Source organism: Carettochelys insculpta, chromosome 24, assembly GCF_033958435.1.
Source record: "Carettochelys insculpta isolate YL-2023 chromosome 24, ASM3395843v1, whole genome shotgun sequence".
NCBI classification, from domain to species: Eukaryota; Metazoa; Chordata; order Testudines; family Carettochelyidae; genus Carettochelys; species Carettochelys insculpta.
In genome coordinates, this window is record NC_134160.1 from 7,595,333 (window position 1) to 7,730,408 (window position 135,076).

Consider the following 135,076-nt stretch of genomic DNA (forward strand, 5'->3'; position numbering starts at 1 on the left):
GCCGCTGTTGGCACCCGCGTCGGGGGTTGCTGTCCCCTGCCCTAGCCCTTCCGTCCAGACATGAGACGTTATGGAGCTGTCAGCTGCCAGCCAAGTGGGACAGGTGCTCCCGTGCCCCGAGCCTACTGGCCGGGGAGTTAAAACAGCAGCAGGAATGGGAGAAGAGCGCACATGGCGTAACAGACCCCGGCGGCGTAATGCTGATGCGAAAGGGAAGGCACTTGGAATCCTCTCCCAGCCAGGCAGTGCTCAGCACAGAAGAGTGAAAAATTCAGGAGGAGGGGCTAGACTGCAACTCTGAGGAAGCCCCTAATGTCAGGGAGTCTGGTCAGGTCAGACGCCACCTGCCAGGTCCTGCCCGGGGCTCCTGTCCCTACCTTCGCATGGCTCACATGCGCAAACACACACAGGATCCAGCTCCGTGCACAAACAGACACAGGATCCAGCCACGTGCACACTCCCTTCCACCTGCATTTGCACACACACTCCTGATCCTTCCAGACAGAGCGATCCAAAGAGCCAAGTTACTTCAAGTCCTTACCCTCTGAGGACAGCAGTGGCCTGTGTGACATGAGTTTATCTGGTCTCAGACAGAAGGGACCTTCAGAGGTCATTGAGTCAGTTCTCTGCACTCTTAGCAGGACCCATCACCATCCCCAACAGATGTATAATACATATATATAAATGTATTTGCCCCAGATCCCTAAACGACCCCCTCCGGGACTGAACTCACAACCCTGGGTTTAGCACTGAGCTGTCCCTCCTCCCTCAACCTTTCCCATACGTGTGCAGATTTTTCCATCCTTGCACAGAATAAATTCGGTTGTGTGCACTGCCAATAGAAACACAAAACCTAACTGGGGATCCTCTGCTAATCTGCGGGGTGACATTTGACTCTCTCCTGGACAGCTGCACGAGCGCACAGCTCACAGGCAACACTGGGCTTAGCCCAATGCCGAGTGGCCAACCCTACTGCCCAGCTAGCATCATTCATGGCTCCCCTTGCTGCGTGGCTCAGCAGAGAGGCCTAGGGCTCAGTGTGCCATGAAGACAGAAATCCCTGAAGGGCCAAGATCCTGGTATTGTAGTATGCTGCATTCTGGCCAGAGTCTTTGCTCAAAAATCTTTACCATCCAGTTACACAAAACACGCCCCAAACCTTCATTCTAAGTGAACAAGGTATGGCAGATTCACAGGCAAAGGCTCTTTTTAGTTACTCAGTATTAAACAAGCGCCAATTCAGCATAAACCTCGGGTGTGAAAGCAGCAGGTGGGGCTTATCTCGAAGTATAGCATCATAATTCATTGGAGAGATGTCCAGGAGTCTGCATTCCAGTGAGAAAGCGAGACAACAAACCTTCCTCAGCCTAGTTCAAGACAAAAATCTAACATGTCCACATGAGCGAGGGTGTAGACCCTTTAGAGATGCCAATCTGAGCCCAGACAGGGGAATAACATTATAAATGTACCAATATATGTATCTTATTTGTTTCTTTTCATCTCATAGACCATGTAGGAATGTACCTATGGTAACACCTACTATAAGTTGCCACCTGACCTTCCTGAAGACTAGGAATTGGACTTTAAACTATCTTCTACAAGAGAAGACTTATAATACCTTTGTATTCACATGTAAACTTGAGCCATGGGAGCAGCACTTAAGTAATCTTTTAGATGATCAGCTTATTTGCACTCATTTTGTCTTGCTGCTAGCATCTCTCCAGTGGTCTTGGGGAATGCCCAGCCCTTTTGCTTCCCTCTGCCCATTGGCACCCTATATAATCCATGGTAATCAGCTGTCCATCAGTTTCACTGATCCTAACAAGCAAAGCGATACCCCACCAGCTGTGCCACCCTGCGCTTGAATCTACACAGAGTCAGACTTCTGTTCCTTCACTCCCCTCTCAGCCCTACAGGGCCGGCCCAGGGCACAGATAATGCATGAGAGGGCTGAGTGAAGAAGTCTGCAATGCCACTGCCTGAGCCATCCAAAATGGACAGCTCAACCAACCCTGCACCATCAGTATTTGTCTGAGGTCATTTCTAGTGCAGTAGCGCCAAGAGGCCCACACCAGAACAGGGACCCATTCTACCGACTCTGCACATGCCCTCTGCTCCCCATGCCCTTGAGAGATTCCAGTCAAAGGCCCTGAACCTGCAATGTGATGGACCCATGGACCAAGGTCTGCTTGCAGGCATCACAGCCCAGACTCAGGTTCTCAAACAGGACTGCTACCGGCCCCTTTCACAAGCACAGGAATTCTATCATCACCCTCCTGTAACATTCAACAAGTGGGCGATTCTCCCCTGGCCTATTCCAGAGGGCCCCCTGGACACACCCAACCCTCACTGGGCACTTGATCTGTCCCTCTCTTGGAAAGGAGATCAGCATGGGAACTGAGCCAAGCTGGGTTTAAACCCTGGTGTGATAAGACAGGGGACGTCATCCCCAGTTGACTTGAAAAATAAATCCTGGAGCCTCATTGACACAAAAGCTCCATGTGTGCTGGGGGGTGCGGGATGGGAGGGCGTTTTCTTACCAGGCTTTCTACCAACTGACTTCTCACACACTCAGAAACTGTATCCGCGCTGCAACGCCGGGCAGAGCTACAGGCAATTTGCTAAAAAGGCTGTACAACTGCCTGGTGTTCCTTGGCCTGACACAATGCCCTCTGTCCTGCCCCTGCAGACTGCTGGGGGCCCAGGCGGGTTCTTGAAAGGAGTGGCCACAACTTCTCCCCCTCTCTGCCTTACATCTGCAGAAAGACAGTGTGATCCTGATGCCCACGGCCAAGGACCACCTATGTCTGGGAGGGCAGGTGTTCCTGTCAGGTGTGCTGATGCTTCATCTCCTAAGAGGACACTTCTTGAAGGACCATAACACGCTGTGGAACAGCTTTAAGCTCCCCCAGATCCATGCTACTCTTGTAACTGCATGTGCCGGGGCGGGCTGTGGAAAAGCAGTGGCTGTTTGTTTTCAGTGGGAGGTGGAAGTGAGGGCAATGCACTCTGGGACGACAACATCAGACAGCCACAGCCACAACCACTTGCGGCACACTGCAGGAACTGTGGGACAGGTACCCACAATGCACTGCCATCACAGTCGAACCTAGCAAAGGGAATGGGGACACACTCTGTCAACCTTCCGAACACGTGGGACACCCACCATCGGCTTTACAAAGTCTAGTGGTAAAAAGTCAACATGAATAAATTCAACTATTTCCTCGTGCACACATAGCACCTTTGGCAGTTCGTTGGCCACCTGTGGGGACGGGGACACAAGTCTGGAAGCTAGGACAAAGTCACCTTAGTGCAGGCTGCATGACGAGTATCACCCTCTTCCATCACTGTGGTGGTGAACTGTGCACCTGCTTCTGTACTGTAAATGAGCAGTTCCTGGTCAGTCACATTACCCCTACCCTTGACCTTCCACCAGCTGTACCACATGGGGGCTTGACTCTAAACACACCAGAGTCTCCAGGGGCAGATCTGAGGACCCCTGCAGCAGCAGGCCAGCTGAGTGCATTCGATAGGTGCTTGCTGTAGGATCTCAGGAAGATCCCAGTGCACCATGGCCAGATCTCCACCAGTGGCAGTTAAAAGGTTTTGTTTGCTCTGGTAACGGGAGGCCCGGCCTGGTGGTTTCCATTCTAGCATATTTACTCTTGGCTTCTCGGCCACTGGAGTGAAGCTGATAGATCTTAGTTGCGTTTGATGACTCTCAGCCGCATGACCTGCTGTGCACTATTGAAAAAGGAGGATGCTGGTAAAACCTGTATTGGTTCCAGAAAGCGTAGTGGGCAAAAGTTTGGCTCTAGCTGCAAAGCTCAACCCTTATCCCTCCTTAATGACCTGTGCCCCTTTCTTCCCCTTCTCTAACAGACCCCTCCATTCCCCTCTTGTGATGTGATCCCCCAATAATACCTTCAGCTTCCTTCCCATCCCTCAGTTACGTCCCAGCTCTTCCCCGCACACAACCTAGAAATGGGAACTTCACCTGCAAGTTGTCTTGGAGGAACAGGGCTGAGAGGTGGTGTTGGTGAGGGAATCTTATGATGGGAAGGGCATGAGAGGGTCCAAGGAAAGCCAGAGGGTTAGCGATCAGGTCCAGGGAAGGGTCAGAGCCATGTGGAAACCTGGGTACATTTCCTGATTTAGGACAGACGGATGGACATGCCACACATACACAGTGCCAACAAATAAAGGAGGCAATACCTCCATGTGGGTTTGATCTCACCAAGGCCCAGGCAGTCACATCCCAACCCACAGGGCAACATTTCCACACTATGGGGATAACCTGAAGCAACACGAACACAACTGCCTGCAGACCTGCCCTGCAAGAGGAATGGAAATGAGGCTAAACTCAGGTATATGGGTCAAATGCCTCCACATCCTGGGCTCTGCCAGACAGTCAGCAAAAAATAATAATTAAAAAAGGCAGATTTGCCTAGTGGATAAAGCACAGGCCTGGGAATCAGGAGAGCTAGCTGTTATTCTTGGCTCTGCTACTGGCCTGCTGGGTGACCTTGAGCAACTCATTTCAGCTCCTTGCCTCAGTTTGCCCATCTATAAAACGGAGCAATACAGCTCTTACCAAGGTGATCACACAAAGTGTTCTGTAAAGAATTAGGAACTATTATTATTAGTACAGGTTTCACTTCCCTGGTCCAGCACCCTCTGGACCTGAGAGATCCCTAACAAGGGAATTTCCCAGACCAGGGAGCTCAGGCCTCCAGGCTCATGTAGGGTGGCCACTTCACTTGGCCCGTGCCCTCTTCCTGCCCCCAGGCTGCCTGGGCGTGCTCCATTCATGGCAGTGGGGCTCCCTACCCCAGTTCCCTACTGTGGGGCTGCTAACGGGGCTCCCTGCCACGACTGGGGCTCTGCTCTGACCTGCCAGCCAGACCAGGTCTGGGCAGCTGGAGCTTTCTGGTCCAGCAACATCCACGAACCTGCCAGACCATAAATGTTGCCAGATGAGAGAGTTTCAACCTGTACCTCTCCTTTCACTTCCCTCTGAAATGAGCTGGCAAGTCCTCGATTGCTCAATGGAAACCAGCATCTTCCTGTGAAGTCTAGAATAGCTGCAGCCTCTGTCGTTCCCGGTCGTCACAGGGTGATACATTCTGAACTAGGAAATGCACGGAGCATTTCAGAGCTGAGAATAAAGAATTTGAATTGATGTACGTTCAGAACCCCTCCCGCTCCTTCCCTGTCTCTCCTTCCCTCACCACTCCCCAAAGAAGAAACCCACTGCTGCATCGCAACTACAGTAAAAGAAGCATTTAGCCCAGAAATGGAGGCTGCACTCCAGTTAACAGGAAACTTACAAATGAAACTAACATAAATGAGGTTAAACTCAACTGTATGTGGCAAATGCCATCACCGACCAGGCTCTGCAGATCATTCGGTATAAAAACAGGATTCAGGCAGCGTTGCCTAGTGGATAAAGCACTGACCTAGGAATCAGGAGAGCTAGCTGTCGTTATTCTTGGCTCTGCCACTGGCCTGCTGGGTGACCTTGAGCAACCCAAGTTCAGCTCTGTGCCTCAGTTTCCTCATCTGTGGCATTAGCGAGATCTTACAGGCTGCCTGAGGAAACTGCCCACGTTCACTGGCGCAACCAGACAGGACTTGCAATTAGCAGAAATTCTATTAATAGACCAAGCGAAGCTGATGAAACCACTATCGCTGGCTGATGTCAAGTGGTAATTCTGGGGTTGCAAAGCTAAAAAAGGACAAGATGAAACCCCCAGGAGGCACTTGCTAAACCCTGACAGGTGCTTGGAGCATAGAATGCGACCAGCAGGTTGCAGAGCAGTAATGCCCGAGGATGTGACTAAATCACATTCTCCCCCTCTCCCAGAAAGGGTTCTCCAAATTCCTGCCTACAATCTGGCTGCAGCCTCTCGGAGAAGAAAAAACACAGAAATCAGCTGTCATGGGTATATTAGGGGAAATATCTCCAAAGGAATTAATGCTAAAATCCTCGGTCTATAGCACTGGGATTCTCCTGATTAAAAAAGAAACCTGTGTCGATAGAGCCAGTACCTCTCTGAAATGTAGCACGCTCTTAGAAAAGGGCCCCACAGGTCCAGACACCAGGGTTGTATTCCTGGCTTCTGGGACTTGGCCTAGGGTCAGGTGGGTTAGGAACTTCTAAATTCTATTCCCAACTCTGCCATGCTGGTTCCATATATAAGCCCCTTCATGCCTCATTTGACTTACCAGCCAAACAGGAACAATCCAAGCCAAGCTCACATGGGAGGAAGCAATGTCCCTCCACCGTGTACATTGGACAAACTGGACAATCTGCACCAAAGGATGAATGGACATAAATCCGACAACAGGAACTGGAATACACATAAACCCATAATGGAACACTTTACCTCCCTGGGCATTCAATAACAAATCTGAAAGTAGCCATTCTTCTACCAAAGGGTTTCACAACTAGATTACATGGGGAGACGTCTACATTGGAATTTATTTTCAAGTCTGATACATTTAACCTGAGGCTTAACAGAGATCTCAATTATCTTATGCTTTACAAAGGCAATTTCCCCACCTTTGATATTCACGTGAATCGCACCCACTCCACTTAATTGATTTCTTCTGCTGGCCCTGTTACTGACAGGTGACTTTCTTTTTCTCTCCTCCTCCTTACCCAACTCCTGCACTATATAAACCCTAGATTCTTGTTATCTACTCCAATCTGATGAACTAGGTCCTAACCATGTCAGCTCATTACCCAATAAATAAATTTGTTTGTCTTTAAGGTGCTACAGGACTGCTTAGTTTTTGTTATGCTACAGACCAATACAGCTCCCACTCTGAGACTATGGGAGGAAGAGTGAGCAGCTGTCAGAGGTGATGTTTGCAGGCTACTTGGATGATCCAAGGATCTCGCCCTTGGCATTCCTCACACACCATCAGTTACCATCAGTGTGGCATCTAGGTACCAATGTCAGGAAGGAGCATTGTTTATCTCACATGCAAAGATCCTCCACTGGCCAGCGTGTTTTGTTTTAGCCTGTCACTTACCATGCTGCTGTTGATCTCTCAGAAACGTCTCCGGACCCTGTATTTCTACCATGGTCATGGAAGGGAGGTTGGTGCAAAAGAGTGGATCACACATTAGACCTTAAGGAGAGTCTGGTTGATCTGATATGTGGAAAAAGCTCTCACGAGCCATATGTGATTGTAGGGCTTGGTTTGCCATAGATGCCGCTTACCTGCTAAGACTTGTAAGCAGAACTGGAGCAGGGTGGATACAACCCCCCGTAGATACTTCCTTGTCACAGGAATTCCATATTTGCAGCTATTCTACTATCTTGCCCAGCCAGAAAGCATTTTGCATGGGGGCTGGGGAAAGCTGGTGGATTTGCAGCAGAGTAAGAAAACCCTTCACTATGTCACTGGTTTGAATCCAGCCAGGGTGAGCCATGTTTGAAAGTCACTATGCAAGACAAGGGAAAGCTACAGGAAAGGAGAACCTGTATTCTCCGCACATTTAGGAGGCTCTTCTCAGTAACCTGGAGGACTTCACAGGAAACTGGACTCTAGAGAAACCTTCAAGTGATATTCCTCAACATCTGTCCTGGCCCAAATTGTCCACCTGAGTCAGACACGACAGCACCAAAAGAAAGCTTTTCCTAAACTTCCCCACTCATCTTCATTCCCACGTGCTCAGCAGTTCTTCCTTGCAAAGGCATGAAACCCCTTCTTAGCCCAGCCCCAACCAACTGCAGGAGAGACAGTTATCATGGATAACAAATTAAACCACTCCAAGGGAGGTCACCAACTTTGGTTCTTCTCCACCTGAGATCACTTAATATTTACCTAAACAATTGCACCTGGGCCCTTCCATGAAGCTTAAAAAAAGGCAGCAGATGCAGAATACCAAGAGCTACACTGGAGATAAAATAAGTAGGGTTAGCATATAAACAGAGGACACCTGGGAGAGGGAGTGTAGACAAACGTACTCAGTCAGGGTGTTGCTGAATCCCCATCAATCAGCATTGACAACTATATGTTAGAGGTTGTCCACGAGTTCGTTTACCTCGGGTCCACCATCACTGACACCCTGTCATTGGACACCGAGCTAAATAGCAGGATCGGAAAAGCGGCCACAACTCTGTCCAGACTCAGCAAGAGAGTGTGGAACAACAACAAGTTGTACACTCACACCAAAATGCAAGTCTACACAGCCTGCATCCTCAGCACCCTCCTTTATGGCAGCGAGACTTGGACCCTGTATGCCCACCAGGAAAAGAGGCTGAACATCTTCCACTTGCGCTGCCTCAGGCGCATCCTTGGAATATCATGGAAGGACAGAGTGACCAACACCGCCGTCCTAGAGCAAGCTGGAATCCCAGCCATGTACACCCTCCTCAGGCAGCGTCGGCTCCGCTGGCTTGGCCACGTCCACAGGATGAATGATGGAAGGATTCCAAAAGACATCCTGTATGGTGAGCTAGCCTCTGGCAAAAGACCTCCTGGACGCCCCCAGTTGCGCTACAAAGATGTCTGCAAGAGAGACCTCAGAGAGGTAGACATCGAGCTGGACAACTGGGAAGAACTAGCAAACGACCACAGCAGATGGAGGCAGGGGTTACACAAGGGCCTTCAGAAGGGCGAGATGAGGATCAGACAGCTAGCAGACGAGCGAGCGCACAGAAAGCACAATAAGGGACTTGCCAGACACCCACCACATCTGCATGTGATGCAGCAAGGACTGTCACTCTCACATGGGTCTTCATAGTCACAGTAGACGCTGTAAATGAAGTCCTAAATTGAAACTATAAAGGGCACGATCCATAGTCTACGTAGACTGAAGGATGCCTACTCCTAACTCACATTGTGTTAATGTGTCACAGTGTATATATACAGATACTCTCCCTCTCTGGGGTGTCCTCTTTTTTGAAAGGTCAAATATGGTAACCCTGAAATAAATACAATTATTCAAAGCCAAAAATTCTTACTAAAATGTGCCACTGCATAGCAGTGCCCTCTATACACACAGTAACTAATGCCTAACACCAGGCACTGGAGACACATAACTATTAATACCTTATTGTACAGATACATGGGAACAGTTAAGTGACCTGGCCAGGGCTACCTCCTGCATCAGTACTAGAGAAACACAGCCTGCCCCACCCTTCCCCACCCCAGCATTCAGTGCCATACACAGTCCTTTCTATAGCTAAGTACTCACATGGGCCATCACTGAAGCATCTGACTTTCTGGAACATGCTGCTATTGTAATGTAGTTTGTTCGATGACCAGACCCCTTCCCCTTTGGTTTTCCTACAAACAGTAATTATCCTTTTAAGATTAAAATCTGAGTTTCTGGATTTATCATCAGATGAAGTGAGCCTCTGCTCACAAAAGCTCATGCTCAAAACTTTTCTGTTAGTCTATAAGGTGCCACAGGACCCTTCGTTGCTGTTACATTAATACCATGTGAGTTGTTAGATACTGACACAGATCCACTTCCACTCAGGGTGCCTTTTTTTTTTTTTTCCTTCTTATGGCAACTTTAGCTGAAAGGTGCTGGTTTTCACATGATCATAGCCAACATTTCCATTGGTTTGAATTACATTAGACAGGTTGGGGGGCGGGGGAGGCTCCTAATTGCAGGGGTGGAAAGTGGTGCCTGATGTAATAAGTTTACTCACCCCTGGAATAAGGAACAGATCACTCACTGATTGTTCGATCTGGGCATTCCTGCTGAAGCATCTATACACAGTATATACATAGAAATTGACCTCTCAGGCATGTCCAACCCACGGCCCTGGACAGCTAGTAACGCGGCCCCACAAGATTGTAAACTTTTAACATTATTATGTGATTTACATACAGTAACTATATTATATATGCAGCCCAAGACAATGCCTCTTCACTCAATGCAGCCAAGGCAAGCCAAAAGGTTGGACACCCATGACCTATCTTATAAAACTGGAAGAGATCTTCAGAGGTCAGCCAGTCCAGTCCCCTGCAGTCCCTATCACCATTCCTGACAGGTTTGGTGTGGGGTGTTTTTTTTCTCCTTTTTTTTTTTTTTTGCATTTGCCCCGGATCCCCGAATGGATTGAACTCACAATCGCGGGTGTAGTGGGCAAGTGCTCTAACCACTGAGATAGCCCACCCCTCCCCTTGGCATTGGCCGCTGTTAGAAGACAGGACACCGGTCTAGATGTACCTTTGGAGCCTCAGCCAGCCTGGCCCTCCTTGCGCCCTTTGGCTGCAGCCCCTGTGGGGCGGATTCTCATCTCCCTTCCTCCTGTGCAAACTGGGAGGAGCTCCAGGGAGGGGGCTGGAGAGGGAGCGGTGCAAACGACCCGGCAGTCAGCCCCTGGGTTACTCCGGCTATTCCCCGGGTGCCACGGCCCTTGGGGTCAGACCCCGCGGTCGACTGCAGCTCTGCAAACAATGGTGGTGGCGAGTTCCCACGCCGAAGAGCTCGCGGCGTTGCACGCGGGTAAATCCCCCCTCCCGCCCCGCCGGACTGCTGGCGCGGCGCTGGGATTGGCTGGGAGCAGGAGGCCGGGCAGGAGGGTGTGTCCATCGCGAGGGGGAGGTGACGCAGGGCGAGAAATTAAATTCCACCCCCCGCGCTTGGAAGCGGCCCATTCATTCACCCGCCGGCGCCAGCCCAGGCTGCACCCCCCTCGCGCGCTGCAACGCTGGTGGGAGCCGCGGCTCGGATCATGGCCAAAGGGGAGGGGGCGGAGAGCGCCTCGTCCGCCGGGCTGCTGCAGCCCAGCCTGCTGAAGGCGGACGAGCGGCGGCGCTCCAAGGTGAGGGCAGTGGGCCCCGGGAGCTGGAGGGAGGGAGGGATGCGCTGGGGGGGTCGTTCTTAACACGGGGGGGATTGGGGGGGTTCAAGTCTGATACGGGGGGACTGATGGGGGGGATAAAACTTCCTCTTCTAGAGGAACCCCCCCCCCGGGCAGTGCGATCTGGGCGCGGGGGGCGGGGGGTGTAACCCCCTGACACCTCCTCCCCCTCCCAGGCCCGGCCGGGATCGGGGCTGAGCAGCGCAACGCCGCTTGGCCGCACCCGCCGGGCTGGAACGTGGGGACCGGGCGCGCCGCTGGCTGGCAGCCCAAGTTCATTCATCAGACTCCAGGGCCAACTTTTCTTAAAGGGGCCGCGTCCTTTATCTCGCCGTTCCACGGCCCGAGGGAGATAGGCGGCTGGTGGCTTTGCGAGCCGGCTGGAGAGACCCCCACAGAGGGGCTTCAAAGTGCTGCTGGGCCGGGAATCTGGCCTAGCTCCCACCCCTGACCCGGCTGGGCAGAACCTCCTTGGGCTGGGGAGAGGATGGGGGCTGCGCTGGGGTTTGAGCCTCTCTTGGCTCTAGCTCTGGGGTTTTGCATTACTAGGTGCTCTCAGGACAAAGCCTCCGGGATGGGGGAGAGGAGTTGAGGCGGAGGGAGAGCTGCTTTATCGCTTGCGGCCCCCCCCACACTTGCACCAGGGACTGGTCTCATGGGCCCCTTAGAAATAGCAGTGGTGTGATCTCTTACCCAGCCTGGTAAGTGTGCCAGAGATGGTGTGATAGGCCTGCTCCTACCAGAGGCAAGCATAGCGCTGAGCCCTTTCTATATAGGGCTTGTAATCCTCCAAGAGCTCTGCAAACACCCTCTAATTCTCCAACACCTCTGTGAAGTAGGTAAATATCATCTCCCTTGAGACCAAAGGGGAAACTGAGGCATGGCACAACATGCCCAAGGCCATGCCATGAATCACCATCCTAGCTAGCTGTGGCTTTTCAATCCTTGTTGATCCCTTGCCTGCTTAGCTCTATGGACAATAAGCTGCCTGTCTAGGGCTGCCAACCCTCTAGCATTGTTTTTGTGTCCTCCAGAATGCATCCAATCAAAGTTTATAACCCTAACGCCGACCAGTAGTGTCTGATAGTTGACTTCTGTATCCTTTTGTTGTCCCTTGTCTTACACTTGGATTATCTCTTAGCTCTGTGTTTGTACAGCTCCTGGCACAGTGGGGCCCTGGTCCAATAATAAGCTGTCTGGTAACACACTTAATAACAACTAGTCTCTCCCAGCTGAACTGCTAGGGTGTTGCCACAGTCTGTAGTGTATAAATCCTTAAAGGAAGAACCCCATCCCCAGGGAAGCTGTCAGTACCTCTTTTCCTCCTTGCAATTTCATGTCCCTGTTGGAGAACTCTCCCGATGTCATCAAAACTCCCTTTTTTAATTGAACCCAAATGTCTCTCCCCTGTGTGTTTAGATGCAGCTGTAACTCTAATTTGGTGGTGGTATCCACTTGCAGAATTAGTTTTTCACAGCCTGTCTGTCCATGACTGCCCTAGAAGTTCTGTTTTGTTTTGCTCCCCTCTTTGGGGGAGCCATCCTCTCTTAGTTAAGGCTCTTTGTTTGAGAAGGGCACCCACACCGTCAACATGGGGAATAGGCACCCAGGTGTGACTTTCCAGGTAATTTTTTTAAGGCTTTTTATTGCAGCACAGATACAAAATTGGTATCTGCAGCAGCAAAAACGGCCCATTGATACCCGCACCCACGGATGTGGATACCCACCAATATATCCATACAGATATCCGTATAAAGGACGGGTTCTAGATACAAAATTCATAGCTGCAAAAAAGCACGTCCGCCCGACATGAGAAGCAAATGCGAATGGCTCTGGTGTATTCTGTACAGTGGCTGACCCAGCCCCCATTTTGCTGTAAATCTGAAGGTGCTGAGTCGGTGTGCTCACTTACGCAAGCTGTTAGATACAGTGCAGCCTTTGGGAGCATGAGTAGTGTTGGCGGGAGGGGGATTATTGGAATGCTGCCTGGTTCTCCCTTAAATTACCAAGGCTTCTGTTTAAAGTTAGGGGTCTGGCTAGTTGGGGGGGCGGGTTTCTGGGTCCTCCTCCTCCAAGATAAGCATGTGCCCATGCAGTGAAGCCGTGGGACAGTAATAGGGTGGCCTGTTGGACTGATTTTTAAGCATACATATCTCATGAACCATCCCTAAATGGCCCCCTCCAGGGCTGAACACACAACCCTGGCTTTAGCAGGCCAACGCGCTAACCATGAGCAGATCTGAACAGTCTGTAATTAGGCTGTTCTAGTGCTACTGGTGCCTTAAAAGCCACTGACTTGGGCTGTTGGAACCTGCTCTCTGTGCTCCTCCTTTCTGGCACGGTCAGTCTGCGATGCGAAAGGCAGCATGGTCAAGTGGGAAGAGTAGAGCAGTTAAATGGGCAGTTTGGAAGAACTGTATGTTGAGTCCTGGTTAAGTCATCCCAAGTTGGCTGTATCCTGCACTGTGGAAACCCAGACCACGAGGGGCTGTTAAATGAACAACCAGGCATGAGACTCCCATGGGTGCCTCATCTGTAGCATCTGCTGGGGGCCCGTCTGTGTTCTCTGTTGCAGTCCTAACTTGCAGTCGGAAATGGGGGAGGGCAGGGCGAAGGGGACGACCGGGGAAGGGGAGAATCTCCCTGAACTTGATGGCTGTTGATCTGACTCAGTGACTAAGCTGCTAGCTTTCGTTCCTTTTGCAGAAGGAAAGTACAGAGAAACTGTCCGTGTGCAGCAAACTGTGCTATGCAGTTGGTGGAGCTCCCTACCAGATCACTGGCTGCGCCCTGGGCTTTTTCCTGCAGATCTACCTGCTGGATGTGGCACAGGTAATTCTTCCAGCTAAGCTTGCTTGCCTGAGTCGCTCGGGTAAGGGGGCTGTAGGAACACCTCTGCATCCAGACACGTGCGTCTCTTGAGCCAGGCTCAGCCATTGGGATCCAGTCCTCGCCTGCACTCACTCGATCTAGGGATGAGGAAAGATGTGAGGCTTAAAGCTCATCTAGTCTGTCAGCAGAAGCTTTGGCTAGAACAGGAACGTTTTATGTTGGGCCCAACTTTTCATCCCTGTAATTAACAAGACAGCCCGCCGCCAACCTGTCTAATGTAATCCAGTAATCCAACCTGACAGACATATCTGTTACGTTCGTATGGGAAAAAAAAAACCCAACCCTTTTTGGCACATGTAAGAAGATAAGTCTGTAGCTGATTCCCTGTTATGATGCTCCCAGAGGGAGCATCGGCCACTTTTGGAAGACTGGACCTTTGGTTTGACCCAGCCTGGCCATTCTTCTGCTCTTATGTATGCATAGAGCAGGTGCCCAATTAGAAGGATGTCTGGCTAGGGAGCTTCCTCTCCCAGGACGTGCACCATTGAGGGCTGCTGGCATCTAGGCCTTGCCCTTGTCCTAATCAGCTGACTGCAGGGAGCAGGCAGCTGATGGAGTGGGGGAGGGGAATGGGGAATTTAAGCTCAGAGTGCTTGGTGCTAGCTGAATTCAGCTCTTCAGTCTTATGGAGGGAACCCCCAAGGGCTTTCCCACATAGTGTCTTCCAGCGTAGCATAAAGAAGTCTTAGAATGTGTCTGACAGGCCCTAGATGAGCCCTGCTTCTGTGGCCAGTTGGTGCTGTGTCCTGTTCCGATGGGCTTTTAGCACAGAGGGCTGCTGGAAACTAACTAAAGGCACTTTTTCAAAGTTGGGTGCCTAAAGTGAGCACATGACCCCTCTCTTTCACACTAAGCTAGAAGCAGGTGGGGCTGGGGGAGGGGAGGTCTGAGTGGTGGATGCTCCCAGGATGCAATCAAGAGGTCAGTGCCTTTGGGAAGTGGGACCTGCAATTCACGTGCCCATGTATGGATTTGGGTGCCAAATTTAAGCATTCAGATTAGAAAATTCTGTTCTGAGCTTCTAAAATGCTAACAAAGTTCCTTTCCTGGGGGGAAAAAAAGCACGGATCAGATTTTCTTCTGAGGGCTTAGAGCTGGGTTTACACTTGCTAGCACTGAGACAATGTCTCCTGGGTTTTTATTCCCAGTTTTGCCACCTCTGTACTGTGTCCTTGTGCACAGCTGTACCTTAGTTTCCCCCATCTGTGAAATGGGGATAATACTGACCCACTTCTCTGGGTTTTGAGATCTCTAATGACCTTGGTAAAGTAGGAGCACTGGGCTGAGATGCTGCTGGAGGAGGTGGGCTGTGTTCTTTCCTAGTAGCATTGTGGTGAAGAGTGGGGATAGGGAGGGAAACATTGCTGGCAGTGCTTGTGGTGTGCTCTGGATGTAGATAGGCAGGAGAAGCGATGGCTTCTCTCCACATGGGATTGCTAGCAGGCCCAGGGAGCAGACTTGGACCTGCAGGTGTTGAGCTGATGTGTGTGGCAATTAAATTGCCCAGAGTTTCATGTGGCTGGAGATGGGTGGGGTGGACAGAAATCCTACATATAGCCAGTGCGCCCTCTAATTTTTTCCATTCATGGGCAGAATAAATTTTATTATATGCACCAAAGTATGGGTGGATGTGCACCTCCAACAAAAACCCAGGCTGTGAGTTCTGTGGCTGCTCTGCTGATCAGCTTTCCTGGGCAGCCACCCAAGTGCTCCGCTTACAGGGAACACAGCTTCCAGCTGCAGGCTGCCTCTCTCCAACACCTAGGGTGGCTGTCCCAAAGAAGAGGAGAGAGATCAGCTAGTTCTGTTGTCTCTGGGCCCCCTGGACATGCAGAGAAGGGACACGTGTGCCTCTTCTCTCTTCCCAAATGCTAACGGCCTATAAGATCATCAGCCTGGGGGAAGGGGCTCTGAAGGCCTCTGGTCATGGTTTTTCTCTCCATCGCCTTTCCAAGCCTATGCAACAAGCCCTGTCTCCTCTTCCTGCAACAGCTGGACCCTTTCAATGCCTCCATCATCCTCTTTGTGGGGAGAGCGTGGGACGCTGTCACCGACCCCATGGTGGGGTTCTTCATCAGTAAAACCCCTTGGAGCCGCTTTGGACGCCTCATGCCCTGGTAAGAGAAGCTTGTCGGAAATGGGGGATTTTTCACCATTGCCGGAGGTTGGGGCTCAGCAAGGACTAGCCTGGATTCCCCCTTCTAGAGAGCTGAGGTTTCTGCTGGCTGTGCTGTGTTTTCTGTTCAAAGGGTTAATGTTTTCCCTGCGTCACATAAGAGGGAACCAGAGGCGCAGAAAAGGGAAGGGACTCGCCCGAAGTCGCCCAGCGCATGGGAGCTGAGAATAGATCTGTGGGGGGAATGGAATGCAGCATGCCTGGTGGTGAGCGGAGGCATCATAATCTGCGGATGGCTCTACGGGTTGTGATGAGAACGAGCCTAGAGACCAGCCAGGGAAGCCTATTACCTGGGCCATTTGCAGCCTCCAGTTAAGTGAGAGGGCAACTTACTTTGTAGGAATTGGTGAACCCAGTGATCAGTGTTCCCTCCACCTTTTTTTATCCTGTCCTGGTGTGGAATAAAATTTATGCACACCAAAGCATGTGTGGACATGCACCACCAGTTGGAACACACGGTGCTGGCTGTGGGCACTCTGCTCGTCAGCCGGGCGGTGTTTCAATCTCTCCTGCGTGGCTGCCCGGGCACTCAGCTGACAGGGAGTGCCGCCAGCGGATGACAGTTACGCGGGCCTCGCTCTCCCTGAAATGCTAGTTCAAGGCCTGTGCTGGAGGTGCCTGGCCGTGGTTATCACCCCCAGGCAGATGAGTGCATGAAACTCCCTGGCTTAGGGCAAGGACTGGCAGCAACACCATGCTGTGTGGCCCTGAGAGATGAGTGTGTCTGGTGGTGGCCAGGCTCCAGGGGGTGTGGGTGTTCTCTGATAGATCTTCAGGGTGGCTTTTCATCTGGGAAGGGCTGGTCTGCTCAGCTGGGTCTTGATAAGTTAGATCTTTGGTTTTGTGGACTGGGGTAGTGCCCAGTGGTAGACCAGGACTGTTGTGCTTGGTGCTGTGTGACCATTGGGGTCCGCGGGTGGAGGCAGGAATGGGACTAGGAGCTGTGGGGCTGGCAGAGCTTTGTAAATAGGGGACTGCAGGGAAAGGAAACAAGTTGGCAGCAATCGTCCCTCTCATTTTTTTCCATCCTTGGGTGGAATAAACTCTTCTGCGTACTGAGGCATGTGGAGATGTTCCCCACCAATAGAAACACATCCTGCTGGTGGTGGGCAGCTGTGGGTGCCTTGCAAATCGGCTGGGCGGCATGTGAATCTCTCCTGGGCGGCCGCCCAAGAGCTCCGTTTACAGAGAACACTGGTCTGTAGATTGGCATATGAATGGTGGGGTGGAAGGCACAGTGTGTTCCTTTGTGACTGTGGGGACATTGTCATTGGGCTGGGAGGAGGGGAAATCCGCTCTGTCTGGCTCCTAGGGTGAGAGGCACACAGACGCTGCAGCTGGTGAGAAGTGTAAGTTGGTACAAAACTGGCCCCACCCACAGCAGCTTCTCTTATCACCACCTGCTTTGTGGGGAGAGGGAGGGCATCTCCATGAAAGCACCTACAAAGCTACTCCCCACTGCTCGCAGCTGTTTGCACTGTTAGAGCCGTGTGTCTCATCCAGAGGCTATTGGAAAGCCCAGCCAGAGATCCCTGGAGGCTGAATCTGTGCAGGCCAGAGTGGGGGGGGTGTCTGGGAAAATGGCCTGGGGGCTGCTGCATGGCTCTTGGGGGTTGGCTGGGTGCTCTGTCACCCCTTTGGGTCCTCCTCTTCAGAGGCGCTCTTAGGTTCTTCGCCAGGGAGCTGGTTCCTCTTGGAAGGCCAGGGGTGTGGAGGAGTCTGGAGGGGAAAGCAGTAAATGGAAGGCGTCTGTTGAAACCAACCTCATCCCCAGCCCAGCATGCACAGGGCCTGTTTCTGGTGTAAATCAGGATGGACTCCATTGGAAGCGATGACCCACTGGTGATGTGAAATCAGTGCCACTGAGGACACAATCAGGTCTCTACTGTCTCCTTGTGCAGAGCTGCAAGGCTCTGCTCAAATTCATGTGCTGCTGGGTGCCAGGGCTGGTGAGAGCCTGGGCTCTTTGCCCAGGCTGGTTGGGAATGAAGCGGCTGGAGCTGGCTGTCTCCAGAGCAGCAGGCAGCCTTGCAGTCTTGTCCAAGCCGGGCATTGGGGAGATGCGTGCAGTTGTGCGTTGCTGATGCACCTACTACTCCTGCAGCCGGAGGCTGGGGGTTGCAGGGAAAGCCACATAATCTACAGCTGAGGGGGAGGGGGGAAGAGGAGAAAGCAAGTGGAGACCAGGCCTGAGTTGGTAGTTGCCATAAGAGTGCCCTTTCCTAGCCACAAGTTCCCACTTGTCCCTTCTCTGCCCCCGTTTGGAGTGTGGAAATCGGGGCACTCGCCTGGGCAGGCACCACCCAAGAGGGGCAGGGTGTGGAGTTCAGCATGGTACATGGTAAGGGAATTCAGCCCCTTCCCCCTCCAGGAGCACAGGTTCCAAACAGCTGCCAGGTGCAGGCAACTGAAAACCACAACTGCAGTGTGGTTCAGGGCTCTTTGCCGGAGAAGCTGGTCCCAGCCGGATTCCAGCTGGCAGGTCTCCTCGGCTCACAACTAACGTCATTGCGACGGCACTACAGGTTGGCAGAGAAATGAAACTGTGTCCGGGAGGATGATCTCAACCTGCTGCCTCTCCGAGGGTGGAAGTGGCAGCGTTCTCCATCGGCCCTGTGGCCAAAGAGCTAATGTCAGTTTCTTGTTACTCAACCTGGTAACGCACAGCAGTGCTGAACTATCAGGTGGAGAAGTGGCTGGGTGGGGAGGAGATGGGACAGTGGAATTAGCAGGGCTGGTCCTTTCCCCCCAGTTGGCAGCTGGATCCCTCTGCTCTCTGGGGTCCCCGGACCATTCTAAGGAAAATGCCGTGTTCTTTTGTTGGCTGATATAAAACAGACTGTGCTCATAGGCTAGAAAGTGTCGTGAGCCCTTTACCCCTCCTCCTGCCTCGTGTTGGGAGGTCCTAGGAAGTGGAGGAATGGTTGAGAGCAATCACCAGATCTGGGTGCACTCCAAGGCAGCGCTAGCAAAGGGCTGCTCTTTAGTTGCTCCCTGTTTCAACACAGGGACCTACTTCTAGTCTGTGCGCGCTCTGGTCTTGTGCCTTTAAGGCTGAGGAGGGGGCTGTAAACTTGGAAGGACACTTCATTTTTCATTGGTCTGTCCTTGAGATCTCTGCTGGGTTAGTTTGAATGACTTGCTTTAATGAGCTCTGATCACTTGTCCGCACCCTCTTGTCACCCACTTCATAAATAAGGTAGATTGACCCAGGAATTGATTGCAGATCAGTCTCTCTGCTGTAGCCCTTCAAAGGCATGAGGGCTGTGCGGGGTCTCTCTCTCTCTCTCTCTCTCTCCCCAAGATAAATTGTAATTTTGGTTTCTTAAGCTTGGCGTCCCCATATCCTCTGCTGTGCCCCCATGTCCGCCCAGGTGGATTTCCTACTCTGTTCTCTGAAGCGTCACCCTAACAGCTGTGCCCAGTAAGCAGCTACGTGCTCTGTTCTTCCCCTGCCTACTGGTGCTTCCCTGGGGTGACTCTTGGTCTCAGCACCCATTTGTTTAAGGGGCCCTCATGCAGATCGTTTGCAGCTGTGTCCCATCTCCAGACCCCAGCAAAGAGAAACGAATTTCTGCTCCAGCAGAGGAAACGGTTAAAGATTAAGGCAGGGGTGTGCTGCTTAGAGGAACATGCCATTCTGAGTGGGCCAATGGGGAGACAGGGCGGGCAATACTGCAAGGTCTAGGCTTTTTCAGATGTTAGTTCCCATACTCCTGCTCAGAGGTTACTTGGAGTCGGCCTCCAGGCTGGGAGCTGCCTGTGGGTGGTGGCTGAGAGTGGGAGGATGGCTGAGCTGATGTACTGATTTCTAAGTTACACAAGCTCTACATGGCTTTGCTCCCAGCTGCCCAAGTCATACGCTAGGGAGGGTGGGCTCTGCCCCTGGGGCATCCAAAATGTATCCTTGTTTGTTACTGTGTAGCACACCCTCTGCAGCGGGCCTAGAATCTGGCTCACTCCTGATGGTTCTGAGCTGCTCAAACGCTTATGCAAACTCTGACTCACTGTGCACCAGGCGTGACGGGACCAGGGGGAGCATGTGATGGAAAAGGAACGGCTGCAGGGTTCTTTACTTTTGGCTGCTTCCAGACCTCATCACTCTGGCTTGTTCCTTCCAGCCTCCTGGAAATGACCAATGCAAGGAAAAATGTGAATGTTGGGTCATGTATTGGTCTATTCCCCTCCACGTCCCCCATGTGGTTGCTGTACAGTGTCTTTGGGTGTAGTGTCCCCTCCCCAGGTGTTTATTAACTCCATGCCTGACCATGTCAATCCAGAGATCTATTCTCGTCTCCTTACCAAATCCTGGTCCTCTCTCAAACTCCTAGTGGATTGTAAATGCCACCAAGCAGGAGCTGCCAACAGCATGTACAAAACCTCGCATGGGTCGGGGCGGATAGCTGGAGTTTAGCTGGAGGGTCTGAGCCAGGGGTGGGTAATAATTTTCACAGAGGAGCCACTCCACGAATTTGATACTGGTTGCAGTCCTGCTCTGGCTCCCGGGAAGTGGGGCTACAGAGAGTGAAAGAGACACTTTGTGTCTCCCCATCTCCCTGATCCCTGCTCTGCAGAGATGGGTACAGGGGCAGGGGAACACCCTGACTTCAGCACCACCCTCTGCCCTCCACCCTTCCCCGCTCTGCACAGCTAGCAGGAGAATCCTAGGAGCAGCTGGGCTGCAGAAGGAATGAGGTGGAGGTAGGGGCAGCTGAACACAGGCTGTAAGTACGCATGCACTGCTCGGCGGCCGGGCAGGCCAGAGAGAAATGATTGGCCAGCCAGATCTGGTGCCGGAGCATGACTTTGCCCACTGGGTCTAGGCCCTTCTGAAGCCCTCAGACTTTGGCATCGGTGCTGGGCCCCAGTGACTCTAATGCTGGTCTTGATGGCCTCATTAAAACAGGCTTGTGAATTTGCAATCTACTTTGGGGGTCGCAACCCACAGTTTGAGAACTGGAGCGTTAATCTCTCATGGGGGGGGCACAACTTGCTGGTGGTGCAGTCACACACTCCCGCCCCCCATCCTTACCCTGTTACTGCCTGATCTCCACCTGGCCCCTGGGGGCTGACCATCTGTCCCAGCTGTGCAGGTGACCTGTGTGTGTGTGGCAGGGGGGGACACATCATTCCCTCCATGTGATTGTGAATTCACATGTGCCCGTCTCACATGGGGAATCTCCTTTGTGCTCTCCATTCTTGAGGGACTTTTGTGCTTCCATTTAATAGCCGCCACTTAAAACTCGCGCCTGTGGCTTCTCCCCAAGCTCTCGGCTCAGGTGACAGGGACAGCAACATGTGCGGCTCAGCCAAGCGGCGAGGACAAACCTTTATGGCTGATGGTCCGTGCCCAGCCGCCAAGCTGCTGCAGCATAGCCAAGCTGTGCCAGTCTGCTAAGACGCCCCTGCAGGCAGGGCTGCCCCAGTGCGGGGAACGGGAAGTAGGACCTGGGGCAAACCACCCCGTTGCCCCAGGGCCTTAGACAACAGCACTGCATCACAGGCCCTGCCCCTCCCCTGCTGCACCCCCAGTCTGCCCCCGCCCCCGAGTGGGTTGGGGATTACCTGGGGTGGGGTGTGGTTGTAGGCAGTGGCAGGGGGTTGCGGAGGGAATGATGTGTCCCGTCCCATCCCCCCCCGCCACACACACACAGGTCACCTGCACAGCTGGGACAGATGGTCAGCCCCCAGGGGCCAGCTGGAGATCAGGCAGTAACGGGGTAAGGATGGGGGGTGGGAGTGTGTGACTGCACCACCAGCAAGTTGTGCCCCCCCCCCCCCCCGCATGAGAGATTAACGCTCCAGTTCTCAAATTGTGGGTTGGGACCCCCAAAGTAGATCGCAAAGTCTGCTTTGCTTCACTGCGCCCTCGTGGCTTGCTGAGCCCCACTTCCACCACTTCCCGCCTGGTGAGTGCTGGGGGGTGGGGGGCAGGGGAAGTGACTCTCTGTGGCTGCGGGCACCACTGCATCCACGTAATTGTCCCTCTCCCATCCACAGGACAGCTGTGGGAGTCCCCCAAAGCACAGGGCCTGGGGTGGCTGCTCCACCTCGCCCTATGGATGGGATGAGACAGCTCTGCCTGCAGGGTGGGAGGGAGGATTCGGCCTCTAAACCAGCTCGTATCTCTTGGTCTGGCTAGCAGTGAGTGAACCCTCTCTGGAGCTCTGCTGCAGGGAGTTCCTTGCAGAGCCAGACGAGGGCTTCCTGCTTTCCCCGCCGCATACTTCTCTGACACAACTCGTCCATCTCACTTCCCCCCACTTGGACAGGATCAAAGGGGAGCCAGCTCCTTTCTTGGGCCTGAGGATTAACTCTTCCTTTGCTAACTGATATGTCTCTGTGTGGGGAAATGGTGGCCTGGTTGGTGGAAAATGCTTTGGAATCTTTGAAGCTCTGTACTGCCAAGGCACTGTCTGCACTCAGCATCTGTGTGGGCCCAGCTCTGCTCCGACCCACGGTGGGAAAATATGGCAGATCTCTCCCAGCGCTGCAGGAAACCCATCTCCACGAAGGGCCTAGCTCCCAGTGCTGGGAGCCTGTCTCCCCTGGCAAGTTACTGGGCTGAAATCATCCCCCTGAGTGCAGCAAGCTTCAGGGCAGTAACTTGCCAAAGTAACTTGTGCTGAGGGGTGATGGCCAATGTAACAAGCCAGGCTGCTGCTCCGCCTCTGGGGACGGGGGATGTGGCAGGAGTTTGCCACCCAGATTGGTTACTCCTGCTCCTGCATGCTGCTGCTTCTGGGAGGAAGAGAAGGTTTCACTCTGATGTGAGCAGGGCCCAGAAAGAGAAGCCAGGAATAGAGATGAGTCAGTTTCCCTTTACTGTACGGACAGGATGGGGCCGGCAGGATCCGGGTCCCAAGGTGTTTCAGGCACATAGATGGTTTCTATGGGGAAACCATCCTGGTTTTGTGATGGTAGCACCTGCTATCTTTGCTGGGGTCAGGGCCCCATTGTGGCCTACAAAGAGAGAACCTTCCCTGAGAGCTTACAGCCAACTTATTTCAACTTGTTCTGGGGGAACGGGTGGTTTCTCGGCTTCATTCTGCACCCCTTGCTTCATTTGACCTCCTCCCTAATACAGGAGCCCTGCATTTCTGGCCCGTTTGCCTGGCAGCCTCACGTGGCTCTGTTCACGGGATCTGGTCTCTGAGATCAAAGCCATTCTCCATAAATCTCTGTCAGCGCTTTATCTCTCTGTTGTCTGCTCTCCCCCATCTCCAATGCCCCTGTGTTACAATAGCCCCTTTGTGGAGGGGTTGGTGGGGACCATGATCAGGAGCACAGCACAGAGGTCGGAGGGCTTGACAAGCTTTTCCAAGGAATCTAAGGCATTTAGGTGCCCATATCTGACTTTCTGTGACAGGTGCCCAAATGTACACAGAGTCACGAGCCACCAGCCCAGAGGAGGGGGAGAAATCAGGAAGGTTGAGTGTTCAGCCACAGTGCAAGATTAGGGTGTCCTGGGATCAGATGCCAGCTCTCTGGGAAGTGGTGGTGTTCAGCAACCTCTGGCTTTGGCTGAACTGGGGGTAGGTCGGTGGAGATGAGGGGAGCATTGGAGGGCATGATTGGTCAGGTTCCTGTTCGCCCACTCTGCCTGAAAAGCTGTCCCTTTTGAATGGATAGGCCCATAAGAATGGCTGTATCTTCTGCATGCCTTAGTATCTAGCACCGTGTAATGGACCAGTGGTCCACCCTCAGTCAGCTCATCTCTGGTGGTGGTCTGTGCAAGGCTGGAATTGCTACTTGGATGGGCTGTGATCCTGCAGCTCAAGGCACAAGGCCCTTGTGTCACGCCTGCTGTCAGTGCTGGGTGCTTGTGGCTGTTCACACTGAATTTTTTTTTTTCCCCTCGCTCTCCTTTCCCCCAAAGGATCATCATCTCCACCCCATTTGCTGTGATCTCCTACTGCCTGGTGTGGTTTGTGCCAGACATCTCGAGTGGCCAGGTGATGTGGTACCTTCTCTTCTACTGCATGTTCCAGACCCTTGTGACGGTGAGTCCACTCTCCAGGCACGCACGAAGGCTCCCTGGGAGGGAAAAGGCCAACCTCTTCTCAGCTGCCTGATGAGTCCAAGGTCCTGAAAGGGGCTGAAAGCATCTGCAAAGGCTGTCCTGGGACCGCCAGTGTTGTCTGGCTTTCCCCCAGTCCTAATCGTACAACTCAGAGCTGTGCCTCTGGCCCCAGGGCCAGCTTCTTTGCTGCTCAGCCACTTGGACTGGAGTGGAGACAAGTCCTAGCTCCTCCCTCCAGCAGTCTGGGGCAGTGGTTCCCAACCTGGGGTCCATGGACCCCTGGGGGCCTGCCAGGATATTGCAGGAAGTTCATGGGAAAAAAGATAGGATAATTAAAAACAGCAAGAGGTCCTGTGGCGCCTTACAGACTAACAGAGATTTTGGAGCATAAGCTTGCGTGGGCAAAGACGCGCCTTGTGCATCAGATGAAACCGATCTTTGCCCACACAAGCTTATGCTCCAAAATCTGTTAGTCTATAAGGTGCCACAGGACTTCTGGCTGTTTCTGAAGCTGCAGACTAACTCGGCTGCCTCTGATATAAATAAAAATGATCAGACAAAATAAGTGTTAAATTGCCAAGTTACAATCAATTATTTTTAAATTAAATATCTTCCAATAACATCATTCATTGCCGCCCGAAAATCTGTTATGGTTTCATTTTTCACTTCATGAAGTGTCCAGAGTGGCTACAATTGGCTTTGGCTGGGGTTCGTGAATGGTTTGGGGGGATGACTGGGGGTCTGAAAATGGCTCGGGGGTGGTTGGGGAGTCTGCCCTCGTGAAAAGGTTGCTCTAGGGAACAACTGCTGCTCTCGGGGAATTCCATACAAGGCCAGCCCTGCCTGGGGTGGAGCATTACGTGGGGGAGCCAGGATTCCTGTTTGTTCTCGTACATAGTCTCTACCTGGATGGAGTTTCCTTCCTGCAAAAGATTACAACCCACTCAGTCTGTGGTCTGCTCTGAGTGTCTCACTCTGGTCTGTGGCACGAATTCCCATCCAGGTCTTGGCACCGAAGGGTTAACCTTTTCTCTGTCATTGCAGTGTTTCCATGTTCCCTACTCGGCGCTCACAATGTTCATCAGCAGGGAGCAGAGCGAACGAGACTCCGCCACTGCCTATCGTAAGAGCCCTTCCCTTCCCCCTTACAATAGCCCTCCCCCCCCAGCTGGGGTGTAGCCTGAGAAGTACTGGTGCACGTGGCGTTTGATTTCTGGTTGCTGGGAGACAGGTTTCACCAGTTGAGTATCCTGCCCGCTGTGTGTACAGGTGTGTGTGCGTGTGGGGGGGGTGTCCCTCGCTGTTCTTGCGGATGTGTGGAAACTCATATGCTTGTGTACGGGCACACATCACTGCCAGGGAACTGGCTTGCACACGTCCACATAAGCAGCAAAGAGCCTGTTCTGAAAGGCCACCAAAGCTCCCTGCGCCTCTATTAGACTACAAGGACGGCTGGTGGTTCTAAAGTAATGTCCACGTCCAACCAGCCCTGTGGCGTGAGCCCATCTGGATGGGAATGGTTTGAGGGACTCGACCTGAGAGCTTACACACCAAACAGCTGGTGGATTGAGACTGGGACTCAGGAGTTTGGGGTTCTCTTCCCAGCCTTGATGCTGAGCTGTTGTGTGACCCAGGGCAAATCCCTTCACCTCTCCATGCCTGTCTTCCCAACTGGGGATATCTTCCTACCATGCCTGGAGATCTGTACCCGCCGCCGTTCCTACACACTGAGCTCTTGGGGCTGGCTGGGGGCATGGTGGGCCAGGTTTGGAGTGAGGAGACAGTCACCAGTTTGCCTCTGGATGAACAGGCCTTAGCAGCCACTCTCCTCACGTTCTTGGCCCTTCGGTCTGTCGGCCATCAGGAATGGGTGACTGGAGGCATCACTTGATTCGCTGTTCTGGTCGATCCCTCTCGGGCACCTGGCGTTGGCTGCTGTCGGAAGACAGGATGCTGGGCTTGATGGGCCTTTGGTCTGACCCAGTCTGGCTGCTCTTCTATGAGGGTGTTGATAATGCAGTGGTGACCTGTGTGTTTCCTCTGCTCAGGGATGACGGTGGAGGTGCTGGGCACCGTCCTGGGAACGGCCATCCAGGGGCAGATTGTGGGCAAGGTGGATACTCCGTGCATTCAGGACGCCCACTTCTTCAGCATAACTAACTCCTCGGTGGCCATGGAGGAGGTGAATGTCACCCGTGACACCGGCTCCCTCACAGACACGGTAGGTCTGCCCCACTTTGCTCGGTGACTCTGCTCTTTCATCACAGTGTCAGCTGGATTCTGGAGGCAGGAAACCATGTGAAAACCAGGTGCCGAGTGCCTTCATCTTCCCCCTCCAGAGCAATCCTGGCAGGGTCAGAACGGGGCCCTCCGGCTGCTGTGGAGCTAAGGCACTGGCGACTCATGGGGGGCCCCCCCCAGTGCCGTGGGAGGGAGGGACAAGGGGCCAGAGCCTCTGGGCAGCCCAGGAAACTAGTGGGGGGGCTTGGCTTTCACAGCAGGGGTCGGACACCATGCACTAACTGGCAACGGGTGGGGAGAGAACTGGAGCAATGCATCTCTTCTCCTTGGCTCCTGGACTACCTCACTTGGGAGAGGGACAGGACCATTCCCCCTGCACTTGCCAGCAGGGAGTGGAGTGCTGGGCTGGGGCTGGGTTGCTCTCCTTCCCCCTGTGGCTGCGAGTGAGTGTGGGGACCTGCCCCCAGCTGGTTCCCCAGGCCATGTCGCTTGGGGAAGGGATGGGGCCTGGGGTGGAGGGGGTGTTGTCCCAGCCCTCCACCAATGGCGCGGGGAGGAGTCATGTGGGTGTAGTCACATGGCTGGCCCCTGCCCCCCATTTCCTTCCTCACCAGTTGCCCCCGAGCTCAGGGACTTCGGGGAACTTATCTCTCTGCAGCAAGTACAGGGTAGAGTCTCATGGGCCATCAGCTGCCACTCGGTAGCACCGTGCAGACCATCCCACTCCAGTCTGTGGCGAGAGCTCTGTCCACTTCCCTGGTGCACGTGGGATGCCGACCCCGGGGAGAGAGGCTGTCAGAAGGGTCCGGTGGGGCAGCCTTGCTAACCGGCTTTGCCTCTGTCTCCCGCAGAGAAATGCATACATGATCGCCGCAGGAGTCATTGGGGGGATCTACGTACTCTGCGCACTCGTCCTGATGCTGGGCGTGCGGGAGAAGCAAGGTGAACAGGGAACGCTGGTCGTCTTGTTTGAGGGGTTAGAACAGGGCTTCCTCGCCACCTGTCTCCCCCAATATGGGCAGCGAACAAACGGAGAAGGGGAAATGGCACAACATGGAAATTGCTATTAAAATTGGTCTTCCCCTGCTCTCGGTGAAGCTGCCTCCGAGGCCTTTGCCCAGCCAGCCGGGGAAGATGTCAGCGTTTTATGCTGGGGACCCATTGTGAGCCAGAAGCCTCTGCACTGTAGCAATCTGGGCCATTCAGACTTGAGCTGTGTTTAGAAAGCCAGATCTTGAAGCAGCCTTTGCCCCAGCAAGTACGCCCCAGACTGGCTCCCACCCCGGCTCTCTAGCAGGTTAGGGAGAACTTTCAGCTCCACACACCCTGGGGACTTTCCAGCCCTGCAGCGTCTGCACTAAATCAGACATTGCAGTGTGGAAAGCAAAGAACAGGGGCTGTTGCACTGATGAAGCCCCAATGGGGTAGGGCTCCACTTGGGGGCCCTGTTCTGTAGGGGTGCTGTGTGAAGACAAAAAATCCTGTCCAGGGTTGGTGGATTTCTGCCTGGAGTCATTTCTTTTCCCCCACCCAGTTCAACACTCCCTAGGAAACGAAGCACGTGCTGCTCTCACTGCTTTCTTCTTAACATCTTCAGTGGCTGGTGCTGGTGACACCCACATACCAAAACTAGGGCAGGTGGGAGTTGAGGTTAATATAAGCCAGGATGGGTACAGGGTTGGGGACACGCAGCTCCCAAGACCCATTTTTTTTCGTCTAAACCTCCCTGGAAGGACTGCAAGTGGCAGGACATCAAGTCTCACTGGACAGTCTGGAGGGGACCAAGTCACTGCAGGAAACTGCCTGAGAGAGTCTGTCTTCCTGCTTATCATTTACCCATGTGCATGGTTTGTAGCCTGGCTTTGGCTAACAGTGGCAAGACTCTCACAGGCTGCCGGGAATCGGGCTATTCCATGGCTGTGATAAATGTTCAGAGGGGAATTTACTTCTGAGCCCAGCTGGGTTTTGTCCCATTCTTAACCGGACACCACTGCTGGGGCAGTGCTCTACTGATGCTGGGAGAAGAGACCCGGCTGACAGGAAGTTTAGTCTCAGCTCTGCCACTGACCTGCTATGTAGTCTTGGGCAAGTCACTTAACTGACCAGTGCCTCAGTTTCCCTATTTCTAAAGTCAGGCTCATGGGGAGTTGGCTTACAGGAGTGTGAGGATGGGTGGACATCTCCCCATACTTTGGAAGATCACTGTGGCAGGGGTTGGGGACTGAGGTTTCAGTGGGGCATTTTTCATACCCAGTAACAGGCCCCATGTCTGTTGTAGCACTGGGGCCTGTTATGCTCAGGTACCTTTAAGAAGGTCTTTCTCTTGGGGTCTAATCACCTGCTGATCCTGCTCTGCTTCCCAGATGCCTCCAAGCTCCAATCAGACGAGCCCATCTCTTTCTTCCGGGGGCTGAAGTTGGTGATGAAGCATGGTGCCTACATTAAGCTGATCATTGGCTTCCTCTTCACCTCGCTCGCCTTTATGGTAAGAGAACCTCCCTGGAGAAGAACAATGTGGCTTGGCACGTACCTGCAAGGGGGAGGCAATACATCACTGACTGAGGACTGCCAGCTGTAGCTGTAGGAGAGGAAGGCTGGGGGGTGTCATTTCAGAAACCTGCGCTGAGGCTTGTGTGCAGCTGAGGTGGGCTGGCCTCCCCAGCCTGAAAGAGGCGTTTCTCCTCTGGCTTTCAGTGAATGTGGCTTGTGCCTGTTTGCTGGTTTCCTCTGCTCTGGGGACCCTCGGAATCCACATTCCCTCCTGTCCTCTCAGAGGCCTGAGGCAAGTGCTGGTGTCCCACCCCCACCTCTGGTGACCTTGGCCTGTTAACCTGTCTCTGGCCCACCTGGGTCTTGGTCACAGCCGCATCAGGACAATCTCTGTCCAGAAAGAATTCCCACGAAGGTGCATTTGAGGGCAAGGGGCCTTGGAATCTTAAACCGGTTTGCTGAGCCCCGTTGGAGGGGGAATTTGCCTCCTGCTAGAATATACTTAAGGCCCAACTGCAGCAGCAAGCTGTGTTCGTACAGCCCCCAGCCCTGAGTAAGTGTTACGTGCTGGATCCAGATAGAACTTGGTGTTTTCCCTGGGTGGGCTTGGGTTGTGCAGGGAATCCAGTTTCTCTACAGGGGGCTGTTGAGTGCATTCTCCCCACCCCCCGCCGGGAAACGGGCATCTCCCCATTCTGCCCTGTGAACGTCCTATGTCTGTTTCCTTCACCAGCTGCTGGAAGGGAACTTTGCCTTGTTTTGCACCTACACCCTGGGATTCCGCAATGAGTTCCAGAACATCCTCCTCGCCATCATGGTATGTATTGAACGCGTGCGTACAGGGCGTCCCTTCCCCCAACCCCATCTGCCTTGGCTATGCAGGTAGGCCAGCTGCATGAAGCACAGACGGTGCCTGTCCAGCACCTAGCTCCATGGGGCCCTGATCGCTGAAGGTCCTTAAACAGTACAGGAATAAAGCACAATAACAATCGCTGTCCCCGTCACCTGGCCAGCTCATCCTTTATATACTTGGGAGCCCATTTGTGCTGGTTAGAGCAGGGGTGAGCAAACATCTTGCATCTGGCCCCAATGAACCTTTTGGCATGTGCAGGCAAGTAAGTCTGTAGAATGTGGAAACTTGATGGAAGGGTATAGGAATTGCGAACACACGTCCATGGAACAGTAGTGTGGCTCAGTGTTCTCAATGAGATGGATGAGCCAAACCTGCTGTGCCCCCTTGTGAAATTTCACACACCCCCCCTCCACCTCCCCCTCTGGATTAGAGGCTGCTGGTTGGTGTAAGGATGGAGGTTTGGCTGTAGTGGCCGAAGAGCAGAGTTGGAGCCCCAGGTGAGAAGCAGGGTGCTGAGGGGAGAGCAGGGTGGGGAGAGCTGGCATGTGCAGGGAGCTGACTGGCAGTTACCTCAGACAGGGCAAGGGGTAACGCCTTTCTTAACCTGGCTCCCAGAGACAACGTGGCCGGCTGGCAAAAACAGCCAGGCTTTTGTCTGCGTTTGAAGGAGACAGTGAAAGGGGAGAGAATAAAGGCTGTGCAGACCCTTTGTCTGAGCCCTGCCATTATCTTTTCTCTTTCCGTGATGGGGAGGCGGAGAAAGGAGGCCCCGGGTGGTGACTGCAGGGAGGCACTGACTGGAGGGAGTAGAGGGGATTGTTTGGAAACCTTCTGCCCATTGATAGATGGCAAGTGAGTGGGAGAGGCGGCTGAGGAAGCATTGAGGCGTGAAACACTTGGCCTTGCCAGAAAGGCAGTGAAAGAGACAGAAAACCTGCCCCGGCACTAGGGAAGCACAAGAGCGCAAAAGCTATGGAGGCAGAAGACCGAGTGTGCCTCCGTGGCCCGCATGCAGGCAGCTGCTTGGTGCCTGATCCGTCCAGGGTGTCTCCTGTGCAGGATGTTTGTCATGTGTCTGGCAGCAGCTCGTTAGGTCTCTTCTGCTCTAGGCTGGCTTCCTGCAAGGCAGGGACTGTCTTGCTTCAGAGCAGCCTAGCAAAGTCAACATCCATGTTCACCACGCCTGGTCCGGAATGGACTCTCCTCCAACTCCCTCTCCTCACCTGCCGGGGACGAGGCCAGGGGCTTTGCAAGGCTGTTTCTGGAAATGTGCTGGAGCAAGACTAGGGCTTCTACGGCAAGGTCCACGGAGCAGGGAGAGTCTTGTGGCAAAAACTGTCTGAAAGAAGTACGGGGGCTCCAAACCACAGGCAGAAGAGCCCAGATCCATCCCTCATGCATCTAGGCCTGACCTCAGGCTGACACCCCAACCCACAGCGCTTCTGCTGTGGTTGAAGTTAACACCTCACTGGTGGACAAGGTTTCTGTGGAGACTGGCTGGCCCACATCTTTTCCTCTTTTTTTTTTTAAGCTCTCTGCCACCTTGACTATCCCCCTTTGGCAATGGTTCCTCATGCGCTTCGGGAAGAAGACGGCTGTGTACGTTGGGATCTCGGTGAGTTAGTCTCCTGGGGTCACAAACGGGGCAGAGAATGGTGTGTCAGTCCATGCCTCGTAGGGATCTTGAGCAAGTGGAGGTGGGGAAAGACTAGAGCAGGGGAGATGAGCCAAACACCTCAAAGCAGCAGCTCCCAATGGGGGCAGGAGTAACCAGAACTTACCACCCTCTGATCCAGGCTTGCCCCGGGGCCCCTTTGAAATGCTGTGGAGCACTGTGTGGCTGTGCCACCTCTCCACATGTTGGGGGATAAGGGGACACGGCAGCACTCACTGCCCTGAGCCCCGCCTCTTCCACCTAAGGGTGGGGAGCACCGCTCCCCTTGTACCTGGGCTCACAGTGGCTGTTGGCACAGCTGATGTGGCATCATTCTGTGCTTTCATGGAGGGCACTTCTAGGTAGCCTTGGCTGAGAGAGCAAGGATGAACAGGACCATAGAAAGCGAACCGTCCTCTGAGCCTCATTAGAAAGGTTCATTACGGTGTGGCTAGATCCTATTTGGTCAGCCAGCATCTCCAAGTGTTGCGAGAGAAGACTGGGGGAGTCAGGGAGAAGCCAGTTGGTTCACAGGATCCCTGTTGATCCTACGCAGCCTGGCTGGTGACGTGAAACCTCTGTTCTCTCCCGCCTCTTCAGTCTGCTATCCCCTTCCTCATCATGGTCGTCGTCCTGGAGAGTAACCTGATCGTCACCTACGTGGCGGCCATTGCAGCTGGGATCAGTGTGGCTGCTGCCTTCCTCTTACCATGGTGAGTGAGAGGCCTCTGGGAACCCCAGACTGTGTCCCCACTGGGCTTGGAGACTCCAGCTGACGCACAGTGCTGCTGTCTCTGGTGGGGGAGAGAGGTCTGACCCAGGATGAGGGTGGGCTTGCTGGGGTTGTGAGCCTCCTCCTGTCAGTATGTAGGGTGCTGTGGGCCTCTTCAGTAAGGAGGGGGCTCCAGAGTCTGGCTATTTCCCATGCTTCTGCACAGTTCTTGGAGGGGAATTAGTCTGTAACTTGGGGGTGGGAATCTCCCAGGCCCCTGCTTTGGAGGGGGAACTGTGGGTCCCATTGAAGACTCAAAGGTCTTGTTCATCTCTGAGGCTCATGCTCTGTCCTCTCTGAACTCAGGTCCATGTTGCCAGATGTCATCGATGACTTTAACCTGCAGCATCCAGAGTCCCGTGGCCATGAAGCTATATTCTTCTCCTTTTACGTCTTCTTCACCAAGTTCGCCTCTGGGGTGTCTCTGGGGATCTCCACACTCAGCTTAGAGTGAGTTTGCTCACTGAGCCCAGGGGCACAGGGGGCTCGTTAGGAGAGCTGGGAGCTGAGCCGGAGGAGAAAGGCCTCTCAGACCCTGCACAGCCGGAAGCATCTCCATTTTTACCCACAAAACCATAGAGGGAATTGAGATTAGCTGTCCAGTGGGCTTGCACTGCAGACCGCTCCAGGTGCATCTCCCCTGCAGCTTTTGTGCTAGGAGGGAGGCTCCCTCCAAGTTTACAGTCCACAAGCACTAGGAGAAATCTTCGGAACAGTCCAGTCTCTTCAGAGCTGCTGTGGTGCACGGCAGAGCTAGCTCGTGAGGTCATTCCCCTCTTTGGTTCTTACACAGCCCCATGGGCAGAGGACAGCCCAGGCTTGGACTTCTCCTCCCAAAGCACCTGTGAAGCAGGGCAGTGCTCTTGTCCACCTCTTCTAGACAGGCTAAGTGATTTGCTCAAGGTAGCACAGGAAGTCTGTGGCAGAGCAGGGAGCTGGGTCTCAGTCTCAGGCTGGGCTGGCATTCCTCCATTGCTCCTTCGGGGGAACAGAACAGACAGCAAAGCTGTGAACTTCTAGAGCTTGACAGCTGTTGGGTTTGGGGTTGGAGGTAGTGATGCTCCATGGAGGAGGGTTGATGTGGTGATGCTAAAGTAACGAATGCTGGCTCAGCAGTAATTCCCTGGGAATCCTGCACTATCTCATGACCCGTCTTCCCACTCAGAGGTATTTCTGCAGAGCCAGGGCTGGAGCAGCATGGAGAGAGGAGGTTGCTGATGTCCTGGCCTATATTTCCCTTACTTGACCATTCCTGTTACCTTAGCTTTGCAGGGTATAAAACCCGGGGCTGCTCCCAGCCCGAGGAGGTGCACTTCACGCTGAAGATGCTGGTCTCGGCGGCCCCCGTGGGGCTGATCCTAGTGGGCTTACTCCTGTTCAAGCTGTACCCCATTGATGAGGACAAGCGGAGGAAAAACAAGAAGGCCCTGCAGGATTTAAGGTAAAGGCTGCCATGGGATTCTCTGATGTGGGGGAAGGGCTTCCCTCGTCAGGATGGGCAGGTGCCAGCAGTCAGGGGAAGGGCCAAGGTTCTCACAAGAGCCCTGACCAGCTGTAGTGCGGGGAGAACCTGCCCAGGCTCTGTGGGTTACTGGGAGGCAGAGGGGGGTTTCTAGGGGGCTGACAATCTCTTCCCTAAGCAGATGTGGGGAAAGTAACCCAAAAAGTTACCTGAGTGTAAGTACAGCTTTGCAGGGGGGTGTAATTAAGTAAAAGTCAGGGTGTCCTTCTGGGAAAATACTTGAGTAAAAGTACAAAACTATCCCATCTTAATGGCACTGAAGTATCGAAGTAAAAAGCAGCCACCCTAAGGACATCCATGGATACTGCTGGATACCTGAGCATACTCCAGATGCAATACGTTATGTACTCAAGTAGCTTTCCAGATGGATGTGCTGCCTTTTGCTTAATTACTTCCCCCCAAAAGTAGCTGTACATTTACTCATAACTTTTTTGGGTACTTCTCCCAGTTCTAGCCAGCCTCCGAACACCTGCAGCCCTAAAGCAGCACCTGGCCTGTGCTGGGGGAGGCTGCAGCACCACTCGGCAGATGGCATCTTTGGGCTGCAGGCTCATGAGATTCCAGACGCGTGGCATTTGGCTAGAAGTGCAGCGTGACTTTCCCAGCCATGGCGCTGCCTTGGGCACATGGCTGTGGGATGGTAAAGCGCTGCAATGAATAGAAACGCTCCCAGAGTGCAGGCATCACCTGCTTGCACACTTGCTGCTTGGCTTTCTGCAGCAGGAGTGGGTGGGCTCTGCTGTTTCCTCCAGAGCCAGCACAGTGCTGTATTTAGTAACTTTGTGGAGCCTGACGGACAGAGAAAAACCTTGGTATTAGACCTGGACACAGGAAAACCAAGCGTTTCCCTAGAACGTGGCTGTTTCAGTCTGCCCTAGAGCAGGTGGGAACTAGAAACTGTTGTGAATTTTACAGCCATCTGGGGGAGCTGTGACATGGGTAGGCAGGTCTACATCCTGGTCCTAGTAGAGTGAAGTGTCCACATTGCAGAAACTTGCCGCCTGCCTGCCTGCCTGCCTGCTGGTAGTCTGGGAAGAGAGACCAGGAGCTGAATGGGGCTGGAGAAGGGACGCACAATCATCTCTGTTCTGCTCGGTCAATCAGAGCCCTGAGCGGTTGGCAATGACTAGCACATGGAGAAACCGACCCCATAGTTCCCACCCTGCAGCTAAAAAGAGGGCTCCCCTTCCTGTCACTGTCCCTCTCTAATTCCCCCACCCACAGGCCACTGGCAGCACATTGGGCTACTGGCTGGAGGGAAAGGGATGATTCCCATCTGATGCCCTCTAATCCTTCTTTCCCCAGGGGGGAGGAAAACAGCAGCAGCTTGGACTTGGACTCCACAGAACTCGCCAGCATCGTGTGACCTCCTCGCCCTGCCCTAGCTCCCTTTCATCCACTGTTCAACACGGGGCTGCTTTGGCAACTGGATGGGATCTCTGCTGAGTAACCACATTACCTGGGACCCCTGGAGGCGCTGGTGATGTGCTACATGGGTCTGAGTGGGGAATGTTACATGGGATCTCCTGGCAGTCATCTCATGCCTTCCATGGGATCCATAGAGTGCTGGTAGTGTACATTACACAGGATCTATTCAGGACTGTACTAACGTGCCACTTAACAAACCAACACTACACCAGCCTGGCCCCCACAGTGCTGTCTGCAGAGCACAGGAGCCTGGGCCAGGAAGCTATTACTCATAACCTGCAAGACACTTCTGCCTACTGTCTGCCTCTCACACGCTGATTTGCCTGGTCCTGCAGGCTCTGAATATAGCCCAGATCTTTGTGGTACTGTCTCTGGATCACTCGTGGACCCATTTGGTGCTGGTAGTGTACATTACACTGGCAATGTGAATGAGCTGAAGACTAACTCACCTGTACGGTCTGTAAAACAAGGACACTAATGTAGAAAGAGCTGTTTTTTATGAGATCTAATTAAATAACTTAATGATGTTGTAAATAGGAAAAAAATTCCCTATTTGTATATGTCCATACAGAACCCGAATGGAAACTATTAATATTAATTTACATAAAAGTGGGGAAATGTCACCTGGATTGGTGTAGTGGATTTTTTCCTTCCCCTTCCCCCATGGCTATTGTTTGCATCAACAAAAGGGGCCAAGATGGCTGAGAGTCAGAGCGTGCTGGATCTGCATGAGCAGGCAGGGCAAGCTAGCGCCAGCGTTCCTTGTAAGATGAGCACTTCAACCTCCACCCAGCAGAGATTCAGGTGCCACCCAGCTGATTAGTAGAGCGCCAGCAGCGTGTTCCTATTGATGGTGCACGTCCACATGCCTCGGTGCACGTAACATTTGTTCCGCCCATGGATGGAAAAGATTGGAGGGAACGCTGTCTGGCCCCCTTCTATGAACAGAAGGCCAATTTCAGGACAGAAATATCAGTGACCTGGATGAAGGCCCTGTCTCCTCCCTGCAGAACTAGAATCCTTTAGCTTCCCAACTCCGCAGACCTGAGCGCCTCAGCTCCTCTAATCCGGGGTGAGTAAACTTTTTTTTACTTCAGGTCCCACTTCTTGTCCCTGCAATTAGCAGCGCCCCCACACACACCTGTCTAATGTAATCCAAACCAATGGAAATTTCAGTTATGTTCATATGCACCTCCCCTCCCGCCCCCAAGAAAAGACCTTTTGGCACACGTAAGAAAATAAGAATACAGAATGTAAAAACTTTATGAATCGGTGTATCAATGTGAATACATGGCCATAAAAACAGTAACGGATTTCAACGCTTTTAATGATATGGATGATCCTAAGACCCAGTAGCTGATTGTGCTGCGTCCCCTTATGAAATTTCACACCCCTGCTCTAGTCAGCTGGGTAGGACTGACTTTTCTCAGACCCAATGCACTGGAATGCCTTAATCCCTGGTACTTTGAATGGGATCTCCAGGCATTTAACCCTTTCTTTTCTCTCTGCTTAACGCCCACGCAGGAGGAACTCAAAAATGCTCCTGTTCTTTTCCTCTGAAAATCATCTGAGTGGGTAGGGAGTGAAGTAAAGCAACTGGTGGCAGAGATTTTTAACACAGGGCTGGAAAGGGGGAGAGGCAGCTGGGGACACGCAAATCCAGCACCACTTTTTCTATAACAGCAACGAAGGGTCCTGTGGCACCTTATAGACTAACAGAAAAGTTTTGAGCATGAGGTTTCGTGAGCACAGACTCGCTTCATCAGATGCTGGTCTTGGAAAAAGACCAGCATCTGATGAAGCCAGTCTGTGCTCACGAAAGCTCATGCTCAAAACTTTTCTGTTAGTCTATAAGGTGCCACAGGACCCTTCGTTGCTGTTACAGATCTAGACTAACATGGCTACCCCTCCGATATTTGACGCTTCTGTAGCTCTCACCCAGCCCTTGCCTGGGGCTACATGTTCATTGTAATCCTGGCTTAGAACCTCCAGCAGGCAGGCGAGGTTTATTTACCCTTGGGAAAGTGACAGCCAGGAAGGCGTTTCTGCATCTCCAAGGTTTTATCTGGAGAGCTGACTAAGCAGCAATAAAGCCTTGGTCCTGATAAAGATGCAGGTTCTCCATAAGGGAAAAGCCAGGTGAAAGGCAATCCAGGCTAATAACACTATTCAGCTCCTTAGAGGAGGAGGGACAACAGCTGGGGCAGTGGGAGCAGGTGGCAGGATTCAGCACGGACTAGTGCAGAGAAGTATCAGAGGTAGCCGTGTTAGTCTGTATCTTCAAAAACAACAAGAAGTCCTGTGGCACCTTATCGACTAACAGATATTTTTGGAGCATATGCTTTTGTGGGCAAAGACCATCATGCACCTGACAAAGAGGGTCTTTGCCCATGAAAGCTTATGCTCCAAAATATCTGTTACTCTAGAAGATGCCACAGGACTTCTGGCTGTTAGTGCAGAGAAGGGATCAGAGAGAGAGAGAGAGAGAGAGAGGCTGACTTTTTTTTGCTGCTCCATAATCCTGGCACAGGGCAAGAGCTCTTTAGGGTTGGGACTGCCTTGGCTTTGTGGTAAGGCTGTGCACATTTCTGGCCCTGTGTGATGAGTGCACAGATGGCCCAAAGGCTGGGGAGGGGCACAGAGACTGACTCCTGAGGGAGCTGTGTGGCAGGGAGGGGCTGAGGACTCCTGCTGTCCAATACAGAACCAAGTAAAGGGCTGTAACGAGGGTTGGGTTTATAAATAGAAAAAGGGATTAAGGCTTCCATGGGAATGCTCGGCAGGCCCCCGATTAGGCCAAGAATGCAGGCGAGGGGGTGGACCAGGGGCTTTTGTCAGCCAACGAGCAGCGCCAAGGCCATACCTCCTGCCGCAGAGGGGCTGATCAGATGACACCCACTGAGGCTCTGGGGTTGAATAAGATGACAGCTGAGGAGACACTGCAACTCCAGACCAAGGCTGCCACTGAGGCTGAATGACTGGGGCAACAGCTATTAGAAATGGCCTAGAGGAGCTGGGGGAGAGCAATCCTCTGTGGTCATCTGTCCTGCTCCCTTTGGAGTCTGTCTTCCCATTGGCCATGGGGGAACCCCGAGCTCATGGCTCTCCCCCAGCCTGGCTGAGGTAGGATTCACTTCCAGGCTGTCCCTGTCACACTGGCTGCTTTCTCACCCCACTCTAACCACAGGGTCAACCACTGACTCCTTTGCACCCCCTGCTCTGGGGCTCTCCTGAGCCAGGGAGTTACTGAGCTAAGACGGTGAACAAAAGCTGTTTCCCTTCCTTAGCAACCTTCACCCCCAACACACATGCACAACCCCCTACTCCAAATTCCTTACAGGCACTCTTCCAACACCTGCCAGCCAGGCCATGGCCTGCTGGTTGCCATAGCTCCAGGGTGAAAGAAGGAGCATTTAACCATGCCTGACTTTACACCCAATTTACTGTTAACAAAGCCTAGCCTGGCCACCTCTGTCTCCCAGGCCGGAGGGGGTGTCTGGGTACCTCAGACACCGGTGAGGGAGTAAGTGTTAACCTGATATCCTCCCGCCTTACAAGCAATAAGCTGGTATGGTTCTTCATAACAGGTGCTTCCTAGCCCAAGCACCTCTGTTTCTTCTCCCCCAGCCCTAAAGTGGATGGGGTGGGCTGGGCAGAAAGAGCACAGGGTGTTCGGAGAGGGGGACAAGGGGCAGCTTGACAGGCCCTAGAGAGCCACTTCCTTTGTCTCAAGACTGAAGCTTGGCAAGATGCTGGTTCTTTATATTAATATGCAATGTGCTGATCATGAGAAATCCAAAGCGCCACTGCCAGGCTCGATGTGTGCTCTCAGCAGAAGGCCTGTTGCTGCTCCATGAATTTTTCAAAGAATCCTTAAGCCCTGCAGGCCCCTCTGCACTAAGGGATCACTGTGCCCAGCACCAACATGCAAGCGTGGTTTTCACAGCTCATGACTCATGGAAGGGCGTCAAGACTCATGTCTGTAACACAGTTGTCATCCCTAAGCAACTCTGTGATTGTGAGACATGGGTGAGCTACTGACAGCACCTCAAGAGACAGGAGAGGTAGAAGCAAAGCAGGTGATACTAAACTGCTCAAGATAATTAAGAACAAAGCAGACTGCGAAGATCTTAAAAAAAAAAAAAAAAAAAAAAAAAACTCCCAAAACTAAGTGATTGGGCTACACAATGGCAAATGAAATTTAAGGTTGATAAATGTAAAGTAATGCACATTGGAAAAAAGTCACAACAATACATACCAGCATGGAAGCAATGATCCTTATACACCCACTCCACGGGGTGGAGATGTCAGATTCTCACCTCTAAAAACAAGCGCTCTACTCTTAGCTCCATCACAGTAACAGATCCTGTGGTGGTCAGAGGAAAAGCTCTAAGAGAGACTGAAAGTGTGTTGCCAAAAAAAAAAAGACATGGACATTTCAAACTGAGAAGAACAAGCCACCAACTAGCCTCAATGGCATTACATCTTTGATGATGTGGTGCCCTGCTTTGAGGAGAAGTACCTTGTTCTGAAAGCTGAAAACAGAGGGAGAAGGGAGGAAAGTATTTCTGCTGGGAAATGTGTACCAACTTTGGATGGATGTGTGGTTCCAGGATCAGACTCCAGAGTCATCTCTGGATGCATATGTAAATCAGTGACAGATTATCCTTGACTGGAGGGATCACTGATGACAATGGAACATGGCCTTGCCGACCCCCGGCTTTCCAAAATCATGAGTCTGGCTTAAACATCATGTTTTTAAATCCTAGTTTGGGATCTCTTCTTTGCTTTCTGAGCATTTAGGATTATAGTCAGGCCATGTTTTCAAGCTGTTATCTGCAACTATGAGGGACAAACTTTTTTAAAAAATGGAAGTTTAGGTGCTCCCAACTGCCTGCCTCCAGGAGTCTTGAATTGGCAGCACTGACTAGAGAAGCAATTCAATTAACTGAGTTAAAAGAACGTAACAAACCCTAGAGAAGCAGCGTCTGAGTTAAAAAATGGCCTGTTCAACTATTACAGACTAGTACCACCTGCTGGAGACAAGGGAAATTACAACTAAATTGGATATGTGTGTTGGACAGCTGGCGCCAGGTACAATTAGCTGCAATGTGGGTCTGAGCTGCCTTCTGCCCTAGACTCTGTCCAACTTGCCCTATGAGTTGCTTGCAGAGATGATGTAGCCAGGCATGTCCTGGGCTATTAAAAAGGCAAGGTGGGAGAAGTCATAGCCTTCACTGAACCAAACTCTGTCGGAGAGACAGGCAAGCAAGCTGGTATGGAGCTCTTCAGGCTCTTTCAGGCTTCCAAGTAGCACAGAAGCCTTTCTCTTTCACCAACAGAAGGTGGTCTGGTCCGGTCCGGTCCAGTGGGCACTATTCCCTTGCCCCTGACAAGGGCATTTCAGAAACACTGCATGCTTACGCTGCTTTTCCTGCCTTATTGACAGTGATGTAGTAAATGCAGAGGACTCATTGAGCCATCTGCCGTGAAACCTACAGGCATCCTCCAGCATGCCCACGTAGTGGGGAGTACAGGGGCTTGGGAAGCCCTGAAGAAGAGAGTGAGCCATTCATGTCTAAGCTGCCAGGTGGTGGGGTCTCATCTAGCTCAGTGGTGACCTTGGGAAGGAGATAAGAGAACAAACCTCCACATGATGCTCAGCCAGCCATGTGGCTTAATACACTCTTGGGTGGAAGCCCAGATCCTCAGTGGTATTTAGGTGCCCAGTGCCTGGCAATGGGAACTGGAGGACGTGAGCCTCAGTTATTACAGTGCTAAGGGCAGTAAAGGACCAGTGCAGAACAGAACTTGCTACCTAATGACTGGTCAGTGGTGGCAGTTGATGGTGAAGACGCAATCCAGTTAGAGGACAGGTGTTGATGTTACAAACATGACCTACCATCCCACCTGTCACTAATGAGCACTCAGTAACAAGGCTGCACTTGCTCCCTGATAGTTGAGGCACATTGGCAAAGCAGTGCCATATAGCAAGACAAGGAAACCTTCACCAACATTGCCCAGGCTCCATGTGCCCCATGAGTTTAGCTGTGGACTCCAGGGCTGTCAATCTAGGATCATCAAAGTGAATTAAAAATCACAGAGCGAAAATCCATCTGGAGAAGATTTACATTCCCTCTGCCTCTGACATCCTAAAATAATACCAAAATCAAGTGTGGTCATGTTGTTAAATCAGGGATGGGCAATATACAGCCCGCAGGCCAGATATGGCCCACCAAGCCTTTTGAACTGGCCTTTAGCCTGATCCTTAAGGCGCAGAAGAGGGAGAGTTTCAGGTGCTGCCCCTGTCCCCAGAAAAATTTCTCAGCTCCCATGAGCCGGTTTCCTGCACTGCCCCTGCTCCTCAGCAAAATCGGTCAGCTCCTACTAGCCTGAGAGTAGCCAATGGGAGCTGAGAGATTTTGCTGGAGGTGGGAGCAGTGCGCAAAACCAGCCAATAGGAGATGAGCAATTTTGCCGGGGGCAATGCCAGTGGGAGCTGAAAAATGTTGCTGGGGACAGCTCCCATTGGCTGGACCAGAACAGATCTCCCGCATTCTCTCCTGAAACTCAGTCACCTACCCTAAGCTCCTTCTGCACCCAACTTCCGTCCCAGGCCCCTCATCCTCTCCATAGAAAAGTGTAGTGCCTGTCCACTTACTAAAATCTTGGAGTGCCTTTCCGCAATCAAAAATTATTGCCCATCCCTGTGTCAGATGTAGCCACATGCCATGGCTTGGCCCTCTCCATTTATCACTAGTGAAAAAAGAATTGCTGGGATGTAAATGGAGGTACCTCTAAGATGCCAGTCTGGGGTGGCTGACCAGAGATAGGAGACAGTCTGTTCTGGATGCAGCTCAGAATAAATTCCTCGTCAGCCATTGGCTGGGTGGAGTGCAAGGTGGCGCTGCTCACATATCAGACCGTCTCAATAAGGTTATGGCTACTCTGCAGTTGAGAGTGCACCTCTCAGCATGGGTAGACAGACATATTGGGGCCATTTGACCATGATTTGCTCATACATATGTTTGAGGTTTCTTAAGTTAGCTCCACACTGCTATTTTTACTGCATTAGGCCAAGCAGACTACCTTCTTCTACCCGGGCTAGGAGGTTTGTGTGACCAAACCATAGTCAAATGACTATGGAGTAATGGATTCTCAAGTTCTAACTCCAGTTTTTACTCAGGGAGGCTCTTTGGGTGATTTAATTACCATGGGTTATTCTCCCTATCTGCAAAAGTGGGGCCTGCTTAAGTGCCTGGGTGAGGATTAGTTACTGTTTGTGAAATGCTCCGTGGATGAAGAGGTAATGGAATACTGCTCTTAATACGAAGTAATAAAGTTCTTTGAAAGTGTAATAAGGACAATTGCATTAGCAAAGCCCTATCCACAATAAATTCAAGCTAATTACAATTGTATTGGAAAATGATCTGACAGGCACAGTTCTGCTCCCCCTAGCCAACAGAGCTTTAGACTTTGCCTTACCTAAACAACTCGTTTGTTCCAAGACAAAGGAGCACACCTAAGAAGAAACAAGATAGAGCTCTGTGCCACCTTAAAAACTATTGGATTTATTTGGGCATAAGCTTTTGAAGGTAGAAACCGCTTTGTCAAAATACACGGAGTGGAAATTGTAGAGGAAGGTCAAACCTAAGGAGGGTTTAGTTCAGAGCAGAGACAAACAAGATGAAATGTAAGAAAGGCACACACAGTTGAGCAGTGTTTCCCAAAGCGTGGCATGTGTACCACTGGTGGTACTCGAAAGGATTTCAAGGCATATGTGGCAGAAAATAAATGACAAAAAATCTGGAGATAAGCACCTGGGAGAGGGGTACGCTGGTAAGGCTGAAGTCCCGAAGTGGGTACGTGAATGTTTTATGTTGGAAAAACACTGCACTAGAGAACAGGCAGTCCTGTAGCACCTTAAAGATGAACAAATTTATTTATTAGGGAATGAGCTTTCATGGGTAAGACCCACTTCCTCACATTTGTGAAGCTACAGACTAAGATGGCTACCCCCTCTGAGACTGGAGAATAGTGACAGGTGCTTCAATTTATTCTGCCTTATTGTAGCAGGAAAAAAAATGGTGCTCAGGCATTCAAATGCAACCAATTTAAAGGGAGTAAAAGGAATCTCATTTTTAAAATACAATATCCATGGTAAATTGATTTAAGTCACACACAACAAATTAAATTAAGTTACCAAAAAAGTAAAACTGACCGTGCTTAGAGTGCACTTAATTTTACTGTAAGCCCCAGTGAAGTCACTGGCACTTCTGTTTGTTGAGAAAACAAGTAGAGAATGGGGTTCCTTTGGAAAAGCTGAATTATGCTGAAGTAAAATAAGGAATAGATTTATGGCACCATCATTATGGTTTGCGTCCATGATGTTCCACAATAAGGGATATGTATTGTGTAATATAAGAAAATAACACTGGCAACTGGGAACTCTAGTTTCTTTTACTGCAACTTTCTTTATTGTCTACTTGAGTGATAGATTCTAAACCTAGTCAACTAATTAAACAAGCCATAAAGATTAGCTAAGCTAAATCTTTTTTTCTAGCACCATCCAACATGGCCAACAGCTTTGGAATTTACTTGTCAAGTCACACTTATATTAAAAGGCACAGAGAGAGTCTTGAAGAAGGATGTATTGCAAAGTAAATTAAGTTACTAACCAGTTGATCCACTCAGCCATATCCACATCTTTATCCACATCATCTTCTCCCAATAAGCAGTTTTCCTTACAGTGTTTCACCCTTGCAGCGAGGCCCTGCACCTCCTTCTCACTCTGCTTTCACTTGACACATTTTCCCTTTTTTACCCAGGGAACAAATTTCTCCAAATATTCACATTTAGGGTCTCTCTTGTGTCCAGAAGCCATGATTGTTTTTCTGTGGCAAAAGTGGGGGAGATGATATAGGAAGCTCTGTGTGCGCTGAATAATGTGTTCCCTTTTTCTTCCCAAGCCACTCCACTGTTCCTTTCTCTGCTGACTCGGTCCTTTCCTGTATATTGTCCCTCTGTCTTTAAGACAGTGTTTTAGCTAACTCCTCTGCCATGCTTGGTCAATGTCCTTCGTCACATAAGCACAGAACAAAAACATTCCTATCCAGCTTGTGTCTTTCTTTGCACACGTTCTTTTTTAGTCGGGTGAGAAACAGAAATTGAAAGCCCAGAATTTTGAAGAAGCAGGAGCCAGTAGTTAGGCTGGACAGACTAGAGCCATTAATTCATGTTGTGAGACGAAGCGTATATGTAACATGTTTGTCATGAGGTGTAACTGCAACTGCTATTTTTAAATGAGAAATTTAGCATTTTATTGACAATTTTTTAAAAAATAAATAAATCTGATTTCATTAAAAAATCCTATTTAAATACGTCCCATTTTTATTTTTTTAAATCATTGATTTTTATCCATCCAGACAATAGCAAATTAGATCTGTGGGTGAATCTTGCTGCTGCAGGATATTATTGATTTCAGCGTGACTTAGAAAAGGGTTAGACACTTGTATGGATGGAGTCGTATCTACAGGCATGCTCCCAAGGATAGAAATGACTCTCTGTCTTGATGCTTCAGGACACGTGATAATAACCAGCTACTGTCAGGAAGAAATCCCCTCCCCCAGCCCCAAAATGGGATAGAATAGGGATAGTACAACAACTAGCCAACTGCATTACTGAGAAGGGGATTCATGGTCTTTAAAACTTTGGGTTTTAGCCAATGCTGGCAGTAGAATATTGGACAGAGGGACTATTGATCCGTTTTGCTGGAATTGAGATATTGTGGTGAGGGATGAATTGGTTCAGATAAGATGAGTAAGATAGATATGGGCAGTGAATAGGTGCCAACTTCTGTCTTTTAGGGAGCAAGGGAACTATTCAATGGCTAAGATTTACCAGGTAGAAACTAGCTTTTGTTCCACGTTTGTTAGTCATTGGTGTGAGCAATTCTTGGGTGGTTGCACAGAATAAACCAGACCTACCGGTCACAAGAAAAAGTTACTGCAAGACTTTAACACCAACATCCATCCACTGTCCAGTTGCCCCAAAACACCTGAAAGCCAGCTCCCCCTTTCTTCCCATGCCCTCCCTCCTTGCTCCACTTGCCTTTCCTAGCTTCTCTTTCCGGTTTCTTTCCTTCCCAACCCCCGTGCTGCTTCAGCACCAGCTGCTCTCATGGATGGTAGGCAATCTGTGCTGTCAGGCCGATTTCCCATGTTTTCACAGCAGAAGCACGGCTGATTCTGAGGTAAAATTTCTTCTGTTCATCACTGCTGTGACTAACTGCCCTGCTTAGCTCTAGAAGTGACTGCACTTCAGTGCTGGGAGGGAAGGATTCCTAGCGCTGCAATTTGTAAAATGCTTGGAGAAGAGAAGCCCTGCAGAAGTGTAAGTTTTATTCATTATTATTAGTTACACATACAGAGGTAGAAAAAGTACCCAACGAGTTACCTGAGTAAAAGTGCAGCTGCTTTCACTTCTGGATACTTGAGTACAGTGAAGATAAGACGAGTGCACGTGCATGTACTTTTACTCAAGTAGTTTTCCTGAGGGGCAGCAGTGACTTGTACTTAAGTACACCCCCCCACACCCAGAGCAGCTGTACTTTTACTCAAGTAACTTTTTGAGTACTTTCCCCACCTTTGGACAGCAAGGAGGCAGTCAGCTTTCAATTCTTGTTTCAGTCAGGTCTCCGCTGAAAATGCAGCACCACTCTGCAGATAAAATGGGATAAGCAGCCAGGAGCAGAGAAACAAAGCTTTTAGTGTACACATTGTCAGGCATTAAAGGTGGGTAAGACAAAATAGAGAAAAAGCATCAGCCAGCAGCAGGGTCATTGTGGAATGCTTTTAAATGCGGAGTGAGTTAAATGAGTTGTGCAAGGCGTCTCGCATGACAGCTTGGGAGAAGAAAGAACTTTCTTTATTCATCAGACAGGTACATCTTAGGTAGATGCAGGGAAAATTTCCTCACTTGCACCCATGGGCCTCAACTCTGACTGCAAAGAAAGATCTGTAGTCCAGAGTCCACGTCTGGATCAGTCTCCAAAGTTTCTGCAGGACTGCTAACACAGGACCCCATATGTGATGGGATATGAACTGCTGTCCCACTGGGATCTGGATGGAATCCCTCCCTCCAACCCATTTCACACGGCCACCAAATGGAAACAGGTTTTGCTCTCTACTGAGCTGAGCTGGATGTAAACTGGCATCCCGAGGACGCCTATCCTATCTCTTAGGGTAGGACAAGAAGCAATGGGCTTAAACTACAGCAAGGTTGGACACTAGGAAAAACTTCCTAACTGTCCGGGTGGTTAAACACTGGAATAAATTGCCTAGGGAGGTTGTAGAATCTTCATCACTGAAGATATATAAGAGCAAGTTAGACAGACCCCTGTCAGGGATGGTCTAGATCCTGGTCCTGCCATGAGGGCAAGGGACTAGACTTGATGACCTCACGTGGTCCCTTCCAGACCTACCATCCTATGATTCTATGGGCCTGGAAAGGCTGCAATCCTCCTTTTCCCCCACCAGCATGGTCAGCTCAGGAGGTCAGGTCTGAAATAGATCACTAGATGTCAGTATAATCACACTGACAGGACACACCCTGGTCCCTTGATTTAATTCCTAGGAACAAAACAAATCTAACCCCCTCCTCCCTCCCCACCCTCACTCAAGAGTCCTGGAGGCCAAGTGCAAATCACCAGTCCAATTTAGGCTGCTCCTTTACAGTTTCCACTCTGCTGGGAGGCTACCGCACCAGACATTACCATCTATGGTAACAAAGAGCTGAGGACAGGAAGTAGTGGTAAAGTCAGCAGATCTCACTAGGTTTTCTCCTCCTTCCCCTCCTGCAACGTGTCCCAGTGGTGTTGTAGATGCTGGAGATTTCTCCCCTCATGCATAAGAGGCTTAAAAAGCAGTTCCATCTCCTTCCCCAAAGCCTTGAAGAAGCAGCTGAGAAAGCTGTAGAATGGCCATGCTCAGACATAGCTATTTGCAGGGGGTGAATGGGGTGAATTCCCCTGCTCTAAGCAGACACTGGCTGTGTAGACTCCTGGATTCTATACCTGACTCCCTATATGATTTCACTTGCATTCCCTGACTCAGTTTCCCTGTCTGTAAAGCAAAGATAACAATATTTCTCCTCCCTTGGAGCTGGCAGGTATTCTGTAAGCTCCAAGTGTGCTTAATTGCAATAGTGCTTCTAACATGCCTAACACATTACAGCTACAAGAATGAAGGAGAGTTGTAGGTAGCAGAGGGGCCTCCTAGTTCTGGAATATATTTGAGAACTATCAGACTTTTAGCTTAAAGCAGTATATTTCAAAGGCCTGAAGTATTTGCTTGCTGTCACTCTCGTGTGGGCCTTCATAGTCACAGAAGATGCTGTAAATGAAGTCCTCAATTGAAACTATAAAGGGCGTGATCCATAGTCTATGCAGATTGAAGGATGCCTACTAATTATGAGCAAGCAATAAAAGCCTTTCTGGCAAGGAAGATTTAGCTGCACCCCGAGAAGGGGAATGAACCCCAAAGGCAAACAAACCCCTGTGTCCTCCCCTCACCATCAATCTGGGAGAGCAGAGGTTCATTAAGGTAACACATATGGTATGAACAAAGAGCTTCTCAAGGCTTCCAGCCACTTACCCTGGGTTTGCCTCAGACTAAGCCCAATTCAGTGGGCAACATTCACTTACCCATGTTAGTGAGTACCCTCTATAATATGATTTGCTGGGCTTTTGGCCTGAGATGGCGTATGGGCTAGTCAATTATTGTTTGGTCAATGTACAGCTAAGGTCCAGACCTCAGAGAAACATTTTTCACACTGTAATAACAATAAATATAATCTACTATATATTTTAAAAAGTTGTCTGTCTGCTTCATTGAGAACTTCTCCTGAACTGTAAAAGCTAGGAACTCCACATTCAATATGCAGCCTCCTCTTATCATAACTTAAAGCAATGTAGGGGTTTGGTTGAGCCAGGAAAACAGGATGTGCCTGCAATGGGATTGCTTCTCATAAAACTGAACAGAGCAGAGATGAAATCACTAAATCACAACCAACATAGCTTAGCAAATGTTGAAAAGAGACTAAATAAAAGAAATTTGGAGGAGTGATGGGTTTTGGCAATACCAGGTAAATCTGCAAGTAAGTAAATAAAATTTTGTTGTTGATTGAAAACCATCTTGAGGACCAGATTTTACCCGTGGAACACTCAGTGACTACCTTTGGATTAGGAAATTACTTCCCTTCCCAGGCACAGGTTTTTCATCGGATGTCTTGTATCATTACAGGCCCGTACACAGATGGAGTGTGAATACACCCCTTCATGTCCAGTTTATTTCCATTCCTCCCTGCTGCACTGTGCGGGGGGGGTGGGGGGATCTGCAGGGCATGATGGGAGAACCCAAGGCATGTTGGGTGCTGTAGTTCCTTGGCCTGCTCCCTGCCTAGAGCAGGAAAGGGACTACATTTCCCAACATTACCTTGACCACTATGAACAGGAAAGGGAGGGGAACGAGGGAATATTGTTTTTCATTCATTATATTATAGCAAGATCCCAGAAGGTCATTTCTATAAAACCTTTATTACTGTATATTTTCAGTATGTTATAAAAATTATTTTATCAATCACTGTTTCCACTCAAATTTTTCATTAATATCCCTTACGCACACTTATTGCATAACTATTTTGGACTCCTTTATATCTAAAAAATTGCAGTTCACATTTACAAAAAAGGCACCCTCCCCTGAAATGCCTGTGTACAGACCTGCATTATCATCAAGCGTCTTTCTAGGCATTTCCTAGGCCAGCTGGGTCTGATCCTGCAAGCTGAAGAGGTGTCCCTGGGCAAGAGCGCAGCTTGCTTGCTCACAAAATCTTCAGGACAGCGATGACACATGTTGTATGTTTGTACAGCACCCAGTACAATGAGGCCCACACTCAGCTTGCCCCTAGGCACCACCATAAGTAGGAGAGAGGGTCCTTCAGCTTCCCACCCTGAGCTCAAAGTGTTTTCCCTAGAAGCCTCCCCAGGGAAGGGGATCCCCCTCCCCTAGTTCCAAACCTCACTGCCTAAAGGTCCTGGCCTAAATTCTCCTCCTCCTGCTGAGACTCCACCTCTGGGGGCAGAAGGGCCAATTTACAGCTCAGATCCCATCCCCAAGGGATCCAATACTCCAGCCCCCCAGCTCAGACCCCAACTTCTAGGGTTCCCATGCTACAGCCCCCAAATCAGACCCTAACCCCTGGGGTGTCCCATATTATAGCTCCCCAAATTCAGACTCCAACCCCTTGCGCATCCTGAACTATCAGACCCCACCCCGGGGGTTTCCCTTTCTATAGCCCCAACCAGCTCAGATTCCACCCTCTAGGGGGGACCCATATTATAAACCCCCCCACCTCAGACCCCACCCTCTGGCGGGGTCCCACATTATGAACCCCCCAGCTCACCCTCCACCCCTGTGGGGACCCACACCGTAGTGCCCCAGCTCACACTCCACCCTCTAAGGGGGTCCCAAAATCTCCCCCCTACCCGACTCAGCCCCCACCTTCTGGGGGGCTCCCCTATTACAGCTCCCTCTGTTCAGACCCCGAACCTGCCCCCGCTGGTGTCTTACTGTATGAACCCCACCTCCAGCTGCCCGAATAGGCGTTGCTAGGGAACCGCGCCGGCCACGCCCCATCCCAGGGGCAAATCCCCTTCCGCCGCCGCGAGGAGGGGCGTGGTTTTCCTCCGGCCCGCCCCGTGCGTCGCTGGGGCCAGGCTGGAGGCCGGAAGTGGCGGCGCGGGGGCCGCTGGGCGGTGTCTGTAGGCGGAAGTGGAGGGAGCCGCGAGCGGCGGAGAGGTGAGCGGCTGGGCTGAGGGGACTCCGCCCGGCTGGGGGAGCGGGGCCGAGCCGGTGGGAGCGGCCGGGGACCTGGATGCCCAGCCCGAAGGGGTGCAGCCGCCCACAGCCTGGGACACTCGGCTGCCCTGGCCCGGGCGGGGGCCGACCTCGGGCTCTCCTGGAGCCCTGCTCTGGAGCTGGGGCAGCCTGAGCAGCCGAGCTGCGGGGTGTCGGTGGGTGGGGGGGGGATGTGTGTGGGAGCAGGACCACAGGTGTGTGGCGGGAGTGGGGGCTATGCCCGAGGGCGGGGGTGGCAGCAGGGAGCCTCCAGGTGTATGGGGGGAATGGGGGGCATGCCTGAGGATGCGGGTAGCAGGAGGGGGCCCTCCCCAGGTGTATGGCGGGAGTGGGGGGCATGCCTGAGGATGCGGGTAGCAGTAGAGGTCTCCTCAGGTGTATGGTGGGGGGGGTGCTCGAAGGTGGGGTGTTGGAGCAGCCCCCCCATCTTTCTGGGGCAGGGCGACAAGGAGAGCAGTACTTTCTGTCCTAAATCAAATAGCTCTGAGGTGTTTTTCTGAACAGATTCTTCTAGCCATGTGTTAAAAATTGATGACGTTTCATTGGGTATATCATTTATGGGGAAGTACTGTACTTCTGTTCCATGAACCACTTTCTGTTCGTAAATGAGCTTGTCTGGAAGAGGAGAGATGTGTGTGTGTGTGTGTGTGTGTGTGTGTGTGTGTAATCTGCTACTTTAGAAATAAAACAAAATTAAATTGGGTCACTTAACTACTTAATGAGCAACAAATATTCGTAAGTGCACTTCCCTTGCTGTGGTCAGTTTAATTAAGACTGTTACTTACAGATGTCATCCATTAAGTCAGGAAAAGAGGTTGGGGCTTTTCTGATAACTTCCTGCCCTAACGGTTGGTTGGCTGAAAGCAACACTTCTGTTGTCAACAAATAAACTGAGTTAAAATGGAAGTATGTCTGCTTGTGACTGTTATTGAAATAAATAGATCCAAATGCTGTTCATGGAAGTTGAAGTTAAATTCATTTGTATTTATAAAATATTTCATGGTCCTCTGATAGGCTTACATACCAGTGTGAAGTGCGGTGGAGCTCTTGCAGAGTAGGTCTGATTTCCTCCATTTAGCAGTATTATGTTAACTGAAATAGGAATAAATGTAGATAACATTGAAAATCGTACAGTGAAAACCTAGTGTGGAGCATGACTCAGTGTAGAAACTCTACCCCCTTGACTTTACTTTTGTTCTTGTGAATGCCAGTTCTTCGCTCTTGACTGATGGTATTCAACTGAAAGTTGGACGTTTCAAATGCCTATTCACCTTTCCGCAGACATGTAGTGTGACACTGACATTTTAGAAGGCAAACCAGAGGTACAAACTAAAGGGATGGGCATCTCCTGAATGAGTCATTCAGGCACAAGAGGGGAACTTTGATCTCTGTGTCCATTTCCTCGCTACAGCTATGTCTTTTAGTACTGCCTGCGGAAAGAATTTTCCTTTAATAGGGATGGGCCAGGTACTTCAAATGACTGGTACCTCTTTACATGTCACTTGGCTGTTCTCTTTCTCTGCTTCTCTGTACTGCTATATTCTCCTCTCACCCTTCCATTCCACAGTGAAATTTGTATTATCTTAGTTCAACATGGAACTGATCTGAGGTCTTCAATATGCTGCTCCACTGTCACACAAAACTGGAGCAGCAGTTCTCCTGTTCCAAGCCCCAGGATTTATCGTGCCAGCTTCTGGTACTATGTTAGGTGTTGCCAACCCCCCGGGTTAAATGCATATGACAGTGAAGGATTGGATTGTAGGATGATAACTTTTATCACAACAGGACAGTGCTTTTCTGAGGCTAACATTCTTTCCTCAGAAAATCAAATGGGAGAAAAGTTAACATGGATCCTTCTGTGATCTTGTGGACTCTAGAGTTCCTCTCTGCCTCTTAAGGAGCCATTCCAGTATTCCCTGTAAACTCAGTGTTTGGGTGGCCACATGCGAGAGATTCAAATGCTCCTCATCTTTTTAGCAATGCACCCTTGGTGCCCACAGTTGGTAGCCTGTGTTTCTGCTGGTGGTGCACATCTGCACATACCTTAGCGCACATGATAAAATTTATTCCAGAGATGGATGGCCAAAATTAGAGGGAACACTGACTGTGAGCATGGTTTATCGGCCTTGTTCAAGGCAATCTCTACTCAGGGAAGCATATTCTGAGCTCCTTGAGTCCTGAATCCATGCCATACAACTTAGCATCGTATCAGCCTATTGTGTCTTAAATTTTGAGTTTCCAGATTATTTGTAGGATAAGAATAGGTTATGTGCTCAGATTTTTAAAAAGAGGGAATCTGTGCTAGACTCTTCAACCTGGCAGGAAATGTAATCAGGGACTTGACAAGTGCAAATTTTAAATTGCAAGTAATTCCAATGAATAAAGAGTACCCAGAGTCACTTTATTTGATTAACACAACTTCTTTCTACTAAGTTTATATGGCATTTTTTAATTCAGGTAAAAAATTCTTGTGATTTCAGTGGAAATTGTTGTTCAGGAGTGCTGAATAGGATCCTGGGTGGCCACCCAAGCACTCAGCTTACAGGGAATACTAGAATGGGATCCTTAACAAGTTGAATAGGATCCAACTAGCATGTTTCTCTTGTATCTGACAAAATATTATGGGATAACTTTCTAAAACAGAAATAAAAAGCTGCCATCCTGAGGTAGCGGCCGTAAATAGCTTCATTTTGGAGATCAATGTCAAAAAGTATTTATCCAAGAGACTACAGAACCTTGTGTCTTGGCAGCTAACAGAAACTATCCGTAATAGTGTATTCATTGCGAGCCCTGGCAGCTCCCAAGGTGAATCAAACCCTTAGTCAGTTGTTCTGATTACTGTTTTGCTCTTCTTCAACTAAAACCTGACTCTGATGTCCTGAGCTAGAAACAGATTCTTAAGCTTTTAGAAGATACAAATCTTGCACATAGTCAATGTTTCCTCAATTTTTTTCCATCCATGTGCAGAATAAATTTTGTTTAATGCACTGAAGCATGTGTGGATGTCCACCTGCTGTACAAACACATGCTGCTCATTCTAGGTGCTCTGCTAATTAGCTGGGCAACGTTTTAATCTCACCTTAAGTGGCTGCCCAAGTGCTCAATGTACAGGGAACATTGGAGGTAGTATAAAACCCTTCAGGAAGTCAGCTGAGACTGTTAACTTAAAATAAATTCCTGTATTTTCTCAATTTACTTGTCCCACTGCAGCTCCTCTGGACTGTGGAAACAGGAAGTACTTATAATGTCATTGGTAACATCAGGCTCACAATGTCTCGTACATTACAAAACGTTAATCTGAGCAGCGGGTGCACGTCAAACTCTAAACTGTATGGGATTGTTGAGAAATTAAAAAGCTAATACTCAGTTATACTGAAAAATTATTAAACTAAATGACTACAATGTGAAAGTCTCATAGCTGGACCTGCCAAGCGAAAAATGCCTCACCAAACCTATCTAGATTATTAGAGTCAATAAGTCCTGATACAAGTACTGGTCTTGGATTGGTTATCAGGAAAAACTATCAATCCTTGACTCACAGGTCCCAAAATAGAAAATTCCCTCCGGCGCCAAATTGTTTTCTTTGGATTAATTAGTTGTTAGGCCTCTTAGATTTGACAATTCTGTTTATCATTTTGAGTCCTTTAAAAGGCAGATTGTAGGTATAGTTGAAAGGCCCATGTCACTGCCAGGGTATACCAGGTCCCGAAAAAGTGATCTTAATGTTGGCAAGTAGCTTAAAACCAAAAAAACTTTTCAGATGGTCTGGAAGGGAATCGATCTCTCAGCCAGAATAAATGTTTGGAGGTTCGGCATAAGTTCTTAACTGGACTGCTAAGAGAGCTGAAACTAGTTAGAGTTGGTTCTTGACCACTCCACTTGTAACTATTAGCAGAAAACCAACATTTGAAAAAACTTCTCATGTAAATGGGACCTAAACCTGAACTCTGGATTTTATCTCCAATGTTGGAATCTCCTCTGAACCTCAAATGGTTGGTTAAATCAAAGGATAGCCCTGATGTTTTACATAAAATTTCACTTCAGAAAGATATTGAAGTTATCCAGAACACAAATTTTATTGGCCAAAGTGACCCCGGTGTCTCAATTTACAACTCCCTCTTACTGATAGAATCTTACTTATTTATTTGTATCTTATTGTACTACAGAATGTCATAGAACCAAGTTAAAATTCATAATTTATAGATTATCATTTTCTTACATCTTGTTTTGGCATTTCATGTTGTATTAGATGATTGCTCAGCCAGTGCGTTGCCGTGATTGGTTTTCCCCGCTATGTTTGAGTTACTGGATTGAAGATGCTGCTCTTATGAACATCGGTGTGATTCTGCTCTGAATAATGAGATGTCTCTATATTTAAATATCATGCTTAGAGGTATTTACATCTGGCAGGCAGAAGAGAGTGCAGCAAGAAGTGAGCTGTAGTAGGCAGTTGTGGTGAAGGGTGGCTGAAGTGTAGCAGACTCCAGCTAAAGTTCACATCACCATCAATTAAGTCACTTGGTGTTGTGGCAGCAAAATCAAATGAATTACTACATATGCGGTGTCATAACACTGAGGGTACCTCGTCTATCGCAACTAGAAGATAAAATGAATTCACCATCTCTTATGTTGGGCCTGGTTTGCAGATGTGACCTCAAATGCCATACATGTAGGATGTTCCTGACAACCTGCTAGCTGCCCAAAATATTCTGACCTATCAGTGGAGGGAATGAGGGAAGCCCATTGGAAGTCCTGAGGGGAACTTTGGTAATATCTCTGGTTTCAGCTGCTCCCCTGGGAGCAGTGTTGTGCATTGTGGTGCCTGCATCACATTGAATTCCTCAGGGCTGGACGCTGCCCTCCATCTGGGTTCTCTCATGTTATACATAATCCCTATCTAAAATGCAGATGGATTCAGAGTAACAGGTCTGATCAGATTAGAGCCCCATATGGACTGGAGTAGGAATCCGTGGTGCAGAATAGTAGCTTTGTCTGCTCCCTGTACTGTGAAGCTGAGATCCTTTCTGAAATGTACTTCATTAGAACGTATACAGAAGTTGCTTCCCTTAGTTCCTCCCCCCACCTTTTGGAATACAGGGTAAGAGGGGAGGAATCAAGAGCTGCAACTTTATTCTTGTGGGAATTGGGATTTGTGTGAACCTGGGGTTTCCTGCTGAGGTGGAGCACTGGACCCTGTGCTTGGTATCCTGCTTCCTAGGAGATAGAATAGAGTGAACCACTGGTGTAGGAAGCATGATCAGCATGTCACACACGCCTCAAGCTTCTCTAAACTCTTTCTTGCTGTAATTTATAGCTTCTGATCACCTTTCTGTAAGTGAACTACAAGAGATGCTGTTCCAAGGAGGAAACTGCTCTCTTCCTCTCTGAAGTTGAGTAAATATGCTGGGGGTGGAATATTGCATCAGACTCCCCTTCCCCCACCTTGTCCTTTCCTCCTTTCTCCATGGTTTGTGGCTTTCTTGCTGATTTTTCATAGGAATGGAGGGATGATGGAAAGTGACCATGTTTTTCCTAGTGACATCAGTGTTCCTTGTGACTAATGCTGGATCAGGCTTGCATCCTCCATGGAACAGGGAAAAATAAACATTTTATTTCAGGACTGGGGAGACTTGCAAGCAAAAGCAAGATTGGTTAAAATCCAAGTCTAATTTGAGACAGATCTATTCTTGGCTTTTTAAATAGAGCCAAACAAATTGAGTTTCCCTTTTGAGGGTGTTAGAGGCAGTGACAGAAGGTGAAATTCTTCCTGTTAAGGCTCTGATCTCTGGGGGCTGTCTGCAATAAAAGGAAGTTGTGTGTTCAGGCTAGAATAGTGATTCATGCTTCAAAACGCTTTAATGTATGGTGATAAGATGGAAGCTGGTCGTTGGCTGGCTGCTGATCCCTCTGTGTGTTTTCTTTATAGTAAGTGTTCAGAGGACGAATTCTAACGTTCTCTGGTGCTGAGCAGGGCAGGAGTTAATGGAACGTTGTATTATACTTCTTCAAATGAGAAGCTTAAATGACTAATGTACCTAAATTGCCTTTGTGCATTGCTGGGAGACTAGTTTCCCCAGTATAGATGCAGCAGAATGTAGATGGAAAGTATTAACAGGGGACACATTGTTTCAGAACCAGCTTTGAATTCTTGTGCAGCTGCTTGTCTTGGCATGTGCCAGAGCGTGTCTCAGTTTGGCATGCTAATTGTGTGGGTTGAGACATTGCTGGAGTCTTGGAATTCAGGCGTAGGTGTGGCCACCTAAAATTCATTTAGGGAATCAAAACCACCAAATCTTATCTGCAATCTTCTCTTCGTAATGAAACCATTATACATGCAGGACAAGAACTGGCCTTTAACGGCAATCATGCAACAAGTCAGTTATGGTTAGAATCACAACTGTGGTTGTACTACTGTGCACTTGGGCTTTGTGATTTAGCCAACCAAGGGGTTCTGACTGAGTTATCAACAATGAGTAAGCGTGCTACGTAACCTAAAATGCCTAATCTGAATTATACAAATAGTCATGCACCGGTCAGAGGGGAAGTCTTCACATTCAGAATGCTGAGAGAGACTACTGAGCATTCTGTTTATCCTGTGTACAAGGAGCTAACTGTGCTAGTCTGTCTCTGCAGGTGGTGAGCAATGACAGATATGGAAAGCCTGGTTGAGCGGTTGGAGAAGGCTGTGGGGCGCTTGGAAACTATGTCCCAAAGCCGTGACATGTGTGGAGAGGGCTCTTCCAAAGGTAGGAACCCTCTGCTACAAATTCACGTCTCTGTACTGAATGCAGCATGTAGCTGATGTTGTTTGTAGAGGTTGTACCTCCCTCATCTGGCATCCTTGGGACATCCTGAATGAGGGGATTTGTTGTACAAGGGGAGGTCAGGCCTCCTGGCTGCCATGTGTGTGTGTTTTGGGGGGAGGGCATTTGAGCCTGCTGACTGGGCTCTCCCCTGAGCTGCTGCAGGCTCCCTGCCCCCAGGCTGCAGGGGGACGGGAGTGGGCGGGGGGTTCCACTCCTGGAGGGCTCCCCCCAGCCCTGGCTACTGGCAGGGCACGGGGCTCCCAATGGGGGCGGGGCTCCCTGCAGTATGGCTCCCTGCCTCGCGGCTGCCCTTGGGGCTCCCCAGAGCAGGCTGCCAGCACGGCTTCTCTGCAGCCCAGCAGCTGGAGCTCTCTTGTCCAAGCACTGTCTGGTCCAACAACATCTGTCATACTGCTGGATGAGGGATGTTGCCAGATGAGAGAGTTTGTCTGTACTAGATGCTGAAAGTACCAATAATGGAAGGCAGATGTGCTTCAGAGTGTGCAAGCTGATGTTGTGTAAGCCTGAATAGCTGTACCAGGAGGGGAAGTGAGTTTTACACAGATAACGTACCCACACACAAATGCAGGGTGGGCCTGTGGTTACTGTACTGTTAAAACGAGAACTTCCTGCGGGTGTAATACTTCCCTTGTCTCCTTATTGTCAAGCTGCATCTTTCTTAAGCAAAAGTACATTTAAAACAGCATCAGTCTGCATGCTTGAGGATTAGCACCAGCCAATGTGTGTACACTTAGATTTGCACAATCCTACCCACAAAGCGCTCTGCAAAACTGAAGTGGAAGTGGGGGTGGCAGGATTTGCTGAAAATACTCCTAAACACTTCCGAGTCCCTTTGGTGCCACTTAACTCTACGCTTTGATCTTTTCCTGCAGGAATGGCTCAGTTTGTGCAAGCTTTTGACAATCTCCTGGCTGGTCCAGTAGCAGAATATATCAAGATCAGCAAAGACATCGGTGGTGATGTTCAGAAACATGTAAGGATTTAGCTTTATTTCCCCACTAAGGTAGACTGTTGAGGGCTGGCTCGGGGTCACTGAATTTTGCTTGCTTTCTCCCTGCTCCTAGAGCAAGGCACTCATCTGGGAGAACTCATTTCCCTCTTGATGGTGTATCCCTCTAAGCGGGAACAGAGATTCCCAGTCTGTGTTTGGTAAATTCTTGCCTTGACTCAGTTTCCGTTATCTCCAAGAATACGGACTGCAGTGTAAGTTAAAGACAGGCCGAAAGGCCCAGAATCAGCCGTCTTCGCAACTAAAATCATGCAGGGAAGGCCAAAATGTGAGCTGATCCTTGTAAATAGTATCATCTTCATGTCTACATGTAGTTACATTGTTTTGCCTAGATATCTTACACGGCCCCTTTTGCCCACCTCATGATCTATTACGTATATGTCTTTGCAATGCCCTGGTAGGTAGGAAAGTGCTGTTAGCCACCTTTTACAAATGGAGAACTGAGGCTGTGACTTGCCCAGGGTCACTCAGGGCATTGGTGCTGGAGCAGAGAATTGAACTCGCATTTCCTGAGTCCCAGCTTACCACACCCATCACTGGAACATCTTTTTTGTCTGTGTAAACAATGTGTAACTGGTTTTCCTTTTCCTTGTAAGGCTGAAATGGTCCATACGGGCCTGATGATTGAGAGGAGCCTCCTGGTGACAGCATCACAATGTCAGCAGCCATCAGCGGTAAGTCTGGGGAATCTTAACACCGGTCACGCAGGTCTTGGATAATTTGGAGGAAAACAGCAAAAGGTGAGGAATCTAGGCCCTTAAAATTGCTCCCAAACAATCCCATCGGAGAGTGGAGGTGATGCCTGCATCGTGAATTAGCACGCTTCTGATCAGAATAGCATGCACCAAGGGTCTAGTTCCAGAAACTGACTCAAGACTCACTGAAACAACTAACATAAGATCGTAACATTAAGAATGGCCATTACTGGGTCCACCTAGCCCAGTATCCCGTCTGCCAACAGTGCCCAGTGCCGGGTGGACCAAAGACAATGATTAAGTGACTTGTCTCCTGCCATCCATCTCCAGCCCTTGACAAACAGAGGCCAGGGACACCATTTCTAGAAGATGTGGAGTATTTTATGGATTTGCCACTTAAAAAAAAAAAAAAAGGTGTGTACAATGCACAGGTTGTTCCTCCTCATATTTGACGACCTGTATGTGGCTCATATTTCACCTGGCACCAATATCAGATGCATTTCCTGCTCACTAAGCCTTGAATTGCAGAACAGAACCTTCAAGACGGTGGCAGCAGTACTGAGTTAAATGATGTTCAGCACCGTGCAGTGCTCATAAGTCTTTGAAGCACTATCCAGAGATTCTTACCTAGATAGCACAGGGGCATGATTCTGTATGCTGTGATACCTGAATAATGGCTGGAGCAGGGGTCAGCAACCCCCATCACAGGTGCTAAGAGTGACATGCAAGCCAATTTTGATTGGCATGCAAGGCAGGAGCTCAGCCCCCTCCCTCCTCTCCCAGGCAGCTGGAAGCTTGCTCAGAGCCATGTTGCCTGTGCATTAACAAAAGACCAGCTAATGCTACCAACCACCAACTAACCAGTAAAGCTCTGCACTTTTATTTATTCATGAAGCTGTTGAGAGTAGGACTGTTAGTGACTTTGAGAAAGTATCACCAGCACTTGGCCCCTATGTACAGGTCAAAAGGTCAAATTTCAGCACTCCATCTCGGAAAGTTTGACTCTTGGGCTAGCATCTTAGGCTCAGTTTTCCTCAATAAGTAACTCAACCATTCGCCTGACCTTTGGCCTCTGATGGGAGGGGGAATGTGATCCTTCATGCACCAGTTTTCTGCTTAGACCTTGATTTATCTAGTGATATGCTATGTGCTTTAGCCCTTCCTTGCAGTGTCTCTGTGGGAGAACTACCACCACTGCTAGTGCTACTTCAGAATGTCAGGAGCTCTGTGCTGCTTCCCCTCTTGCTGCCCAAGTACAGTAGTATAGTTCAGCTGCAGGGTTCTCTTTCCCTCTTAAACCAGACCTCCTAGAACACAGAAGTCTGCAGAGAAGGCCTTTAGCCCAGGAACCCACATCTGAATTCAGCAGATCCGATACAGGTCAGCCTTGTTTAGAGTGACTTGCTCTGAGCCTTTAATTCCTAGCTAGCTTTTTGTATAGGACATCTTGCAGGTCTCTAGGCAATTCTGGGTCTTATTTAAAAGGCCAAATACCTGAACTCTGTACACCTTGTTTACTCAAGCGTGCCCTTACCTGAGCAGACGTTCCCAAATTCTTGCTGGCTGGTGGTCTCAGAGATCTAGCTGCTCTCCTTGCCATCTACAACTGACGTCAAGGGAAAGGACCATGAGTGCAAATATTCTTAAAGACTAAACTGCCTTTGCAAAAGGGGAATATCAGACAGGAAGAGATTTTGAAAAGCTATAGATAAGCACTGCTGACCGATGCATGATCAGAAGTGGAGCAGCCGTGGTCCAAGAGCTGTTAAACTGTGTCCTATAGTAGATCAGACCAGCATTCTCTGTACACTTGGATGGCCACCCAGGGAAGATTCAGGTGCCACCCATCTGATCACTGCAGCACCCACAGCATGCTTCTATGGTGGTACACATCTGCACATACCTTGGTGCACATAACAAAATTTGTTCTGCCCTGGCTGGAAAAAGTAGAGAACCCTGGAGTAGACCAACTAGATAAGCTGCTTCTGAGCAGTTGATCTTCTGTGTCCCATTTGCTGAATAGATATCACAGAGCCAGAGACTGAATAGTAAAGCAATTTAAAAAAATTAAGGGTTTGAATTGAATTCACAGAAGTAACTTGACTCAAAGTCCGACTCTTTCTCACTTCATCAAGTTTAGATACTGGAGTGAATTGGTTTGTAGTGAACCTGCAGCTCAACACAGCAAAGCACCGTGGAAAAACTTCTGCATGCTACAGAATCTCTACAAGGGATATTCCTGTCGTCATTACTGATGAGACTTGTCTCTAAGGGCCTGTTAGGCTCTGCATGAGTCACCATTTCTGGCATAGTTCCTAGCACCAGTCCAACACAAAAACTAAGATATTACTACAGGGGGAGCAGGACTAGGTAGGGGGTTCTAACTGAAGCACTAGCAGTTCAAAGCTTACAAGAAAGCTGTATCTTAGGCTTGTGCCAGTTGGAATCCCTCTAACAAGAGCTGTGTGTCACCTGTCCCCTTCTGTGTTGCAGAGTAACTTCTCAACGCTACTGAAACCCATTTCGGAGCAAATCCAGGTGGTGCAGAACTTTCGGGAGAAAAATCGCGGCAGCAAACTGTTCAATCACCTATCGGCTGTCAGCGAGAGCATCCCAGCTCTGGGCTGGGTGGCTATGGTAAGGACCACAGTGAGTCTTCGGGGGTGGCTGGGATTGCTGCTGCATCAGCCCCTGGTTCTAATGTGTTGTCTTCTCTAGGCCCCAAAGCCTGGCCCCTACGTGAAGGAAATGATGGATGCGGCCATGTTTTACACCAACCGGGTCCTCAAGGAATACAAGGATGTGTAGGTTCAGCTTCGCTCTGCAAAGCGGGAGGGATGCGGGCAGATGAATACTGAAATTTTGGTTCCTTTACCCAACAATGGAGGTGCACACAGTCCTCTGAGCACATAATCCTGCAGGAATAAGATAAAATTCCCTGGTGCCAGTGATGAGCATCTGTTGTGCCAATCTGGTATTGCATCTCACTAGTGCATGGTTTAACCTGCCAGAAGAATCCTGCCTGCTTCGTCTGAACAAAGCAGCAGAAATGTAGCACATCAAAAACTAACAAAATGATTTATTCGTTAAGTGCTACATTTCTGCTGCTTCGTTTTGTTAGAGTACGGACTAACACAGCTACCTCTCTGTTACTGTGCTTCATCTGAGTCACTTAAAGTTAAACACCACCTAGCTTTTATGTAAGTGCTTTTCATCAGTAGCCCACAAAGCATTTCACAGTTTTTAATATTGTTCTCCTTCCGGCACCACTATAAGGTAGTATTGTTATCCCCATGGAACACTGGGGGAACAGCAACACAGAGACTAAGTGACTTGCCCAAGGTCACACGTGATGTGTGTGGCAGAGCAGTAAATTAAAGCTAGGTCTCCCAAGTCCTAATTAATGCTTTGTCCACTCAGTTCATCTCTCAAATATGGAAATCAGACAGCTGTGAACAAAGTCCTAATTCAAGCTGAACCATCAAGAAAGATGAACTGTTTCAAATAAATCCCTAATGCCTCACCTGTTTAAACTCAGCACCTGTCCTGTCCTTTCCTTGGTGTATTCAGTACACCTCAGCTTCAGAAAGTGCTGAATTTCCATAATTATATCGACTTTGGCCTTGGATTTAGGTTACTGAGCAAATTGCTGGTAGCCAGTACATCGACATCCCTCATGTACTCACTCCATCCAGGAAGCCCCTTGGCTTTTTTGCATTAGCACTAACACGTCTTTCCAACATGTTCTGCCAACTGAGGATCACCTAGTGGGGTTTAGTTTGTTGCCGGTCCATTTTGTTCTGCATTCTGTGGATGCCTCTGTTGGGTGTCGGGGGGCTGCATTCAAGAGTGGCTGGCTTTCTGATGCAAACACACCACTAGCTAGTTGTTCACACTAGGCATCAGTGCTGGGGATTTTAGCTTTCTCTCTCCTTGAATTGATCGTGCCATTCCACTCCAAATAGTCTCCTCTAGAAACTAGGGGATGGGGGAAACTTGAAGCTCCAGTTTCAGCCACATGGCTTCAGATCTCTCCTAGATAATGACCTGCACTACGTAGCTTTTATTCATCTCTTCCTCCTCAGAGATAAGAAGCATGTGGACTGGGTGAAAGCTTATCTGAGTATCTGGGCAGAGCTCCAGGCGTACATCAAAGAGTATCACACCACTGGCCTGACCTGGAGCAAAACGGTGAGTGCCGACTGTATGTTGTTGATGGATACTTTACAACCAAGGGAAGCTAGTGTGATGGGGACTGTTGCAGGAAGCAGTATTAACTCCCTCTTGTGCATCTCTTACAGGGTCCGGTAGCGAAAGAAGTGGGTGGTGCACCGACAGGACCCTCTACTGGTGCTGCTCCTCCTCCACCTGGTCCTCCCCCACCTCCTGCTCCAACCTCTACACATTCTGGCACAGATGACTCTGTTTCCCGCTCAGCTTTGTTTGCCCAGATCAATCAGGGAGAAGGCATTACCTCTGGTAAGCAAACTGGGCAATTGAAGGCTGGTGGTGGGCAGCCATTTGGCTAGTAGGTCAACAGAGGAAAACATTCTAAGTTCTGGCTGCAGACTCTTATCTGCAAATCCTAAAAAGCTAACTGTGAGCTGCAAGGAGCATTCTCTTAGCTAATAGCATTTCCTGCATGAATGGGCTTGGACTGCTCAGAGCATTAGATACACAAAAGAGCAAGATTAGGATATTTTAGTTTAAAAATTTGCTGGGAGATGGGGGAGGAGACCGCTTTGCATGCACAAACCTGCACACCCATTACCATGCTCAGTGACCCAGTGAAGTGTGGGTGAAACAAAGCTCATGAAAACTCGGCCCTGGATTTGCATCTTCCCTGCAGAGTGTGAAACAGCTGCAGAATTCTGGCTGTCATGTTCAACGTGACACTTGAAATCTAGCTCTGGAGCTCATGCCATTAAATGGTAAAAGTACTCCCCCACCCCCACACACAGCCGGTCCCTTTCTTCATAGCCGTCTTTCATGTTGCCTAGTCCAATGGAGTTTATAAACTCGTAAGGCGGAGAACATGTTTTAGAGGTCCAAAAAAAGTTTAGCGCACAGCTTTTGTACCAGCTGCTGACTTCTGGTGCTGGTTAAGCTAGGATCCTGCACACCTGGTAGTACAGCATTATCCAACTGCATGACATCCAGAGTAACATCGCTTTCTCTTGGGCACGAGTGTTCGTGGGCAAAAAAACCCACTTTGTTGGGTGTACCGGTTGCATCTGACAAAGTGGGGTTTTGCTCATAAAAACTTAAGCCCAAATGCATGGGCACCTCTTTAATCCAGCAACCCTGGGAAAGGCAGAGGCTATGTGGGGGCTGAGGTGGGGTGCAATGTTTACCTGGCACCTTGCTCCCAGGGTACACATGGCTCTGTACTCCCAGACACTGTCACCCCACCTCTGTGGTAGCAGCAGGAGCAGCACATCGCTGCCCTGCCATTACCCCATCTTGTTGGGAGGGGAGTAGCAGTGCACAGAGCCACTTACCCCCCTGCCCTCCCACCAGGACCTGTACCACAGGTGTTTCTGGCTCAAGGCCACCCAGAGTATGGAAGTTTAAGTGTAAATCTGTTAGTTTTGAAGGTGCCACAGGACTCTGTTCTCTTTGCAGATACAGACTAACACAGCTCCCCCTCTGATACTATCCCTTTCTCTTGAAGGCCTGAAACATGTCTCAGATGATATGAAGACCCACAAAAACCCAGCGCTGAAAAGCCAAGGTGGCTCTGTCCGAACAGGACCTAAACCCTTTGTTGTTCCCAAACCAGCCGGTGCTGCTAGCTCACCAAAAATATCCTCCTCAAAGAAGGCACCGGCCATGCTAGAACTGGAGGGCAAGAAGTGGAGAGTGGTGAGTGTCCCTGGCTGCTGGACGGCAAGTCAGTAGCAGAGGAGGGTTTGCAGGCACTTTTCTTTTGAAATAACTGGAACGTGTCCACTTGAAGGAACAAACTGTCTCTGAAGCCTTGTGACTCCATGAGAGGGTCTTCATTCACTGGACCCCACCACAGTTCGTAAAGCCTGTAGCTCTTTAGTGAAACCAGAATAATTGGTATTTTTCACCCCTTCTCAGGAAAACCAGGAGAATGCCTCCAGTCTGGTGATCAGTGACACACAGCTGAAGCAGGTAGCCTATATTTACAACTGCATGAACAGTACCCTCCAAATCAAAGGCAAAATCAACTCTATCACTGTGGGTAAGTGCTGGGGTCCCGATGGGCCAGGCTTCTGCCTGCCGGCACACCAGTGAGGTGGCTCAGGAGTGGGGGTTGTGGCACAACGAGCTGTTCTCTCTCCCCCTGCAGATAACTGTAAGAAGTTAGGCTTGGTGTTTGACGACGTGGTAGGCATTGTGGAAATCATAAACTGCAGGGACGTTAAAATTCAGGTAACTGCCCCCAACCTTCCTTGGGGCTCTGATTCTGTAGAACTCAGTCTTGCATCATGTGGTGGTGCCTTTACAGGCCTGCCAGGCTACAATCTGTCTGCTTCAGATGAACATCAAACTCCATCCATATGGGGGTTTTCAAACAGCACCATCTAACCAGGGGTGCAGAACAGAAAGCAAACTCGTACTGAGTGTGGCTTCTGGATGGGTTTTCCACCCTCAAGAAGGCAGTGCACTCTAACAGCTAAAGCCAGGGGCTGGCGGTTAAGAGCGTGTTTTCTAATTTCTGCCAACCCTGGATTTGTGGTGATGGGCGAGCTGCTCAACCACCATTTGACCTTTGTCTTACCTTCCATGGCAGAGACTCAGCATTCCCTCTAATTTTCTTCCATCAATGGGTGGAATAAATTGTTTTGTGTATCAAGGCATGTGCAGATGTGCATGACCATAGAAACACACTCTGTCAGCTGTGAGCACTGCTAATCAGCTGGGCAATACCTGCATATCTCCTGGACATTTGCGCAAGTGCAAAGCTAACCAGGAACATTGCCCAGAGTTAACTGTTCTACCTCACGTGGTAGAGTCTAATGTAAAAGACTTGCTCCCTGGAGGAAAATGCAAAGCAATAAACAAATGAGTGGTTCATTAAGACAAGCCAGTGCTACTGTAACCACCTCCCCACCCTGTTTTCCTCCCTAGGTAATGGGTAAAGTGCCAACAATTTCCATCAACAAAACAGACGGATGCCATGTGTACCTGAGCAAGAGTTCCCTAGACTGTGAGATTGTCAGTGCCAAGTCTTCAGAGATGAACGTTCTCATCCCCACAGAGAGCGGTGATTTTGTAAGTGTTTCCTCTTCCTGAAGTCAGGTGGCAAGGGCTGGAATGAAGGGGAGCAGGGGAGAGGTGGCTTGTTCAATGTTAAGGATTAGAGATTTAAAAATTATAGCGTCACTTCAGGTCATAGCTTGTTCCATTGTTTTATTGAGCCAAATGCAAGCCCCTCCCAGGGAAGGCTGTTCACACCCCTTTGGAGCCTTTTCCTGCTATCTGGACCTTTCCCCAGATTTCACCCTTTGATGGTGGATTCTTGAAACCCACCAGATGTGGGTGCCTTTCATCTGTCTTCTTGGAAGGCAGATTCACTAACATCTGACCAAATGGCACTTGTTAGGAAGACACACTGTTGTAACCAACCCTCATCCCTTCTAGCTCTAGGGACGAATGAAGTGTGGCTGTGGTAACAGTGTGGTCTGTTAACTTTAGACTTGTTCGGTTAAATCTTCTAAAAAAAGCCGCGACTTGCTAAACGTAGCATCTGCTCACCAAACCAAATCTTGGTATGGGTTGAAGCTCTCTGGTTGAGCAGCATCCATGGTCCAGCGTGATTTTAGTTACCTGGATGTCCACTTATCATGGGTGTGGCCAAGATTCCCACAGTCTCATCAGGTTTGTTTAGGGTCACCCGTCCTGGCTCTTTATTCTGGGGTGTTATTTTGCTGTAATTCACCCCTAATTGTCTAAGAACCCAGTAACCAGTGGAAGTGTTGGTAATGCTGCTAGACAATATTGACTTCCCCTGGTCTGGTAAGTTCCCTGGTTGGGCAGTGGTCCAGTCCTGAGGGTTTTGGACTACAGAGGTTCAACCTGTATGTTGGTTTTTAAATCAAATATTGTCCTTGTGGCCAGTATCCCAAAGGATGTGCTGCATAGTCAGAATTACAGAGCAATAGGAAAAGGGGTGGGTAGTGATTTCTTAGTGCAAGGCAAATGATCCTTTGTCTGCCACTAGGTTTGTCAGGATGGGAATAGCCTCTTGTCTGTCTTAGAAACCAGACTTTTCACTACAGCTTTCTTTCACCCTCCAGAACGAGTTCCCTGTCCCTGAACAGTTCAAGTCCCTGTGGAATGGGCAGAAGCTAGTCACCAGCGTGACGGAAATTGCTGGCTAAGCAGAATGGCATTGGGGCTTGTGCCTCCCCTTGCCCTGGCTGTGGGACAAATCTGCTTTCAGATGATTCTCTTAGATTTCCTGTACCTTTCTGCTCTCAAACTGCTTCTCTGTTTTCTACCTGAGAGACACGGCTACCTGCCTTCACTGAAATACCTCGGGCTGGGATTTGGTGCAGGGTGGCGGGTCAGTTGATCATCTGCTGGAAGGTGCATCATCCCCCCTCTTGTCAGATGTAACTGCACCAATCAATCACGTCTGACTTCCGGCGAGCTTCAGAGCCAGGTTTGGTGGTTGGCTTTCAGATCGTTACATTGGTTCATTTTGTGTTCTCTTCAGACCTATTGTTCATGTGAAAAAGGAATGTGGTCCCCTCTTTGGATTGACGTAAGGGTGTCCTCATCGGGGTCTGTAGTTCCCAGCATGGTAAGTTCAGATGGCAGGTGTGTTTCAGGAAGGTACTGGGAGCTGCTACTAACTCCAGCGATGTGTACTAACCAGTCAGTGGCATTGTAAGGCGTGGCGAATGGGTTTGCTGGACCAATGGCCTAGCCATGTAGCATTCCACCTCGAGTTTCCCTTTCAACATTCCTATTTGCTCTGTGTAATTCTCTTTGTGCCATGGTGGGAAGCTTTGCAGTAAACAGGTCCCAGAGATGACTGCATTGGAGTCAATGATCCACTCTGCTGTCTGTCCAGGGTTAGCAGCTGAAGTATCCACTTCCCTCTGAGCCATTCTCCAAAAGGGAGCTGTGCCCAAAGCATTCCTTCTGAGCAGCTGAACTCACATTGTCTTCCAAAACCATTCTTGTGAATGTCTCTCCTTCCTAGTGAGGGAGGCGTCTTCATTCCAAATTCAGTATTTGTTTTCCAAACAATTGGACAAAATCAGTTCCATTTTTCATCCTCTCATGTTCAGTTGCTATAGAATGTGAAACTGTTCTCAGCTTCTCCCCTTCTGCTGTTGCTTGGCTCTTTACTCTGCTAGAGGCTTGCAGCCTCTGTTCCAGGAGGCCATCAAGGGAGCTGCACATGCTTGCCCTTTGTTTCCCTGCCTCTGGTGACAAGCATATCTGACTGCATTTCCTCTGTACATTGGCAATGGTTTTTCTTCCTCTAGGATGAAACTCACAAAATATGCAAATTTTTTTTATTTTGAGACTGCCTAACTTGTACTTATCTTCTCCTGAGGCTTGTGGAAAAAACCTTTCTTATGTACTTAAAATTATACAGAAGATAGAATAAAGTTCATGCCAACCTGCTCATTATGGTAGCCCTTGTTTCCTGTTCAGAGGAGAAAGCAACAAGCAGCTTCCTTGCTGACCTAATAACATGCCTCCGGTTGCTGGGAATGCAGATTTCCCCACGCGTCTGTTCCATGAGCTCTCTGTCAGTGGGCAGATCAGAATTGTGTGGTGGAGCAAAACTCAGTCCAGGACCAAAGAAGATGTAGAAAGAACTGACTGTCATAGCACTACTTTTTTTTTTCGAATTGTGCAGCTGCTAGCTCCCAGCTCCCATGCTGAGGAATGGACTCAGTCACTTGTAGGGCAATCACAAGTTATCCCTTAGTTCGTTAGACAGAAAATGTTCTTTATTAAAGAGTATCAACATTGAACCAGTGCAAAATAGAAGTTAGTCAACCAAGAACTTTCAAACCTCTAAAAACCATTGTAAACTTAATCCATAACCAGGCCTATCCACCAGCTGTGTAGCCCTGTCTTCTCCCCTAGTCCTACAACCATGCATCCTTAAATCTAAGCAGTGGCGCTTCTCACGGAGTCTTACCTAAATTAGTTATGCTTGGTTAATATTAACTTATGTATCCTGATAAAGGGACAGGGCATGTGGTTAGAACAGAACTCTAATAAAACTGAAACTATGCGGTCTAAGTGGCTCAGCTGTTAAACTATGCCCAGCATGTGACAGGTGCAATTATATTGGCCTATTTGTACATTTTTCAAACTTGCTAACATGGCACCCTAGTCTGGACTGGGGCCCTATGTTATAGCATACATCATGTAAACCTCCTGAAAGTTAATCAGTGCCACTTTTAATGTGCTCTCTGGCAATATCTGGCAGACCAGTATGCCCTTCAATACTTGTTTAGCTCAGATCCCATACTGCAGCAGACATACAAAGGGTGCACTGTTAGTGGCAGCTTAGTTTGTTAGCTACAGTAATGGGATCCCTGTTAGAACTTGACAGGGAACCCTTGTCAGCCTTGTTCCACAAGCTGGGTCTGAAGGAAATTGCCTTCCCTGATCAGGTGGCTGACCCACAGCAGCTTCAGTGTAGGAAGGGAATGATGTTTGCAAGGAACCACTCTTCCGAAAAGCGAAGGTGATCTCCTTCCACAGAGAGGAATACCAGCTTTCCTGCCTTGTCCATCTGCTGCAGCCCCAGCTGATCCTAAGAGACAAGGAGACCATCCTGTAAGTAGGGTATATAAGAGGCTTAAATAACTTCCAAAGCACCTTGTCTGTGACTTTCATGGGAACTTGGGTGGTTTGCAGTGTTGATAGCCACACTAGTCCCAGGATATTAGAAAGGCAACTTGCATGAAAGAAGCAAGTTTTAGAGCTATGCGCAGACCGGAAGAGCTCTGTGTAGCTCCTAAGCTTGTCTCTTCCACCAGCAAACGTTGATCCAATGAAAGATATTACCTCATCCACCTTTGCTTTCTAATGGGGACTTAGGTTCAGATTAAAAACCTTAGACCAGTTTACCCTCCATGCTGAGTGACACTGAAAATATTTAAACATTAGTTCAGTCTCAGAGTGCATCCCATTTAACGTTAGGAGGAAAAGGTTAAGTGACACACACACCAGTAACAATGGATTTCAGACCCATGCCCTCCTGTGCTTTTCATTCTACCATCACCACATTGTCTAAAACTAGTGTGGATCCCAATGTGTTTTCCATTAGGCTCCAGTGAGCGAAGTACACGCACCAGGGATGTTAAATATGCCCTCATCCAGTGCTATCTGGCTGGTTCCAAAGGCCTAGCTTTGCTCTGAAGAACAGAGCCAACATGCTGCGTTACCTCCAGCTGAGAGTAGACTACAGAGGCTAGTGCAGGTGTTAAGGAACTAGCTTATACTTTGAGACTGGAGTTCAGTTCCCTGTTCTGCCACAGGCTCCTAGAGGATGCTGTGGTATTTGGGCTCCACAGTTCCCAATCTATTTGATGGGAAGATAAGCACACGTTTCTTGTGGTTACTAGCAGATCCAGCCTTTCCCCTCCACAGTCCACATACAAAATGTGATCTCTTTAAGGAGACAGAAGCTGGATGGTGGAACTTGGCCAAAGGTTCCTGGGGACAGTTTAAGCTATTTACAGGGGAGACACAGTTGCCAAGTCTCTGTGAATTAAACACTGGCAGGTGATGAAACTTCCAGGCATACAGCCAACCAAATTTGGCAACTCTATGGAAACAAGAGAGTCTTCTAGAGACGAGCCAGCTAGTTACCTGTGTGTACAGTGAGGTCTCCTGCAATGGTATGGTCTCCTTGGCTTGCCCACTTCTGTAAAATCCAAACCACTATAGAAAAAAGATAAGAGCTGTTGTACAAATGAGCATATTCCACATCTCATCTGGGCAGATTAGTCTCACTGAGGAAGAGATGGAGTTGTAGCTGGAGTGCCTTCCACCTGAACCCACTAATGAACCCTTCAGACTGAATTCACAAGGCCCCATTTTTCATCCCTGCAATTAGCAGTGCATGTCCCCGACCTGTATAATCCGATCTACACCAAGGGATGTTTCAGTTATGTCCATATGAAAAAAACCCTGTCAGCACATGTAAGAAAATAAGTCTGCAGAATGTAAAAACATTCTTAATTGGTATATTTCAACATTTAATGAGATGGATGAGCCTGAAACCCAGTAATCAATGGTACTGCATCCCTCCTTATGTAATTTCATGCCACCCTAGGAGTGCCTGTACTCCTCATCTAGATCATGAGATATTTGAGCAGCTCTCCTTAGACCATAGCTATCCAAGCTGTCATTGCCAATCAGTTTGCCTGGTCTCCAACCAGCAGTTCTAACAGATCTGGATCTGCACCGGGACTTTTTGTTGCAAGGATCCTGTTTGAAGAATCCCTCTCTGAGGATGATCCTCTATGCCCACTTACAATGTTTTTTTGGAGCATCCTGAATGCACTGAGACCCTTTTCTGATTTTCTTTTGCCCCATTTGTTTGTGAAGCTGGCTTGGTCTACACAGTGGATTACACAGTTTTGGTCTGTGCTTAGATTTACAGCATCTTGGATTTCTATTGAAAACAGAGCACCGTTCAGAAAACTAAATGACAAAGACATTAGCAAATGCAAACTCCTGTCCACTGCTTTATCCCAAATGCCTGGAAGAGTTTCTCACCTCTGAGGCTGGAGGGTCTACCATGGTGTCATTGAGAAATTTCACCATCACAAATTTTTTCAAAGCCATCAAGTTTTTCTTGTAGGTCTCGTTGATGCCCTGAGAAAGATGTCAGAACAAAAACAATGGCTCTTTGTCAGAAAGAAAGCAGTTTGGAGTCTTGCTGAGATGGGGGCAGCTGCAAATGACAGGTGCCACGTTTGTTACAAAGTGAAGTTGAGCTGTTGCTCTGAGTACATCACACTCCTGACCCTGCCACTGCAGTGCCTGCCTCCCTCCCCACTGGGGAACAGGCAGCCCTGATCTCAGCTAGGGCAAGTCAGGGTAGAGGCATAAGACAATGTTAGGAATATGTCACTGAGAACCAGGAACGCCCACATTGTAATCCCAGCAATTACACTATTTTCCTATGATTGTTGCTTATTCCCATCTTATAGATGGGAAACATCCCTCCCTCTCGCACTGAGTGTCAATTAAAAATTGATGATTAAAAGAATTAAAAACTTAAATTGGATTTTTTTAAAAATCAATAGAGTACTAAATTTCTCATTTAGAAATAATTTAGTTAAATCTCACCATCAACATGCTACACAAACTTAATCTCAAAAAGTGAATTAATAGCTCTAGTCTAGCCAGCCTAACTACCAGCTCCTCCTCCTTGAAAGTTCTGGGCTTTCAATTTCTGTTTCTCTGCAATGTGTGCAAAAAAAAGACAAGCTGGATAGGACTGACTTTGTTCCTGTAATTACATGGTTGGTGGACCTTGGACAAGCACAGCAGAGGAGGTAGTTAAGACACTCTCTTAAAGACAGAGACAATATGCAGGAAAGGATGGAGGCAGCATAGAAATGAACAGCGGAGTGGACTGGAAAAGAAAAGGGAAGACATTCAACCCACACAGCTTCCTAAATTCCCCCATGCTTTTGCCACAGAAAAATTGTCATGGCTTCTGGACGTAAGAGAAATGCCAGCTGAGAATATTTGAAGCAATTAGTTCCCTAGGTAAAAAAGGAGTTTTTGTTAAGTGTAAGCAGTGCAAGAATGAAACACTGGGAGAAAATATGGATATAACTGATTGGATCAACTGGTTAGTAACTTCACTTTGCAATGCACCATTCTTTAACTCTGTCTTTGCCTTTCAGAATAAGTGTGATTTGATATGTAAATTCCCAATATGTTTGCTGTGTTGAATGTTGCTAGAAAAAAGTCTAACTTAGCTAAGCCTTATAGCTTGTTTAATGAGTTAACTAGGTTTAGAATTTATCACTCAAGCATACAGTGCAGAAAGCTGCAGAGAGAGAAATCTAGAGTTAAAAGTTGCAACCAAGTATCATTTTCTTATTTTATATTACAGAATACATGCCCCTTATTTTGGAACGTCATGGCCACAGTCCATAACGGTGATCCCATAAGGCTACTGCCTATTTTTACTTCAGCATAACTCAGCTTTTCCAAAGGAAACACATTCTATACTTGTTTTCTGGGAGGGGAAAAAAAACTTCACCATGGGTACATCTACACTAGCCAAAAACAGGTGGCCGCGGCACTTCGAAATTGACGCAGCTCGTCCAGACAGGGCTCCTTTTCGAAAGGACCCCGGCTATTTCCAAGTCCCTTTATTCCTATGTATTTCAGCACTTCATTAGTAAGCATTTGCATGGCCATTTCGAAGTTTTTGGCCAGTGTAGAGACGGCCCATAAGTGCCAGTGAGTTCAATGAGGCTTATTCCAAAATTAAGTGCACGCTAAGCACAGTGACTCAGCTTGTTTGATAGCTTGATTTAAATCAGTTTTTGGAGGGGAGAGGGGGGATAATTTAAATCAATCCACCCTGGTTTATGAGAATTAACTGGTTACTACAAGGTGGTTTGACAAGGGAGAGCTACGTAAATTGTGATTTTTTCATCCTGAGATGACAGGTGCTATACTGTGGAGTGGCTGCTGTGCAGAGCCACATGCAGAAGTATCTGCAGCAGCTCTGGGAACTGTATCAGGCAGACCAGGATGCTCTGCGTTGGCCAGCCCTACCTCACAAAGGAAAGCCCCAGTAAAACAGTTAAATGTGAAAGATGTCAGCTGTGAAAATAGCAAAAAAAAAAAAACTATCTCCACCATCCCAACAATCCTGCACTCCTTATTAAGGAGTCCAGCTGAGTGCTGTAAGCACAACATCAGCCCTTACCTTCTCCTGATTAATATCAGCCAGGAAGATGCTGTTTTTCCGGTACTCATCCTCCTTCATGGGGTCGTGCCAGTATTCTGCCTGTACCAGGCTGGATGGGAGAGAGAATGAAGCTCATAAGGACCAAAGGGGGCATCTCACAGTCCACGCAGGCCCCTGCCCAACCATACGCACCGCTCCTGAACAGCCTGCGTGTAGACGCCAAGGTCCAGCATCTTTCGGATCCAGTCACAGATGCGGGAAGTCTCACCGGGGCAGTGAGGAAAGCCATACACACCTAGGGCAGCAAGATGTGCATCTCCATTCAACAGGAAGCCCCAAAAGCTACTAAATTGCAACCACTAAGAAAGAACATCCTACTCTTGATGCAGAGACTGGAGTTACTCCAGGGAATGCAGTGGTTTCTAATCCTAGAACCCAGTGAGTCCCAAAGTGTGGCACGTGTACCAGTGGTGGTCCATGAAAGGATTTCAAGGGGCACACAGCAGAAAATAAATGACGAAACATCAGGAAATAAGCACTGGAGTGGCACTGGGAGAGAGCGTACAAAATGTTTTAAGTTTAGAAAACACTGCTCTAACCTGTTACAGACAGCCTGGCCCCAAGGCACTATTAGGTGGAGAGAACGGATAATGTTCTTTAGCTGATCAGCAGAGGGCATTGTTAAAGAGAAGAGGGTTACACAGATATATGGAAAGGCCACCTGGAAATACTACTCCTGTCTTGGATTTCTCACAAACAGATGTTTCCCCTGGTGCTCAACCATTTTCTTGTCTTAAATTTCATCCCCTTATAACTTGATTTACCTCCTTGTACCAGCCAGAATAATTATCCTTTTAATTTTAATACTTCAGCTACTGATAACTTCAGGTCTCTGTCACCCAATCACTGTCTGCAACCTTAAGCAAGTTTAGTTTTGGGGGAGCACCTACCCCAAGATCAGTCTAGTGCACTCTGCAGTCCAGTATGTGCTCCAACAGCCACTTCTGAGATAGGCAGAAGTGAGCTACTTGGCTAATTGGATAGTCACATACACTAGGGGGGCGATTCCTTCCTGGCCCCTGATGCAGCCAGTTCGCATCCTGAAGAACAACATCTGTAGGTCCCCTATTTTAGCCTAGAACCACTTTAACAGGAGTAATATCAGTCAGTGAACCTAACTTGAGATCAGCCCAGAAGACAAGCCCTGGCTTAGTGATCAAATCCCATCAGGATTCAGGCAAAAGCATCATGTTTATTTCAAAGTCAAAAAGAGGCTTTTGTGGGGGCCAGGGGGAAGAGATGCTGTTTTATCCCTCCAGCTGCTCCCTTGCCCTTCACTATGTGTGTATTTAAGTAGCGAGCCCGATTCTTGGCGGAGTTTAGAAATGAAAGAGGGCTTTACCTTGGTGCTGCCCTCCAATGGAAATCAAATTGAACATTGCAGGAGAAGGACATCTCTGTGCCACTGCCCTCCTAGGGAAAAGAGACAGGGTTAGCCTCTCCCCTCCTACACAGCTACTAGTCTGTTTGTGTATAACACTATAAACAACAAAAACAACGAGAAGTCCTGTGGCATCTTATAGACTAACATATATTGGAGCATAAGCTTTTGTGGGCAAAGGCCCACTTTGTCAGATGCATAGGTATCTCGTTTTTTGCAGATAACAGATTAACATAGCTACCCCCCTGGCAGTGTGAACAACCATATCCAACCTCTGCCTCTGACCACCTTTAGATTTGTTACTTAGATACTTTTGAAAGCATTATCCTAAGTCCCATCAATGTGGCTCGATGCCTCAGTTTCCCCAGCTGAAGAACTCTTATCTGTGTTACAAGGCTGTAGTGAGGTTAGTTTACAATTGTACAGTGCTTATGAGACTCATAAAAATACAGCATTTAAAAAAAAATACAACCCTTGAGAGCAGAGAACTCTTATTTACTACTTTGACCCCATGGGAAAATGGGAGGGGGGAATGTTGGTGGCGGGGGGTTGGGGAGATTCCCAAAATATTTGCTTAAAATAAATCTAACTGTAAGCTTACAGGAACTGGCCTCCCTGGGAGAATCCCATAGAATTGTAGCCTCCTTGTAAGTGGGGGTCTTTTGCAAGCTGGTCACACACCAGCTTCACTTGTTGGTTCACGTTCATGAAGTAGCTGTTCTCCATATCCTGGGAATAAACCAGAGGAATAGGTGAGCAAAATTATCTGTCGGGGTGTATGGTTTCATTTTAATTTTGTTCTTCAGAGGGACTAAGATGTGTCTGTTGGGGAAAGAAGTCATAGACCTTAAATTCCATGAGTTGCAGGTAGAGCCCTACCAAATTCACAGCCACGAAAAACGTGTAGCAGATCATGAAATCTGGTCTTTTGTGTACTTCTACCATATATTAATTAGATTACGTGGGAGAGAGCGCATTTCTGAAACTGGGGATTCTGACCCAAAAGCTGGCTGTGGGAGGAAGGGTATTGCAAGGTTATTATGGGGGGTGGGGGGGGCTGAGAGATTTCCACCCTTATTGCTGTGCTGCTGCCCTCAGAGCTGGGCCATTGGAGAGTGGTGGCTGCTGGCTGAGGGCCCAGTTCTGAAAGCAACAATGTAGAAGGTACAAAAACCATGACCCCCTCTCCTCACAGCCTACTTTTGGGTCATGGCCCCTATAGTTACAAATCCCTGAAATTAAGATTTCAGTATCTGAAATAATGAGATTCACTATTTTTAAAATTCTCTGTGTATGAAACCGATAGGATCCTAGTTATAGGTAGACCCCGATTTTATTAGACTTCCTAACCTCTCAACCCAATAGTAAATCATCATGTACATCCCAGCATTATGAAAGTTTGAATTCTTCCTGGATTTCCACCAAGGTTTTCCTGCACCCTCTGTGAATCCAGGTAAGAAGACACATCAGCCATTGTTGTGACAGCTATTACTTGGAACCACACTCTAATACACAGATAGTAACATAAGACTCTTAGTTCTATATAGCACAGTCAGCAATACAGATATATATACAGGAGTCAGGCTATATGCTTGTTATGCTAGTAAAATTAAGTATAAAAAGAATGTAAATCAAGGTGCATGTTTAACCTAATAAATAGGAAGAGACAAGTATTTCCCTTAAAAAGCAGGGTATCTCATCACACAGCTAGTATCCATAAAGGATCCAAAATGCTGACTATTGGATGTCAGTAGTTTTTTTCTACGTGTGATTAATTCTAATCAATTTCTCCATGACAAAAATGTTCAACAGAGTAACAATATAATAGTAAATGCTCTGCCTGCATCTTTATGGATCTACATCAAAAGCAGAAACTGCAAATTATTTATGACATCTTACCAGTCTGCATGTGATCACTGACCAGTAAACACTCAATGGAAGCAGAAACTTTATATAGAACAACAACAACTTTACCTCTAACAAGTTTTTTCCAATCTCTAGGGACAGAACGTATATTCCTGGTATTTTGTTTTCCACTATTTTTTTAATGTATCCCATACTTTCAGGGTTACAGCAGCTGTCTCCTGCAAAAAGGGCAAAGGAAATTCCCATCAAATATAGCCAAACAATCACACAATGGATGGCTGAGATGCTGAAAACAAAATTTACAACCACACCCAGGGAAATCAGCAAATTCAAACAACAAAGCAGCAAATTTTCCGGCTTGATGCACAAAGCCTCCTCTGTAAATGGATCCTTTGAATGCACTTCCTGGTTTCCAGCCTGTGGTGGCTTCCTTTCACCCTCTTGCTAATGACAAGTTCATGACACTGATTTAGACTATCAAAATATTACAGCTAGCATGAAGCTTGAAATTCTCAGCCAGCGTTCTATGCTTTTCTTTTCTGCCCATCCTTATGGGAAGTCTTTGCTGCAGTGCTGTAAATTTTGACTGACCAACATTTGATACAAAACTGTAAGTCTATACACAATGCTACAGCACTCACAACCCTTGCATAGTGTGTGGTAGAGTGGTCCAAGTTTAGGATTGGGTGCTAGGAACTCCTATATTTTAATTGAGCATGTCAGAGAGAGAGAGAGAGAAGCTATTTAAAGTTATTTTTTATCCATTTATATTTTCATAGTTGCGCAAAATTGGGGGCAGATCTAGGCAACTGGAGAGGGTCAGGTCAGACAGTTAACAACAAATACTGAGACTCTACAAGTTAAAGAGTTACAGCCATTAATGCAAACTGTCAATATCACATGTCAAAATATACCAGATAAATATCCTTAAATATCTAACAACTTCCTAAGCAGCATTTCTTACTTTGCATATCTGTAAATTTTAGTCATCCACTATGGAAAGTTTTTTTCACCAGTCTGTACACAGCCAGTGAAACTGGCACCTACAGATATTTATCAATAAAAATTTAGTCCTTCCCAACCTAATTTTTATCCAGGCTCTTACACTGCCTTTCTCAAATGCCGTGACTCAGGTTCACTGGGCCCAACTCTCCCAACCTGCCAATAGGGCTAATATGTAGAGAATGTTGTAAGGACTGAACTCTATTTGGAAAAGCAATAAGCATTATTACTGTTATTAGACTGAACTATCCTTTATATTGCTTATCATCTCAGACAATAAAAAAAATGCAGGCAATATGATCAAATGGAGAGGGCATTAAACAGGGAGCCTAGACTTTCCAGCTGTATCTGGGAACTGCTGGGTAATGTTGGACAAGCTACATCATCTCTGTGCCTCCATATCAGGGATAATGATACTTGTAAGTGACCTAGCAAAGTGATTGTTTAAACTCCGAGTGGTGCTATCAAAACTTAACCATGTTAAAACTGGTTTGTGAAATGTGGTGCAACTGCAAACAAAAAGAAAGCAAGTGACAACATTACTGGATCACAATGATGTTTAAACATAAATCATAACATAGACAGGGCCTGAAATAGAAGATAAGTGAGTAGGGAATTTGGCCAAAGAGTGTCAGGCTTCAGAGAAGCCACCCTGATCCTGCACTCCCAGGCCAACTTCCCACACACATCCATCACCACTTTGCCCCTCTCCATGTTCCACTTTCAACAAGGAAAGGGTATTCTCTGCACTGTGCTTTCCCCCTCCTGGCAGTCCAATGAGAATCATGTGATTTCCCCCGTTATTGTAGACTATCCAAAACGTGGCGAAAAGTCCCTAGGGCAGGAAGCACAGCTTCTTGTTTAAACCTGTCTTGTTGTGCAGGCAGGCTCACAGACTGCTTTCATCCTCCCCCCGCATGTCAGAGCAGAGATCTCGCGGTCTGTCAGTATAAGCAGGCTTTGCACACGGGCTGCAACCCAGCAGCTCGGATTGAGGAACTGAGGTCTAGCGGAAGAGCAGTAAAAAGCCCCGTTCACAGGCTGCTCAGGAGGCCCTTCCTGTTCCCACCCGCCCTGTAGGGAAGCACAAGGTCCTCCCTGCGGCACGGGTGGGGAGGTTGGCCAGATAAGGCCCCCAGCCCCTCCCTTTGCGGTCCTGGGGCTGACAGTATCAGACTGACCCCCCCCACACACCACTTCCGTCGTGCTCCTGGGGCTGACCCCTGCCCACACCAACCCCCACCCCTCTCTCTGTGCTCCTGGGGCTGACCGCCCCCCCCACGCCCTCCGCCCCCTGTAGTGCTGGATGGGCGACAGCAGGCCTGCAAGCCGCCCCCGGGCAGCCCCTCCCCCTGCTCGGCTCGGCTCGGCTCGGCTCGGCTCGGCTGCGCTCACCCATCCCGTGCCAGATGACCAGGGGCACCGGGCCCGCGCGCCGCCCGGAGCAGCACCCGCAGCCCAGCAAGCAGGAGAGCAGCGCCACCGGCAGGAGCCAGAGCAGCGCCATCTTGGATTGTCACATGACCCGGCCAGCCGATGGGCGGGGCTGTGCTGCCGGGGGTGGGCGGGGCCGACGGCAGGAGGCTGGTGGGGGAGGGGCGCTCTGGACTGAGGAGATGACGCAGGGCGGGAGGTCAGAGGAGGTGGTGGGAACGATGGGGATCAGGGTGACAGAGCCATGGAGGGAGGAGGCAGCAAAGGTCACAGAGGTCATGGAGGATGGAGATGGTGGGGGGTGCTCTGAGGGTCACAGTGGCGGGGGGGGGCAATGGGGGTGGAGGATCCAGGAGGAGTGGGGGCTGCAGAAATTACAGGGGGTGGTGGAGGAAAGGAGGGATGATAGAGCCATGAGAATGAGAGCTGTGGGGGGCCTCAGGGGTTGTTCAGGCAGGCAGTGGGGATCAGGGGTGATAGAGCCATGGAAATAGGGGCGGTGGGAGGGGGGTTCAGGAGTTGAAGAGGCAGTGGGGATCGGGGGTGATAGAGCCATGGAAATAGGGGCGGTGGGAGGGGGGTTCAGGAGTTGAAGAGGCAGTGGGGATCGGGGGTGATAGAGCCATGGAAATAGGGGCGGTGGGAGGGGGGTTCAAGAGTTGAAGAGGCAGTGGGGATCGGGGGTGATAGAGCCATGTGGCAAAACGGATGCATAAATTGGGAAGGAAGGGATGATGGAGCAATGGGGAGAAGAGGTTGTGGGGGTCACAAGGGATATGAGGGGCAGTGGAGATCAGGATGATACAGCCATGGGGAGAGGAGGCTGCAGGGGCCATGGGGATGGGACAGAGATTCTTCTCTGGGTGACTTGGCAGCAAGATACGAGAAAGCACCCAGCCAGGATGAGGGGCTGTCTTTGATTTCGGAGTGATGGTTCCCCAGGAGAAGAGGGGCAAAGACCAGTCCCTGAGTAAACAGACATGCAATGGAGGGCACCTACAGAAGAGTAAAGAGGCCATTGAGAGATTGCTGGGATTCTAGCACCAATGCAGGCCAGGCTCGGTATCCCATTGCATGGACTATTTCCACCACCGTGTGAGAGGGTGAACCATCTGCTGATTTAGACGTATGTTCATTAAAAACACTTCTCCTCCGGTGCAAGTGTCCTGCAAAAACAGCAACCCGCTAGCCACCACTCATCTGCAAGAGGGAGTGTCTTGTGCATCAGAAATAGGGGGAGTCGCTGAGTTCCAATCAGCGACACCTGTGCAAATGTTTTGGTAGCCCTGGGGTTGCACAGGCATCTCTGAGTCCAGCATGTGGCCAGCAGAGTCTCTGTTAGTCATCCCAGTCCGTGGCTATGATTGAATGTCTGCAGGGAGAGTGCTAACGGAGAAGGTTCTATTTTCTCATAATCTGTTTTCACACCTAAAGGCTACTTGAATAGTAACAGAGAGAAAGCCGTGCTAGTCTATATACGATCAAAACAAAAAATCAGTCAAGTAGCACTTTAAAGACCAACAAAATAGTTTATTAGGTTATGAGCTTTCATGGGACAGACCCACTTCTTCAGATCATAGCCTCAATATTTAAGGCACAGAGAACCAAAGACAGTAATCAAGGTTGACAAATCAGAAAAAAATGATCAAGGTGAGCAAATCAGAGAGTAGAGGGGCAGGGAGGGGGGTTCAGTCTGCTTTGGAAAGAGAAACTGCTGAACTCTTTTTCATATTCAAATTTGACACATTAACATGTAGTTTGAACTGGGATGCAAATTTTCTGAGACATTATAGGTGCTCTTTTGCATACTTGGCTTAACCTAATTCTTGACTCCCCCCCACCCCCTGCTCTCTGATTTGCTCACCTTGATCATATTTTTCTGATTTGTCAACCTTGATTGCTATTTTTGGTTCTCTGTGCCTTAAATATTGAGTCTGTTCTGGTGTGGCTGTGGTCTGAAGAAGTGGGTCTGTCCCACGAAAGCTCACCTAATACATTATTTTGTTAGTCCTTAAAGTGCTACTTGACTGCTTCTTTGTTCTAAAGGCTACTTATGTGAGTGAGTAGCAAGGAGAACCCCTGGCTGGCCCAAAATTCAAAGTTTCACAGTGATAGGCAGAGACAGCCTCCCTCTGTGGTTTGGGCATATCACTTAATTCCTCTTCTGCTAAATCTGGGATTATTGCTGCCTGGGTTGTCCTGAGTTGTAGTTTATGGTGGCAAAACGTTGTTTTGTCACCACTGTTATTAGCATTGGCAGCTGTCCATCCATCTCCAGTTTACTAAAAGTTTAAATCTAAAATTATTTTAAAACCAGGTTTCAGTGGGCTACTAAGGAGTTAAGCGGTTTGTCAAACTTATTTGGTCACATGCTTGCCTCTCACGTGACTCACTTCTTGCTCCCAGTCTGAATTCGTGGCATTCCTGCAGGAATGAGGCCATGTGGACTTCTTGAACATAAAGCAGCACCTTGTATTGAAAAACGAGTGGCCGGGGATCGCTTCTGCTTGATCTGTGAGTTCATAGTTTGGACTTGATTTCTGGAGAAGTTGCAGTTAATTGAGAAAATCGGCTCACTCCTGCTTCACTCTGGGGAAGGGGCAAGTGACCCACACACAGGCTGTGTCTACACTTGTATTCCTCTTTCCAAAGAGGAATGCAAATGAGGGAAATCAAAAATGCAAATAAGGTGCTGATTTACATATGTCATACTTCATTTGCGTAATCTCCTTTCAGAAGAGATTCTTTCAGAGAAAAACATCAGTGGAGACAGGGCTCTTTTGAAAACAAACCCCATCTTTGAAAGAACCCTTCTTACTATTTTGTTTCAGAAAAAAGTGTTCTTTCGAAGATGGAGTTTATTTTCGAAAGAGCCCCATCTACACTCCCAAAAAGAGATTATGCAAATGAAGCATGAGATATGTAAATCAGTACCTCGTTTGCATTTTCGATTCCCCTCATTTGCATTCCTCTTTCGAAAGAGGAATGCAAGTGTAGACACAGCCATAGAATTGTATGATGGAAAAGAGGTGGAATTTTAGTAGGGGAGGTTCTCTCTTTGTCACAACCCGGCACGTCTTACTTAGGTATAGGGATCCTGACTTTCCTCGATTTAAAAATAACAATGTGTAGTTTTCCACTATTAAAATGAAATTCAGGACTTTCTCTAGCCACAAAATACAGTTAGGTGTGTGACGTTATCTGATTGAAATATTAGGCATCTGATTAAAATGTGGCACATGGCCTGAAAGTTAACCAGTTCATAGGCTGAGAGGAGCGTGTATTCATCCAGCTCCCCATCCTGCACCCCCAGCCAATCCCCTGGTTGGGGCTGCTGAGGTTCCAGTACTCAGTACTAGCAAGCACCTGCACAAAAAAGCATTGGGTGGACTGATCCAGGGTCGACCTTTTTGGACTTGTTCGGGAGGAAGGGACAAACTTCAGAGAGGTAGTCAATCTATTTCAGGGATGTAAAATCCTGTTTAATTTGTTAACGAGTTAAACATTAGGTTTAACTGGTTAAACAAGCGTGGGGTAGGGTGACTGGGGAGGCCATGAACAGGGGCTGCCCTGGCTGAGCTGCAGCCCCACTGCTTACAGCGCGTTGGGGATAGGGGTTTCTCTGCCCTGGCTACAGTGTCCCTGCCCTCAGCACTGCTGCGGGTGAGGGTGCTCCAGTGCATCTGGAACAGCCCCTAGCCACAGAGGCCCAGCCCAAGTAAGTGTTGGCTCAGGTCTTGCGAAATGAGCAACTAATCCTTGTCAGTTACTAGCTTTGATTCACAGTCAGAAGAGTATATGAACGTTTATGATGAAATGTGATTGAAGTAGTGTGATCGGTCGTGCCTCTTTGAAGGTTGTGATAAACTGTATGTGAATTATTTAACGGATAAATCATAGAACACTAGAACGGGAAGGGACCTCAAGAGGTCATTGGATCCAGTCCTGTCCATTCATGGCAGAACCAGGCACAGTCTAGATCATCCCTGACAGCTGTGTGTCTAACCCGCTCTTAAATACCTCCAGTGATGAAGATTCCACAACCTCCCTAGGAAATTTATTCCAGTGTTTAACCACCCTGACAGGAAGTTTTTCCTAATGTTCAACCTAAACCTCCCTTGCTGCAGTTTAAGCCCATTGCTTCTTGTCCTACCCTCAGAGGTGAAGGAGAATAATTTTTCTCCCTCTTCCATGTAAAAATCTTTGAAATACTGGGCCCCTGTGCAGTTGCTTCCTTCGTCCCCCAGACCCCAGGCAGCAGACCTGTGCATGGTGAAATAAGAGTTCCAATATTCGTCATCCTATTTGACCCAGGTATCCGGATCAAGGCCTGAGGCTAAGTACTTTAAGAGAATGCATTGCTTCAACTTCTGATTCACCTGTGAGAAAGAACGAAGATGTTTGGTGCTGGTTTGGTATATCTAAATACCCAAATATCTGCCCCATTCTATTTGCAGTTCACCCTGACTGAGTGACCTCAGCTGGCTCCCAACGGACCACAGGTTCAAGGTATCAGTTGAACGCAAGGGTTTAGTGATATATTTATAATTTTTTAAGCTGACAGCCGGAGTCCCACCCATTCTCCTGATTATCCAAATTTTTGATGATCCGATTTGGCCCGAGGCCCAATTAGATCAGCTCATCAGGGTGCCACTGTCTGTTTCTGTTTTTTCACAAAGCGTAAAACTTAAAGATTCTCTATTAAAACACAAATTCCACATTTTTCCAGGGCACACCACTTTCTGTGCTTCTATATGGGCCTGGCTCTCTCCATATCTGTGACAAAGTGGGATTGTGGGGATTTTATTCCCCTTGTTATGTTACATGTGTGTCCTACAGTTCTGTAGTAACTCCAAGTGTGTGCCTCAGTTTCCCTGGGCACAGCATCAGTGGATAGTTGGTGATGAGAATTTCGATGAGATGACTTCTGACACAGTGGCCTTCCACAGCCTTTGTAGCCTGGGCAATCAGGTGTCATCTTCCTCCCCTGACTCCCCCCCGCCCCCCGCCAAAAAAAAAAAAAAAACAGGACAAAGGAGGGAGGAGGGGCCTGGCTGGTTGAATTTGAATAGGGCAGTTCGGGAGTGGAGCAGCCTCTTCTGGCTGGAGAGGAAGAAAAGAGGTCCAGGGTCCTGGGCCACCTTTCCCCAAGGTGGATTGTACTCACTGCTGCTGGTTTCTGTCCTGACAAGTCTGTTCTACGCTGTGTCCCTGTCGATTAATAAACCTTCTGTTCTACCTGCTGAATGAGAGTCACATCTGTCTGCGGATGGAGGTGCAGGGCTTGGTGGCCCCCACACTCTGTGACAGTATCAAAGCATGTTTCAGCTTGGCAGCTGCCCTCTGGAACAAGCCTTCTTTTACAGGACGCAGAGTGTAGCTTTGTGGGTGCAGGGTGCGGCTGTTTGCTGAGGAGTGAGGAATATCTGTGATGAGGACTCTCCAGCCCTGCGGTAAATAGGGCTCTGTATCCACTTGGAGGCTGTGGTGATCAAAGTCAAAAATAGGAAGGATCACTCAAGGCTAGGCACAGAAGTTATTTTGTATCATTGTAAATCACATTGTTCTTAAACAGTGTCCCATTTGCACTAGGTGCGTAGCGTCCTATTCCACAACCCTGCGGCGCCCCCATGATGGAGCGCCTTGTGTTGTAGGAAGAACAGCTTTTGAGGAGATGGTTCCAAACCTTCGGTTCGCTGATGTCTAAGGCTCATCTTGTTTCACCAGTGGCTGAGAGGCTCCCACAAGGAGGTGCAGGCGTCAACTTTGCTTCCAAGAGAAGATGCAGCAAAGCACTGAGAACACCGAGTCAGAGAACCTGCGGGAGTCAGATCAGGAAGATGCTGCCCCTTTACTCAACCAGGAGTTGTTCCTGGGGAAAGGTAAGTCTACTTGAGAAAAACAAGAGGTGTGACACACTGCTCTGAACGTGGGATGGGGACTCGGGGCCTTCCAGGTTCTAATTCCAGGTTCTAATTCTGCCTTTGGCTCTTTGGCAAGTCACTTCTGCTATTCGTGCCTTGGTTTCCCCCTCAGGTAAAATTCAGGACCTGCCCAAGAAGCTTGTGAGGATTGATTAGTGCTGGGAAACTGGATTAATAGTGTGAGAACCATCTCCTGAAAGGACACGGTTTGCTCTGTGCTCAGGAGTGTTCATGCCCTCTCCTGAGCTGCTTCCTGGGTTTTTTCAGGAGCTGGGGGGCGGTCAAGTAGGGGAAGTAGGAATGCCAGTTCAGTGTAGGATGGGAAAGGATGGTGCATCCACCACAAATACAAGTGCTGCTGCTGCAAGGACATGGACCACTTCTCAGCAGCGACCCCAAAGTAATTCTCCTTCACGATAGTCCTGCCCTGGAGGGGGCTGGCCTGCTCTGGAGGTGACAAAGGAGAGCTTTGGTGACTGCAGAGGAAGTTTCTGGAGGGTTTGGTCTGGACAGAGCTGCCTGGAGCTGGCTGCCTGGAGATCTCTCACATCCAGAGGTGATGGGGCACCTTCAGGGTTAGTCAGCAGCCTCCCTGACCACCTCCAGCTTGTTGTGGTTATTCTCCACCCCAGGGCTCTGCTCAGCTCGCTACAGCCTGGCTCTCATCCTGCACCTCTCCCTCTTCATGGTGTACGCACTCCGGGTCAACCTCAGCATCACCATTGTAGCCATGACAAACGGCAGCATCCCAGGCGGCCCGTCCAATGTCTCCATGGACGTGTGTCCCAATCGCTCCCACGCTCAGGCCAATGGCTCCCACCAAGAATTCCCTCCAGGAGTAAGTGTAAAGGCGGGGCCAGGACAGGGGTATATGTATCGGTGTGAAAAGGTAACCAGACAAACGATGACAATTACAATTTAACTGGTTAAATGTTTAACCTATTGTGACAAAGTGGGGATTTGATTCACTATACGTTGCCTGTGAGTTCTATTATAGTCCGATATAGGGTGCCTCAGTTTCCCTGGGCACGGTGCCAGTAGCTAGGTGGTGATGGGAGCTTTTGGGTGTGGTGGCCTCCTGCACATACACAAGGGCTGATGCTCTTCCTAACCTGAGGCCATGGCAGGGTGCGACCAGGTGGTACCATTTGCCCAGGAAACAGGATAAAACCTGGAGAAAGGGCCTGGCTGTGGGGGCTGGGACTGGACTGCTGGGACCGGGGCAGCTGGGCTGGTGTGGGTGCAGGACTTGAGCCAAGACCCTAGGTCTGGGGACCCTCACCCAAAGATGGATTGTACTAAATGCGTCTGGTTTCTGTGCTGACAAGTGTGGTCTATGCTGTGTCCCTGTCTGCCTGTTCCACCTGCTGGCCGAGGGTCACATCTGACCGCAGATGAGGGCGCAGGGCCTCCTGACTCCCCCACACTTTGGTAACAACTCTCACATCCCCAGGCCAGATCCTTTTGCCAGTGATTGGCTCTACCCGTGGGCAGCAGTGAGGTGCTGTGGAGAGGCGCTTAACGGCTGACCGCAGAGTATCTCTTGCACGTGTGTGCACAAAGATGCCATTGTCATTAGAAGAGTGCTGGTCCCCTGCCTGGGGACAGGCCTGTGCCTGGAGAAGTCCTGGCCAGTGAGAATAGTTCTCCTTGGAGTGATTGCTCCTGTGCATTCCAATATACCTGCGCGTGCCGCATGCTTGGGTGTCTGAAGACTTTTCCCCAGCGGTACACGTCAGGTCAGCTGTGGTGCCCCCTGTGGCAATGTCGCCAAAACATGCCCCTGCCGACTCGACCCCTGCCCAGCTCCTTTCCGCCTTCTGAAGGTTGTTGGAGCTTCTACCTCTGCGTTCCCACATTGAGAGTTCTTTGTTTGCTAACTGGCTGGTGATAGTCTGTTAATAGTTCTTAGTGCTTGAGGGGTTTTCCCCTCTCAAGTGGTAGAGGTACCTGGACATGCCACAGCCCCAGGGCTTCAAGCAGGGCCAGAGATGTGGGAAGCCCAAGGGTGAGCCACACGAGGCTTGTGTGAAGTGCCCAGGGGAGAGTCCCCTGCAGGACCAAGTGCCCACTTGCAGGGGAGTCAAATCTAGGAGGAAGGAGGAGACGAAATCAGAGACTTAAACTGAGCGTTATGGAATCGGCGTGTCAGCCGTGGGAACTGGCCCCATCTTCATTGGTGCAGAGCATGCCGGCCTTGGTGCAAGATACCCCAGTGCCTGGGCCAGACCAGGAGCGTCGACGTCGCTCCTTGGCGCCGAAGAAGAGGCACGTGGAGAGAAGTCGCTCTCCCTCCAGGAGGCAAGTCAGGCTCCAGAGGCACCATGTGCCAGCATGAGTGCAGAGCTGTGCACCGCACCCGGCACCGACTCCAGCTCCATTGACTCCAAGCCCAGAACCAGGTCTGTCAAGTCCAGCACCAGTCCCAGGGGAGGACCTGGACCTTCCCTCCATGCCAGACACGCTCGAGGCCGTGAGGAACCTCACATAGTTGGAGGCACTGGCCAGGCCACCCAGGGTGGTTTGGCACTGGGGATGGCCTTCTCTCTGGGGGCTCTGACACTGCTGGTGACTCTGCCCTATCAGCCAGAGTCCTGGCACCAAGCCCGCGGTCTACCACACACCCCAGGGAGAGACCCCATACCACCATGGGATCTGAACTGGGATCTTAGTCTGGTATGATCCCAGTTGATGGGGGCATCCCTTTGAGCCTATGGGCACATGCTTGTTGGATTACCTCTCAGAGAAGGTGGAGTTCCTGGTGGCCACCACACCAGCCAGAAGGGTGTCAGAGTTGATGGCCCTGAGGTCTGAACCTCCTTTGTCGGTGTTCTGTATGATAAGATACGCCTGCGTCTGCATCCTGAACCCCCTTTCATCTTAACCAAGACGTTTTCTCCCAGTTTTTGCCTGAACCATCATGCCTCGGCCCGGGACAGGGCACGGCGCTCCCTGGATGTGCAAAAGGCCCTGCCCTTCTATACTGACAGCACTAAACCGTCCCACAAGTCCCCCCAGCTTTTTGTATAATATGCGGACCACATGAAAGATGCCCCTATTACTTCCCAGTGCCTGTCTTCCTGGGTCATGTCATGCATTACGATCTGCTATGAGCTGGCCAAGGTTCCTGCCCTGCCTCTCACAGCGCACTCAACATGGACCTGCACCTCAACAGTGTTCCTGGCACAGGTGCCCATCTTGGACATCTGCAGAGCAGCGACTTGGTCACTGGTGCAGACCTTCACCTTGCACTGGGCCCTGGTGCAGCAGGCTTGGGGGCATGCCAGGTCTGGCAGGGCCGTCCTGCAGTTGGCTACCAGAGAGAAGTAAGATCTGGTCCCACCTCCAGACCTATGGCTGGGAAGTCACTCTCGGAATGCACAGGAGCAATCACTCGAAGATGAATTAAAAGCGGTTGCCCGCCCTGTAACTGTTGTTCGTCAAGCAGCGTTGCTGCTGCCCGTTCCAGATACCCCCGCATCCTCTCAATCAGAGAACTGAGCCGGGGTTGGGTCGGTAGGGGCATTCATAGGCAACATCACTGGATAGGCATCACAGCCAACCCGACAGGTACTGCTGGGGAAAAGTCTTCCGACATCCGTGCACACAGCACGCCCACCTACCGGAATGGACAGGAGCAGCGCACCGCGAACTACAACAGTTCCAAGGCGAGTCGCCGTTGTTTCTCCCTTGAGCAGAGTTTTCAAGCTGCGGCAGCGTCTCCTCAAGGGATGCTGCTTTGTTTTGTCTCCCCCTTTTGATGCATGCTCTGTCATCTCCAGGCCCCCGTGTATGACTGGAACTCTAAGACCCAGGGCCTCATCCTCAGCGCCTTCTTCTATGGCTACATCTTCACCCAGCTCCTTGGCGGATACTTGTCGGGAATGTTCGGAGGGAAGCTACTGCTAGGGTCTGGGCTTCTCTCAACCTCAGCACTCACCCTCCTCACACCACTAGCCGCCGGCCTCGGCGCAGCCTACCTCATTGGGCTGCAGGCGCTGCTCGGTATGGCTGAGGTACAGCCTTCACTTTCAAGCTCTTCACGGTCGGTGGCTTGTGGTTGTACGTGGGCAGCACCGGGTGTACATGTTGCATTGCAGAGGATGTTAACAGGTCTCTGCCCCAATGAGCTCAGAAGCAAGGGACAAGGACAAACCAAGTTGGGGGAATGAGTGAGGCAGTGAAAGGTCATGAAATTGGCTAATGCTTTCCACCAAGTATCCGTCCCAGAGCTCCCTTTCCCTGCTGTGCTCACATACATCTGTGTTTTGCTCGGCAGGGGGTGATATTTCCAGCCCAATATACGCTGTGGGCAAAGTGGGCTCCCCCTTTGGAACGCAGCAGGCTCATGAACCTCGCCGAAGCTGGTAAGAGAGAGTGATTCTCTTTGCCGTCAAACCAACTATTCCTATAGCTCTGGCACCTGCCCTTTCACATGAAGGAGAGAGAGCTCTCCTAATGCAGGCTTTTCTTGCCCATGGTGCAGGCAAGTGGCTCCTCTTATGAGTCTGAGAAATGTTCAGGTTCTAGGCCAAAGGTCTTCTGTGGAGAAATGTTGGCTGAACATTCACTTTTCCTGCTCTTTCTCCCTTTCCTTTACCTCCTCCACCTTGTCTTCTCAAAATTGAGCTGATAGGGCAGGAACAGAGTTACTATCTCGTGGTGTAGGGTGAGCACTGGGAAGCCCGGGTCATCCTCTGCGGCCACCACATTATCACGGCCTTGCTCCGAACTCCTTTCCATATGCTCATCAGGATGCACATTTGGGACCTTCATCACTTTCCCTGTGGCTGGGATCATCTGCCAGAGCTTGGGGTGGCCATACGTCTTCTACATCTTCGGTGAGTTGCTGTGGTTTCCACGGTCGAAGATTCACGGACAAGTAAAACCACACCAGAGTAAAGTATATGAAGGTCTTCTAGTTACCTCTGTGTGAGGAGCTGGGGGCTCTCCACCCAGTTCCTATTGTGGAAACGTCCCTCTTCGGCGAGACCATCATCATGGTTAGAACTTCCAGGTGAAAGGGCCGAATGGCCAGAGGGACAGGACTTCCCTCTTCCTCCTTCAGCTCTCGATGGAGGCTGGTTGGTTGGGCAGTCTAGAGGAGGCTCACGTTGCTGCTGCTCAAGCTGCATCTGAGCTCTCAGGCCTGGCATTTTGCTTTAAGCTATAAGGGTACAGGAGCTATGGTTTGCCGCTCAAAGGCCCCACCTGGTCTGTCTGCCATCATGAGTGAGTAGAACAGACCTGCCCCTCCATCCAAGACGCTAGCGTCTGGCAGTCTGTCGCAGAGCAGTGGTGTCTTGCCTGCCCATCTCTTGGTATCTATGAGGTCCATTGAGTGGGGATGGGCAAAGTGGGGAGGGGTAGCTCAGTGGTTTGAGCATTGGCCTGCTAAACCCAGAGATGTGACCCCAATCCTTGAGGGGGCCACTTTGGGGCAAATAAATTAAATGAGCAGTAGCGGGGGAGGGGGGGATAAAGAATGGTGCTTGGTCCTGCTAAGAGGGCAGTGGACTGGACTCAGTGACCTCCCAAGGTCCCTTCTAGCTCTCTGGGATGTATAGCTCCATACATTCATTTATTAAATGTCACAGCAATGCTGTGCCACCACTCTGCATGCAGCTCTGAGAGAGTGTGGGGGACCCCAGGTGTGATTGCCCCAAGCCCCATCCCTTCTGCCCTTGCCGGGCTACCCTTCCACCTTGTTCCCAGCTCCGCAGCAACTGTCGATCCTGCTGATATCTGCCCACCTGTGCTGCCAATAGATCCGAGACAAGAGCCACTGATCCGTTCCCTTCCTCCGTAGGTGGCATTGGCTGCATTTGGTGTGTGTTCTGGTTCCTTCTCGTCTATGAAGCTCCTGCGCATCACCCCTTTATTAGCGCTGGTGAGAAGGAGTACATTGTGTCATCGCTGGTCAATCAGGTACTTGGAAAGCCTTGTAACTCTCGCCTAGTTTGCCCCATATCCCCACCTTTGAGCAGAGATTGGGACGATGGGACCTCCTCCAACGGGACCTTCGCCAGGGTTACTCACAGAGCAGTGCAAAGGGAAGTAGAAGGAGAGGGCCCTCTCCCAAAGAGTCTCCAGATGAGTTTAGATGTAGGTGTGGAGGACACATCAGAGGGAAGGGGCCAAAGTCAGGGCCACGGAAGAGATCCACCTGCCTGTGCTTCGTGAAATGCGTATCGTAAGGAGGAGTTTGTTGAAGCCAAGGGAGGTCTCTTCGCAGAGGAGCTAGGCAGAGAGCTCCATGCATGGGGTGGTCTGAAGGGAGGCTGGAAGCCGAGCATGTGGGGAGATGAAGCTTGGGAGAAACAGAGGGATGAGTCCGAGGCACTGAGCGATGTAGGCTCGGGCTGGGTTGTGGGAAGGGCCTGAAGGAGCTTGGGCGTGATGCAGAGGGGTCCAAGGAGGAGCCTGCTGGTCGGAGCAGCAGGGGGAGGCACTCAAAGGGTGGTGTTTGGGTCTGAGTGACAGCGTGAGCCATGGAGCGAGCGAGCACAGGTGAGCTGAGAGATGTGCAAGGCACAGACGAGAGGATCAGCTGCGGGGGGAAGAGGGAAGGCTGCATTCTGTGGACAAGCACTAGGCTGGACGTGAAGGGAGAAGGAGGCAGAGGGAGTCAAGGGGGCCCAAGGTGAAGGGATGGGTTGGATCAGGCACTGGCTTGGGAGAGGAATGGGCCTAAGAGGAAGGAGAAGACTTTTAGCTGTGTTGAGTGAAGTCCAGTCCCAACGTGAGCCTGGACACCTGCTCCAGCAACAGCACTGGGAGCCCAGCACTCGTACGGGAGCATGGAGCATCTCTTGTGCTGGTCAGAGGTGGGACTGCCCAGCTGGGGGAGGCCGGGGTCTGCCGGGTGATCCAGGAGTCGACACAGAGCAGGCAGCTAAAGCCCTGGGAGGAGGCAGAGAGGCAGGGGCAAGAATAGACCACCTGCCTATGGGACATGGACAGAGCCAGGAGCAAGGGAGCCCCCAGAAGGGTCACTAACGAGGCAGTTTCTTCCAGGGCAGCTCTCATGGACGGTCCCTTCCGCTCCTGGCCATGCTTAAGTCACTGCCTGTCTGGGCCATCGCCATCGCCTATTTCAGCAATGACTGGCTCTTCTACATGCTGCTGACCTCCATGCCAACCTACATGAATGATGTGCTGCACTTTGACATCAGAGAGGTGAGATGTGCTGGGGCACAGGACCAGATGGTCTCCTGGGTGCCAGGGGATCAAAGCCTAATCGAGCCTGGATGAGCTGTCAGACCCCCCTGCGTCAGGGCGTAGGCCAGTTTCTGATGACCAGGGGTGAGGACGTTTCTTTTGCCTTCCTCCAAAGTGGCCAGTTGGTGCTGCGCTGTCAGAGGCAGGACGCTGGGCTGGATGAACCTCAGGCCCAAACCAGTCTGGTTCCTATGGTCTGGACATTTCAGCTCCTCTGAGTGCATCCAGCCTGATCCAGTGATGCTGGGTCCCCATCAGGGCCTTGTGCAGGGTAACCAGTCCCTTACCCTTCTCTCAACAGAATGGGCTCCTCTCAGCACTCCCCTACATTGGGAACTGGCTGGGTACCATCATTTCAGGACTGCTGGCAGACTTCCTCCTGTCCAAGCACGTGTTCAGCACAGCAACGGTTCGGAAACTCTTCTCGGGGCTGGGTAAGGATAGGTCCTCCTGCCTCCAGGATCTCTCAGCCACCCTTCTCATGGTCAGCTCCATAACCCACGTGCCCTCCTCTCTGTAGGCATGCTGCTCCCAGCCGTCTCCCTAGTGGCTGTGTCCTACGTCGGCTGTGATTACACAGCGGCTGTGGGCTTTCTGACGCTCTCCATGACTGTGATTAGCATGTGCGGGGCTGGCTTCAATATTAACCAAATCGACATTGCTCCCAGGTGAGACCTCCCAGACTGTCCTCTTATCTCCTCCAATTGACTCAAGGGCCCAATGCATTGGCCTTCATCATCTCCATCACACCAGCCCACAGCTACTCCAGCTGCCTTTTGCTTCTCCTCTCCCTGATCTTCTAGATCTTCTAGCCCTAGATGGGGCTACTATCAGATAGGTGTGCAGCTGGTTGGATAATCATTAACAGTGAGTAGTTATTAATGGTCCACAGTCATGCTGGAAGGGAATAACAAGTGGGGTTCCACGGGGGTCCGTTTTGGGGCCAGTTCTGTTTAATATTTTCATTAATGATTTAGATATTGACATAGAGAATACGCTTATCAAGTTTGCGGATGATACCAAGCTGGGAGGGTTTGCAGCTGCTTTGCAGGATAGGATCAGAATTCAAAACGATCTAGACAAACTGGAGAAATGGTCTGAGGAAAATGGGATGAAGTTCAATAAGGACAAATACAAAGTCCTCCACTTAGGAAGGAACAGTCAGTTTCACACATACAGAAGGGGAAGGGACTCCCTAGGAAGGAGCACTGCAGAAAAGGATCTTGGGGTCATAGAGGACCGCAGGCTGAGCATGAGTCAACAGAATGACGCTCTTGCAAAAAAAGCAAACGTGATTCTGAGATGCATTAACAGGAGTATTGTGAGCAAGTCATGAGAAGTCATTCTTCTGCTTCACTCTCCGCTGATTTGTCCTCAGTTAGAGCATTGTGTCCAGTTCTGGGCACCGCATTTCAGGAATGATGTTGAGAAATTGGAGAAGGTCCAGAGAAGAGCAACTGAAGTGACTAAAGCTCTGGAAAACATGTCCTGTGAGAGAAGATTGAAAGAACTTCGTTTATTTCGTTTGGGAAAGAGAAAGCTGTGAGGAGACATGACTGCAGTTTTCTAGTCCCTAAACTGGTGTTACAAGGAAGAAGGAGAATAATTATTCTCCTTAACCTCTGATAACAGGACCAGAAGCAATGGGCTTAAATTGCAGCAAGGGGGGTTTAGGCTGGCCATTAAGAAAATTTTCCTGTCAGGGCGGTTAATTACTGGAATAAATTGCCTAAGGAGGTTGCAGAATGTCTATCATTGGAGATGTTTAAGAACGGGTTCTACAACTATCTAACAGAGATGATCTAGTCTAGGTGGTACTTGGTCCTGCTATAAGTGAGGTCCCTTCCAGGGCTAGTATTCCATGACCCTGCAGCTGGTAGCATTGGCAGCTGGACAGGCAATACCAAGGCACAGAAGTGCAGGCTCAGATCCCATAACAACAGCAGGGAAAGGGTCTTAGTAGCTTGCAAGAGGGCAGGCAGGGGCTAAGCGGAGGAGTCTGTTATGTGCACCATGAGTTTATTCTGGTGCACTTGCTCTCTTTGAAGCTCCTAGGAGGTTAGTGCCGTTGCCTGGGGGAGAGGGAATTGAAACGTAATTTTCCCCCTTTGTGCAAGTCTCTCTTTGCCTTGCTCAGTAAATTTTCCTTCCCTTCCCTGCAGATATGCCGGGTTTCTGGTGGGAGTCACAAACGCCTTCGGAACCGTGTCAGGAATAATTGCTCCCATCGCTGTCGGGTTCCTCATCAGCCAGGTAAGGCAGGGCCTGCCTGAATGGCCACAGTGGTGGCTCTCCCTCCCCGCCACACGCATACTGAGAAGAGAAAGTGGAGCTGAACGGAGCAGATTGGCCAAAGGATGGGTTCTGTACACCCAGGGCGGGGGGGTGGAGAAGAAGGGACTGAGGTTCAGAGCTCCCCCCAGGCCAGACTAACTCTTCTGGGAGCCCAGGGTGGGACCAGAATGAGGGTTCAGGGTTCAGTGTGTGGGAGGGGGCTGCCAGGGAGCAGATGTGGGGTCAGGGTGGGCAGGTGGTGCAGGAGCAGCGTGGAGGTGGGTTTGGACAGGAGCAGGGTGCAGGAGTAGGCTGGGGTGGGGTCTGAGTGGGAGGGAGGTGCAGGAGGAGGGTTGGCTGGAGGGTGTTGGGGGGAGGGTGGGGATCTGGGCGGGAGGAGTGTGCAGGAGCAGACTGGGGGCCAGGGGAGTCCAGGACAATGTGGAGGGGGCTTATCTCCATGCACATGCATGGACGGCTGCTGCCCCATCCCCGGCTTTCCCTGCCACCACTCCCAGGCCCCACCCCTCTGCTCTGATTGGCCACAATTCCAGCCAGTCAAAGCACCATGAGGAAAAGCATTTCCAGGCAGCAGGGTGCTGCTGTTCCCCCAGCTGGGGGAAGGGGAGCGGGAGCGGCAAGCAGAGATGCTGGCCAAGGGAGCCCTGAGCCTTGGGGGGGGCCAGATCCAGACAAGCTGCAGTCCAGATCCGGACTTCAGTCCAGGAGTTCCCCACCCCTGCTGTATGCCAGATGTAGCCTTGGCCAACGTTCCCTCTAAATTTCCCTGTGTGGAATAAATTTTGTTGTATGCACCAAGGTATGCGTGGATGTGCACCACCAATAGAAACACATGCTCCTGGCCAGGGGCGCTCTGCTAATCAGCTGGGTGGCACCTGGCTCTCTCCGGGGTGCCCGAGCACTCAGCTTACAGGGAACACTCAGCCTGGCTAACTTTTGATACCGCTGGAGGCTGGATTCCCTGGGGGGAAAGCAGGGAGGGTGCAGGGGGAGATGAACTTTCCACATGAGCTAGGCAACAGCCAAATGTGCCCAACAGATGGCTGAGTCCAGTGTGCCTGGTAAGCTGAGCTCTTGGGCTGTCGCCCACGAGAAACTGAGGTGCCACCTAGATGATTAGCAGAGCCACAGCCACCCACAGCCAGCAGCGTGTGTTTTTATTGGTGGTGGACATCTTCACTGCACATAACAAAATTTATTCTGCCCATGGGTAGAAAAAAATGCTTAAGTTATGTGGAAGAAACTCTTATGATCTAAAAAGGAAGGACTCTCTGGACACGGGCTGCCAACCTGCAGCTACTTACAGATGGGAGAGCAGGGAGACCCAGGGGGAGTGGGACAATAGGGAAAGCTTGAAGACAAAGCTGCCTGAATTCAGCTGTCTGCATTCCCAAGCACGCCTCAGTGCCTGCGCATCTGAGCCAAGCACCCAGAGTCTGAAGAGCTGAGTCTACAGCTAGAGAGGAAACTGGTGCTGCAGAGTTCTTTAGCCAGATGAAAGCCGTTCCACGGTTAAAATGACAATGGATGGAGGCTCAAGCCCCAACAGCTCTCTGTGTGTATCGATGTGGCGAGAGAGGGAACAGAGAAACTAATTACTCCTTGTTTGGGATCCCCAGGACCTCCTGACTGGCTGGAGGAACATCTTCTTCATGACAGCTGGCTTCAATCTGTTTGGCCTCCTGTTCTATGTGACCTTTGCCAGTGGAACTATCCAGGACTGGGCCAGGGAGGACACTGGAATCCAGTGAAATGCCAAGGCACGCTGCCAGGGGAAGGATAGGCCAAGGGCAGGGCTGCCGACAGAGGGCATCAAGGGGGGACATGCACAGGGGCCCGGAGCTCCTGGCCGCTGCTGCAGTAGCAGTGGTAGCAGCCAGGTGCTCTGGCCCCTTTGAAACTCAAGAGCCTCACTCCCCTGCTCCACGTATCGGAGGGGTAGCCGCGTTAGTCTGGATCTGTAACAGCAACGAAGGGTCCTGTGGCACTTTATAGACTAACAGAAAAGTTTTGAGCATGAGCTTTCGTGAGCACAGACTCTCATCTCCCCTGCTCCACGTGGCTTCTGAGGGCTGGGGAGGGGCCCAGTACCTTTCCATGGGCAGCGCTGAGAGCTGACTGCTCTTGGCCCCGCCCCTTCTGCCCTAGGCTCCGCCCCTTCTGCCCTAGGCTCCACCCCTTCTGGTGGAGCTGCCTCCTGCCATTTCCCACGGTGGCCTTTGGCCCTGCTGTACAAAGGCCGCAGTTGGATAACACAGTAGGGAACATAAATTAGTCGAGAAATCTTACTTCTCGTTCCAGCACTGGACACCTGAGCAACAAGATTTCTCCGACCTGCTGATCAGAGGCTTGAATTCTGTGCCCCTTCCTCACATCCTTCCTCATCAGAGCTGCGCTTGCAGAATACACAGCCGCGTGAGGCACCTGAAAATTTGGGACACCTCTGGGTCTTAATGCCCACCCATCCGCCTCTTCCTGTCCCTGTTCTGTGGCTCTGCTTCCTCCAGAGAGGATCTAGTTAACTTAAAAGTGACAGAAGTGCCAGGCCTCTTGGCAGAACAGGAAACCTACGAAAGAGTCATTCAAGTGATAATGAACCGTTAAACAGGCAGTTGCCAACTTCAGGTATATACTGTCCATTCCTGAATTTACTGCGTTAGTCGACAGGACCTTAGTTTAAAATCTGCTTTAAAAATATTTCATTCGTGTGTTTTCTGAGGATTATGAACTCACATCTCTAAAAAAATCATTATCGCCCCAACCCCACCCAGCCGGCTGCTGTCAGGTGTAGGGGCTACAGTTTAATAGTACTGCGTAGGGCCCCATAAATCTTAAGGAGGGCCCAGTTCCTCCACCTGTGCTTGATGAAATAGATTTCGGCTGTAGTGTGGCCTAGTGGGAAAAATCAGTGGTCTTTACCTTAGACCTGGGTTCTGTTCCCCGCCCTGCCCTTGGCCTGCAGAGTGACCTTGGGGAAGTCACTTGGCCTCTCTGTGCCTCAGGTTCTCTGGTCTGTTAAATGGGGGTAACGAGATGACCCATCTGTGCTTTTAGATCAGTTGATGAAAAGGGCTGAGTATCATTTGGCACAATGATTGTCTACCCTGTAACTGGTATACAGGGATGCCACAGTCTCAGTCTTGGTTAGGGACCAGACTATGGCCGGCTTAAAAGGGAACGTACAGACATGAGGCTTTTCATAGTGCGGTTAGCCAGCACTGGCCACCCAGAGGACAAGGCGGAGTCAAGGAGCATTCATGTATTTGGCCACACACTGGATGGTCATCTGCAATCCAGCTCCTGACTGAGGCCACCAAGCATTACTACCATAACAAATGCTAGGTCCTTGTTTAGTGATTGTACCATCTGGGCTGGCCCAGCAGATCTGTAATATTTAGCTACAAAGGATGGCCTGCGCTTTTTATGGTTTGGAGTTAGGGGACCCAGCAGCCTTCTTCAGTGAGCCCTGCTTTGCCTGTGCAGGATATGGAAGAGACTTAAAAGGAAAGAAGCCCAGCAGCTGGGGTCTGGAATTGTCTGAGGCCTACTAGAGGCTCTTGACTGGAGGGTAGACCAGGAGCTGGGGCTAGATGGGCCAGTGCTGCTGAGCACCCACTTGGAAAGGGCCAAAGGTTCATTTGGGGTGTGTCTACACCCACATTCCTCTTTCAAAAGAGGTATGCAAATGAGGTAAATCGAAAATGCAAATGAGATATACATTTGCATATTTGGCACCTCGTTTGCATATTCTAACTTCGAAAGAGCTTATTTTGAAAGAAGAAAGCCAGTGTAGACGCTGCTCTTTCGAAAGTAAACCCATGTTCGAAAGAATCCTTCTTCCCTTTATTTAATGGGAATTTTAAATAATTTTATTAATTTATTTTATTTCCCATTAAATAAAGGGAAGAAGGACTCTTTTGAAGATGGGTTTACTTTCGAAAGAGCAGCGTCTACACTGGCTTTCTTCTTTCAAAATAAGCTCTTTCGAAGTTAGAATATGCAAACATGGTGCCAAATATGCAAATGTATACCTCATTTGCGTTTTTGAGGTACCTCATTTGCATACGTCTTTCGAAAGAGGAATGCAAGTGTAGACACACCCTTGATGTTGTTTTTGGATGTGTCCAAAGCGGCTGAGTGCTTTGAAGGGGCTTGCTAAGAGGCCCAGGTCACATCTGTGTCAGAAGAAAGCCATAGACTGGGGGAATCAAGGCGAAAAGGCTGTGATGCCCCATTGCCTCACAAGGAAGTGATCTGTAAAGGTGAGCCTTGTCCAATAGACTCTCACACATTTATAGGATGAGGCTGTTGCCTGCTAAAATGAAGCATGCCTGGATTAGTTGCCAGCCTGTAGCAATGCTTAAGAAGAAACAACCATTGTTAACTCTGCCCCTAGAAGGGAGACTCGGGAGGGTCTGTGGTGAGAGGTAAGGCCTAGCTCGTTCAGCTGATGCTGCAGAAAATCAGTACCTTGTTTAAAAGGGCCTTACTCTGCGAACACGGCCTCGTGGGGAGAGCACCTGTTCTGAAGTGTACACCTGCTTTTTCAGACTTACTTAACCCAGCACAGTTGAGTGAGGGCTTGTAGCAAGAGCTGCTGTTTGAGATTCATCAGGAAGTTTTATAACTAGGTGGAAGCTGGGGGAAGTGACCCAATTTCCCTTTTTGAAAGAGCTGGTTTTGCTTTTTGGAACCAAGGTGGGAACATCTGTGTGGGTTTTGTTTTTAAATTGAAGATGGTGCAAAGTCTTCATTTGTCCTACTCTGCAGAGGTGTTTGAGTAGGTTGCTCGACAGCTCAGGGCATGAGTGGGCTTTATGGGATTGCTGCTAGTTTTATAGGCCTTTGCTGGAGTTCTTGTCGTGTTTATTTTTAGCCCTGTGGCTTGGAACTCGAGCTTCTAGTTTCTGTAGTTAAGAAGTGAGCTGCGGCAACCAAATGCTGATGTTTGGTTTTGCCAGAAATGCAAAGGTGCATGTGATGAAGCGGATCTTTGCCCACGAAAGCTTATTGTTTAGACAGTATTCAGTCCTGCCATGAGGGCAGGGGGCTGGACTCGATGGCCTCTCGAGGTCCCTTCCAGTCCTAGTGCTCTATGATTCTATGAATAAATCTGTTAGTCTATAAGGTGCCACAGGAGTTGTCATTTTTGCAGCTACAGACTAACCCGGCTACCCCTCTGATGCTTGTTTACACCAGAAAGTGATGAGACAGATTGTTACTGAAATGTTTTGTTCATACCAGGAAGCTCAGGCAATCCAACATGTCCAGCCAAAACCCAAAGTGACAGTCCCTATGGAAGTCTGTCCCATATTTTACTGCTCAGGAGCAAGTTCTGGATAGGTAAGTCCAGACACCAAGCTGTGATTCAAGGGATCGGGCACTCACTGTGGTTGGCACCTCTGAGCAAGCCGGCAAGTAGAGAAATGGCAGAATTTGCTTCTTTGTGGCCATCGGTGCTGACTTTGGGACCTTGGTGAGACCAGCAATCTTCTTAACAGCCTTGATCATCGCTGCTGTCCGCCTCATGCCACAGACAGTGCAGTGACCTGTCAGAAGAGGAACAACATTGGCCTGCAGAGGCATTCTATGTTGGGCTTATGGGACAGCGTGCACTGCAAAATTAAAGGCTTGGAATAAGTGTCCTACTACCCACGCTATGGAAAGTTTGAGGCTTGTGGGGGCAGTCTGAAAAGTTACGTCCAAAAGTGGACGGAGAACTGATCCCCTACTGCTTCCCTTCCCCCTTCATTATAAACAGGCGATCTTTGCATTCCTGCAAAATACCATAGGAAGGTTTTTAAAAAGAGAAGGTAATGCCGGGTCTCAGGCTCATCCATGTCCTTACAAACGGTGAAGTGTGTTACTGTTTTTATGGATGTGTGTTCACATTCCTATACCGATTCATGAAGATTTTATATTCTACAGACTTATTTTCTTACCCATGCTGAAAAGTTTTGGAGGGCTTTGTTCCTGCGGGTGAGGCGGAAAGGAGGGGTGTAGGGTTGTGAAAAGCCCTCGTTTAACACAAGCCAGCAAAGAGCGGGCTCAGTTTGAAACCGATCTCCCCCTCTGATGCAATTAGAAAATGTATCAGCCTTTTTCTTGCTTTCCCACTGCCGCTAGCAGTGGCTCTCCCCTGCCTCTCTCAACTGGACTGCTCGCGTCTCCCTGCAACATCTCTCTAATCATGTATAGCAGTTTCCAGAGCAACTGTGTAGAGCTGTTGCAGGGCAGAAATGAACCTCCACCACCACCAGCTGCAGGCTGGGGGTTACCCCCTTTGGTGCCATGACACCAAGGATGGTACCTTCTCCACATCCACACTCTGTGTTCCCTCTAATTTTTTCCATCCACCGGCAAAATAAATTTTGTTACATGCACCAAGGCATGTGCCAATGTGCACCACCAATAGAAGCACACCCTGCTGGCTGTGGGTGCTCTGCTAATCAGCTGGGCAACACCTGAATCTCGCCAGGGTGGTTGCCCAAGTGTTCAGCTTACAGGGAATTCTGGTCACTGTGTTGAGTTTGGCCTGGGATCAGCTTCCTGCTTCTGATTTGGATCTAGGCTCAGGTTGTTGCTAAAATATTTCTGTATAAAGGGCCAAATCTGAAGCCCTGGGCGCCTGGTGGCAGGTCCAGATTTATGAGTATTTGGCTCCATGGTACTGGTTCAGTCCATCCTGGAGATAAGGCAGATGCTGGGTGTTTGGTGCTGTCTTGCCTGTGAACACAGAAGCAATGTAGCTGGCTCTGCAGAATGTACGTATGCACACACACACACACACGGGAGGGGAGGAAGTAGGTGTGACCATGACTTTCCTATTGGAGTCCCAAGGTATTTCCCTGGCTCTGTCCTGTGAGGGTCATGCCAGCTGCCTTCAACTGTGCCAGGAGTGGACTGACCAGTGTCCTTTGTGAGCTGAGTGTTTGGACGGCCGCCCATGAGAGATTCAGGTGCCACCCAGCTGATTAGCAGAGCGCCCACAGCCACACACAGCTGGCAGTGTGCGTTTCTCTTGGTGGTGCACATCCACTCATGCTGCAGTGCACATAACAAACTTTATTCTCCACATAGATGGGAAAAACTAGGGGGAACACTAGAGGTGACCCCAGTGGCTCCAGGATAGACAAGGCATTTTGCATTGCCTCTTGGTCCCTATACTGGACTCAGCTCCAGTGCCTGGCTAATTTCAGACTTGTCTCTTATGCATGATGAATGTTAAACAGATCCCTGATGCGTAAGACCCCTGTACGCGTAAGGCTTGTATATTACACACACCGGATTAGCTGTGAGGTCTGAGTTTCAGTCTACTCACTAGAGCACTGTGACCAATTGAATGAGGACACCCCAATCTAGTAGTGGGTATTCCCCCATCAGAAGAGGAATGAACTTGCTGAAAAAATATTCCTCATTGTTAGTTCTGACCCCCGCGTCCCCTGCAACCGTTTTGAATAGTTTGCATTTCCCAAGCAGTTTTCTGTGGAGAATCTCAAAAACACTGTGTGCATGCGAATGGATTATACCTCCAAACACCACTGTGAGGCAAGTGGGCAGCATGTGTTTCTACAGGTGGTGCACATCCACACATGCCGTGGTGCACATGACAAAATTTATTCTACCCATGGATGGAAAACATTAGAGGGAACACTAAAGCTGATCCCAGCAGCTCCTAGACAAGGCATTTTGCATTGCCTCTTGGTCCCTATAATGGTCTCAGCAGATGAAGAAACTGAGGTAATTGGCTAAAGATCCCATATAAAACCACTGGCACAGCTGGGAATAGAATCTAGATGTCTGGATGCTGATTAATAAAATCCTCCCTGGCCTGGAAATGTGTTTACTGATTGTGCCATTTTGCCAACTAATGGCCAAAAGCCATAAATGCTCCTTCAAGTAAAACTAAAGTAAAAGCAGTGCAATCCAACTTTTGATCTCTGACTGGTGCCATACCATAGTGGCTCCAGTTTCATCCTGTGGGTGGCCAAGCCAATGTTCAGAGGCCAGGAGAAGGGTGGACAAAGGCATTTGTACATCAAGTCTCTTAGCAAAATCTTCTCAGGAGGTATTGGTATTTCTCCAGGTATTGGCCAATTGCTGTTGTGCAGTCTCTAGAAAGTGCATGTGCTGGGAATGGAAGTTTCTGTTTGAAACTGACAGGAGAATTGAGAGTGGTATTTACCTACATTGGAAGATGGCCAGGGGCTTGGGGTTAACAATGAGGAAATGTTTTATGGGATTTTTACTGACGGATGCTCATTATTTGTCTAGTAACACACCAAACTTACATGACACTAGTTTGTCTAATAACACATTGTACTTATATGACACTTTTCATCCATAGATCTCAAAGCAATTTTAGAAAGTGTCTTTGTCTCACATTTACATGGGGAAACCGAGGCAGAGAAAAGCAGTGACTTGCCCAACCAGCCCCCTCATTCTTTCTTTTCATATGAGACCACTTCTCCCAAACTAGCACCTTCCCTGCCCCCTGCCAGTCCAAAATGAGGCACCATACATGGCAATATGTCTCATATTTGTGCCCCCCACCCCCGGTTCAATGTCTTGTTCAAATGATGGCAACATGCCCTTACTTTGGGGCTTCCTTAAAGGGAAGAGTGCCCCCTACTGGAAACCCAGTACCTCTGGTTTGATAGGAGGTTTCCCATCCAGTTACAGAGCACACAATTCTCTGCTGAGTTGATAAAACGTCTGTGGTAAGTCTAACCAGAAGGGAAAGAGCTGCAAGCTATTAGCACATCTGGAGCTCATTACAAGTGGCCAGTAATAAAGTTCACCTGTTCTCTGGAGCGACATCCCTAGAGGTTTTTAAATCCCAGCTTGACCTATCTAGTCATGCCTGGGGTGATTCAGTTGGGGTTGATCCTGCTTTAGGCAGGGGGTTGGACTAGATGACCCTCCTGAGGTCCCTTCCAGCCCTAGGTTCTATGATATGTTATGTTTCCTAAAGCTCTTGGCACCTGAGGTCACTGTTATGTATCTGCCTGAAACATTGGGCTCATGGACTAAAATCATTGTCCCTTTGTCTGCTTCTTGCACGGCTAGCCTCAGATCACACTGGATCTTGGGTGCAGTAGAGAGCTCCATATTTCCTGCAAGTGCACACAGGCTACGCTACCTACAACCTGGAGAAGTGAGGTTGAATGGAACGGCAGTGATTATAGTTGTTTGTTTGCAGCAATCTCCTGCTTGGAAGAACAATACAAGCTCAGTGACTTAGGAGCCAGATCCTCCAAGGTATTTAGATGCCACATGGCTGCTAGCAGTGAGGTGCCTAAATCCCTTTGTGACTCTGAGCCTCGGTGTGTGTTTTTTCTTATTCTATATCCTTGGTTAGTTGGAATTGATTTACAATTGCAATTGTTTATACATCTTTGCAGATGTACGATGGGAAAGACACCACACCACTCACAAGACTCTCTGGCCTGAAGTCAAAAGGCCTAGTCCTGCAGCCCTCATTCACAACAAGCAAAGGCTCTAGTCAGTGCTTCTGGGGAACAGCTTGCAGAATCTGGTTCACTGGGCTCCTCAAATAAAAAAGAACAGAAAGAGAGGGCCCCTTTAAGCCAGCCCATTGCTCTGCTTGGGCAGGCTCCTGTGAAGCCCCAGCAAAGTTAATGGAGCCTTTGGGCAGTACTGTTCCATCTATTTTTTTCTATCCATGGACAGAATAAATTTTGTTATGTGCACCAAAGCATGTGTGGATGTGCACCACCAATAAAATCACATGGTGCCCACGTTGGGTACTCTGGGCACTCTGCCAAGCAGCTAGGCAGTACCTAAATCTCTCCTGGGTGGCTACCTAAGTGCTAACCTTACAGGGAACAGTGCTCTTGGGGATACACAGAGGAGTTTACAGGATCAGGGTCAGAAGCTATGCCCCTGCTTATTAGGCCCCATTATTTCTCCTCCTTCTTCTGTGGGTTCCTCTCTATTGATTTCTTCACCTGAGACCTTAAGTATCTACTCTTCAGTAAAATAGTCTTTATTATTATTTATGCATCTAACCATAGCGATTTACTATTCTGTTTCATTCTGATATCTCTTATTACCCTATGTTGATTACTCCTCATTATGCCTCTTCCGCTCTGCTCCCCTTAGCTTCAATCTCTGTTACTTGGGATTCACCCACCTGCTGATCATTTATTCATTATTGTGTTTAGGGGCTGAACCCAGCTCTCTCAGCCCCACCCTTGACCAGGCGCTCGCGGCTGGCCCTCTCGCACTGGGGCTGTTGTGAAGAGGCGGGACTTACTCTGCCTTATTTATCCCGTCCACGTGTTTCTATCCATGTCTCCGAGAGGGCGGAGCTAATCGCCCAGAATCAATGATTGGTGCTGGGCGTTCGAAAAGGGCGGAGTTAGGTTTCGGGGCAGGTTTAAATGGCCTTGGCGGAGTAGAGCGTGTGGCGTAGCTGTTGCCCCTTTGGGCTGTAGACCTGGGTAAGTCGTAGGTGTGGCGTGTCCCGGGTCGGGGGGCAGCCTGGCCTTGTTATCAGCTGGGCTGGAGGGGGTGGTTTTCCACTGCCCAGTTTCCCTGGTCCCCGTTGGCGGGGGTACCTGGTATGATTCTCTTCCCAGACCTAGCAGTCAGTCTAGACTAGGCACGGGATAATGGTGGGTTGACTCACCTGCTTACTGGGTGAAGGTGTACAGGGGCTTCCTCCTTCCTTCCTTCTCCCCCTGCCCCACTTAGCTCTGCTGTAGTGCCGAAAGGGACCCTTCCCCAATGAGGCAGGTGCTGAGGGCTCTTGCATGATCACCTGCTAGAAGATGCTCTGTGCTGGCTGCTTAACAGCCGTTCAGAGGCACCGGCAGTGCTCTTGTGTGTGTTGGTACTTGCTAATTCTGGCAGCTCCAGTGGTGGAACTGGCTGAGGGGTGGGGATGTAGAGCTGCCTGAGAACTGGGTCCCCTTCCCTGCCCTTGGGACTGCAGAGAGAGAAACTTTCTCAAGGAGCTGTGCCTTGTAACAAACAAAAGGTGCAAACTTGTGCAGCTGGGTTAGTGACCACAAATCTACTGGGTTAGTTCTGCTTCATCTGCCTTTTCCCTAATCACTTAGAAACCTAGCCCTGCAATAAACCTGTGTCCTGGCTGGCTCTGAGGCAGCTTTGCTCAGAACAGCACTGAGTGAGAGGGGCCCTGTGAGGGCTGGGAGTCTGTCTAAATCCACCCCCCTCTGTCCCAGAAACCTCCAACCAGCACCATGGGAAAAGAGAAAATCCACATCAACATCGTGGTGATTGGCCATGTGGACTCGGGGAAGTCCACCACCACCGGGCACCTCATCTACAAGTGCGGAGGCATCGATAAGCGAACCATTGAGAAGTTTGAGAAGGAGGCAGCTGAGGTGGGGCAGAACTGGCTTGGTCAGGTGTCCCTGTAACTCATTGTGTGGGGTTGTTGGGAGTTACTGCCAAATGGGTGGCTTTGGCACAGCCTTAGTGGTGACTGGGAGCCCTAGGTTGTGTTGGGGCGGGGGGGCAGGGAGAGGCTGTTTGGAGCTGCATTAGCACACCTGTCTCTTGGCTGCCTTGTCTACGCTAGGGTAGTTTGTCAGCATAGTTATGTGAATATGGCTACCCAAAGTGTCTTGAATGTTCCCTTCCCCATCCAACCCCTCCACCAAAAAGCTTCATAACTATTGATGGACTGGAGATGCAGGAGGAGTCTGATGCCAATTGTTGCGAGTTCAGGGCACCTCAGAAACCTCCTGGACTCCCACTTGTGGACAGCACCCAAGTTAAAGGAATCTATGTTGGGGGCAAGTGGGAGGTGTTTCCTAGTGACCCAGTGCCTGCCCCTAAGCCCTGAGGGTATCTGGTGCCCCCATCTCAGAGCTTGTACCCTAAACCTTCACCTGGTCTCCCAGAGCCCCACCTGTCCTGCATCCAATTTCCCTGAACAGCAATCCTCCATTCCAGAGCCTACACCCAACCCTCCTGCATCCAGACTCCCTTCCAGAGCCTGTGCTGGTGGCCTGAGTAGGAAAGGGCTGCAGCTTCTGTCCCTGCACCCCCCACGCTACCTCTAGCTTCCCCCATCAGCCAGGAATCCTCCCTGGCTTGAGCCTGTTTCTTCAGTAGCAGTTTGTAAGAATGGCACACACCCACCTCACGGTAACCGTGCCCCCTTCTGTGCAGATGGGGAAGGGCTCCTTCAAATATGCCTGGGTGCTAGACAAGCTGAAGGCAGAGCGGGAGCGTGGGATCACCATTGACATCTCCCTGTGGAAGTTTGAGACCACCAAGTACTACATCACCATCATTGATGCCCCTGGCCACAGGGACTTCATCAAAAACATGATCACCGGTACCTCTCAGGTATGGGCTGGCCCTGCTTGGGGTGAAGGTAGCAAGGTCTGAGGCTATGGCTGTGGTGTGCTCTGATGCTGTCACTTGCCTCCCCAGGCTGATTGTGCTGTGCTGATTGTGGCAGCGGGTGTGGGTGAGTTCGAGGCTGGCATCTCGAAGAACGGGCAGACCCGTGAACATGCCCTGCTGGCCTACACGCTGGGGGTGAAGCAGCTGATCGTGGGGGTGAACAAGATGGACTCCACAGAGCCCCCATTTAGTGGCAAGCGCTACCAGGAAATCACCAAGGAAGTGGGTGCCTACATCAAGAAGATAGGCTACAACCCTGCATCTGTGGCATTTGTGCCCATCTCTGGCTGGCATGGGGACAACATGCTGGAGGCCAGTGCCAAGGTAAGGGGCCTGCTTGGCTCTCTGGGCTCAGAATGGCACAGCAGGTTGGAGAAGCTGCACAGAGCTTGTGGGTATGGGAGCATAGCTAGGCAGTAGGGCAGGAGCCCACTTGCAGCCAGGGGTCTAAGACAAGTGTGAGTAAGATGTGGGAGAGCTCCTGTAGCTTTATTCTCCAGGAAACAGTCCATATTAACCTCCAGGCTACCTCTTTGACTCCTTACAGTTCCAGCATCCCTGGCTGTGGGCAAGTGATAAACCTGCCAGAGAAGGGAAACTGGGGGTGCTGCAGCACCCCCCCTGCCAGCCCATAGTTCCAGTACTTATGAGGCCAGGCAATTTAGAGGAGAGTGCACATAAGAGCAGCCATATTGGGTCAGACCAAAGGTCCATCTAGCCTAGTAGTCAGTCCTCTGACAGTAGCTGCTGCTGGGTGCTTCAGAGGGAATGAACAGAACAGGTAACAGCGATCACTTCCCTGTTGCCAGTTCCCACTTTCTGGCAGGCAGAGCCTGGGGAAACCAGCCCTGCTTAATAGTCATTGATGGGTCTGTTCTCCATGAATGTATTTAGTTTTCTTAACCCCATTGTCACTTTAGTCTTAACATCCTCTGGCAAGGAGTTCCCCAGGCTGGCTTTGTGGTGTGTCAATACTTTATTTTAAACCTGCTACATGTAAGTCAACCCAGTTCTTGTGTCCTGTGAAGCAGTAAATACTCTTTCCATATCTACTTTTTTGTAGATCTTGGTCATAGCCTCCCTTAGTTGTCTCTTAATTTCTTCTCCTCGTGGCAGCTGTTCCAAACACCTAATAATTGTTTGCTCTTTTCTGGACTCCTTTTTCCAATGCTGAGATACCATTTTTTTGAGCTGAGCTGACCACATCTGCTGGCAATGTTAAAGATATGGTCACAACATGGATTTATGTAGTCAGCCTGTCTGAGTCTCTTGGGGGATTTTTTTTTTTTTTTTTTTTTTTTTGCTGCTGCACCTTTCCTAGGAGATCTGGCTCAAGCTCAAAGGAGGGGCTCAAATTTACAGTCCCTTGGCATTGGATATATTTGACTTTCTATTTGCCTCTCAATGTATTTGCACAGCATTTGAATACTAACAATCCAGAGCCTTTTTGTCTTAGTGATACATGAGAACAAAATAATGTTATGGCCAGGGGCGTCAAGCTGGAGGTGGCTCAACCTCTGGGGGTCTGCTGGTACTCAGGCCCTACCTAGCTTCATTCTTGCCCCCTGTTTGGTTGCAGATGCCTTGGTTCAAAGGCTGGAAGATCACTAGGAAGGACGGGAACGCTGCAGGCACCACCCTCATGGAAGCTCTAGATTCCATTATCCCTCCTTCCCGCCCAGTTAACAAGCCACTTCGCCTGCCTCTGCAGGATGTCTACAAGATTGGTGGTGAGTGTGTGTGGGGTGAAGCTTACAGGGTGTGGCAGCTCCTTCTCTAGGCCACATGACTAATGCCACTGTCTGTCAGGTATTGGCACAGTCCCCGTGGGCCGTGTGGAGACTGGCTTCATGAAGGCTGGCATGGTGGTGACTTTTGCCCCTACTAACATCACCACAGAGGTGAAGTCAGTGGAAATGCACCATGAGGCCCTGGCAGAGGCACTGCCAGGTGACAACATTGGATTCAATGTGAAGAATGTGTCTGTGAAAGACATTCGCCGGGGGAATGTGGCTGGAGACAGCAAGAATGACCCTCCCATGGAGGCTGGCAGCTTCACCTCTCAGGTAAGGGGTGCAAAAACAATGGGGTCTGTCTCAAGGGCCTTGGGTGGCAAGGCTGCTCCTAGCATGAGGTGCAGTCATTTGGTTTGGCAGCACTGTTCCCAAGGTACTACTCCAGTGGCTGGAGCTGTCTGGCCTGGCAACTGAGTGGAAGACATGACCAACTGGTCTCTTGGCTGTCCCAAGAGTAGCATGCCTGGCTCTTGCTTTGGGTCAATGAGCAGGTCTGGGGCTAACCACAGTCCCTCCCTTTCCAGTTCACAGGGAAGCCTTGGTGTGTTTCTCCAACACCACCTCCCCTGCAGGCCTTGGCTCCTGTAGCCACATCAGCTTTTCTTCCTATTCCATATGCATTTGGCCACCCTTGGTGCCATTCACCCTGCTGCTAAAGACTGACTACTGTCAACTGCTCTCTGCATGATAGCTATTCCCAATGAACTGGTTGCTTTGACACCACTGGAGGTGACCTAGTGTTGCAGCTGGTCATGTTTACTCTAGGCTCTGTCTCTGCTGAAACCATTTTGACAAAGGATAAGTGCACTCAACAGCAGTAAGTTATCACTGGGCAAATTTGAACTTGCCTAGTGGCAGCAATGCAAATATCCTTGCACTGCTCTGGCAAGCTAGGTGAAACTGGAGGGTGCTAGTGCTAACAGAACCAGGCCTGCCAAAAGCTAGGTAGCAAGGCCAATTCCCCTTACAGCACCAGATGTGACTGGCTTCTGAAAGCTTCTTTGCAAGTGGCCCTGGGTCCCTGCAGAGCTCTATGGGGCTTCCCAAGAACAAAGGAGCAGGAGAATGAGGCCTGCAAAGAACAGATCTCCTCCTGTGCAGGTCATCATCCTGAACCACCCAGGCAAGATATCTGCTGGCTACTCCCCTGTTCTGGACTGTCACACGGCTCACATCTCCTGCAAGTTTGCAGAGCTCAAGGAGAAGATAGACCGTAGGTCTGGCAAGAAGCTGGAGGACAATCCCAAGGCGTTGAAGTCTGGAGATGCTGCCATTGTGCAGATGATCCCTGGCAAACCCATGTGTGTGGAGACCTTCTCAGAGTACCCACCTCTTGGTAAGATTTGGGGGGTAGGGGAGTAGCTACTGCCTTAGCAACTTGGTTACCTGGCAACTGGGTCTGTGAGCAGTCTAGATCACAGGGCAAATACTCCAGCTGGCATCTAATCTACAGGGGCTTAGCAGTGGTGCTAGTTCTGCTTGGAACAATACTTGACAGTACAAGTGCTGGCCTGTGACTTCCTAGGGATCTGCTAGAAGCCCAACATAAGGCAAAAATCACCAGAGGCTGGACTAGCCTCTCTGTACACCCTTGTCAGAAGAGGAGTAAACAGCTGTTAGTAACCTGTACCCCCAAAGAACCTCATGCTGCCCAGGTGGGGGGAGAGGGGGAGGACGGAGAAACAACTGCCTAATGCTCCTTTCCGGCAGGTCGTTTTGCCGTTCGTGACATGAGGCAGACGGTGGCGGTGGGTGTGATCAAGGGGGTGGAGAAGAAAGCCAGTGCTGTTGCTAAAGTCACCAAATCGGCTGTGAAGGCCAGTAAGAAATGAAGATGTGGGCAACTCTGAGCCCAGTCGGCATGATCACTGTCTGGATTTACTTCTACCATGGTGCGGTTAAAGCCCCTGGCAGAGCCATGGACCCTCACCAACTTTTCTAACTGTCACTGAATAAACCATTGATTTGAGACCATGGCTTTGTCTGTCTGTCTGTAACCCCCTCCAAATGGAAGGTGAGCTGGAGTGGCTGGTTGGTCCCCTCAGGAGCACAGAGCTTCTCTGCCTAAGGCTGGTTCATAATCCCAAACCAGGCCTGGGGTGATGGAAAGCCATTCTGGGGGAAACTTGATAGGATCTTTCCCTCTGCCGTTCAGCTGGTGAGTGGAATGGGCCTTGGCTGCTACAGCCTCGCCAGGAACACTGGCACCACATAGTTCTAAGTGGCAGTTTGAAGGGAGCAGTTGGTGACCGCTGAAGCAAGCAGCATCAGACTGGCCTCGGAGGGCAAATGAGAGGTACAGGGCCAGGGAGAGCAAAGGTGGGGGAACTCCCCAGAGACACTGAGCCTCCCCTGGCAGAAGGGGGCATTAATGTCTCCAAGTCCCCCCCAGGGGCTGGCAAGTGGGGAAGGAGCTCAGATAAGGCACCCACAAGGCTAGTTCCTACCATCACCAAGCTGGATGCTTAACGTGGAACACCACAACTGGCGCTTAGGGTGGGGGCAATGTTAGCTGTAAACTGAATGCTTGGCTGGATGCCCTGGAGTGATTGCGATGCTGCGCAGCTGCTGTACTGCCTGTTGTGGGAGCTCTTACATAGTGTCTACACTATCCAAAACTTTGAAATGGCCATTTTGAAGTCTACTAACGAAGCACTGAAATACATATTCAGTGCCTCCATTAGAGTGCTGGGAGCTGCAGCACTTTGAAATTGATGTGACTCACGGCTGTGTGGCTTGTCCAGACAGGGCTCCTTTTTGAAAGGACCCTGGCAACCTTCCTAACAGCAGATAGGAATAAAGGGATTTCAAAGTGGGTGGTATCCTTTCAAAAAGGAGTCTTGTGTGGGATAAGCGGCACACCACCAAGCCCTGTCAATTTCAAAGTGCCACAGCTGCTGGTATGTTAGAGGTGCTGAATATGTATTTTGGTGATTCATTAGTAAACATCAAAATGGCCATTTTGACATTTTGGGCTAGTGTAGACATGGCCATAGTGCTTCTAGGGGTGGTCCAAATCTGCACAGGTCTTGGTGCACACAAACTATTTTCCCCTCAGGATGGGAAATGAGGGAACACAGGTGTGAGCAGGAAGGTAATAAGAGGCTGTTAATTCTAGTGCTTCTATTTGAATGGCTTGGCTGGCAGACCTGGTCCTGGAGTGCATGAAGGCTGGTGAGCAGAAGAACTGAGGCTAAATGGACTCCTTAAGGGGGATTTTCCAGCAGGGAGGGGGCAGGACTAGCAGAAGATGGTCTGAGTGTCTGGTTTTTACTCTAGCAGAGCTGAGTTACCTTATCTAAGGGTGACTCTCCTCTTGCGTGAGCTTTGGCTCTGGCTAATTCCCAGAAGGCTAGTGGGTGACATGATCAGGCCTGCCCCTTGGCCTCTTCCAAAGGAGCCTAGAGGTCTGGCCAGTGCTGGCACTACTGGCCTTGGCAGTGCCACTGTATTGCTGCTTGGCTGCTCTGAGGGTGGGGTGGGTGCTGCAGGCTGACTGCTGGAGGACCTGCCACCTACTAGGGCCTGCAGCTGGGCCTCCTTTCCCCAGTGCCTGCAGGTGCTCAGTCCTGTTAGATCAGCCCAAGGATTTCTCAGTAGAATGCATCTGTAGTAAGGAGCTCTTGAGTCTAGGGAAGACAGATGACTCTAAACCTGGACAGGATGGAATACTTCTAACAGTGTGGGCAACAAATGATGGGAGAAACCCACTGAGAGTCACAGATTATCCATCAGTGGCAACTTTAAATCAAAAATCTGCTTGGGGGCTTGGTTTGGGGCCATCTCTCCCAGTATCAGAGGGGAGGTCAGACTAAAGCATCACAATAGTCCCTGCTGGTGCTGAAGTTTTGATTCTTCTCAGCAATAGAAGGGTTTGTGGTGTCAAGAATCAGGGCAATAACCTAGCTGGGCAATGGGATTCATTGACAAACTCAAAGACCAGGGCAGTAGCTGTGAACTTTGCTAGTTGCAGCTGAGCTCTGAAAAGAGCAATCCTAAATTAGGTGGGGGGGGAGGGCTAATGCAGGTTTGGGAACTTGGCCAATGGAGTTTCGCTAGTGCTGGGTCTAGTCTATACAGATGCCTATGAAATTATTACATTGCCCATTAGCAGCCCATTGACACAATCTAGCTATGAAACAAGCCTCTTAGAAGGCCAGGTCTACACTAGAAACTCTCATTAGAATGCTCTTGTCAGTTAAGGGTGAAGCTTTGACCTATTTAAGCTGGCAGAAAGCAGCAGTCAGTATGCAGAAAATCTTTTCTAGTATAGAGCAAATTGGAGGCCAAGGTTCTCATAAAAGATGGTAACATGATCCCAAGGGCCCTTGTGTCATGGAGCCCCGGGGCGTCACCACGTCAGATGAAACTCTTGTTCAGCAGGGTTGTTGGACAACAGGGACACAGGGTAGAATGGACTTGTCAGCACAGAAACTGTCAGTACAATCCACCTTGGGGAGAGGGGTCCGTGAGCCAGATCCCTGGCCCTGCTTCCTCCCTCTCCATCCAGACCAGACTGCCCCATTCCACACCCTAGTTCCAATTCAAACCAGCCAGGCCCCTCCTCCTGCCTTTGCCTGAGAGGTGTCGCTCGGTTGCCTAGGTTACAAAGAATAAGGAGGGCCCGACCTCCATGTGAGAAGTCACCACATCAAAACTCCCCTCATGGCTACAGACTCATGCTGTGCCTAGGGAAACTGAGGCACTCATCTCAGGTTACTACAGGACAGTAAGAAACACATGCAACCTAACCAGGAGATAAAATCCTCACACACACACCCACTTCGTCACATCCTATATTGTGGACATGGCTCTCCCTAATGCAGTCATTTCCTGTGACTTTGCTACCAAGGTACACTAAAGCACATGTGAGAGATGCCTGGGTTGGAAGGCTACTTTGTACCTTTGCTCCTCCTAGCCAGGCCAGAAAGCCATTTCCCCAAAACTGCAGAGACTGAATCTGTGCTTTTGGGACCCTGGAATTCCTTGAGGGCTAAGACCTGCTCTGCCAATGCCTTCATGAGTGGCCTTGAGCATGTCACTTCACCTCCCTGGTTGGCTGTTTTTGAGACTCTGAACATATGGGGGGATGTGGCAGGATAATGATGTGCCTGTGTCGCAGGATGCTGGGAGGATCCCCTTGTTAATATTTCTGTGGCTCTTCAAAGACAAGTGTGGTGGAAATGCTGCTGGTGCCATGGCTGGGATGCAGCAAGGTTCTCTGTTTCCCTGCTGCTTTGGGTTTCCTCTGCCCAAGAGGACAGTGAAATTAATACCTCGCTTAGTGACCCTGCACATTATTTTTAACAACTGAGTCTCATTCCTCCCTCTTGACTCCAGCAATGGCTTTAGGGTTGTGGGGTAGGAACAGAAGTATCACAGACCACAAAATGTATGGTTTATTTCCCCTCTCATTGGTCACTTGGGAAAGGCAATGTGGAATCACAGCAAAACTCCAGATTCTCTTTGAATCTCCTAGAGTCCAAAGGCAAGATGGCAGGCCGATCTCTCAGTGCAAGCTCTGTGCCCCTCAGTGCCATGCCCAGCAAGAGCCGGCGGGCGTGGAAGAGTCCTCCAAGGAAGGGCAGAGCTGGCAGAAACCAAGAGCCAGGAGGCCCAGAGGAAGCAGCCAGCTGGAGAGCTCTGTCACCAGTGGGAGGGGCAGAATCTTCAAACCTCCGGGCAAGGAAGCAGTGGAATTTAGAAGCTTTGGGCTCCCACGTTCCAGAGACCTCCCAGCAGCTCCGGAGCCCTGGCTGCCAGAGCAGATGGAAGGTGGGGTCGGAGAAGCTCCATGTGAAATCTGCAGGTCAGTGAATCGCCCATTGGATCTGCGCTGTTGGTAAATGGCCATTTGGAAAAGCTCCAGGTGTGACCATTTTTCAGTTTGATGATCTCACCTGAAGCTAGGTGATGGCTTTTGGGGCAGTGGGCAGGCCGGGGAGCCCAAAATTAGGGAGCTTTCTGGCCTCCACACCTTCTCATGTTGGACTTGCAAGAGTGCATGTGTTTGGCTGAATAGCACCTGCTCTAAATCTGACCCTGGATTTTCAGGTTTAGGCTTCAGGGTCTAAGCTGCTCACCAGCTGAGGTCAGGGAGGAAATGACCTTCTGTGGTAAAATACTGCACAATAGCCAAGTCTATTGTAGGTTGGAATGGGGTGATGCTTTTCTGGAAGTATCCATTGTCACAGACAGGGTCCTGGATTAGCTGTACCCCAACAACATGGTAATCCCTACATTCGTGATGGGGAGAGAGTGTCCTATCACCTCAAAGCCAGGGACCTTCGCCTTCTTATTAGAATGACCTTTAACTGCGCTAGGCACTGCAGCCACAATGGAGGCAGGTATCAGCCCTGCCAGCGTAGTTTCTCTTAGGACTGGTCTGAATTATATGGAGATACGCATCTTATACAGCTGGAAGGGACCTCAGGTGGTTAAGTCAAGTTCCCTGCTCTCTTGGCAGGACCAAGCACCATCCCTCTCTTTCCCTCCACCCATCCCTAAATGGTCCCCTCAAGGATTGAGCTCACAAGCCTGGGGTTAGCAGGCCAGTGCTCAACTACTGAGCTATCGGAGGGGTAGCTGCTCACAGGACAGAACACACACACTAGCCTTCCCTTAGGCCAAGGCAGAGGTGTCTCTGACCTTGTTGACTCCAGCTGCCCTCACAGATCTTGCCTCATTTTACTGCTTTCTTCTGCTCCCTCTGCTCAGCCATCTCCCCCTGTTCCTTTCTGCAGTCTTCCCACTGACCACACAAGAGCCTTCTCCTCTGCATCTCCTGCAGTCTGGAACTCCTTCCGTACCTAGAATCATAGAATACTAGGACTGGAAGGGACCTCGCGAGGTCATCAAGTCTAGACCCTGTCCTCACGGCAGGACCAAGCACCATCTAGATCATCCCTGTTAGATATTTATCCAACCTGGTCTTAAATAGGGCACTTTTACAACCATCTGAGGCAACTTAGTCCAGTGCTTAACCACCCTGACAGTTAGGAAATTTTTCCTAGTGTCCAATCTAAATCCTTTCTTGCTGCAATCTAAGCCCTTTGCTTCTTGTCCTATCATCAGAGGCTAAGGAGGATAATTTTTCTCCTCCCTGCTTGTAACACCCCTTTAGGTACATCTCCAACTCCATCACGTTTCAAGTCTGATCTCCTTTCTCCTTTCTCTGCTTAATGTCTCATTTCCCCAAAATCTTCAGAGCAGTTTGTCAGACGAAACAAGGGCCAGCTCCTCCCGCTATTGGTGTCAGCGGAACCTTTACCAGTGGAAGAAGGATCGGGACCTGAACTTGGATTGTGGGAGCAGTAACAGCCTGGTTTAATAAGGAGGAAGTTGGCTGCACTGCCAGGGTTCACTCATCTCTCATGTTTCTTTTTAGGAGACCTGGGGCAGATCTATTCCCAAAATGCCTCCACTGATCTGAATGAGAAACCTGGGACCTCCGCTGCAATACAAACCTTCCAGGACTGGAAGAAAGACAACCTCATCCGGATAAAAGAGAGGGCAAAGTCCCTCCGTCTGAAACAGCTGGATGTGGCCAATGCAGTTGATCTTCTCCATGCTTTCTGCTGCCAGTTCTTCAGCTACCTGAATGAATGTCCCGAGAGAACCTACTTCAGGGACATGAGGGAGCTGATGTCAGGGAGCAGCCATGAGTTTGGGAAGGTAACAGGGAGTGGGAGTGTGAGCAGGGAAGCAGTCAGAGCCTTGTAGGGCAACAGCCGCAGGGACAAGGGGAGGTGGGAGGTTGTTCCAGAGTTTGGATCAAGGAGGGAATGAAGACAGGTGGGGGAGCGGTGAGAAGATGGGAGAAGGGAGGTGATCCAGGGGACGGCAGGGGAAAAGAGAAGGGGGATTAGCCTGAAAAGAGTTCAGCAGCATCTGCTGGAGGTGACTTTGTCTGCAGCTCTTGCACGGGAATGACTTTGAAGTGCTGCTGAGCCTGCCGATCACAGATTACATCCGGTATGCGGAGGTGGCAGGGTACGATGGGCTCTTCTACACCCTGACTCTGCTGAGGAAGTCACGCAGCTTTCCAGCCGCCTTCCTGCTGGAGGATGGGCAGACCGTGTCCCCGGGGAGCATCGTGACGGAGTTCCGGCAGCATGTGGATCAGTTCATCAAAGTGTTCTACTCACGTGAGTGTTCCTGTGCAGGAGCTACCTGGATTCCCGCCCGCCAGCTTCCATCCTGACCTGTGGCATCTGCTGCTTTTCCAGGCCTGAACCATCTTAAAATCACAGCATGCAGCTCAGATAGGAGCTAGGCTGACACTCTCAAGCTCATTTTTCTCATGTAATCTCAGTTAGGATTTGAACCCAGGTCTCTCGAGGTGACAGGCCTGTGAGGAGCCCTCATACTGCACAGATCTGAGTGAGTGGGATGCCATCACCCGGTGAAAGCTGTGGGTTCCCCACAGGGGTATGTCTACACTACAGTTATTTCAGAATAGCTTATTCCAGAGTTGTTGTTCCAAAATAAACTATTGTGGAATAACACGTCCACACTACAAGGAGGCCCCAAAATAAACAGAACTTATTCCAAAATAGTGTGTCCACACACAATAGAGCCTATTTCGGATTAGAAACCCTGGAAGCAGTCTAATCCGAAATAGGCTATGTCTACACAGCAGCATTATTTCAGAATAGGAAGAAGGGTCCTTTAGAAGATGGGGTTTATTTTTGAAAGAGCCACGTCTACACTGCTTGCTTTCTTTCGAAAGAAGCTCTTCCGAAAAGAGATTATGCAAATGAAGCAGAAGATATGTAAAGCAGTGCCTCCTTGCATTTTCAGTTTCCCTCATTTGCATTCCTCATTCGAAAGAGGAATGCAAGTGCAGACGTAATCCGTCTCTGCAGCCCTTATTCCAAAATCTCTCTCTTTCAGAATAGGCGCTATTCCTTGTAGAATGAGGTTTACACAATTTAAACTAAACCATCCCCTATTTCAAAATTATTTCAAAATTATTTCCAAACAGTGGCTTTGCTGTGTAGACGTTCGCAAAGTTATTTTGGAATAGCGGCTGTTATTCTGAAATAATTTTGCTGTGCAGACACACCCGAAGGGATTTGACTGAATTGGGGTTTGGTTTCTGGCAGGTTTGATTTCTTTGATTGGCAATGATCTAAACTCAAACAAGTGCTTTAATAATGACTTCCTCTTCCTAAGCTCACCCATCTGTCTGTCTGCTGTCTGTCTGCTGTCTCAGTGCCTTTTCCTGGATGGCAGATGAGGCTGGAGAGGAAAAAGCAGAACAGCCCAGCGGTGCCGTTAGTGATCCTGGACAATCAAGGTGCTGTGTTCATGTCTATTGACCTGGTCCTCGCTTTGGAGATCCCTGGCCAATGGCCCGGTTCAGACAGAGACAGGATAAACATCAAGCTGTTGTTGGAGGAGCAGGTGACACAGCTGAGGAAGACGCTCTATTTCATTGCCAAACAGGCCCCTGGGCAAGATAACAAAGGTAAGTCCCCTCACCAGAGGCATTGGCCGCTTCAGCATGTTCTTAGGGATCAGCTAATGCCTGGGAACAGGTGTGGTAGGGCACAGAGTGGGGATTATGAACAGGGCCATCCTGAGCGTGGGGCCTAGATCAACCTCTCCCCAGTGCCTCAGGTGCAGCGCCCCAGACAACCTCTCACTCCACAGGCCCTTCTTCTTCCTCACTCTGCCCTCCCAGCCCCCTCTCTGACCAGCATGGCTGGGGATTATCTGGGACAGGGTGTGACAGCGGGCTGCAGCAGGGGGTCACCTCCCCTCGGCCTTTCACAGCCCTGGCAGAGCTGCCCACACGAACTCTGTATCCCGCTGAGGTATGCTGTGCTGAGACTGGGCTTGTCTACTCTGGAGGCCTTGGCAGAGCCCATACATAACATGAAGTGAAGGGAATTGGGTCTCCTTCTGCCTTCAGTTCAAGCCCTGGCTCTGGAGCCATCCCAGAAGGGAGCAGCAGGCGTTCCCAGGAAAGTGGCAGGCAATGGGAGGAGATGGGGATCCGTATGCTAGAGAGGGGTAGAGCAGGGAAAAAAGCAGAAGTCCCAAGAACCAGAAAGGGATGGGGGTGAGCTTGTGGCCTGAGGCTGTTCTCTGAGCTTCACAGTCAAGGGTGACTTCTGAGGTAACACAGGACCCAAGAATATATTACCAATTATCCTATTTCCACATCGCGAGCCCCTCGCTGGCCTGGCTTCTGTGCCCAGCTGAGGGGCACAAGCTGACACCAGGGTTGCTGTTATTTCAGAGACCTGGAAAATGTCCTTCTCTCGGGCGGAAAAGGAGATTTTGAAAAGCTACACCAGCACCCAGAGCTGCCGGAAGTCTCATGCGACCAAGTGCTGCAGGTATGTGCCTCTGGCAAATCACTGCCAGACCAGGTATGTCTGCAAATTCAGGGCAGCGCCAGAGGGCTTTGTGCCCCCATGGTCCTGCTAGAGACAGGCCAGATTAACATCGCGGCTATAACTTTATAATCTGGTGCAAATAGTTTCCTTTCTTTCTTCTGGAAATCCTGACTTGAACCTGGACCATCTTTAATTAAGCACTTTGAAATCCTTCCCTAGGAGGTTCTAGGGGAGTGTAAAGCATTGTTATCCATTGGGAGTCTGAGTGTGTAGTGCATGGGGCTAGGAAGCTGGGCTGTGGATGCTATTCCTCACTCTGCCGTGGCCTCACTTTCGGGCAAGTCACAGCATCCATCTGTGCCCCACTTTCCCCTCTGTAAAATGGGAGCAATGATCCTCATCTGTGTGAAGTGCTTCAGGATACTAAACTGGCAAGCTCAATAGAAGTCAAGAGTATTATTAATTTAATTACTATGATTATGCTTGTGAGTAGGTTCATTTCCCTTTAGACTTAGTTAGGCATGATCCATATGGAAAGTGAAAGAACTGAGACTTTAACAGTGAGTTTAAAGCAATACTATGTCACTTGCTTCAGTCCCCCTCCTCTTTTCCTTACTGACTTTGTTCAATTAGAGCCCAGTCCTCCAAACACTGTCACTGAGCATAATGCTTACCTTTGGGAGCAATGTTCCCTCTGATCTTTCCCACACATGTGCGGATTTTTTTCCATCCAGGCATGGAATAAATTTTTCTCACATCCACTGAGGCACGTGCACTACCAGTGGAAATAAAAGAACAAGTGGTGGGCACTTTGCTAATCAAGTGGGTAGGATTTAAGTCTCTCCTGAACAGCCACACAAGTGCCCAGTTTATGGGGAACTATCTTTGTGAGTAACCCTATCCATCTAGGCTGTGACTGTTTGCAAGAGTGCACCCACTGATCTTTACATCTCCAGGACCAGGACATTGGGCTGGATTCTGCTCTCAGTTACACCTGCATAAAGCCGGTGCTGCTGTATTTCCCATCAGCAATCAAATTGTGTTTAAACCAGGGGCTTGTGTCATTCACCTGAATTTGGCCAGGATCTAGCCCAGGTCAGGAGTATGGTGATAGCACAAATCCAGCCCGTCTATGCCCCAGAACCAAATCATGTTTTAACTGTGCTGTAACACAGTCCTGCAACATGGGAGCTTTGGATGGCTTAGCCACACTCCACTATATACTCTGGGGGAGCAGCTTTTTTATGTTTTTGTAGGACATATGCCTAGCACGCTGTGGCCCCCAGTCCCTTCCTTAGGCAAAATTCCCCGACGTCACAGCCTGAATTAAAAGAGTAAAGAGCTTGGGATTTGATGCAATAATTAGAGACACACAAATGCCAAGAATATGGCTTTTCCCTCTCTAGGCCGGAATGCCTGCAGATGCTGGAAAGGCTTTTGGGAGCCCTGAAGACAGAGCACCCCTTGGAACTGGCTCCTCTGAGGTCCTACCATGCCGAGACCTCTTTCTTTCACACGCTGCTGGAATGGAAACAGGATGCAGCCGGGGAACCCTCCAGAGCCGCTCACTGCTTTGAAAGGGTGCTGGCCAATTTCATCCAGCAGGTGGCAACCGCTCGCCTGCCTCATTTTTTCATTCCCAAATGCAACCTGTTCGGCACACAGTTCTTTCCCCCCAGTCACTTGAAGTTGCTTCTGGTGCGCTTGAGGGAGAAGCAAAAAAAGAAGCATCCCATCCTTGTGTCCCGAAAGGAGGTCGCCGGTCCGCCGCTGCTGACCTCTGATATGAGCTGGCCACTGCTGATCACTGTGGGTCTGATGGTTCTGGTGTCCATTGGACTCTCCCACTTCGGGTCATAAAGATTCTGAGCATCCCCCTTTTCCTTTGTAAGGCCTGAAGGAGGTAGCTGGGAAGTTAACTGTTAGTGAGGGTGGCGGGAGGAGGGGACCTAGGAGCTGTACAATCTACCACATTGCAGGACCCAGTTATAATACTGCCGTCCCTCAGACAGGATTAAAACACACCCTGTAGCACAATGAGGATCAAACCATTTTTTAAACCATATGCCCAAGTCACTCACCTGAGCTTGGCCAGGATCCAGCCCAGTTCAGGAGTATGCAAATAGCACAACCCCATCCTGTATAAGCCACAAGACCAATCCATGTTTTAACTGTGCTGTGATGCAGTCCTGCAACATGGGACCTTAGGATAGCTTAGCTACACTCCAAATAAATCTGCTTGCAGACAAATCAAATATAGTTTATTATTTGAAAACTTCTCGGCAGTGAGCAGGTGTTGCTTTGTGTGTCCTATTCTCCTGGAGTTAGGGCTCATCCACACTTACAATGCTGCAGTCTTGGTGCAGCTACTCTGCTGTGTGAAGACATCACTTATAACAACAGGAAAGCATCTCCCACTGGCATAGGTACTTGAGACAGTCACTGTATCGATGGGAGAAGTTCTCCCATCGATACAGTATTGTCTACATGTGGATTTTGGTCAGTGTAACTGGATTGCTCAGACGCGTGGGTTTATCACACCCTTGCATGACCTGGTTATACCAACATAAGGTAGACCAGGGTTTAATATTATGCCCAAAATTCACCAAAAACATTTCTCCTGATCTCTGCCATTCCCCATCCTGCTGCTAACCAAATCTCCTACTCCAGCCTCAACAGGACTTGAAACATGAACCTAGCTATTTATCCGTCAGCCAACACCTTTGGTTACTTGTCACAAACCTGAAAAATATTTTTGCTGCTTTATTCTTCCCATTTCAGTAGCAGAAATATTATGAATCCAGAACAGGTGTGCAACGTAAAGGACTTTGTGTCAGGTGGATGTGTGGCCTCTGGCTTTTTCTTGGTTATGCCCTGCTGTTATTCTCCCAACCCAGCACCTGTGTCACTTCTCTTGATCTGTTCTGATAGCTTTTCTTGTAATTTCCTGAAAATGAAAACTAAAGATTGAAACAAAGGTTTGAAATGTTCCACCATGAGTCACCTGGTTGATGTCTAGATAATGATTCTGTCCTTTCCTGTAAGCTAAGTGCATCTATCACCCTGTTGGCTACTGCAGCTCAACACCTTTCAAGGATTTAAATGTAACAACATTCCCCCTCTTCCTGCTCAGGCTGTACCAGTGGCTTATGAGTTTGGCAAGGGTGTTGTGTTTAATTTGGAGACCATCACTGTGGTATGTGGGCACATTAGAAGGCTGCAGCAGAGTTCCTGGAAACCCATCTCTTGTTTGGGGCTCCTGGCCCAGTGGGACCTGGTTTCCTATACAAAAAAATGATCCGCAATTTGTTTGAATCCAGTAATCTCCAATGAGTCAGTAATCACAAGCCCAGCAACTGGGGTTCGAGCAGGGGAGGGGCACCACACTGCAACTCGCCATGGTGGATGGTGGCCAACGTTCCCACTGATTTATTCCATCCGTGGGTGGAATACATTTTGTTATGTGCACCCAGGCATGTGCGGCTGTGTACCACCAATAGAAATACATGTTGCCCACTGTGGGCGCTCTGCTAATCAGCTGGGGAGCACCTGAATCTCTCCTGGGCGCCTGCCCAAGCGCTCAATTTACTGGGAACACTGGTGGGAGCCACTGCTCTGTTATGTTGGGCTACTGCCAGCTGGTGGCTCTCAGACAGGCTAGGTGCAGCAAAGGTCGGGGCAGAAATACTGTTCTGAGGTAGGTGCAGGGCCGCCCTCCGGACTATAGGGGGCAGCAGCAGCCCGCCAGCTTGTGCGCCTCTCTTCTTGCCACCTCTATGGTGCTGCCTGCCGGGGCTGCTGAATAACATCCTGTTCCGGAGCTCCCGCGATCTCTTCCACGCCTCCATCATGGCGGTGAGTGCCCGCGGCCCGCGGAAACGGGCTTGGGGAGGCTTGTCTATCCGTCGCCATCCTCCCCCAGCTGGGGCTGGCCGAGCAGGGGGCCTGGCCGGGCGGGTGGGAGGAGGGCTGTGGGTTCCCCAAGGGCCAGTATGGGGAGGTGAGGTGTCTTCCCCGCTCCGGAAGCCGGGTTCCCTGGTTGGATCTGGTCCCCACTTTCCGCTGGAGGCAGGAGGCTCATAGAGCCGCACGGGCCCCTTCCCTGGCCGCCGGGGAGGGGAAATCCCTTCCTCGGGTTCTGGCCATGTCGGGGTGCAGCCTCTTGTACTATTCCGTAGGGCCAGGTGCCCAGAAACCTGTTGCCCCTTCTGCGAAGTCTGTTACCTGCCTTACTGTGGAGCCCGGGGCTAACGCCCCCTCCCTGCCGTGGGTGCCTTATTGGTGGGACGACCTGCCCCGGGTCCTGGAACTGACTCCCTCTTATATCTTCTCTTGGCTGGGATTGGTGCCCTTACCTGGTCTGGTATTTAGAGGCTGAGCCCTCCCATTCTCCTCATGGACTGTGATCTGCCTGTCATCCTCGCAGCTGTGGTCTGACTCTCTGCCTTCCCATTCCCCACCTTGCTTGGGGGCTTAAGGCTGACCCATACACTCTTCTTGCCCTACCTTGTAGATCTCACGCCTCCTGTGAACACTGGCCCTGCCGTTACAAGTGGGGCCTTTGGAAATGCACAAAAGAGTAGGAAGGTGCTGGGTGGTGACTAGTACAAAATACAGGGTGCGCCTCCTTCGCCCCATGGACTGGAGTTTGTGGGCACTGCAGAGCTCTGTAATGGGGAAGACAGTCAGGAAAGCCATGCACGTATTTTCTCATTGCAGCAAGATCAGGGTGAGAAGGAGAACCCCATGCGGGAGCTGCGCATCCGCAAACTGTGCCTCAACATCTGTGTTGGGGAAAGTGGTGACAGACTCACCCGGGCAGCCAAGGTGCTGGAGCAGCTCACTGGCCAGACGCCTGTCTTCTCAAAGGGTGAGCTGTTGCTTCACTGTGTGAAGCTGAATCATTTGATGCGAAGATCATGTCTTGTCATGGTGATGTCTTATTAGAAGTTGGGAAAGCCATTTTTGGAGCCATCAAATGTGGGGGGCGGGAAACAGCTTTGGCTTATGATGGCAAGGTCTTCAGACATGATTATTGCTTCTCCTTCTTACAGCTTGAGGAGTACTGCTTGCTAAAGTGTGCCATCCGTAGGGTTTATCCCTCCAGGTCAGGGCAGAGGTATGTGCAGAGGATGGTATAGAAAAACCTACATTATCAATGCCTGTTTCATGAATAAAGGCCTTACATTTCCATTACTGGGAACATGAACCTTGCCACTGCATAAAATTATATCAAACTGTAACCTGTACTACTGTCCTTTCTTCCGTCTGAATGTGGCGTCAAAAATAGTGTTGAAGCTTTTTTGCTTCACTCTTATTAAAGCAAGAAGCACATTCCAGTTTGACTGATAGTGGAATAGCCATACGAGAGCAACTGACTGTGGAGGTTTGTCTCCTGCAGCCCGATACACTGTCAGATCCTTTGGAATCAGGAGAAATGAAAAGATTGCTGTTCATTGCACTGTTCGTGGGGCCAAAGCAGAGGAGATCTTGGAGAAAGGTTTAAAGGTGAGACTCTTAATTGTTCTAGCTGTTCATTTGGCATGTTGAAAGCTTACATGAATTTGAAGTTAGTCTAAACAGTATAATTTGTGTATTTAAGAGCACTTCAAAGTTGATGATTTAGGGCTTGTCTATAGTGCCAATTTATTGCCCTGTGAATTTAGCAGGGATGTGAAAAAACACTCCCCTTGGCCCCAGGAAGTTACGGCACTGTGAAATGTTAACGTAAACAGGCTCCTGGCGCACTGAGTTGCACTCCTCATGGAGGAGGTTTAATTAGAGCGCTGGGAAAGCTTTTGCTCAGTGCAGGTGCCATGACCACATTGTCGCAGCAGCATTTTAAACTTGGAAGTGTTGGCAAAGTATTCCTCTGTACGGTCATTAGTTTCTCTTTTAAAAACAAAACAAAACCCTTAAATGCACATGGTGTCCGAAAGTCACTTATCAAGTTCTAGAATAATGTTTAAAACTTCAGGACATAATGTCTAAGCAATGCTTAATCAAACTGGAATTGGGTAAATAGACTTAAAAGAATAAATTAAATTGAATGTCTACATCTGACGGAGATGCTCAGGCTGAGGCTTGGGATCTAGAGGTGTGTCTCCGGCAGCTGTTTGTGGCACAGGATATTAAAACACTCTGATTTTAGTTTTTAGCCAGTGTAAGTTATTAGTCAATTGGGATGATTTTACTATGTTAGTAACTAATCGTAGAATACTTGGTCACACGTTTTGCTGTGAGAATAATAAATACATTCCTATGCTTTCGCTCTCTAAAAAGTTACAGTACTGTGGGTTCTTTTAGCTAATGTTAATTACTGATTTGGCGCCTGAACATCTGAGGTGTGAGTGCAGGTTGAACCTCTCTAGTCTAGCACTCTTGGGACCTGGCTGGTGCTGAATGAGAGAACTTGCTAGCCATGGGAGGTCAATATTGTCTCGCACATCACCAACACTTCCACTGCTTACTGGGCTCTTAGAAGACATATAGGGATAAATTACAGCTAAAGAACAGCACAGAACGGTGAGAAACAGGACTGGTGGCTGTAAACAAACTTTATGGGCCTGTGGGAATCTTAGCTGTACCCGTAAGTGGTCAGTCCAGCTAACTAAAATCATGCTGGATTGTGGATGCAGCCAGATGAGCGTTCCACATTAGAGAGGTTCAATCTGTATCACTCATCCAAGGGTACACCTACATTGCAACTGAGGTGTAAGTGACCTTTCGGAGCTTGCCTTACTCTTCCTATCTTGAATAGCAGTGAAGTTGCAATAGGATGGGCTGTACAAGCTCACCTGCTAGAGTTCTGGTACATCCTGGTACTCAGGGTTTGCTCAGGTATGTCTACGTGTCTTGCAGCCACATCTCTGTTGCCGTGTTGACATACTCTAAATTTGTTAAGACAAAGTTGGTGCAGGTACCTCTTAATCCTTGGAGAGCTCAGTCCCAGCTCATGGTGCCAGGTGTCAGATGGGTTCATGCATTCTGTCCCATCAATATTGCCTGCAGTATTAGATGCAAAAAGTTCTAAAATTGTGCATCTAGTGAATAACAGTACAAAGACATTTAGTAGAATTTCGTACTGTGTATGGTATCTCTTTTCTGACGTTTTGTAATTACTTCACGCAAATTGTAATGATTATCTTGTGCTAACAATCCTCCTGGCTTTCACAGTGAAGGGGGTGGGAGGCGGGTTTAGTAAGACTTGAAGCTGCACTGTGCACTTGCTAGAACTTAAGATTCTTAGGTATGAGTCCATAATCTGTGCAGACCACTGTGACTCTGCTTTTGTTGTTGAATACTGCCAGATGGAATCTGCTGGATAAGAACTTGTCAGCCCTTGCCAGGAGCTGATTGGTTCCCAAGTGACTCCTGTTGCGGATCAGTGGAAAAAACAGGACTTTGTTTGGAAGGAAAACAAATGTAACTGGCTGTAAATGGGTTTCAGGTGCGAGAATATGAGTTGAGGAAAAACAACTTTTCAGACACTGGGAACTTTGGCTTTGGAATCCAGGAGCACATTGATCTGGGAATTAAATATGATCCCAGCATCGGCATCTATGGTCTGGACTTCTATGTGGTATGTATGGTTTACTTCCTTTTCTCGGCTGCGTGTTGGAGAAGGCACGTTGGGGTGCTCTAGAATAGCAGAAGCCAGTGGGAGAGTCAGATCTGTCTCAAAAAGTCTGTATGTTGGGAAGGGAGGTGAATAAGGAGGTTTTAAACTGTCAGCAGAGAGCTGGATCTAGAGAGGCACAGACTGTTTGGGCTCAGCCAGGACAGAATAGCAGAGAATGTTTTACTCTGGGTTTCATTTAAACCAGCTGCTCTGCTTAGGTGGATATAGGGTAGGAGGACTCATTGGCATTCAACATGGGACATGGTAGCTTTATGCACTAATTCAGACAGAATTAGTCAAACGTGTCTCAGGAGTAGCCATGTTAGTCTATAGCTTCACAAATAACAAGAAGTCACATTAGAGACTAACAGATTTCATAGGTATTCCTGGGTAAACCCACTTCAGATGAATGGAGTAGAAAAAGCTAACAAAGTTGCTAGTGAAGTAGAGATGGTGACCTTGGAGACGAATATCTGAGCTGAATTTTGCTTTATCTTCGTGGCATCTTTGCTCTTCAGATAATGTAATAAAGAAAGATGCAGCTCTCCAGGCCTGGGGATCTGTGAAAATTTAGGCAGGCTGGCGTCTTGTATCCACTGGGCCATGTATTTTGCATTGTGAAGCTTGAGTTCACTTCTTGGCTTTGTTGTTTTGCTCATATGTTGATGTGAAGACTTTCCTGAGTAGGAAGTCACTGTAGTCCCTCAATGGCTTTATGCACAGGGCAGAGAACAAGGCTGTTGAAAACCTCTCCGCCTTCTGGTCAGAGTGCAAGGTGCATGTCTTTGGTCTTGCCTTCTCCAACCGAAATATGCGGGGTTTAAATATCCATGTGTCTGTGAATCAAAAACCGCCACTGTATATTTCTCAGGCTATTGAGAGGGTAGAGACCAGACAGACACATGATAGCTATTAGTCATGTGGCTTAATGTGCTACTGGAAGGCAGTTAAGTACTATTGTGATGAGCACAATATAAGTTTGTCTTCTAGACTAGAAGGACCAGGATGTGCATATTTTCTATCCTATTTCAAAAAGTGCGATGTTCCTCAATTACTCTACAAAACAGGCACCACACAGGCATCAGCAGTAGCAGCATGTTCCCTTTCCACTGCTCTCTATATATGCTTCAGCAGCATCAGAGGCCACATGTTCGCTGGGGGTAGGAAGATGTATTACAGCATATTGGCGTGTTTAAAAATACCCTCTTTTCCTAGAGAAGAGTCCTTATAGTAAGGAGGTAACTAAGTCTCTAGGGGGCATTCCTTGACTCCTCTGCTGAGACTGCCAAGCATGAATGGCTTATAGGGTCGCTGTCCCATCAGTGGTAAATTCTGCTCTCCACTGGGGCCAGTCACATAGTTGCCATTAGCGAATCTATCCTTGGAATGCTTTTTAGCGCCGACAATACAGCAAAGTCACTTTGAAAAATCTTTTCTCTCTCTAAGACAAGTCTTGGAAAAGATGCTTGATCTGTGTATTCGGATATTAAAAAGGACTGTCTGCCTCCTGCAGGTTCTGGGCAGGCCAGGCTTCAGTATTGCTGACAAGAAACGCAAAACTGGCTCCATTGGAGCCAAGCACAGAATCGGGAAGGAGGAAGCCATGCGTTGGTTCCAGCAGAAGGTAAGCTCCAACCCCGTTTTTCATATCCATCAGGCTACCCAGCAATCCAGTGAGAGACCTCAAATGCAGCCTGCTCAGTGCTCTTGTAGTGAAAAGTGCTGACAAAGTTGCTGAAATGGGATGTGACCATTTTACCAGCATGATATTTTTGAAGAGAACAGAAGTATCTGTGAAGTGAAGGGTTTTGACTCCTCAGCTTTTCTCCTTTTTGTGGTGGGAGTATGAAGCATAAAGAATTAATCCTGGACCGCCTGAAAGCTGTCAAATCTGCTTCTCAAACAAGTGATTGTTGAAGGATGGTCCTGGGTGCAGATTGCACTTCAGCATGGTGATGTCCAGAAGTAGCATAATGTTCTTCAGAAGCATGCCCGTTGCATTATGTTTCTACTAGTTCCTGTTTTTGTTTCCCAGGACATTTTGCTCTACCCACAGTCTAGCAGCAACAGTAGAGTACAGAGATTCCCAGGATGTGCACTTGGTTAATATCTGACCTCTTTCAGTAAATAGACACACTCCAAGGAAACAGCAGATTAGGTGGGTTACAGTTGAATCAGTCCCAATATCCAGATTCCCATTCACTACAGGTCCCGTTTTCCAGGCACTTGTCGCATCAGAGGAGCATCTTATGTGACTGCTGCGATAAAAGAAATTGTGTATTCAGGGTTGGTGAAGGAAGTTTGTGCAGTTAACAGAGTCTGTCCTGCTAGCTGGTCTGTCTGCGGCAGAGTAATGATGTTCACTCCTCCTTCAGTTGTTTAGAACAGTTACACAAACTGGGGGTTGAAGTTCAAATCTCACTTGGGTTTCTGTGGTTGGGATAAGCCCCATGGCATGTAGACTGTCACACATGGGTTGACCTAAGCTGACGGGTATTTAACCCAGAACCAAACCCTAACTCCAAATTCCAGAAACTAAGCCCAAGGATTCATGTAATAGATGCAAAGGGAAAATGGCTTGAGGGTGGAGGTGTCCTTTTGTGCTTGAGAAACATGCTACCTTTTTACCTGAGCAGTGTTGTCTTCCCTGTCCTTGCTGAGGGAGTTGGGACTGTTATACTTGAGGTTTCCAATTGAGCAGGTCTCTGTCTAAATATTGTGGGTTTCCTTACTTATGAACAAAGCTTCAGGAGTTTCAGCACTGCTGCCCATTCCACTGAGGTGTGAACTCCCATAGCTGTTCTGCCAAACATGATGATCATAAAGCAGCCTCAAGACCTCTCTAGAGATACCTCTTGTGCAGTGTTTAGCTGCTGTAAAGAAGCAGAAGAGCTTCCAAATCCAATTCTGTTGCTGCACAGCTCATCATTAACTTACCACACAACATGCTCTCCTCTAACAGATTCACTCCCACTTAGCTGTGGGCAAACAAGTCCACTCACCTGGTTTACAAACTGTTAGACAAGTTTTGGATGTCTTTTTAGCCTGGAGCACCTAGCCCATGGTAGAAGGGTGTTGAACTGTTGTACTTTACAGACCATTTGTAATTATGCTGGTAGGCAGACTCACAGGCCAGGACTGTCCAAATGAAACCCAAACATTGGCATTCACTTCCATGTCCTTTCCCTATTACAGGTTTGTTAATAAGATGCAGAAAGGTTCAGTAAAACAACAGATTTGGTAATGGAGGCCTTTTTTCCCTTGCCAGCTGCAGAAGGAGGGAACAACCCCTGCTTTCACTAGTCCTTTTCTAGCTGCTCTGGAGAGAGCTATGCCTGAGCTTTCCTGGCCCTTGGAAGCTGTGCTGCTCTTAAGAGCCATGTGGTCTTCTCTGCCTCACTTTTGGCCTCAAGCTTGCCCATTCGTCAGCATGTGACTGCAGCTTCCAGTTACAAGGGCTGTAAGATGCACACTGGGGTGGTTGCATATGCCCCAAGGCCCAGTGCCCTGTTACAACCCCAGACAGTTTAAATCTTTTTCTCAGTGTGGAGTGGGGTCATCTTTACCTAATTAACACTTCAAATAAGTGAAGTTGAATCCCACTTATTAGCAGATCCTGCGCTCGTCTATTGGGTAAACCTTCCTTCCGTTGAAATTGGTCGTAATTCCTCTAGATATGAGCATTTGCAGGGTCAGCCTTCTATAGCATTCCTCCCACTAAAGCAGGGGTGGAGAACCTCCAGGGAGGATCCAACCCACAGCAAAGCCTCGCACCATGGGCTGAAAGCCATGAGCCTCAGCTACCCCTGTGGGGCTGGAGCATAAATGCTGACTTGCCTGCTGTATGGGAAGCCTGGAGACTTGCTACCTCCTCTCAGGGGCTGGAGTACAAGTCAGGGTTTGGTTTTTGTTTGGTTTTCTTTTGCTTCTCACTTGGGATCAGGTGGATGGAGGGGGGAGGATTTTTTGCTTGTGTGTGGGACCCAGCTGATTTTTCTGTGGATCAGTGGCCCCTGGCTGAAAAAAGGTTTCTTAACCCTGTGCTAAAGCTACTATGCAAAGAGTAGGTCATGAATAGAGACTAGTTTTCACTTGTTCAGAGGCTGTTTAACTTCCTGGTTTCCTCAGTTGTTCCATGCTGCTACCTCTGAATTGCAAACAGAACAGTAGGCAGTCTGGTGGTTTTAAAGTCTTGCTCCGGAAATGCATTCCTGGAAGGATCTTTTTGTGCATGTAGCTTCTGTAAAAAGTTTTGTTTTCAAAACCTGTGTCTTTTGGGTCAGACTGATCTGGTGGATCCCTATTAAGGAGCACTAAAAATAGAAAATAAGCTGCAGAGTCAGTTTCCTTGTTCACTTTCAGACTGCAAGTTTGGGTGATCAAAGTCTTGCTCTAAGTCTCATCTGTGATCTGAAATAAGTGGTGACCCTGGTTTTCTGCTCAGCACAACCACAGCTCTGGCTGGCCCTGATTTCTGATGCTCCCTTTTCTCTCTCTTGCAGTACGATGGCATCATCCTTCCTGGCAAATGAGCAGTTCCAGTTACCAAAAATGCTAATAAAATTTTCTAACATTTAACTTCTTGTTGTGCACTTTGTGGCTGGCTTCTCCTCAGTCTCAGCTGCTGAAACTTGAAGCTGATCAAACTGGAGAGCAGAGATGGCCAATCAGTGCTGTGCTCTTGGAATGGGAGTTGCTGTACATGAGGAGCAGATGGTAGAACCCTGATGTGAATGAAAAGAACTCCCGTCTTAGCCAGCATGGAAATGGAACAGAAGTTGACCGTAGCATTTAAAACACGGTTCCATGGGCATAAGATGGGCAACCAGACGGTATAAAAGTAGAACTAGACCAATTCTGTGAAGCACTTAAGGACTGACCTGTAGCTCTTAAGTAGGGAGAAAATAAAATGCAACTTGCATGATCTGGTTTGAGCATATGGTATCCAGGTTGGTGTTAGTTCAGAGCTTAAGAGGGATTCTCTACCCCTGGATGAAACTATGAATAGTTTCTCAGCTCATGGATCAAAACATCCATTTCGAGACCAAATGAGACTTGGTGGGTTTGCATCTATCTAGCGGTGATAAGAACACAAGCACAGGATGGCTGAGGCCTGATGACTAACCCACCATTATACATTCTGAACTGGGACATAGATAAGAGAAGCTAGTGCATTCTCCATCAAGTGCTTATAAGCCCCGAAAGCGGGGAGGCCAGAGAGAAAGCTCTTAGAGCTGTTGGCTAACTGTTCTCATGAAGGGGTGAGCAAACTTTTCACACCGGGCCCCACTTTTTATTCTTGAAGTTAGCGGGGGCCTCCCTACCCCAAAGTGATGCACTGTGACCTTGGCAACAGCAGAGGCTGGGAGGCAAAGCAAAGGAGGCCTATGGAGCCAGCACAGCCCAGGAGGCAGTTGAGCCCAAAAAGTAAGAGAAGAACAGAGTGAAATCAGCCAGCTCGGAGTTTCAAATAATGGGACTGAAAGAAAACCTCAGAGGCTGTGGTCAGCATTCCTTGTAAGCTGGGTGCTTGTGCAGCCACGCAGGAGACATTCAGATGCTGCCCAGCTGATTAGCAGAGCGCCCACAGCCAGGGTTTTGTTTCTACTGGTGATACACGTTTGCACGTGCTTCGATGCACATAAAAAGTTTATTCTGCACATGGAAAGAATCCACATGTGGATGGAGAAGGTGAGCTGGGACATTGGCTGTGATCTTTTAGGCTTTTAAGAGAAGATAATGGGTTGAATGTGAATTGTTAACTTGCCGTTGAGAACTTTATACTGAAAGGCACATCCTTTCCACGGCCGGGAGGGAGGGTTTGTAGCTAGACTTCTTCCAACACCCCAGTTCTTTCCCTATGTGTTCTGTCAAGAAAGTTTGACACCTGATAGGCAGAGACTATGGGACAGTAGCGCCCACCAGCCAGTCTCGTAGATACCTTTTTATTATGCACAGAAGCTTGTAATAATCATGCATGTAAACCAGGTAGTTGCTCAAGCCACTGCAGAGTGCTTCACGTCCTTTGCTGCATTTACCCTCGCCGAATGGTGGTGTAGCAGGGAAGTGACTTTTGCTGGTCAACTCCACCTCCGATCTGTTTTATAGTCTAATTCTAGAATGGTGGAGGGGGAAGTAGGGACCAACGCGCGTCACTGATCCCAGCAACCAAAATGCACAGTCTGAACGCTCCCCCACCCAGTGCCAAGAGCCAGGGACTCGCATCAGCAGTTTAGTTTCAAGGAGTCCTTGCCTGAAGCAATCTAGTTGCCTTGTAGAAGGCACTTTGCTCCTTGCAAGAGCCATCTCCATTAGATCTCCTTTCCAGTCTCTCCAGGAGGACCTCTGAGGCTGCTGAGCAGCTTTCTGGGTGCAAAGGGGAGAGCGGTGGCAGAGCCTGCTTTACCAGAGCCCAGCCAGATGCACAGCGCTGCTGGTTCAGAGGCTGCAGATTGGGTCGCAGACTTGGTGTGGACGAGCCCCCGGGCAGAGGGAGGTGCCAATAAACCCTTACACGCCATATGGACAGCAGAGGGCCAGCACAGCTAGAGCCCAGCTGGCACTACAATACACTGGATCTGAGTCTTATCAGGGGTGAGTAAACTTTTTACTGTGCACCCCCCCCTTACAAAATTTCACACACCGGTGTTCTAGTGCACTCAATCCAGCATCAGCCTCCAGTGCTGTGGTTACCACCAGAGGGAGCTGGACATCCAAAGAAATAGCTGGAGCTTATTTCAGTCAGTCAAAGAATTAAGCATGTGTCACCTTAGCTCACGTGAGGCCCAGCTACTGGAATAGAGCCTGGGTGTTCTGCCTTGTACTTCAGCATCAGACAAGTACTCTGACTCTATTTCCAGGTAAGTTTTTCTGTATGCTTGGCAATAGTACCACTATTCCTCTATCAGCTTTAAAATGCATGTTGCACCTCCTTTGGCTGGCACCCTTGCAACCTGACCTGTCCCAACTGAGGGAATTTTCTGGATGAGGGGAGGTCCCCTGCCTCTGTCCTCCCAGCGTGCTGCCAACTCTGCTGGCCCTCCTAACCTCCTGCCTGGATATGGCCCCTGTTGGGCAGACAGTGGCTCAAGCCACCTCTGGACTGTTGACCATGGCCACTGGCTCTGGTCCTGGCCAGTCTGCTGGACATGACTCGGCTCTGCAGAGGCTGGCCCTAGCTGGGTTGCCAGACGCGGTCCTGGCCGTGGCCAGGCTGTGGGTTGGCCCCACAGGTGCTGTCCCTCAACCGGAGGTCAGAAGCCCTGCCAGCCCACCTATTACTGGGCTCTGCCCAGCCCTCCCACTCCTAGTCTCCCAGCCTGGGGCTACCTGGTCCTGCTGGACCACAGATGCTGACAGACAGAGAATCTGAGTTTTGGGAAGTGCAACCTGTAGTACAAATATGTGGGAAGGGAGAATCTTTGTTGTCTCAAATGGGTGTCATAAACAGATTTGTTTTTCCCCTCCCTCCAGAGCCTAACTTAACCATCAAGACCCAAATATTCAAAATGGGCATTCCAAATTGCTAGCCATCCCTGGACACCTTGGCCTTGATTTTGAGAAATGCTGAACACCTGCAGCTCCCAGCAGAATTAGGGGACCTCAGCACCAATCTGAGGTAGGTCTGAGGTGTCTCCACTTGGACACACAAAATCAGCAGACACTTTTGAAAATGAAGGCCTTACCCCTCTGTACTTCATCTTCTGCAAACCAGGGTGTCGTACTTAAGTACCTCACAGGGCTGTTGAGATACATATTTCTAACCCACTGTGGATGCTTTGGGGAGAAGGTGCTATCACAAAGCGGTGCATAGTCTTTGTGTCCCAGGTCTTTCAAGGTATTCAGGCACATAAGTCCTATTGCTTTCAGTGGGTTTTAAGACATGAATAGATGGACTAGACCTTAGAACACACTCTGTGGACAACAAAGAAACATTTGAAAGCCACTTTTATTCTGTATTAGTAGATTAGGTTATAACAGAGTGATTTTGATTAGACTAACCTACTACCCTACATTTCCTCAACATGGTTGTTTTTAGAATGTAGGCAAAAGCAAAACAACTAGATAGTCTCGAGACCCTGTTCCCAGACAAAACGTAACTTGCATACCAGTTACAGACACTGCAGCGCTCTGGCTATTTCTGTCCAGCTACTACTGGCTGAGCAAAGAGACACCCATGTGCTTGGGTTACAGATGTGTTACAAGCCAGGAATAGCTGTAGCGTCTGTGTCTCACATACCTCCTTAGGGCTGTTTATTACACTTTGACATCAGATCAGGTTTCTGGCGGGTTATACTTAGCACTGGGGAAGTGTGGGTGCTACATACCATTCCAGGCAGTTAGGGATTCAAGTCACATTTAGCACCAAAATGGAGAGGGAAAAGTTTAGTGAAAGCCTCTGCTGAGAAAGATAGTGTGGAACTATGATGGGGTTTCATCCCTCTGTTCCCCAACCTGCTGCTGTCCTGTGCCAGCCACCGTT

General features: G+C 49.5%; 6 protein-coding genes and 1 long non-coding RNA gene across 8 annotated transcripts; 5 read left to right on the top strand and 2 right to left on the bottom strand.

Annotated features, from left to right (window-relative positions):
• The first annotated feature begins 10,633 nt into the window (after positions 1-10,633).
• Positions 10,634-35,512, top strand: MFSD2A (MFSD2 lysolipid transporter A, lysophospholipid). The gene is made up of 14 exons (XM_074976375.1): positions 10,634-10,799; positions 13,545-13,670; positions 15,723-15,847; positions 23,786-23,909; positions 24,974-25,052; positions 25,978-26,150; positions 27,022-27,112; positions 28,534-28,655; positions 29,394-29,477; positions 31,045-31,128; positions 31,768-31,880; positions 32,246-32,389; positions 33,204-33,380; positions 34,767-35,512. Exons 1-14 carry the CDS (start codon positions 10,710-10,712, stop codon positions 34,825-34,827), a joined length of 1,593 nt encoding a protein of 530 aa, XP_074832476.1. The 5' UTR covers positions 10,634-10,709; the 3' UTR covers positions 34,828-35,512.
• LOC142001298 (uncharacterized) lies at positions 16,089-49,306 on the bottom strand. Of its 2 annotated transcripts, none has more exons than XR_012642448.1 (4): positions 48,667-49,306; positions 28,509-28,700; positions 19,915-20,031; positions 16,089-17,625 (listed from the first exon to the last, which is right to left on the bottom strand). It is a non-coding gene; the product is annotated as an uncharacterized LOC142001298 (long non-coding RNA). The 2 variants fall into 2 exon arrangements; XR_012642447.1 differs by having other exon boundaries at positions 16,089-18,051.
• A 403-nt stretch (positions 49,307-49,709) lies between these two features.
• Positions 49,710-67,949, top strand: CAP1 (cyclase associated actin cytoskeleton regulatory protein 1). Its single transcript, XM_074976133.1, has 13 exons — positions 49,710-49,744; positions 56,438-56,550; positions 57,504-57,604; positions 58,237-58,314; positions 60,829-60,972; positions 61,054-61,139; positions 62,421-62,526; positions 62,637-62,814; positions 64,010-64,200; positions 64,423-64,546; positions 64,655-64,737; positions 65,437-65,580; positions 66,606-67,949. The coding sequence occupies exons 2-13, from the start codon at positions 56,448-56,450 to the stop codon at positions 66,687-66,689; spliced, it is 1,422 nt and encodes a 473-aa protein (XP_074832234.1). The 5' UTR covers positions 49,710-49,744; positions 56,438-56,447; the 3' UTR covers positions 66,690-67,949.
• A 311-nt stretch (positions 67,950-68,260) lies between these two features.
• PPT1 (palmitoyl-protein thioesterase 1) lies at positions 68,261-79,059 on the bottom strand. The gene is made up of 9 exons (XM_074976134.1): positions 78,942-79,059; positions 76,653-76,762; positions 75,280-75,407; positions 74,640-74,710; positions 73,430-73,532; positions 73,256-73,346; positions 71,074-71,172; positions 70,162-70,233; positions 68,261-69,100 (listed from the first exon to the last, which is right to left on the bottom strand). The coding sequence occupies exons 1-9, from the start codon at positions 79,051-79,053 to the stop codon at positions 68,978-68,980; spliced, it is 909 nt and encodes a 302-aa protein (XP_074832235.1). The 5' UTR covers positions 79,054-79,059; the 3' UTR covers positions 68,261-68,977.
• Positions 79,060-81,430: 2,371 nt separating this feature from the next.
• On the top strand, positions 81,431-98,041 carry LOC142001178 (sodium-dependent phosphate transport protein 3-like). Its single transcript, XM_074976165.1, has 13 exons — positions 81,431-81,494; positions 83,438-83,489; positions 84,708-84,862; positions 85,537-85,742; positions 88,687-88,920; positions 89,184-89,271; positions 89,659-89,745; positions 90,714-90,832; positions 91,922-92,083; positions 92,427-92,559; positions 92,646-92,793; positions 94,288-94,378; positions 96,040-98,041. Exons 3-13 carry the CDS (start codon positions 84,763-84,765, stop codon positions 96,169-96,171), a joined length of 1,500 nt encoding a protein of 499 aa, XP_074832266.1. The 5' UTR covers positions 81,431-81,494; positions 83,438-83,489; positions 84,708-84,762; the 3' UTR covers positions 96,172-98,041.
• Positions 98,042-105,447: 7,406 nt separating this feature from the next.
• On the top strand, positions 105,448-110,557 carry LOC142001157 (elongation factor 1-alpha, oocyte form-like). Its single transcript, XM_074976127.1, has 7 exons — positions 105,448-105,795; positions 106,589-106,768; positions 106,856-107,152; positions 108,408-108,558; positions 108,638-108,894; positions 109,726-109,960; positions 110,335-110,557. The coding sequence occupies exons 1-7, from the start codon at positions 105,652-105,654 to the stop codon at positions 110,454-110,456; spliced, it is 1,386 nt and encodes a 461-aa protein (XP_074832228.1). The 5' UTR covers positions 105,448-105,651; the 3' UTR covers positions 110,457-110,557.
• A 12,210-nt stretch (positions 110,558-122,767) lies between these two features.
• RPL11 (ribosomal protein L11) lies at positions 122,768-131,172 on the top strand. The gene is made up of 6 exons (XM_074976494.1): positions 122,768-122,828; positions 123,693-123,843; positions 124,375-124,481; positions 126,424-126,555; positions 128,108-128,218; positions 131,097-131,172. The coding sequence occupies exons 1-6, from the start codon at positions 122,823-122,825 to the stop codon at positions 131,124-131,126; spliced, it is 537 nt and encodes a 178-aa protein (XP_074832595.1). The 5' UTR covers positions 122,768-122,822; the 3' UTR covers positions 131,127-131,172.
• The last annotated feature ends 3,904 nt before the right edge of the window (positions 131,173-135,076 follow it).

Bases quoted from the DNA above. Each gene is read 5' to 3' on its own strand.
- LOC142001157 (XM_074976127.1), top strand. From the start codon at position 105,652: ATGGGAAAAGAGAAAATCCACATCAACATCGTGGTGATTGGCCATGTG. The intron at 108,559-108,637 runs GTGAGTGTGTGT...ACTGTCTGTCAG, and splicing joins GGATGTCTACAAGATTGGTG to GTATTGGCACAGTCCCCGTG. The intron at 109,961-110,334 runs GTAAGATTTGGG...CCTTTCCGGCAG, and splicing joins CTCAGAGTACCCACCTCTTG to GTCGTTTTGCCGTTCGTGAC.
- PPT1 (XM_074976134.1), bottom strand. From the start codon at position 79,053: ATGGCGCTGCTCTGGCTCCTGCCGGTGGCGCTGCTCTCCTGCTTGCTG. The intron at 76,763-78,941 runs GTGAGCGCAGCC...CCCTTTTTGCAG, and splicing joins GGTCATCTGGCACGGGATGG to GAGACAGCTGCTGTAACCCT. The intron at 75,408-76,652 runs GTAAAGTTGTTG...GTTTATTCCCAG, and splicing joins TTGGAAAAAACTTGTTAGAG to GATATGGAGAACAGCTACTT.
- RPL11 (XM_074976494.1), top strand. The intron at 123,844-124,374 runs GTGAGCTGTTGC...TGTCTCCTGCAG, and splicing joins GACGCCTGTCTTCTCAAAGG to CCCGATACACTGTCAGATCC. The intron at 126,556-128,107 runs GTATGTATGGTT...TGCCTCCTGCAG, and splicing joins ATGGTCTGGACTTCTATGTG to GTTCTGGGCAGGCCAGGCTT.
- LOC142001178 (XM_074976165.1), top strand. From the start codon at position 84,763: ATGCAGCAAAGCACTGAGAACACCGAGTCAGAGAACCTGCGGGAGTCA. The intron at 92,084-92,426 runs GTGAGATGTGCT...TTCTCTCAACAG, and splicing joins TGCACTTTGACATCAGAGAG to AATGGGCTCCTCTCAGCACT. The intron at 92,560-92,645 runs GTAAGGATAGGT...TCCTCTCTGTAG, and splicing joins GAAACTCTTCTCGGGGCTGG to GCATGCTGCTCCCAGCCGTC.
- CAP1 (XM_074976133.1), top strand. From the start codon at position 56,448: ATGACAGATATGGAAAGCCTGGTTGAGCGGTTGGAGAAGGCTGTGGGG. The intron at 57,605-58,236 runs GTAAGGATTTAG...TTTCCTTGTAAG, and splicing joins GTGGTGATGTTCAGAAACAT to GCTGAAATGGTCCATACGGG. The intron at 60,973-61,053 runs GTAAGGACCACA...TGTCTTCTCTAG, and splicing joins CTCTGGGCTGGGTGGCTATG to GCCCCAAAGCCTGGCCCCTA.
- MFSD2A (XM_074976375.1), top strand. From the start codon at position 10,710: ATGGCCAAAGGGGAGGGGGCGGAGAGCGCCTCGTCCGCCGGGCTGCTG. The intron at 27,113-28,533 runs GTGAACAGGGAA...TCTGCTTCCCAG, and splicing joins GGGCGTGCGGGAGAAGCAAG to ATGCCTCCAAGCTCCAATCA. The intron at 28,656-29,393 runs GTAAGAGAACCT...TTCCTTCACCAG, and splicing joins TCACCTCGCTCGCCTTTATG to CTGCTGGAAGGGAACTTTGC.